Source organism: Onychostoma macrolepis, chromosome 22 (assembly GCF_012432095.1).
Source record: "Onychostoma macrolepis isolate SWU-2019 chromosome 22, ASM1243209v1, whole genome shotgun sequence".
NCBI lineage: Eukaryota > Metazoa > Chordata > Actinopteri > Cypriniformes > Cyprinidae > Onychostoma > Onychostoma macrolepis.
In genome coordinates, this window is record NC_081176.1 from 16628022 (window position 1) to 16772200 (window position 144179).

The following is a 144179-nucleotide window of genomic DNA, read 5'->3' on the forward strand; positions in this document are numbered from 1 at the left end:
ATTGTTGTTACATTTTTCTAAGGCAAGAAGCACAAGTAAAGTCTAAGAATTGACAAGAATATAAGTGAACTAATTAGGCATGGAAACAAAAATAGGTTTTAATGCACCGTTACCATATTAGAGGTTCCAGTGTGGAATTTATAAGCAATCAAATCTTAATGTATGGAACTTGTCATTGCTTCATTGAAACCTAAATTATACTGACTTCCTTTCGGCCATTTGGTAAATTGTCCAAATTAATTAATCTTATACATTGACATGACAGCTCTTCGCTAATTTGATTAACCCTTTAAACTCTTCCCGAAGACCTAAATTACAATACTCGCATTCCCAAAGTTCAGGCATGGATGTTAACACATGCTGCATCCTCGATGAGCTGCCCGTGGCCCAAACATACGCTCCAAAGGGTTTGTTGTTTATCCTGACAGCATCGCCTCTAATCTTTAAGAGTGCCTGCTGGGATGCAAAACAAAGATACGCCATTATAATCCTCAGAGAGATTGCTTGGCACTTAAATTTGCAGGTGAAAGCTCCTGGTAAGTTGCAGAAGTCAGGCATGGCTTATAGCAACGGTTTCCTGTATACCCAACTTCGTGGAAGCAAGCAGAGCATGAAACAATTCATATTTTCATTGAACGGTTTTGCAGTTTCAAGTTTACACAGACAATATGACACAGTTTACAATCCAGTTCCAGTTGAACGAAGTTGAGTGCCAATTAGCATTTTAAAGGCCTAATTTCCTATGGAGCAAGATTATAAAGCTCTGTGCACACCTTTTAAGCACCTGTTTTAAAACTCTATTGGAAAGAGTGTGATTAGATTCCCAAATTAGAACACTTTCAAAGCCCCAACGAAAACTGCAGAGTCTCTGGCTGTTTTCTCTCACGGATTTGGGAGTGCTCTTAAATACAGGTCACCATACAAAGGACACCCCATCCACCTACACATAGATTTGCACACTTTAAAAGCAACTAATCTATTTTGAAACCATGCCATAAAACATAATCCAAGTGTTAAGGGCAATTGCAAATCATATCTGTGAGATGCTGGTCCACTGAACAGCAGCACCAAGAGACCATTAGCATCTTGTTATGCAGTAGCCTACATTTTCATGTTCCTCATCATACATTAAGTCATAATATATTACATAAACTTTTTCACACTTTTTGAAGATGTAAACTATATTTATTCCCAATTAAGTGAACAAAGGGGGTGATTTATTAAAAAAACAAAAAACATGCTGGTGCATGTTGCAATTTTTACTAGCTGTGCTAATTAGGCTAATTGTACTACGCTAACTTCTAAATGTTAACCCAGTAAGCTTATCCCACATGTTAGCCCTTTGTTTTCCACTTAAGGAACAAAAAACAGGTCCTTAAAACTGTGCTGAAAATGTGTAAATGGATTAGGCCCTATCGTAAGCGATAAGTCTGTCATTTCACCAAAAAAAATACAAGAAATAAAAACACAGATAAATCATTTCACAATAAAATCAAAAATATGCATTTAGAAAATAATTAGGTTAAGTTTTCCCTGCACGACTTTAACAACATCATCCTCTACTGGCGTTATATTGGAGGGGAACATGGAACGAACAATGAAAGTATTAACAAAAGATTTAATGACTCTGATGTTTTGATTGTTTTAATTTTGTTTGGGTCACTCTAAAGTTATTGAGTTCAAAAGCAACTGCGTAACAGGAACAACCCAGTGACCAGAACAAAAGACAGACAGAGATTGGAAGAGACTGAGTGGGAGACCATATAATAAGGTAAGGAAACATATGATAGTCCAGCGTAGATGAGAGACACACTTCATGCTTTCATTTCTCTTGCTCGGCTGGAGAACCTTATGAGGGTCTCTCTAGTGCCCTTGCTGACCATTAAAGGCAACTAATTGGAGCCTAGGGACAGACAACTCTGAGGGCTGTAGAAACCTCTCAAAGAAAAGAGTTCCCAGAGAAGATCTCTACAAGGAAAAAAAAAAGTAAATACTACTGCAGTTTAGGACCACAGTCCACCATGTACCTTCTTGCTACTCCAACTCAAGGGAGGAAAGGAAAAAAGAAAGGGAAAAAGTCTGAGGTGATGGGTTTCTGGGATATATGGTTTACTCTGAGTCATGCTTGAGAGATCTGAACTATGGCCAGAAAACTGCACTCCTTTCTTCTCAGCTTTTCACTTTTCTCCTCTAATCTGCTGTGTGGTGGTCTTAACTTGTAGTAGAAGTATAGTAACCATGTTTCTTGGCATATTGATTACCATTTGTATAACCACAGTTTTACTACAAATACCATGGTTAAACTGTAGTTAGTGTAGCAAAACCATGGTTAATTTGTGGTTACCATGGTTTAACTATAGTAACCTTTTTGATTTTATTTGTGGTAAAACCATGGTTAATTTTTGTAAGGGAAGAGACAGCATGGACTTAGTTTTAGCAGATTTGTACACAAACATGGCTACGTGAACAGCCTCTTAAACACCACTAATCGGATCTCAGACTAGCACACAATGACATTTAGAAGCAACTTCTTCATTTATCTTTCTGAATGAATGGTAAATTCAGGAATAATGTACAGCTAGCTGGTCATTAACGCAAAATAAACCCAGACATGGTGATCAGGACCTTGGCATAAAGCTGATGGCTCTTGTAGCACTCTGAAGGGGTTTATTTTAGGCTAGCATGTGGCTAACTGCTGGCACAGCTATTTACACACAAAAATAAACAAATACAAGCTCCGGTAAGTAATGTATAACTTGTTTAGATAAGTTAATCTACAACATTTACATTCATATGTATTCATTTAGCAGACTTTTTTTTTTTATTATTATTATTTAAAGCATTTTAAACAACCAACAACAATAACACAACTTTAGCTTAATGCTTGTGCTAATCTCCAATCCGAGCTAACATGTTTAGTGAGAAAGTAACATGTCTTCTTCAATTTTAAGTTCTTTTGCATCCAGCTCTTTGTGTTTCTTACTATTTTTTTGTTTCTTTCAAGCAATATTGAGGCTCTGCAAGCTGTAACTGCTTTGAGACATAACGTAAGTTGCTAACTGCTAATCGGCCAAGACCATATAGGAAACAATGTGTTGCTGATCAGTAAAATATCTCACCTCATGACTCATGTCAAGTTCAAATAATAGATCAAATTAAGCTCATCATCTTTCAGTGTGACCTCTAGACAAGCAAAATGCGATTAGAGAGAGTATCTAGCATTAACTGGACAATCCCCAACAGGTTTAATTATAACACATGGAGTGAGAATCACAGCTTGACAAAAAGATGTTAGAAAGCTGTCATCATCTTCCTCAGCATAGTTATCACATCTCAACGTGCTAAATAACAACACTGATGGAGGTAAGAATGCAAATGTATGGCTTAATCTTCCTCTTTATTTAAAAGAGACCTTGAGACATAAGATTATTAAAGCAATAATGAGAGGTGGTGTGTTATAATACAAAGTGAAGCTGATTAGCTAAAACCCCCTTTAACTCCTGTTAAATGACTGTAATGTACAGCCTCTCATGTCTTATTTCTGTTATTAAATGGCTTCAACTGAAGTATCATAAAGACACAAGTGTTTAATAATTAGTAGTAAGTACATAATACAAATATAATACATTAGCTTAACTATTCACTATTGATTTTGATTTACTATTTACTATTGACTAAATGTAAAAGCACCAGAGAACCACATTTCTATGGCTTCTCTTAAAATTAAGCATATGTGTACTGAAATAATTATGTGCGCGATTCATGCACATGACTGATTAATATCAAATTAGATGCATACCCAGAGGATATTAAAAAAAAAAACAACCAAAAAATTTCCTTTGTCAAGGTCACATTATAATGAGACATTTCTAGCTAAAGGACATACTGTCAGGAATTTGTTGAATATTAAATGGAAAAAAATAAATAAATATATGTTTTTCATTTATTAGGTCAAGACGTCATAAAAAGCTCATGGGGAAATGGAGGCCACTTCAAAATCAAAAGAAAAAAAATAAACAAGAAATTATGTTTTACACAGATAGAAGGCTTTTTTTAGGACCATTAAAGAGATGGTTCACCTGAAAATTAAAATTGTCAAAAAAAAAAAAAAATTAATTTATCAAAAATAATGAATATATAGGCTAAATAATGACTAGCCTACAATAGGTGTGTATAACACTGTAATGACAATCATTTGTATGATTTAATTAGGCTATAAAATTTAAATTTCATACAGAAACACTACTTTTTTCATTTAATTTGTAAAAATTGTTTTTAATTTTTTTTATATGAATATTTTAATATATTTTGGGGTGAAATGTGGCTCAGACATTTCTTGGTTTTACATCTTCACACTCAGACTGTTTGTTCTGTCGTGTAATTGAACACCACAATCGACTAACATAATAATACAACTCTGCCATCTTTCCATCTGTGTTGATATTCATTTAGACTATGTGAGACAAAAAAATTATTGCTGATTGAAAGACATATCACGAGAGACTGTTTTGTTCCACAGTTTAGCTTCAAAACCACTAAGATCAGAGTAAAAGAACAGACTTTGTGCATATGTTGCTTGTTTATTTGGCACCCGCTCAAATGAATATTTAATGTGTGCACACTTTACTATCTCTCCATGGACATGTCTGCCGGGGCCGTCTGTCAGTAATTGACTGGCCTTGATGGAGTCTAAAGTATTACGATTAAAATCCAGATTTCCGTATTTTCCCATAATCCTCGTGTTCCTATTCCCACTCTGTGGAAGTTCACACCACCTGTGGCGGTAATCTACAACCTGAGCCTGACAGTGAGATGATGAAATTCTTTGTCATGCCGTCTTAGCGGGAGGTATGAGGCAGGGAGCTACGCCTCTCCAGGGAAACACACACACTTTCAGTCACACACATGGGCAGACACATTGGTAAGGTGCTTAAAGTTGTGAACTTGTTGAATTATCTTACCGTGCAGGACTTCTTTATTACTTTAATTGAAGAGTTATCTGAAAATCCCGAATGACTTTCCGTAATACTTCGTAAAAGTCAAAATCCCTGTGCGACGACAGGTAGACCTTAAAGAGAGAGTTCTCCTAAGAATTACAATTCTTTAATCATGTACTCGGGTGCGGCCATTTTGTAACGTGAATGTGCGAATCTTCCGGTGTCATTGCTTCAGTAATTTTAGCTTTATAAAAAAAGAGTTCGTTATGGTGCTTGATATTGCAAATTGGTGTCATTTTTAAGTTGTCATAATCACAAACATTGGTTTGTAGCACATTGTTTACTGCACTTTATTATTCTAGCTACTCTTACGAAAATTAGGCCTAACCATGGTTGTAGTAAGAGTGTAGCAACCATGTTTTTTTTTTTTTAGGCATATACCATTTGTATAACCACAGTTTTGATACAAATGCCATGGTTAAACTATGGTAAATTTTATAGATTAAAATGAGGCTGTGAGGGTTAGGTTTTTTACAATGTTGTGTGCTGCATAAAGGTCGTAGATCATGTAATTTTCACAACTTTCAAAGCTGTTTTAAGTTTTTGTCTACTTCAAGTTTTTCAGAAAGATGTTTCATCAGTTGAACAATCTGTATGTTGTTAACAGTATCCATTGGATGCACTGTACTGAGATTTTTCACAGCCTCGTTTTTATACCTGTCAGAAATTAAATATAGCACTACATTGACTAATTCTATAATATCGATTGTTAATCCATGCAATTACAATGAAAAGGAACAGAGGCAAAAATGATTTAAAAGTGCCATTACTGAGGTCCACTACATCCAAAAGTTTGGGGTTTGTAATATTTTATTATTATTATTATTATTATTATTATTATTATCATTTATTTATTTATTTTTTTTTGCAGGTCATGTGTTCACCAAAGCCTCATTTATGTGATTAAAATATAGTAAAAAATGTAATATTATGAAATACATACAAAATATAACTGTTTTTAAAATAACTGTGAATATATTTTAAATGCAATTTATTCCTGTGATGCAAAGCTGAATTTTCAGCGTCATTACTGCAGTCTTCACTGTCACACGATCCTCCATAAGTCATTTTAATATGCTGATTTGGTACTCAAGACTTTTCTTATAATCAATGTTGAAAACAGTTGTGTAAACTGTGATACATCTTTTTCAGGATTCTTTGATGAATAGAATGTTTAAAAGAACAGCCTTTATATGAAATAGAAACTTTTGTAACTTTATAAATGTCTTTACTGTCACTTTCGAGCAGTTTAATGTGTCCTTGCCGAATAAACGTCTTTCAAAAAACTCCAAACTTTTGAACAGTAGTGTGTGTGTGTGTATTTCATAATTATTCATAATCAATAAATCAAACACTAATCGGTCTACTCATAACCCTTTCAAACTAGCGATGAACAGTTTATTGTCCTCTGCGTTAAAAAACAGCGAGCTGTTTAATGTTTGCCGTCCTTTTCTCTTTATTTTTGCGCACCACAGGTAATCGTATACGAACAGCTGGATTATTAGCTATGCATGAGAGGAACTATCTGCGGCTGACTCATTAATGGCCGCCATCAATGGCCGTTAATTAGTTCAGATGCTTGTTTGTGTTGTCACCGAGATGTCTGTTTATATTTGCCAAGCGATCTGCGGTAAAACTGCAGCCACTGCACGCTCCGCCAGGCGTGACACAAACAGCATGTTTACGTGTTTTTTTTAACATTCCAGTCACATTAAAGGGGACGTCCTCAGAGAAATAGAGTGCAGCCGAGTTTCAGGCCACGTAGTTGGAGAAAGGATGGCAAAGGATGCTAAATTGTCTGTGCCTTGGCTTGAATAACAAGAGAGATCATTTTTCTGTCAAACTTAACTTTACACTGCAGTATGTTACAAATAAAATCTGGACAAAGAAATCAAAGGTCATTTAGAGGTGAAGCGTGAAATTTATTTGCCACTGCCGTCCATCACTAAACGGAATTGCAAAAATATTTAGATCTTCTGGAGAAAATGTGAGTGGATGTTAGAATGAAGTCAAAAGCACCAAAAAGTGTTTCGTAAAATACACCCATTTATTTTTGTTCTGAATCGTTTTCACAAATATAGTAAAGTTTCAAAAGCGTGAAAAAACATTATATTATACCTTATACATAAATTAATATCTTCAGATATGATATTTACAAATTGAACAGATAGTGTGTAACCCTGTCAGGTTAATAAGTAGTAAAATATGGGCCCAGTGTCCTCAGTGCAGCAATGACACCTCATGTCATTTCCTTATCCTCTCTGGACAGGAAGCTGTAAAAGAAATGATCAATGCTATATTTTGTATATATATACAGGTGCATCTCAATGAATTAGAATGTCGTGGAAAAGTTCATTTATTTCAGTAATTCAACTCAAATTGTGAAACTCGTGTATTAAATAAATTCAATGCACACAGACTGAAGTAGTTTAAGTCTTTGGTTCTTTTAATTGTGATGATTTTGGCTCACATTTAACAAAAACCCACCAATTCACTATCTCAACAAATTAGAATATGGTGACATGCCAATCAGCTAATCAACTCAAAACACCTGCAAAGGTTTCCTGAGCCTTCAAAATGGTCTCTCAGTTTGGTTCACTAGGCTACACAATCATGGGGAAGACTGCTGATCTGACAGTTGTCCAGAAGACAATCATTGACACCCTTCACAAGGAGGGTAAGCCACAAACATTCATTGCCAAAGAAGCTGGCTGTTCACAGAGTGCTGTATCCAAGCATGTTAACAGAAAGTTGAGGGGAAGGAAAAAGTGTGGAAGAAAAAGATGCACAACCAACCGAGAGAACCGCAGCCTTATGAGGATTGTCAAGCAAAATCGATTCAAGAATTTGGGTGAACTTCACAAGGAATGGACTGAGGCTGGGGTCAAGGCATCAAGAGCCACCACACACAGACGTGTCAAGGAATTTGGCTACAGTTGTCCTCTCCTGAACCACAGACAACATCAGAGGCGTCTTACCTGGGCTAAGGAGAAGAAGAACTGGACTGTTGCCCAGTGGTCCAAAGTCTTCTTTTCAGATGAGAGCAAGTTTTGTATTTCATTTGGAAACCAAGGTCCTAGAGTCTGGAGGAAGGGTGGAGAAGCTCATAGCCCAAGTTGCTTGAAGTCCAGTGTTAAGTTTCCACAGTCAGTGATGATTTGGGGTGCAATGTCATCTGCTGGTGTTGATCCATTGTGTTTTTTGAAAACCAAAGTCACTGCACCCTTAACCAAGAAATTTTGGAGCACTTCATGCTTCCTTCTGCTGACCAGCTTTTTAAAGATGCTGATTTCATTTTCCAGAAGGATTTGGCACCTGCCCACACTGCCAAAAGCACCAAAAGCTGGTTAAATGACCATGGTGTTGGTGTGCTTGACCAAAAAATGCAGATGAGCTAAAGGCCACTGTCAAAGAAACCTGGGCTTCCATACCACCTCAGCAGTGCCACAAACTGATCACCTCCATGCCACGCCGAATTGAGGCAGTAATTAAAGCAAAAGGAGCCCCTACCAAGTATTGAGTACATATACAGTAAATGAACATACTTTCCAGAAGGCCAACAATTCACTAAAAATGTTTTTTTTTTTTATTGGTCTTATGAAGTATTCTAATTTGTTGAGATAGTGAATTGGTGGGTTTTTGTTAAATGTGAGCCAAAATCATCACAATTAAAAGAACCAAAGACTTAAACTACTTCAGTCTGTGTGCACTGAATTTATTTAATACACGAGTTTCACAATTTGAGTTGAATTACTGAAATAAATGAACTTTTCCACGATATTCTAATTTATTGAGATGCACCTGTATATATCTAATTAAAAAAAAAAAAAAAAAAAAGTAATTAATTACCTTCTTAGAGCAAAGAGTTCCCATGTAGCCACTTCTGCAAGCACAAACATTGGGTCGGACACATCGGCTTCCGTATAAACACCTCTGTTCACAGATTGCTGCGGAAAAATCGTGTCATTATTTACTGTTTTATTAGGTTATATTATATTTTAGATATATATATATATATTTTAGATGACAGATTTCAAACCGAGTTAGTACACATAAAACATGATGGAATATGCAAATATAGTGGTAGAAACTATATATATATACAGTGTATATATATATATATATATATATATATATATATATATATATTATATTAGGGGTGTAACGGTTCGCAAAATTCATGGTTCGGTTCAATACGATACAGTGGTGTCACAGTTCGGTACATTTTCAATACAGCAAAAAGAAAGAAATGCCAGAGAAATTTCCTTGATTTTTACAATTTATTTTATTTATTAAAACTTTTTTTTTTTTTTACTTTGAACATATAAAACAAAAACAGCTTTGGTTTGAAGTATTCCAGCTGATGTAGCCTATTGTCATGTAGCAGATTAATCTTTTCCAATAAGTTTAAATAGATTTTTACCTTTTATGGGCATTGTTTACCTTTATAAAGCCATTTTTACCTTTTGAGTATTTTTTTTTTTTATTTTTATTTTTTTTTACATTTAATCAGTCAATAAGACATTTGGGCTGTTACCAAGCAAAAAAGTCAGTATTGACAAAATTCATCTTTGTAATGCAGAGAAAACACTTTTAGCATTTAAAAGCATTTAGATGCTTTTACACACTGTTTAATGCAGCTTAGAGGGACATGTAATGCTTTAACCTGCAGATACAAATGCATAAATAATGTTTTGATATTTTAAACAATGTTGACAAGTGATGTTTGAAATTAATTAAAAAATTAAAAGATACTTTAAATGTGAAATTAAAACCGCCAGTAGGTGGCAGCAAGTCACTATTAATAAGTGAGTCATTGCAATTGAACCGAATCATTTAATGGTTAATTCATTCAGGAACGAAACACAGTCATGTTGCTCAGAGACGCAAAACAGTGCTATGGCTGTGTTTGGAATTATTTTTGTTGGCGAAATAGCGCAAAAAAAGAAATATGGTGTCCAAAACGTAAGTCTCTTAATTAACTTCTTGCTTATTGAACTGTTGTAAAAATAATTTGTAATCATGCTGATTTTTGGAGAGAGAAAAAAAAACGGCACTTTGTCTTCTGTGATATTGATTAAGTATATGAAATTATGTAAATATATTTTCTGCCCCCATATCCAATTTTGTGATAATTCTAAATGCATTTTAATAGACTGAATCATGCAGTGAAAGAAAGTGAACAACTGCTGTCAAGCTAAAAACAGTTAAAAAAAAAAAATAATATATATATATTATATATATATATATATATAAATGGCATCGAAAATTAGTCTATGTGACCCAACTTCCATATTATAGCTTTATGTGATGAACTGAATATTATTTTAAAAAATCCATCATAGCTCTCAAATCTCATTCAGATATGTCACCATTAGATCTAAAGTTTCATGTTGAATGAACTATTCCTATGCAGGTCAAACTCAAGGAAAAGCCATTTCAAACTGATCCTGATCCACTCTTCTCATGAGAACATCAGCATTCACGTTTACTTCCTGCTCTCCTGCCACAAACACAGACGATCTGTGCTGTTTATCAACAAAACATATTGCCAACAACCGCAGAGCGCAGGAACAGAGGAGATGCAATTTAGATTCTTTTACTGAGAGCGAGTGAAGTGCATGTCTTTGGAGGCTCACTGCAGTGTGACTGCGGTGTAAGGATTGCATTTCTGATCGGATAGGAATCACTTACGGATTTGGCAGAGAGTTCCCTTCCAGCCGGGATGGCAGTGGCAGGTGTTCGACCCCACACATTCACCTCCATTTAAACACTTCTGCAGACACACAGCTGGAAGAACAGAAACGGAGAGAGAAACAACATCAAACAAACAAACAAGACTAAAATCACTGGACCACATTATCAAAAGTAGAACTGTTATAGTTTCTGTTAAATACATAAGAACTGTGGGATTTCTGTTTAAAGACATTTCTCTGGGTCATTAGGGTCATCACTGTGACTGAAGGGTCTCATGTGTAAACTGGAATTTATTTCTAACATTAGGTAAGGAGGTCACTTGTAGGTCTTTGTCAGGATGAGGTTTGGTACTCACGTTTATCACATCTCTTTCCCCTCCAGCCTGACGCGCAGTCACACACATCTGGACCGACGCATCGTCCTCCGTTCATACACACTGGCTCACACACACCTGTGGAGAAATGGAAAGGTAAAGCTTTGGATGAAATAACTAAATTTTTTTGTAGACAGATAAAGGATTTTAGAGTTGGATTGGTCAATATGTGTCTGAAATGCTGATTACAACTCTGACAACAGTAACAAAACGGATCATATTAGAAAGATTACTAAATAAAAAATAAAATAATAATAATAATAGAAAACAAACATAATATAATAATAATAATAATGGACTAGGTTATAGACTTTTTCCATTTAGATTTTTTTTTTTAAAGATGTAATACCATTATTATTGTTGTTGTTGTTATTATTATTAATGTTTTAAATTTAATTTAATTATACTAATTATTCATACTTCCCGATACAATTTTTAAATTATTTAATATGAAAGATGGCATTCTTCATTATTGATAACAGTTTTTAAATCAATTGTTTATTATTCATACATTATTGTTATTTTTATATTTAAAATTAGTTTTTATGTTTAAATTATTATTTTTAATTATTTAATGTCAAATATTTATTATTAGTATAACTACTTAATTTAATACGTTTAATTATTGATACATTATTCATGTTATGATTTATTTTTAAACTTGAAATGTTCTTTGTCATTATTTAATATCATGAATTGAATTATTATTATTATTATTATTATTGTTGTTGTTGCTATTACTTTCATTTTATTGAATGACATTCATAAATTATTTATTTAAATGTTTTTAATTATAAATATGACTATTATTATTATTATTATTAAAAGTAATACTTGAACCAATGATTTGTTCATACATTATTTTATCTATTTAAATTGTTTTTCATTATTGACTATGATAATATTGTATTATTATTATTATTATTATTATTATTATTATTTTCTTTATTCCAACTATATTTAAAAGCAAAAATGAATTAGCTGCTTACTGATTATGGTGTGAAGTAGGTTTAGAAAAAAATAACCAAAAAAAAGCTAAATCTTTTACACCTGACCTCAACATAAGGACATTACCAATGGATCTTAAATATTATTTTAGTTGGAATATCCATTTAACGAGACTTCTGAACATGTAATTAATTTAGAGACCATTTAAATTAATTCATCCAGTCCTGATCCCATATGTCTCATAATTCTCACACTATCTTTGCTCAGATTCATCTCTCTTCCTCCTTGATCAGACAGGCCATATGTAACTCCTCAACTAACATCTGATCTTGGCTCCCAGAGCGCCATTTTCTGTCATTTCGATCAACAAAACAACTCTATACTTTCCTTCCATATGCTGTGACTTGCATGCCATGTGTTTCAAAGGGGGCACAGAGGTATAAGACTATAAGTTTATGATTGGAGCTTTACCGAAACCTGTTCCTATCAAGATGACACTTACTTTTCTCACAGTGCGGCCCAGAATATCCCTCCACACATGAGCAGATGTTATTTCGTATACAGTGACCACCGTTCTTGCAGGGTGGACTGCACACGGCTGAAAGAAAGTGAAGCACATGAAAGTCCAGCATTTGATGAATGAAAATCACACCGGTGTTCTCTGAACTGATGACGGACACATCAAACAGCCGTAAGGTGAAACAACCGACAGCAAATCTGACATGACTGGGAAAACACACTCTAAAAGCTCCTACATTTCACAAACCTTGAAGCAACCCAGACATTAGAGTCATTCCCCATCATCAAAAACATCTTTACCGAACTGCTGTTTCAAGCCATTACGCGAATCATTCCTCACCACGAGACGCTGCTGCAGAGGAATCGATATATACACATCAAATGTCTACGGCATGAGCGCAAGACTTCAATAGAATCCAATTGGTTTTTAGGGTTGGTCCATTTTATCGTTTTAAAGTGCAGTAGTCATGCTTCACCTCACACTCTTAAGAAATTGATATCCGGCCTCTGTAAGCTCTCAAAAAACAAGGCGATGCATCAGGTAAGTTGATTCAAAAAGAAGTGCTGTTACCGTTTTGACACCGAGCCCCATAGAAACCAGGCTGGCAGCTACAGGAGTCCGGCCGAATGCAGGTTCCACCGTTGAGACACACAGGGTCACACAGAGCTGGAGACAGATACATTTATTAAATAAAACAACAATGAAACCTCGGCGGTTGTTTCGAGGTCAGATCTCACTGTTGAGTGTTTGTGAGGTCAAAATCACAGCTGAGGTGTTAAAAAAACATATGATTTACTTCTGCAAAGAGAGTAAATCTGGCCTACGAATGATTGTCAAAGAAAAAAAGTTATTGTTCTATTAAACTCTATTAAAAACCTTTTAAAATTCACAAATATAAATTGTACATGCTGTGTACATGATGTTTAACAGCGAGATCTGGGCTAGAATTATTAGGTAATAATTAACATTACACACACATACACACAGATAGATGTATGTGTGTATATTATATATATATATACACACACACACACACACACATACAGGGGCGGACTTAGTGATTTGGGGGCCCTAAGCAAATTTCAGGTACGGGGCCCCAACAAAATAACTATAATGCTCTTTTACCCGTAACCCTTATTTTGCTTGCTAGCTCTCTCTCATTATAGCTATAGCTATTATTTATTGTAACTATTACCCCTTCACAACTTAAGTAGCCTAAATAATTAGTCAACCTGATGCTGTTCTAAAGCCATATTAAGCTACCTTATTTTTTTCGGATATCAAAAGAAAAAGAAAAAAAAAGCTTGCACTTTGAATTGTAAACTTCTTCAATCTTTTTCCAAATAAAAATTATCCCATGCAACTCGTTCCATATTCCAAGCGTTCTTAGGGCATATGATAGGGTTTGCCGAGAAACAAATCGAAAATGTAATATCTCCAGTCATTGCATTCGTGCATTTATACAAGTTTTTAGTTTATAGTTCATATGCATTTATTGTTCGCGCTGGGGCGCCTATAAAAGCACACGAGAGAGTCATTTTGAAACATCAAGACAAATAAAATTATGACTTGAAACACAATAATTTCTTTACTGAGGTGAATATAACTGTTCTGAGACAGTCATAACAGCGTAGAATGCGTGCAAAGAGCGCTCCGTCTATAATCACTAAAAGCTGTCACTCACTTCAGTTCATCGCGATCTCACGACGTTCCGTTAATAAGCTCTCTGCACAATTAATCTCTTATTTACATCTTATCTACACGTTGTTATAATGAGACGATTCACAAGCTTGCAGAACTCCGCACCTGACAAAAACTCGCCGTTTTGAGTGGTGAGTGAACATTTGACGCTCTCCATAACACAAATACAGCCTTACATACTGGTGCATTTGCCAAATATGTTTCGCGAATATCAGACGGGGCCCCCTGATTCCCCGGGGCCCTAAGCGGCCGCTTACCTCGCCTATTGGTTAAGTCCGCCCCTGCACACATATATATACACGTATACACATATATATAATTAAGTGAGATTGAAATAAACTACTGTATAATACCTATAAAAATAGAAAATTAGAAATGTTGCATTAGCAGTTGTACTAAAATATGTACTTAAGTACTAAAATTACTAAAAGTAAAAATTACACTACAACACTGACTAAATAAAAAAAAGAAAAGGTAAATCTCTCTCTCTATATTCCTAAAAAAACACCCCTTACCTATGGTAACATCTTATTGAATCACCTTATTGCTTTGTTAAGACTGTCAGCGTTGATGTATATTGGTTTAAAGTATTATTTATGTGAATAAAAACTACATTTGTTACTCTGAGGCTCTCTGCTCAGTTGATAGTAATTGATCCTCACAGGCTGACGAGAGGAAGTTATCATCAGGCTGAAATAATAGCTGGCGTTTTCTCTGAGCCACCAGGACAGAATGAAAAATGAACAGATAGAGGTTCTACATCAGCTAAATGCCACCAGGAAGCAGCACACACACATATGATGGATTTAGTGAGAAGAGATTGGTCCCACTGGGAGCCAACCACACACACACACACTCACCTGTCTCGCACGATGGTCCCGTCCACCCCGCCAGACATTCGCACTCATCCGGTGATGCACACTTCCCGCTGTTTTGACAGTGACGGTTGCACACCACTGTGTAAATGAAACCAAAACACATGCAATACCATCTGTGACCACTAGGGGTGGAAGAGATTACGTTTAACTTCCACATGCGCATGAAATCAAAGCAAACATGATTTATCAGGACTCACTGGTTTCACATCTGGGCCCTACGAAGCCATAGGGACATGAGCAGGTGTCTCGACCCACGCAGGTGCCTCCGTGTAGGCAAGGCAAACTGCAGAGAGCTGCGGGAATATTCATACGACCAAATGCACATAAAATAAAGTCATATATCACAAAAAGCAAACTGCTAATGCATACCTCATCAAGCCTGTGCAGATTATTCGGCTCTTGCCTCTTTATGGAAAGCACAAATGGTGCAGATTTGCAAAATGGTACCAAAAAACATAATACTTGAGGCCATCTGTATGCTATTTGACACAAAATTTAACCTACACAGATATAAAATGGACAATCATTTTCCTGAACATAAAATGTGTATGCAAACATGAAATGTCTAAAACAATGTCGTCTCCTATTAAAATGTATAAATACCAATCCAACTTGTAATACAGGCAGCAAATCATGGTTCATAAACAAAAGGCTATTGACTATAAAAAAAAGGAAATCACGGTTCATAAATGAAAGGCTGTTATAAACAAAAGGCTACTGACCATTGAAAAAAAAAATAAGACCAGAAAAACATCACTTATCAAGCCATTTCATAGGATCATTAACTTAAAAAACGCCTACAAACTGCAAAAAAGTGGCAATGAAATTTCATCTCTCTTACCGCTTTCACAAGCCTCTCCATGGTAACCTGACATGCAATCACATACATCTGGGGCCACACATTTCCCTCCGTTCAGGCAGGCTGGACTGCAGATTGCTGTGAGAATCCAAAATTACGTTATTCAACAATTACGTTATTTCAAAAATGAGTCCTTGTGTACGTGATTGTACCTATGACCATATTTAAAACATTATAAACATTGGTGCGTGTTTTTGTGACCTGTTTCACAATTGGGACCACTGAATCCCTTCTTGCAGCGACACGTGTTGGGGGCCGCACACTCCATGTTTCTACCGCAGGCATGTCTGCACACGGCTGAAGGCACAAATGGCATGCAAACACAAATAACACATGGTCAGATTCACTCCGTCAAAAGGCAAACACATATTTGCCTCCATCTGCGGCCCTGAAGCACAGGAAGCGAAAACGTATACAGATTCTGTATGTTCTATACCTATTTTAAATGTGTACCTTTCACTTTCAATTAAAGCAAGTTGTTGTAAAAGTGCAGGTGACGCTAGTGTTATATTTTTAGATCATTACCATACTTGCTGTTTAAGATTCACCCTAAGTTCTTCCTTCAAGCATTCTGAAAAATACAGGGCTGATTTGAATAGTTGGGTATCGTTTGCCACATAAACTTCCTGTTTAATGAAAAGCTGTATCCACTGCTATATGCTTTGTAGAGTTCAACGCAAAACACCTGTGACTGTTTTGTGCATGTTCACGCTATATTCATACCTTCAAAACAGTGCCTGAAAATAATCCATGAATGCATAAGTAATTATTGTCCTGAGTGAATTTTAGCATAGTAATGCAATATCATGGGATTACAATAGCAAACATATTTCTAGTGATTCTTCCACCCACTGCTCCTAATTTACACAGGTTCACGAAATGTATTTATTCCTTATGCCTAGAGCATGCTCGGGGAATGAGCTTATTGTTTACACCAGTTACTGTCAGTTGTCAGTCTTAAGCTCCACATGCTACACACTTTTCCGTGGTCTAGACCTCAAAAGGCATGCCCACAATTTCTTCCCTGGCATATTGCACATAAAATTGGCAATTGCTATACAAAAATTGGTAGTTCAAATCAGACTAGATGGCTTTGCACCATTTCAGGGTCAGGGTTCACCATTTCGCCTGGAAACCTAATCAGGAATGTACTGGTTTAATACAATGAGCAAAGTTTGCCAGGTTAGTGGCATCTAAATTATAGTATCAACTATTTTACATAAACCATCCCTGAAATGACATATGGTTGGTTGAACATACTTGTCGACACTCTTGGAAAAAAAGTGCAACATTTGTCACCAAGGCAGTTTTCTTTAAAGGGACAATTTTGTACCTTGTTTATCTTCTAAAAGGTTCATAGTAGCACCTTAAGGGTACATACTGCTCTAAGGTACTAATATGCACAATTTAGGGGTGGGAAAGATTCAAAGACGTAGGGTACTGCCCCAGTGACAAGATGTTGTACCCCTAAAGATATAATATTTGCACATTTTTCAGTGCAAGTAGGCAATTTTTGCTCAGACGTTTATGTCATGGATAAGTGTCTAATGTTGAACTTAGAAGACTAACTCATAAATAGATAATGAAGAAAAGTAATTTTGTACATCTAAAATTACCTCTGCACATTCGCCCATCTCCAGTATACCCCAAAGGACACCGTCCACATCTAGGCTGCCCGTCCCATGCAAGCTCACAGTGGACTCCTGGGAAGCAAGGGACATCTGCACAGGTGAAACTTCTCTCCTCTAAGAGAACCACATTTTTGCTCTTGCTTTGGTGTCTACCATTCTGAAGAGTTGCTTGGTTGTCCAATATTTTGGTTTGGCTTTGCTCACCAAGGTAGGTGAAACTCTCCTGAGGCAGTGGTTGTGTCTCGTAGGGGTCTTGGATTCTGGCTCCAAGGCCTCCATCTGCAGAGAACTCAGACTCCGGAAAGGAGAAAGAAAGGGAGGTTAGGGCTGCTGTTAGGGGTTTCTGGGAGTCTGGAGGTGTCCAAGGTCGAGGTCGGATAATTGTAACCAGGCTGGATTGCTGTGGAGACTTCCTCAGTGTCTCAACATGCCTTGAAGTGTGAGGTAATGTGACTTTTCCTGGTGTGATGCCTGCAAATCCACCTGCTGAGACTTTAAATGAAGCATCTCGCTCCTCTGGACTCGGAAGGACGTTAAGTTGATTGTGAGAGTGAGAGAGGAGTCGATCCCTGCTGTTGGTCGAGGCAGGTGTGTGTCCTGCAGTCAGCACCAACTCCCCTTTCCCTGTGACAGGTGGAAAGGTTGGTGGGAGGGGGATGCGAGTGGTGACCTGATGGTGTGGGACCCTCGCTGGTGAGGATAGGCGTCTCTGAGGTTGCCTGAATGGAAGGACGGGGAGGTGCAGATGGGGAAAGCCGTGGGAGACATGGGGTAGGTTGTTCTTGGCTTGGGTCAGTTGTGGTGAGTAGCGGGGTGCTAGAGGAGAGGACAAGCTTATTATGCAAGATGAAAAGCAACATGTCAAGCTTATGAACACCAAAATGAAAAGAAGAGATTCATAGTGTATTTTGCAGTTATGATTCATTAACATCCTCTGCATATCTTGAACAGACCTTTGAAGATTTTACACAATGAGACCACCAAAAGTGCAGTTATGATGCAATGGTGCTCAGTACTAGCTTAAAACCTCATGGTGGTGCTGGTATATTTACTCTTAAACAACAGATAGTCGCTGTGGCTGTTCGACAAGATTTATTTTGTGCCCCATCCACATGCGAGGAACAAAGACACAATACAACAAAATGCAATCCCAACAACAGAGACAAACAGTTGTTTCTGAGTGTGTAAGAATCTGGGATGCATGTGGCGACAATAAGGGAATTAGCTTGCAAAATGAAGCTGTTTCTTTTCTAGTTCCCACTGTGGCTGCTCATGGATTCACTCCTGATAACAGCACTATTAGGAATGATTCCAGCAGTGGCCCATTCACAGGGAAAAATGCATTAAAAGTCATTACCCCGCTCTGAAGGCTTTTACCGTCGTGCTGCGATATTGCAACCAAGGAAAATGTATTTGAGGGATTTTTCAAGCAAAGGAACAGATTAAGAAGTCTAACAACATTTCAATTGAGTAAAATGTAACATACTGTACTCTGGGGATACGAAGGGATAAGATGCAGTCTGGTAGTTTTGCTTTTTTAAAATATAAAAGGAGAATCAAAGACTAAAAAACAGAAACAAGAAAAAACCCTGCTACTCTGTTGAAAACCCGGTTTTCTGTTCACTCTTCCTCACTGTCTTCACCCCTCCTCATCCCCTATCTAAATGAGTTTACACATTCTTTCCCTAATTCCTTACTGTCTTTTTTCCTTCCCTATACTCGTCAGCCAAAAACACATTGTGGGTCAGCAACCACCGAGCCGCAGTCTGTGCATGACTAAGCATTAGACGTTTCCAGGTCTCACTTATCAACCGTATCAAAGCACCTGTCGCGTTTTGAGGATTACGACAGGCTTGTTTCCTGTTCGTTATGTTTTCTCTAATTACTGGAGCTCTGCGCTTTCAGGAGATGAAACGAGGATTAAGAAAGGATTGAAGAGCAAAACAGCGACAGACTCATTTTTAAACAAAGCTAAAATGTAAGTTAAGTCTTCATGATGAGGCAACAACTCTGAAAAAGTTGTATTGTTTAGTTTTGTGTTGATAAAAAGGTGTGTGTGCTTGTGCGTGCATTTATAAATTTATATACAGCTTTGAAAGACTGATTGCAATGTTGTCAAGTTCAAAAAGTACTTACTGCTTTGCTTTGATTGTTTTGTGCAGGTGCGCCCATTGCCCTGGTATCCTGGAGGACATCGTCCACAGACGTAGCCAGTGTAGGGTGGCCGGAGGTCAATGCACTGAACACCTGGAAAACACGGCCTACTTGCACACTTGGATGTCACGTTTAGTCCTTTGGGAAAACCTGCACCGTAAAGAAATACTGCCTTTTAAATTTGCCATTATTATATAGACGTAATGTTCTGTTAGCATTTACTCATTAGCATCTTAATATAAGATTGATGTGAATTTAGGGTGAGAAACCCTCTGGGTTCTGTCCTCCCATCATTTCACCTTCAACTCCTACCAACAATTTCACATGCCTACGTGGCCTCCACAACCTACAACAGTTACCCAACTGCAACAGACTGGTGAAGGATTAGCTATGCAGGGAAAATGAGGTCTCGCTCATACACTGGGGAAGATGTGCTGATGTCAGAAGGTGTGAAGCAACACCCTGAAATTTTTACCTCATTTCCTGTGACTAAAAATTACCCCATTGTTTTATACACCACTGAATAAACTGGAAAGTCCTTTTTACTCCACCACATATAGGCCACAGGATCCATCTGAGCACTTTTGGAGCACGCAGGAAATTATTTTTGCTGCAGTATATGGGGTCACATCATCATGTTTTATTGAATAAGTACGCCCTCATCTTGCTCACAATCACCCAGACGCACGCACCTGTTCTGTAGAGCGTCACGTGCCGTGTCAAATAAAACAAGAAGCCTGCCCTCTGCCAGCGGAGCAGAGAAAGATGAAAGAGTTAGCAGCTGTCTTCCATTAAAAATAGATTTATTCGCCCTGTGATTACACATATCAAGGGTTATTGCCCGGGCTTTTTGTCCCATTTCCGCAAGGTCAGCGCAAATCCCTTAGACAACGACTGGATTTATCAGCCGAGGTGGGTGACAGCTTGCATCCCCTCTGCTTTCCATCTCATCTTCCTCCATAAGTGTGATGGCAGGCAATTTGCAAGCCGGCAAGACTGTATTAGCAAGAGATGAGGTGCTCCCAAGGATGATAGCAACTTTCCAGAGTGGGCTATTTGTTCCTGTTCCTCAAACTCTGGCCTTATCTACCTTTCAGAAAAGATGACTCATGGGATAGCAATTCTCTGTGGACTTTACAAATCCCCCCTAGTCCTCCATCTCAATCCTTTTCGTTTCTTTTCCTGCATTAATTATGACAGAGACAAGAAAGGTAAGTGCAAATGAGGGTTTGACAAAATAAAAGAAGACGTATTGTTTGAATTGCTTCTAGTGCAGTCTGGGGACAAATGGCCGTCGGGGACACTGTCTAATTTCATTTTCAATTAGTATTTACAAAAGAACGACCAGGGTACCTGAGAACGACAGGAATTAATTTAACCTTTGGGGTTGCAGCACACAGTAACTCAAATGTAGGAGTCTCTTTTGGGATCCTATTAATGGATGTTTCTACATTGGTAATAACCTTTAAAACAGACAGCAATTCAAAACAATTACAAGGGGTCCCCATCTACAGTGACCCTCTTAGTTTGTAAAATTAAAATGTTCTTCGCATAGAGTGAGAGAACCATTGTGCTGAATCATTCAATTATGAGACAATCAACATCTTTCCATAGGAAAGAACAATCCCAAATGAGATCTCATGAATATATGAGTGGTTTCTCTAGGATTGAAATTAGAATTCAGTGGGGATCAAATTAAGATACTTCCTATATACTGTGTTTCTCATATTTTTCTCCTTCAGATAATCTCAATAATCTCAAATATGTATGCTCTAGAGTCTAAGATTTCAACATTGTCAAACTGTGCTTATATTTGCAATAATAAAGTAAAAAAAATTTTAAAGGAGATTTCTACATCACCTGAAAGCTGAATAATTAAGCTTTCCATTGATGTATGGTTTGTTAGGATCGGACAATATTTGGCCGAGATACAACTATTTGAAAATCTGGAATCTGAGGGTGCAAAACAATCTTAAGACTTAAGACTGGTTTTGTGGTCCAGGGTCATAAATGATCTTGAAATTATGCTATCCAAGTTCAATTTATAGCCCTACAGTCAGTGTGTATTTGTCTCTTTTTATTTCTCCAAAATAATTTTCAAAGAAACTGAAACAAAATGTTGAAATATTGAAAAGATCATCATATTGAAAGATGATGTTGTGGTCCGTACCGTTTGCATAGGCAAGCTAGGCGGTCGCCTAGAGCGCCACCAGTAGGAGGGGGCACCAATGAGCGCACGTACTGACACTACATTTTAACAGGGTTGTGATCAAGAGTGGCATGGACACCCTGAAATATGATTGCCGCCCCCACTGGATCCCCCAACATCATTGGGCTAGAGTACTGTCATTCTGACGATGCCTGTATGCCATTTGATCAGAGCACTGTCAATTGCTGCCTCTGATTGTTGCATGCAAAGTTTGCATTTGGATTTGGAGGGCTCAACAATGGCATTAGATCAATGGGTTCTGTCCTTGTTTTGGCAAGGTAAGGCTTTTTTTTTTTTTGGCATGCAAATTCAAAGGCCAATTTAAAATATTGGTACATAAAAAGTGCACAAAATCAGTATTTTGTTTAGGCAGTATTTGTGGCAGTCTAGAAATCATGTTTCATGTAAAACTGGTCTAAAAGGTGTGCATGTTTGCGCTAATGTATAGTTAAAGGTTCAGTGTGTTGAGTAATATTCCCATATAAAACTTTTACAGCCAATTAAAATCAATACAATTAATATCAATACATACTTAAACCGCTTGTAGAAATGCTGAATCTATTCATTCACTTCCAAAAAAAAAAAAAAATCATTAATTCGCTTCCAACAGCGCTTAAAGGGAGTAGCATCATACATATAGTGGGCAGAGCGTCATGTTATTTAAAGGGGAAGTTCACGCGTCAATGAGTAATAAAAGAACAATGCATTCTGATTACTTTTATGTCTCTGATCAGGCTTTTATAGGCCTATGCAGTTTGGGGTAACAACGGGTTTTTGACTGAAATAATATTGCAATAACTGACACGACAACAACAAAACAATTGAACAAAAAAACAAATAAAGTCAAAAAGTAGCCATTGATAATATCTAAACATGTATCCAAATCCAAATGTAATACAATTAATTTATGTGTGATGACAATTTTTTAGCAACTAGGGATTGTTACATAGAGCTATACAGGCATCCAGTGGCTATAATGGTATCACAGATAATAAATTGTGAAATTATCTTAACAGTCAATTTACAAATAGGCCTAATGCGTTCAGATTTGTGGAACTCACATATTTAAATGTGACCAGAAACTGATGTCTGAAAAGAAATATATATATATATATATATATATATATATATATATATATATATTTATATTGATGGGGGACTAATAGGGCGTCAAAATGGCTAGAAACGGGCCTGGTTGTGGTAATAAAATAAAAAAAGGCTTCAAAGATGTCTTTGCAAAGCTGGTTAGAGTACAAATATTCCCTGGGAACCCCCTCAAGTCTCTCTGGTTGATGTCTCGTCTTTCTTTCTTTCCATTTTATTCCCAGAGGACATAACCCGAGGGAGTGAAAGGGAAAAGAGAGGGAAGATGAGGGGAGGGAATGGAGCCATAAAGCCAATTTACATTCCCCATCCTGATGTTCCCCAGGGGCCTGTTGTGCCAGTCCCAGCAAATATTGTTAGGCCCTTGAGCTATTTGCAACAAAGTGCCATAAACATAGGTCTCATGACTTGTGTGCTTTATTCTTTGTGTCTTTGTCTTTGAAAGGCCTGTTGTGAGGAAAAGAACAACATTCTAATTGAAAATAATATTTTTCCTAATCATGTTTAGGTCAGATATGTATTATTAAGATGAAACACACCTGGTTTAACATAGAAAGTTTTGCATAGCATAAATGGTTTCATTTTTAAAGAATGTGATGAGACATTTTAGAGTTTATATTAAGATCTTGAGATTTCAATTACAGACTACCTTGACATTCAGACATTGTTGAGATCTCCTCCAAAGCTCAGAGGACGTGTAAGATTACTTTGGCCTTTTTTGTCCTCAGGAGATCCCTTTAAAACTCCATTGTTTCTCCTTCAGTGGGGATAAAATGGAGACTTTTGAAAGATCTCAGTAATCTTCCACATGTCTCTAAAATTAAAAATGGCGACAAGAATTTGGTGAGCAATACTGGAGCTCATACTGGATTCTTTGACTTTTGATTACAAACTTATATCTTGACAAATGTGAGGGCAATTTGAGACGTTGTTGAGAAACTCTTGAGAAGACAGTTTTATTTTTCTCAGGAGGTCTCTTTTCTCCTAGACACCAGTGAGGGGATCAGGGGAAAAGATCGCATTAATTTCTCCTCTAGAGCTTAAGATGTCAACAAGAATTTACTGAGTTCATATTGAGAACATATTGATTGGAGACTCTGGTGTCTTGGCAAATGTAAGCACAGTCTGGGACATCAGATTGTTTCCAAAACTCTAGAGAAAACTACTAAAAAGATTATCTTAGGAAACATCTCAGTTATTTCTCCTAGACAGCAGATTTGAAAGGATCAAATCTCCTGCTTCTTCGTTTTTAGTTTTCTCCTGAGAAAAAGATGCCAGTATTCATTTTTTAGAGTGTCTCCTCTAAAATGTGAAATGGGAGATCTGAAATTTAACAGAAAATAGTATAGATATTACAGGATTTGTAATTTCAGTTTCCTATGGGATTATACCAAACAGATTTGACTATGTGTCTCTCGACTATCACTCTTCCAAATAGAGAGTGAGAGGCGTCCTTTACCTAACCTTGCTCTGTTGAGTTTCATAGAGAGTCTGAATGCCTGGCATGGCTAATTAGAATCGCTAATTTCAGGCATTATACCAAGATGAGAGGGTAAGAGGTGCGAGCACAAAGGCACGCCAGCAGGCCTTGTCTTGCTTTGTGCTTAGCAGCTGGAGGAAAGTCATTTCCTGGGAACATCACACACACAAAAAACCTAGCGCAGGAAATGACTCTAGGGGGATTGAAGGGACATCAAGCTGCGTCAGGGAAAGACAAAGAATCGTTTTCTGCAATGTCATGACACCAGCAGTGGGCGATTTGGCTCCGAACGAAACCCTCACGGTTTTGTTTCCTGGCCATCTGTGGACATGTAGAGACAGAACAATGGAAACAACAACTTGCCAGTTCTCTGACTCGTGCTGGTGGTGGCTTTGCTGACCGAGGTCTTGCTTGGAGCTTCGTTGGACTCCGGCGGGAGATGAGTGGAGGTCGTTTTAGAAAGGGGGACGGGCATTTTGCTGATGGGCCGCACTGCGGGTGGCGCGGATGAGGTGATAGCGTGAGAGGTGATGGGACGAGATGTGACCAATCTTGCTGGTGCTGATGAAAAAGAGAGAAAGAAATGATTCAAAATCAACTTGACAGCTTTTGCTACTGATGCCTCAAGTGTAGAATAAAGGACAAGAGAGAGTGGGGTATGATGTGTCGCACCGTTAATTTCTCAAACTGTCAACAGTTTTGGTCACATGACCATATGTTTCGGAAGGACCCATTAAAAAAAAAAAAAAAGACTAATTGAGACATGCACATAATAAAACCATTTTTTTTTTTTTTGTTGCCTTTCATTTATGAAAATGTGCTAATTGAAGAGTTAGCTCTGTTGAATACTTTTGGTCCTACTAAATGACATTGCAACATTTGTTCTGTTTCCTCATGGGTAAAAACAAAGAAAAACAATTTTGTTGTTGCTTAGCATTAATGTTATGATATATTTCCCCTTGACTAGTTAGTGAAATCAGCAGTCTTATTAAATACGGCACAAAAGTCAATAACAGAACAAAAATGTTTTTCAAAGGTGTTCATATTATCGTTTAAGGAAAAAAAGTATTTTCATAATATTTAATCAAAATCGAAGAACTTTCTTCACTTTTGAAGGCCGTTGATGTCACCATGTTGGTATGAAGATTTTAATGTATTTTCCTATTAAAATATCAACCTCACTAACAAGAATTTTGTTTTCCAAAACAATATATTCTGAATAATACAGCATTGGCTGTATCTTCACAAACTTGTGGTTAAACTTTCACTTTAGTTTCTGCTGAAGAAAGTCCTAGAGAATGAAAAGCTTAAGACTGAAGATCTTTTTGGCTCTTTTTCCATTTTGAAGACTTCCACCTTGCGTTCTGTGAACATTTTGTGCCGTACTCGGCCTGATACAACAACTGCCTAACCATTTCTCTAGCTCTGAAATGTTCTTCAAGGAACAGTTTCAGAGTTGAGGCTGTCGTCTCCTCAGCTTGTCAGTAAAACCGCACACCAGAGACGTGAGAATTTCGCTTCCTCGCTGTCTCTCTCTCTCTCTCTCTCAACACGGAAACTACAGAGGAGCTGTTTTACCAATTATCTCTGGACAAGCGCAGTATCTGGCATGGAGTCTGTGTGTGCACAAGGTGGATAACTATCTTGTGCCATCTGGATTGTATTGCTCTCCCTCCCTCGGTTCTGTTGGTCATAATCAAAGCAGGGTGGCAGATCCAGCTCTCGCTGCTCTGTTGTATTTCTGTATGCTGCAATCAGACAGATTGTGTTTGTAATAGAGGCCCAGGCCTGGATGAAGGAGTCATCAAATCTCTGTCCCTCTGATGGAGAAAACCGTGAACACAGAGCTCCTCTGAATGAGGGTTTATCGCTTGCAGATTACGGTCAAAAGACATTTGCAGAACATTTTGTCAAGGCACATGCAGGAAGATGGAAAACAGCTGTGAGGAGCCCCTTGAGCAACGATGCAGAGAAAAACACAATGTTTTGTGAAACACAAATAACTAATCACTGACCTTTAAGGTCCTAGCTTTATGAAAGGCTCAATGACAATGGATGTCTGATTTGATACAAATTTGATAGTTAAAAATGCATACAATGTTTCCGAAATCAACTATTCTGTAGTCATATTCAACAAAATGCATTATAAATAAACAATTCCATTTCATTATTTTAATGTAAATGTAAAGTGGTAAGTCTTCCCAATTCTAGAAGACAATATCATTTTTCCTGGCTGATGCTGTGGATAACGATATTGTTGATGATTGATGAATAAATAATACAAATAAAAATTATCTTTACATACACCTTCTTAATCTTAAATCATAAATATTATATTTATTTATTATTATTTTTTTAAATATTAAGTTAAGAAAATATATTTTTTTTAACAATTCAAAATATGAATGTAGCCATTATTTTATTTTGACTCCTATTTGACAATTCTGTGAGCATATTATACAAGGATACTCTGAGACTTTGATGCTTTGAAATGAAAAGCCCAGCATTCCCTAAAGTAAACTCTGGGCAGAACTGCAGGATTGTGATGCTTTGGCATCTGCGGGTGAATGTGAAACAAGAAAAGAAAACAATTTTCTCCTTTATTGTGTGTACAACAAAACTGAGGTCATATTTTGTTTGGGACTGCTTAACTTCTCAGCAAAAGCCTCTTTTTCATAAGAAGATGTGCTTTGGGAGGAAACTTTGTTTTCTTACCTTTGCAGGAGATCCCATCTCCCTCCAGGCCCCGAGGGCAGGGGTCACACCTGAAGGAGCCAAAGCCGTTCACACACCTGACGCCAGGAAAACATGGACGTCTTTCACACTCATTCACATCGTCCTGACACGTGGCACCTGTGGACATTAAACAAATAAGCATTATTATAGAAATGAATGCATTTCACATGTAAAAATAGTAAATGTGACCGCAACTTTATTAATGCAGTAATCAATGAATCATTCACTCACTCAAACAATTCATTCAAAACACTGATTCTTTTAGAAATTAATCTAGTTACAGTCTTGTAAGTAACTAAATCATTCACTCAAATGATTCGTTTAAAACAATGATTCTTTCAGAGAATAATCAAGTTACGGTCTTTTAAGTAATTGACAGAGGTGGGGGCAAGTCACACATGTTCAAGTCTCAAGCAAGTCCCAAGTCCCTACCATCAAGTCTCAAGTCACAGTACAAACAAATCAAGTCAGTGGCTCACCTCAAGCAAGTCAAGTCGAGTCCTGATAAGGGTCAAGTCAAGTCAAGTCACAGTATCAGACAGGAACAAATATATTTTTGCCACACGACCTTATTAATTTTTCCTCAGAAATTTACTTTTTTAATTACACATTTTAAATAATAATGTTTTAAATATAACATTTTGAAAATAGGCAAAATACTACTTTGTATACCGATAAGTCTGTAATTGAGAAAATATTGATAAAAATACAAGATAAAAATATGTCTCTCATATTTATGTTATATTGAGTTTGACCATCCTAGGAGACAAAGATAATAGATGTTTGAAAATGATTTCGCATTAAATATCTCCAGTGAAGACTGGGATTCAGTCTGGGAGCACGCTAAAGAATTTCAGTGTGTAACAAAACATGCTATTCAATTTAAAATAATATGCTGACTACAAATCACCCCTTATATCAGAAATAAAATGGACCCAAAATTTTCATCGGATATAGACACCCTATTTGGACTGTTTCTTTCACTTTGCACGATTGCCTACATTGTTCTTGAAAACTATTGTCATCATGGCTCAAAACAAGAAGCCTATTGCTGTTAATGTTTATGTATCTTCCCCTGTAACTTATCCATTTCTTTGATTTTATCTTAATAAGAACTAAATTGACAGCTGTGCATTTAAGGTCTGCTTAAGCTTTTGGTTTTGTTTCGTTTTTGTTTTCTGTTTGTTCTGTAGGAAAAATAATTAATTAAAAAAATTGAATATAGAAATATGAAATTAACTGATAGACCAACTCTATGACATTAATGCCGCCAGTAAGTGGTGGAAAATCACAGCTTTATCACAGAAGTGTTCACTGAACCGATTCATTCAAAACAGTTAAATCATTCTTGAACAAGCAAGAATGGGCCACTGAATCACTCAACCGATTCGTTCAAATCCCTGGATTCGTTCAGTATTCAGTGTGTTGCTTAGAGACGCGCGTAACTGTTGGCAGCCGCGCTGAAAATATTACTAAATATCGTATGTTATAAATATAAAAACTCACACTAGGGCCATTTTGACAACATGTCTTGGATTTTGGGTTCAAGAGAAATATCACTAATCGATAAAACACTGTGGTTTCCGGGGTACAATTCCATATAGCCTATTGATTTACAAAGAGGGATACTCGACACTAAAGCACTGTTTTGAGAGGCAAACGCCAGCGAAATTAAAGTTTGACGTCGTTAATTATAAACACAAGATTAATAATTTATAATCACTTTAATTTAATGACAGACCTAAACTGAATTTAAGACCAATGCTGTTTTCAACTAACGAACAAGCTTACATACATTTCCTTTATGAAGTGGTGAAGTCCTGGCTTTGCAAATGCATACAGTTATGAAGCGTTAATCCAAACATCGCGAGATTCTCTTGCTCCCTGTATTTGGCGCGCTGTGTTCCTGCGCTCGTGCAGTGTCATGAACTGCGCAGACTCGGATCACTTCTGCCGCTGGTTCAGTGGCTTGCGTTTTGTTTACCAAATTATGTCGTAATGATTTATAATAATAATTAGAGTTGTTATGAAGTCAAGTCCTGCAGAGTCATGAAGGTCAAGTCAAATGAAGTCTCAAGTCACTGGATCTCAAGTCCAAGTCAAGTCGAGTCATTTTCTTTATTTAGTCAAGCAAGTCACAAGTCCTTAAATTTGCGACTCGAGTCAAGTCATGTGACTCGAGTCCCCCACCTCTGGTAATTGAATCATTCAGAATCAAGTCAAACAGTCTTATAATTGAATCACTCACTCAAATGATTCATTCAAACAAAATGATTTGCTCAGGAACAAAATTCTACTACTGTGTGTTGATCAGAGACTTGTTTCTACTCAGCCTTTGAAACTATTTTTCATTGGCGGGAGCATAAATACATAAGGTAACTGGCAATACTGCGTTTAAAAGATAAGTTATTCAGTATTAACTCATTTCTATAATTAATTGTCATTAAATTATGATAGAGACTGCATAGCAATTACCTAGCTACCACCAAAATCATATAGCAGCAAGTTTGCATCAATCGTTTACCTCAGAAAGTGTGACTAGTAATTTGTTGGCCAATATATTGATTCATTATGCATGCAGGCATGTTTATGATTATTATTGTCACTGTCTGTGAAAAACAATAGCATTTAGAGGCAATATTATGCTTCAAACCTCTGAAAGAAAATTAAAAATAAAACTTTTTATTTCATTTTTATCAAATAACTGTTATTCAAAGTTAAACTTTACGTGTTTAAACACACTTCTCAGACACAGAACTTTGAGGCGGCAGCACATTTGAAATTCAAATAATAGGAAAACACTAAAATTGTGGTGAAGCATTGTTTATAGAGAAAGATAATAATTTCCTCCACTTCTTTCCTCCGCTAAAACATCAAGTGGCCACAACAAACACTGCTTTCAGCAAAGATAAAACATCTCTGTGCCGATTCATCACTGTGTTTTGGCCTGTTTACTACTCCCAGCAGCAGAATAGCGTACAGATACTCTTTCCTCTGTGTGGGTTCAGTAGCTGCTGGGCATTTGTCCATTTTTTTTTATTTGTATTTGTGTTGTTTGTGGCTTCTCTTAGGAATGTGTTTGAAGGGGATCTTTAATAATGTCCAAACCATCTGCAAAGGCCCAAAGCATTATGAGCCGCAGCAAAACACAAACTTTTATCCAATCAGCAGTGTCGGTTTATCTCACGCAAGCATCACCATTAGTGGAAATGGACATACTCTTCTGACCCGGTTCCATCCTTAGATATTAAACACAGAAAACACTAAGGTAAAAAGCTTCAGTCTTGACAGGAAAGCATCGCATTTCAACTTCAAGCAACAATAGGCATTGCATTCAGCCAGGAAAGACTAATTTGCACATCGGCAGCGAAGAGATTTCAACCACCGATCTCAGAATAGACACTGTGTGAAAACATCAACTATTCAGCTTTTGTTTGAAAAGCGTTTGTTGCTTTTGAGCCATTTTTGTTTTCACCTACATACACTCGGCCGTTTTCAAGCTTGGAGAAACTAAATGAGCTGATCTTCTTGGTCATAACTAGGAATGGGTTTTGGCAAAATATGACTTTGTAATTGAATCAAAAATTAAACTGAGCTAAGAGTTTGTGCTTATTTAGAGGACCTGCTTCGTAATCAATAATAAAAAAAATTAAATAAAAAAAAATGCACACACAAACAAATAAATACAAAATATTGATCTAAGGATGAAGTACCAGAGCGATAATGTGAGAAAAACAATAAAATCTTAGTCATAACTCTTAAATGTTCCATGTGGATTTATATTGATGTCAATATAATTCATTAACATATATACACCTATACTCCAATTATAAGGCATTTTAAAGGCTTTATTTTTTTTATGAAAATCTTTTTTTTTTTTATGTGAAGAGAAGGTACAAATTAAATTAATTATGTTAACATACTCCACAACCCTGTTGATCCTAAAATATAAATGTTAAATAAATAATAAAATGTAATAAAAATAATTAATAATAAAAAATATACACACACATAAAAAATTAAATGTTTTAAAGTTTGACTTATTTAAAAAAAAAAAATAAGTAACGTGAAGAAAAGGTAAAAAGTAATCGAATTCATTACTTTGTATAATAATTAATTATTTTCATTAACAAATATACTAAATGGTGTAAATTATAAGATATTATTATGATATATTAATTAAAAAGGAATACGTATTTATATTAAAAAGAATATTAAATATGAATCAAATTTCATAAATAATAATCAATACAGAAACAAGTGTATATAGGCTATACAACAGTTCTTTCTGGTTCTCAAATCTGATTGGCAGAGAGTCTTTTCCAGCAGTGTAATATTCCTGTGATGACAGAATCCACAAAAATTTTATAAATTATTCTGTTTTTGTGTCATAGAATGTAGTTTTAAGAGTTTTTTTTTAGGTGAGAATGTTGTTGTATAGACTTCAAATATGCGGTTTGTTAATAAAATTAAAATTTGCTTTGACATTTTTGGAGACATAGGCACCAATTTATGTTTCTGCTGGTGAGTGCTAGAGCATATAGAGTTCTAGAGTACACTCTGTTGGATGGAGCGTTTGATAAATTTACTACACAAAATTGATCTTGCAAAGTGAAACACAAAGACTGCAAATACATTATTTAGTAACCAAATAATACACACATTCTTTCTATGGGTTGCGCTTCATTAAATAAAATTATTTAATAAATACCTGTTACAATAAGCACATATTATCGCGTAGACAGGACAAAGTTTGAGGGTGCACACGTAATATCTGACGGAGCGCAGAGCCATGATCATTATATGGGAGAGCAAGCCCGCTGCAAGCCGAGAGGTTCGTGCTGGCACCCCCTCGTATTACAATAATGCACTCTTGACATTTGCCATTAAAATAACACCAAAAACTGCCTCAAATGAACTATGAAAATGAGAATAAAGTCGTACAAGCTGCAATCCATTTCCTATTGGTTAAAATGAACTGAGACTATCTCGTGTTTTTTCCGTGGGTGCTCGAGCTCCTGAGCGTCCACATGGCTCATGATGTGCCTATGTTCGGAGATGTGAGCTTCATAATGTCAGCGGTCATTCAGCGCTCATGAACCTGCTGAGAGAGCCTCACATCACTTCTGGAATTTTCCGCTTGCTCTGATGTCTCTATAGTGGTTAAACATGAGATATATTTTGTTTTGGGTAAATCTAATGGCCAGTCTTTGGTCTCATTAATCTATTATTTGTTCCAGAACAAATAGTTTTGGCTGAGGGCAAAATCTAATCACATTATATTTTGTGTAACTTCAATGCTGTATATCAGAGCGCTGCCTTTGTACTTTTGACTGAATTGGCTAGCAAGTGATGATGACTGTTACTGTTGTTTATTAACTATTATTATTCAATAACATTCAGTAATTATTCAATACTTTCAACAACAGCTTGTAAGACGCAGCCAACAAATTCACTAAGCAGCACTGTCATCGGAAATCACTTTTAATAGATGAAAGGATAGTACAACAAAGATATCGCTTTCCTCAGCATATATTCAAACTAATGTTTTATTGTGAATACGAGACTGATCTGAAGAATGAATGCTGTATCAGATGCAGGTAATCACACTCACTCAGTCCATCTCTCTCATAATACTCTACATAATACACTGCTTTTAATACAGTATTACAACAAGCTTTTAATGAAGCAACTCAATGTTCCTTCGTTACTAGCTCTAAAGTGATGTTTTCAAATTAGTAACGGAGGCTTGGGCTATATGCAATATGCCTGTATATACGAGTGTGATGGGCAGAAAATTGAACTTTTTTGCATTGCAGGTTGAACTAAATACCTGTAAGTCCAGCAGGACACTGGCATTGGAACCCGTTGATCAGATCTACACACACTCCTGCTCCACACGGGCTGGAGCTGCATTCGTTCTGCTCTTCCTGGCACAGGTCGCCATGAATTCCGGCCGGGCACACGCACAGGTACTCGCCGCTGCCCGCTGGATACTTGATGTTAGTCACACACGTCCCTCCGTTAATGCAGCCACATGGCAGTACCATCACCTGTAACATAGAAACATGGACAGAACTAAGGTAACGCAAGTACAAATAAAGTTAACTTTGTCTCAAAACCACATAACGCGCAAGAGTTTTCAAAATCAATTTTATTGATTTTTTTTTTTAAATCATTAATAAATTATAACATCATAATTTGGTGTATTTATAATCAATACTAATATATGTAAATAACTGAATATTGATTTAATATTTTTCATTACACATATACACAATTTTGAACACTTTTTGCAACCCTATGTTCCAACATTTAAAGTTCCTAACTGACCCAAAATGTCAGTGTTAGCAGTGTTGCTAATTGCATACAGTTTCTCTCTCTCTCTCCTGTCCTCAAACGACTGTATCTCTCAAACTCAGACAGTCTTTAATAAGCGCTAGGAGGCAGGAAGCAGATGCTTGTTAGCCGTCTAGGGCCCACAGAGGAGATGGAGAGGACGTTCGTCTTTCGTTGCACCGCATTGCTGTGAGACAAGACTCTGGAGAATCTGGGCAGCTGAGTTCTGCTGTCCTTATGTCATTTTTGAAAGATATTAAACTCTATAACTCCCAAAAAGCAATTAAAAATACAGTAGTACCAAGGTGCATATGCAACAACATACCATTTTTAGTCATCTAATGCCATCTAGGCAAATCGAACATTGCATCTAGTATGAAAAAGGCCTTGCAGGACTATAATCCAGTCCTGTTTCAATTATTAATTTGATCTTTCTATGAATAAATGACCAATCTTTGAATGAGATCATGAAATGTGAATATGCAAGCTCGGCATTTAAATTAATTCATTTTAGAAGATCTTTTATCCAAAGCGATGAACAAATTGATTCACTAAAATTAATCCTATTTCCCAATCCTACATAAGACGGTGAAAACAGTTTAGGAGAGCATATTTCATTATTGCTTCAGCTCGCACAATAAAATGTGACAAAAATGTGATGTAACACTTTGTAATGTCACAATAATGCTGATTGAAAAAAAAAAAAAAAAAAAAAACAGCTTGTTGCTGGAAATGCAACACTCCTATGCTACCAAAATATAGTTTTAATTATTTTTATTGTAATAAATAATTATAAACAAATCAAATGTTATTTCAGAAAGATTTTTTACTGTTTTATTTTGTATTGTATTTTTATAAACAGTTTGTAATCACTTTTATAATTATAAATGTTCATTAATTTAAACATATTGTATACTTTTATATTTTAAATAAATAAATAATTCTGGCCATGCAACTTCAGAATGGTTTTATTTGTAAGTACTAATAAATAATTATTCATAATAATATAAAATAATAACAAAAATAATAAATTAATAATACAAATATTATTAATTTAAACACAAAAATAAATTTTTCATAATTATATATATATTTTTTAAACATTTGAAAAGTAACATATTTAACATTTTAAACATTTAAAAAGTACAAAAGTAAATATATATATTAAATTAAATTAATTTACTTACTCAATAATTAGTTAGAAAAAATAACAGCATTTAGCTTTGGATTAACATGAGGGTGTGCACAATAAAATTTTACATCTGAAAAGGCTTGAATCATTATTTCTTCAGAACTAAAGTTTGCATCTCATTTTATCTAAACATAAAAATCAGTCAAACATCAGTTTCTCAATGTCTCTCACCTCCACAGTAAATCTGCTCTGGGCATCACACTCATCAGACACAGTAAATTGAAAACTGCGCGCTTCCTCCTCATCCACTTTCCAGATGAGGAGCCCGGCCGGGGAAATTGAGGCCCCGGGGGGCCCCGTCTCCAGCTGGAAGAGCAGGGCCGAGCCCTCGGGGTCCGTGGCTGTGAATTGGTACACAAAGTTCTCACCTACAAAGGTCTGCAGGCCGTCCCGCGGCGCGTGGAAGGTCGGTGGACGATTAGCTGAGGAAATGAGAGGGGAATTGCAAGACAGAATAACATGAATGAATCAACAATTCCCAGAGCTGATTTTCAGTTGCTAGGCAATATTTTTGCGATATTCTATTTATTGATGAATATGTCTGATAACATTTAGCAACGTCATTTTAATTAATTTTAGTCCATTGTGATTGGACTGAAATGAAATAAAATTTTATGTGGATAAATTATTTATTATCATTATCTGTTTATTAACTGCAAGCTGTAAAAGTTTTTACTTTTAAAACGAATTTTACAGAATTGTTAATTTTTTCGTTAATTTTTTTAGTTGATAAATGGTTTTTAATAATTGTACTATTATAAATATTTATTACAACAAATACATAACATTTTACATTTTAAAAATAGAAAAATATAAATGTTATATTTTATTTTTCCTTAAACATTTTAAAAATACACATATATAAATTCATGAATTCATACTTTTGGCCAATAATTATATAAAAATATAAAAATCAATACATATATTCAGAACAATATTATTGTTATTTATATATTTTATATATATTATTTTATTATTGCAAATATTTATTAATTCAAATATAAACACATAAAGATACATAAATATACAAATATATAAATGCTTAACTCATAATCCTCAGAATTTCAGAAAGCAAAATGAGACATTTCTCATCTAAGTGCTAAAAGAGTAATAGCTTTTATTATTATCTATTGTTAAATAAATAACCATTTTATTGCCACACACACACACCTATATACATATATATTATTTTGGCCATGTTATTTCTGAGAGCAAAATGGGAAATGTCTTACATGGAACAAACAGGCACACAAGGAAAATCTGTTTTTGTAATATCTGGCATGATGACATTTGTGGGATGAAATCTGATTTACAGCATCGTGCATTAGTATCCGACGGTTATTTCCCGCTTCTTGTTTCGTGTGAAACTTGACAAACAAAATCCGCAACACTGAGCGAAAAATATCCATCTTAAGTGACATGCAATTATCCACAACAAAACACTAGAAAATAAACCAACCCTGATCTTGAAATATGAAAGCATTTTCTGCACCAATATGTCAGTCATATTCAAAATCTCATTCACGAGCAGCATGACGTATACGTGCTTGTGAGTTTCTGGCTGGGAAATGTTGACTAAGAAGAAAATGGATCCATAAATCTGTTCTGGCATCATAAAGTAAACAAACCCAATGCAAAATAACACAATAAAACTACGTTGCTATTCTCATGAATGCAAACATGCAAACCAATTACAAAAACACATGCTAATTGTTTCAAAATGGTCTGATGTCTATTTCGCTCTCGGGGATGTAATGCTACTTCTGCATTACGAATGCTCATTTGAATCACTTAACATTTCAATTTCTAGATTTTCCTCTGATGATCATCTTGTCTAAATTTGATTTGTCTGCATCAATGAACGGACTCTCAGTTTTGCCACAGATTGCTGAAAAAAAACGTGGCAGAAAGCGCGAGGGAAATAACCAGCAGAAGATAAGTGGGTGTGAGGTGAACGCTTGTAATCTTCCTTAAAGCTGAATGTGTGTGGAGTCTCAGATAGCATCGGTCCGGCCCTCATTTGCAGTGCAGGCAAACAGACAGATGTTTGCTGTCATCGCTCTCTCTCTCTCTCTCTCTGAACACAGTGCTGTGGTTAAAGAGGAGGGAGTTTGTGCTCAAATGCAACATGATTCTCAAAGAACTCGCTAATAGTAACAACTTGTGTGTGTTTGTTTCGCTATATTTTCCCCATATATATAGTAAAATATTTTTATATTCACTCTTAAAAATGATTTAGATGGATAGTGGCTGTTCTTCGAGTTTGAAAAGGTGAATAAATCTTAATTAAAATGCCATAAACAACTGGCTCTAATATGTGATTAGGTAAGATAAACATTGTTTATGTGCATCAGCTGAGTTTTATATTAATACAGTTAAAACAAAAACAAAAAAAAACAACAAAAAAAACAACAACATTACAATTATTTTTTAATATGATTATGAATAATGATTAAAAAATTATCAATATATACTTACTAATAATCAATAATTACTGATTCCAGATATTTAATGATAATGATATTACTTATAATTAATAATAATTACAATAACATGAATAATATTAATATACAAACAAATAGAAGAGAGTTTGCGCTAAATGATTATGATGATGATGATGATGATTATCAATAATATTATTATTGAAAGAGAGTGTGAGGTATATAACTAAACAATAATAATAATAATAATAATAATAATAAATACAGATATATAACATCTGCGAAGGGCCGGGCCATGTCAAAACAGAGGCTTTCACACTGTATTATGGACGCTATCACGGCTGCTTATACGAGCCGAGGTTTGGAATGCCCTTTGCACATTAGGGCCCACTCAACAAGGGCTATCGCCTCCTCCTAGGCATGGTCGAGAGGTATATCTATTCAGGATATATGCTTTGCAGCCAGCTGGTCTTCTCAGAATACCTTCGCCAGGTTTTACAAGCTGGATGTTCAGTCCTTAGCCTCCCAAGTGCTGTCGGTGAGTGACTGATTCATGCTTTGCTACCTTTATACATGTGTGTTGCTGCCTCGCACAGTAATTACTCCGCACAGCCCTCTATGCTATTGTTGTTGTCTGCCCTGTACTCAGTGCAGCTTCCTGTTATTCCTGTCTGATTCACTAAGTGCTACCATTATCATGTTATGTTTTATGCTGCTTAAACAGTTATCTCTGTGCAGGCCCTTACAGTACTGTTGTTGCGTCTGTTCTGCCCTGTTCTCAGCGCAGCCTACGTTATTACTGACCAGATATGCACATTTCGTATACCTGGGGTTTAGACGCTCATTGGCTTACCTCCACCTATAAGCTGCGTGCCTGCCTAACAAGCGTTGCTATTGGTGATAATTATGTGTGTGTTATTCCATCTTCGCTGAGTGTGTAACTTGTACAGGCTGCTCATAGCCTCTCTCACGGCAGGATTGAATATCGTTCCCATAACGGAGAATTTCCTCCCAGACCCAGAGTGTTCCCCCCCAAGATGCAATAAGCACGGGACAGCAGCCAGAGAGGTGCATTGATAACCCCCCAGAATTTGCAGAGCTTAAGGTTGGTGGGGTGCTGGACGTCGCTTGGAGTAACGGCACTGCTGTGGCCTTAGAGAAGAGAGTTTGCCTCCTGCGGGAGCGGACACCGTTGTGGCGGTGGGAACGAGAGAGATAAAGGCTCCTGTGGGAGCGGACACTGCTGCGGTATCTGAAAAAAAGAATCTGGCTTTTGCGGAAGCAGCCACTGCTGCGGCATCTGAAAAGGGAAAGCGGCTTCTGTGGAAGTGAGCACTGCTGCGGCATCTGAAAAGAGAATGTGGCTTCTGCTGAAGTGGCTACTGCTGCGGCATCTAAAAGAAAATGTGGCTTCTGCGGAAGCGGGAACTGTTGCGGCATCTGAAAAGTAGAGATGAGAGGGAAATACAGATAGGGCTCCTGCGGGAGCAGTCACTACTGCGGCAGTGGAGGAATATAGAAAAGGCTCCTGCGGGAGCAGACACTGCTGCGGCAGTGGGGAAATACAGATAGAGCTCCTGTGGGAGCGGTCACTGCTGTTATTAGAAACAGCAGGAAAAGACTGAGATGTGTGGGCCTGTGCTTCAGGCGGAGGCGTCCTCTCGCTAGAGTTGGACAGTGGGGCTGCGGGCCATGGGTAGGGGAAGGGGTTGGGAGTGGGGTAAGGAAAAGACTGTGGATGGGTCTGCACCACTGGTGGAGGCATCCTCACGCTAGCGTCTGCTATGGAAGCTGGAGGTCACTGGAAAGGAAGAGGGGTTAGAAGTAACAGGAGGAAAAGACATGTGAGGGTCTGTGTTGCAAGCAGAGACAGCTTTGCGCTTGTTTCAGCTGCTGTAGCTTCAGGCCACAGGGGTTTGTGGCATTCGGGGAGAAAAGTTGTAGAGCCTATGCAGCCTGCACTGCTAGCATAGGTGGCCTCGCGTTAGTGTCTGCTACGGGAGCTGGAGGCCGCTGAAAAAGAAAGGGGTTAGGGGAAGTAGAAGGAAAGTCTGAGATGGGCCTGCGTTGCAAGCGGAGGCAGCCACATGCTTGCTTCTGCTGCTGTAGCTGTAGGCTGCGGAAAAAAGGGGAGTGGTTTGTGACTTTGGCGGGACATGCTGAAATATCCCGGTAGCCTGCAGTGTTGCCAATTTAGCAATTTGTTGCTGGATTTAACAATTTCTCAGACTACCCTACCGACTTGTTTTCAAAGCAACTAGCAACAAATGTAGCTATTTAAAATTTTTTATTTGGAAACCTTTAAAAAGTGATAAAATTATAAAAAGGCATGCGTTTTTCTCTTAACCACATGAAAGGAAAACGCATTGAAACTAGCTAGCCAGCTAAGTGGCAGTATGCCAGGTACCTAGGAGTACGCACTTCATATATGAATTAAGTTGCAGGTTGCACTTGTTCAATAATTGTTTATGATACGCCTTAATTTTTTAGTTTGTACTTATGATTGTTAATCATTACTGTTGGTCCACTGTGAGATTAATTTTGTTTTCTGGTTAAGATTAATAGTGGAAGAGAAGTTTCACTGTTGATTATCTGACTTATCTATCCATTTATCAAAATGAAATGGGTAAATTAAATACGGGTAAAATGCTGGTGAAAAATGCGGAGAGTTTTGAGTAATTTCAGTGTGTATTCTAAGCACTTGCTTCATGATTACATAATGACATTAACATCCGATGATGTCACAACGTCATTTAACAACTTTTAGCAACAAATGATCTGCCTTTAGCGATTTTTACCTGAAAATTGTTTGGCAAGACTGGTGGCCTGTGCCGCTAGTGGAGACAGCCTCGTGCTAGCATCTGGAAACAGAAGTTAGGGGCCCGGCTGCATACGGTGCTATGAGGCTTTGCTGCGGTAAGAACTGGGGCGTGGCCCAGGCTCGTTGAAGGCCTGCTTCTGCGACCCGACACTTGCGGAGAGCCAGGTCTTGTGCGGGACAATGGTGGTGTTGAGCGAGACGAGTTCGGGGCTTGCTCGATCTATTGGCCGCTTTGGCGGCTGGAGTGGATTTAGGAGTGAGGTTGGCTGATTTGCAGGGTGATGAATAGCGTCGGAATTAATCAGCGTTTGCCTCTGGCTTAAATACCACTTTCCGATCGGAGGAATTGTTGGCGCAGCCGAATGATATGAGGATGCTGGGGAAGTTGAAAGTTTCGGCAGTGGAGGTGAGGTTAAGCCTCAGTGTCAGGGAAATCCTGTGGCTGGTCGAGCAGAGCGGCGGCCACGATGGAGCCTGGAGCTCGGCGGCGATGACTGACGGAGAAGGAGTGATTCTGGGACGGGCGGATTTGCTGCAGAGTATCCGAAAATCCCGAGTATAGGTCTCATTGTTTGGATGGGGGGAAAAAATTAGGTCTATGATATAAAGGCAAGGAGAGAACCAAATGCTGAATGATTAGAGATGATGAAGGTAAGACTGCTTTTATTATTTATAGGGGTTCTCTCTCGAGCTGATTGGATAGATGGTGTGATTACTGATGATGAATTGGCTGTGTTAATTATCTGCGCGTGCTCCTCCCGAAATTTGTTAATAAAACATCACAACGAGACATCATGGAGGTCACCGTGCTCGCTGCTCGACCAGCTAAGCGGCGTTCAGTATCCGATTCTGACGTAATTGTCGCATTTTATACTGCCTCTTGAGCTTGTTAGTATTTGCATGCGATTTGCATACTTCGCAACTATTGGCCAGTCATTTGGACTGGCGTGAGCCAATAGGACTTCAGGAAAGGTTGGAAGGGAAGGAGTTCATATGTGTGTGTTTATATATATATATATATATATATATATGTATATAGTCATGGCCAAAAATATCGGCACCCTTGGTAAATATGATCAAAGAAGGCTGTGAAAATTAATCTGCATTGTTAATCCTTTTGATCTTTTATTAAAAAAATTCACAAAAATCTAACCTTTCATTGGATAATGAGAATTTAAAATGTGGGGGGAAATATCATTATGAAATTAATGTTTTTCTCTAATACACATTGGCCACAATTAATGGCACCCTTTTATTCAGTACTTTTTGAAACCTCCATTTGCCAGTTTAACAGCTCTAAATGTTCTCCTATAATGCTTGATGAGGTTAGAGACACCTGATAAGAGATCAGAGACCATTCCTTCATCCAGAATCACTCCAGACCCTTTAGATTCCCAGCTCCATGTTGGTGCTTCTTCTCTTCAGTTCACTTCACTCATTTTCTATAGGGTTCAGGTCAGAGGACTGGAATGGCCAGCAGAAGCTTGGTTTTGTGCTCAGTGACCCATTTTTGTGTTGTTTTTGAGGTTTGTGTTTGGATTATTGTACGGTTGGAAGATCCAAACATGGCCCATTATAAGATTTCTAACAGAGTCAGTCACTTATCGATTTTTTATCTGTTGGTGTTTGATAGAATCCATGATGCCATGTGTCTAAACAAGATGTCCAGGACCATTTGTTTATTGCTAAATTATTTATTGACATAATAGAATCAACTGACACATACTGGCATATAAAATAAAATCAAGACACAAGGGTGTGCATCAATGTGTTTTTACCACAGTAAAGGCACATTAATATTTACGCCACTTTGCATTATGGTCAACTACACATCTGAACTGTGGTAAATTCACTTCATCTCATGACAGTCCAATACTTCATCCATATCCTATAAAAGTCTCCTGAGACGAAAACAGTATTTAAGAACCTACTGAAATATTACACATCACTACAGACTTAGAGTCTTCTCAGGGTGCTAATAATCCCAAAACTAAAGTTTATTACCAAGTGCTTTGCTTCTTTTTTCTCAAGGCTGTAAAATCCGAAAATGTAACGTCAGCTAATTGAAATTCACAGCGAGCGTTTTCTAGCTGACTCGCCATATAACGTCTCTATTTAGCTGCTGTAATAAGGTCTGTTAGTTAAGCTGTGGGCTTTTAACTTCAAACATACTCAAAGTAGTAACAAGACAGCGTGTCTTTTCAGATCTACCCTACTTCCTTTTACAGTTTGATTATAACCGACAAAGTAAGGCTCTCACGCAATTTTCAATTAAATACACATTGTTAAGGTCACATTTAGTCAGTCTAAGCAGTTCTTTTGTAAAAAAAAATGAGAGTGCAGAAGACTGTTGGGTCGAGTCCCAAAGCTGCTAAAACACGTACTAATTTGTAGCTTAATGCTGTGCCGTGTGTCTACAGGTTCAGATAATGTTCAATATTGTGTGCTAATGTCAGAACTCAGTTTTTCATGTCTACTGTGTTTACCTTGATTAATGGACCAGGTGTATTTGGAGGCCGTGGAGTTACACAGGAGACATGGAACGGAAGGGCTGGAGTCTCCCTCGGCAAAACACATCCCGTCTATATTACATGTCCTCTCCTGAGAAAGAGCATGAGAGAGAGAGAGAGAGAGAGAATAATGATCAGTAATGAAAACTAAATACAAACGTTAAAACAAAGCAAGCTAAATTGCATTAAACAAACCTAAAAATTTCAACATGAAATAAAACTTTGACTTTGACTAATAAAAAGTAACAGGGAAAAGTCACAAGTAACCTACATTGTTAAACTAATTTAACTAAATCAAAAACAAAACAAAAGAAAAAAAACATCTGAATATGAAATAATGATAATAATAATAATAATAATAATAATAATCTAAAAGTAAACTGTCACATTATCATGACTCCTGGACAAACTAAAACATCCACAATGCCGACAAATTAATTTTATTTTTATTTTTTTATACATGGTATACAGAAAGTTTGAAACCTTTACAACCCCAGTGTTTTTTATTTGCATTTCTATACTGTTATAGTATTTATTAATATTTTAAATTAGCTTTTATTTTTATATTTTAAAAGCTCGCATATTAAATTTGTTTTAGCATTTTTGTTATCCCATGTTTGCTTTGCCTTTGCCATTTGTAATATATATACATTTTTCTTTTTAAAATATTTCTATTTAGGTTTCATTTATGTATTGTTTCAATTTTAGTAAATGTATTACTTCAACTTCAACTTGTTTCATTTTATTGTAGCTGCAAAGGCAACATTTCTAATTTCCATTTAATGTTTTGTTTAAGATATGCATATACTGTTTATATAATTCATTTGTATTTTAATTAATGAAACTTATTTATTTATTTATTTTTAGTTTTATTAGTTTTAACAATAACACCGTACAACCCACCTGTATTAAACATAGAAAAAGTTCAAAACCTTTCAAATTATACTAAACTAAACTAAAACTAACTAAATAAAGAAACTAGTAAACTAAAACGTACAATGATAGAGTGAAAACGAATAAAAAAATCAATTTAAAAATAAAACAGAACAAATAAATTCATTACAAAATCAAAAACTATTATAGCCCTAAATCTACTAAATAATAAAAAACAAACAAACCAAAACTATCTAACTAACTAAATAAATAAAAAATACAAGTAGAATGCATAAGTAAAACTCACAATTATAGAGTGAATAAAAAGTAAACTAAATTGAAAAGACAATTTGGGAATGAATGGATGGATGGATGAAATTAAACTAATAATTAATTCTGCACACATTTGTATACATAGCGACTTTCAGTTTGTGCTTTCCCTGGGAATTGAACTCACAACCTTGTCGTTGTTCATGCTAAAGTTTAAGAAAGAACTCCAAGACAGAAAGAAAAAAGAAAGAAGGAAAGACGGAATTTTGTGTGTTATTGAACTGTGCCGTTGAGCGTTCCGTGGTATCCACCAGCGTGGTGATGTTTTGCTACTGCTCACAGTTACACTGCGGCTCAAGCCAACTTCCTCTGTCAAACCTTTGAGATAAACCTCAGTCGTCTTTGCTATAAATCACCAAAGCAAAAAGCCTGGCACTGATACAATCTCTATATTTCAAGTTTTTAATATCCAGCGGGACGTGTAAGTCGCAACGCCTGGAGGACATCCACGGCAAAGCAGAGAAGATAAACACAGACCAAACGGATCCACCTAGATAACTCATCTCTCACGCTGAGATTACATGCTATGTGGCAGCTGAGAAACCCAGAGAAAGAAAGCGAGAGAAGGGGAGGACATCAGGTGCTCAAGGGATCGGTTACTCCGTCAGTCTCTGGTTTCGATGTTGGGAATAATATTGTCTGTTTTCCACATCCACGCTCCGGGTTTTTCCAGCGCACACCCCAGTGGCCTCACGTATCGCTGTTGTCCTGCTACACCGAGAGTAGTTTAGGCACTAAACGGCTATGACAGACTTTTTGCCTTTTGAGTCTATAAACTCGTATCCTCTGCGATTTATTTTCCGGTGGAGAATCCAGGCTATTAGTGTAGGAAGTGTGATTGCGCACAGTGAATATAAAGTGCAGGACGAAGGACAGATGGACAAATGAACAGAAGGGCCATGAGGGAAGTTGTGAGGGAACAATTGTGGATGTTTTTAAACATAGTACAACAAATAACCTTCGTTCAAAAGCTATTTAGAATCTGTTAAAACGGTTTTAAATAAAACAGGGGTTTCTGAACAAATGCTGTATTGAAATGTGCATTCTTTATATATTGTTCTCCACTTTATTTTGTAATTATTTCAGATCAAACTAAATGTATCTCGAAATTAAGATGATAAAAATTGGATATTTGTGATATTTAATGAATTAATACATATTATTACTAAATTATATTGCTTCTATTTTAATAATAATAATAATATAGAGAAATGTTAATAATACATTTTAATAAACTTAAGAATTTAAAATCAAACATCAGCAGTAATATCACTGTTTTTTGCATTTTTGCAAACAACAAATTTTGTTAATTTATCAATAATATAACAATAATAATATTGATATTTATTATCAGTTTTATATTATTATTATTATTATTATTATTAATAATAATTTCTAATATATACATGCAAACTATACTTATGAATATTATTTATTAATATTAGTGTGTGTTTATTATTAATAATATTCATAGTTATATTTACATATAATATAATATACATTATTATTATTATTATTAAGACATGTATTATATATTCATATATTGTTGTACATCAAAATTAATACAAATTATAGAGAGATATATTAACAAATTTTTATAATATAAAATCAAACCATCAGCAGTACTGTCACTGTTTCTTGAATTTTCTTTTACATAATAAATTACTTAAATTTATTTGATCAATAATATAATATAATATAATATAATAAGATTTATTAGCAGTTTTATATATATATATATATATATATATATATATATATATATATATATATATATATACATATATTATAATTATTAAGATATACATGTGAAATATAATTAGGAATATTATTTATTAATCTGACAATGCAAATATAGTTACAAGGCATGCAGTAACTAGTTGGGAGAAATGCTATGTGCATATGTGTATGTGTATTTTTATTTCACATTTTTGTGTGCTAATCGTGAGCAAAATATGAGAAACGAAGGACCATTCAAAATCTATAGCTCTATTTACGCATGTATGACTAATAAGTGTTTGAATATCATTACCTTCATCTTGCAGAGTCCAGATGCAGTCACACACAGCTGGCAAATACCGTCATAAAGCGTTAAAAATTTGCCCTCGCTATACTGACGACCATCATTAGTCACCTAAAGAAGAAAAAGAGAATTAGAAAGGTTTAGATACCTATCCTGAGTAAATATAATATTACTAATAAAAAAGTCTAATAGAGCTTAATGTGCATTCAACCATCTATCATTTATCCCAAAATAAACCCTGACAACTTAAAATTGTGTGGTTGATTCCACATAAAGCTGTTTATTATATAGCTACTTAACAAAAACCTCAACAACTTGACATGAACATTGATATGAGTTATAATGTGAGAAAAAAAGAGACAAAAACACTAACAACAACCAGAAAAAAACAGCGAAATATTAGGACTGCCATATCAACCAAAAGAAATGTGTAATAAAGATAACACGAAAAGCATATTAAGAAATATTTATGGTCAGTAAACCTTCTCAGCTCATCCGCCTCTGGCAGGTGATGCAAAAACGTACAACTTCTTGTAATACTTCAGACTTCAGTGTCTTTAGCAGCACTAGTTTGTGTAAATCCAAAAGCGAGGTTAATTTTTCACCCCCTCAGTGAGTGTTAATCCCAGAAGCCTTTGAGATTAATGCGGGCAGGAGTTTAGGTGGATTTCGAGATGTATTACCTCACGGATACGTCTTTGCGCTGACCTTCAGAGACACCCTGTGGCTCTTTCAACATTTAAATTTATGTTAATGATTCTCCTCATCACAGGCCATCCATTTTTTACATCAGTAAACACACTCATTAACACGTACACACATAGATCAAGCCTCACTCTGGGATTGAGCGCCGAGGTCAATGATCGCAAGACCTGAATTGAGTTTACGAACTTTTTAATGTTTATGTTAGTCATATACTTAAAGATAAAGCCAAATTGGTTTCCAATATGGGTCGTCAAAGCATAAAAATGATTAAAATGATTGTGTTGCCTTTATGGCTGTCATTCGGAATGGAAAAGCTCTCCTCCATCTCACGGCTCGGCGATTTTGGCGTGATATAATATTTTAAAGCGCCCGGTACGCGTCATTTAGCTTGGCCTCAAAGAGCGTGTGCGGCCGGCATAAATTCAAGCTGATTTTAAATGTTAAAACCCACAACTGTGAAGGAGACTTCCTGCGTAATTGCATTTTGCCAACGTTCTCAATTCAATGGCCGCTTCAGCTTTCAATCACAATGGAAAGTTTCGAAAAAGATGGCCTGCTTTTATCCGAACGATGACATTTTGATGCATTCAGTCACCGCAAAAAGCGGCAGTGGAAAATCAATCACATGAACCCTCGGACAGATCCCCGTCCCTGAGATTGATGGACAGGTACCTTAATCTCCCATCTGGCATAGGGCTGCTCGCTGGCCGTGAAGTCCATCGTGTCGACGGCCATGTTGCTGAGTCTCGGGACGGAGCAGTCCACCGCTTTAGAGCTCAAGAAGGACGCTTTGGTTCTGCCTTCCTCTTCAGGGATCCAAACTCCATTCATGTGCTAAAAAAAACATCAGTGGAAATTAATTGTTTATGTTTGAAAGGGACATCCAAAAAGAAGTACATTATAATAATGTAGAAATAATATTTAAAATAATATACTTAAGTGTGAACTGAATGTAATGTTTTTGGATAATTAATTGTTATGTACAATTAAATGTATTATTATAGTTTAAATACATATTCAGTCCAATTAGTTAAAATTAAAAGTGCTTTTTTGACTCACTTAAGTAGGACTTGACTACATCTTCATTTGTAATTTCAAACTACTTCTACTGCTGAATGTACTGGTATTAATACAAGTTCATAGTAAACTAAAATATACTTTTTGTAATTTCTGTTGAACTTATATGCCATGCATTTAAATATATTTGTAATGATCAGGGTTAGGCTATTATAGTAATAAAAAAATAATAATAAAATAAAATATAAGCTATATAACAATATAGATATATAACTTTCAACTATATAGACAAAAATAATAATAATAAAGATGAAAAATAAAAATAAAAATTTAACTAAAATTAATATTAATAAAATTATATATATAGCCTAAAGGAATTCATAATATTAATAAACATACTTGTTTAGTGTGCACAGCAATAATGATTGTAATAATGAATAATAATGATTTAAAATGTAGGGCTACTTCAAAAACTTTTCATTTGACATTGACAAAGTGCAATTTATAAAAGAGTACTTAAACATGTTAAGAAATAGTCATGACAATGAACGCTCTTTAAGTACACTTAAGTGGATTTTAGTTTGTTAATATACTATTTTTTTTTTTTTTTTTTTTTTTTTAATACTGTATACTTTAGCATTTGAAGTGCACTACAAGTGCACATTCAATATAATTACCCACAATTTTTTTTTCTTAATTTTTTTAATGTTGTACTTATTTTTAATTAATTAATTTTTTTTTTAAACAAGTGCAAAAAATGCATAGTTTTATCTCAAGCAGAAAATCCTGTCAATTTATTCACATTCAAGTCATTCCAAACCTGTATGAATTTGTTTCTTACGTGCAACAAAAGAATGACATATTTTGAAGAATGTCCTGGCTACTCTTTTACATATAATAAAAGTAAATGAAAGACAGAAACATTTGAAACAACATTAGAGTAAGTAAAAAAGGTCAAATTTAAATTTTAGGTGAACGTTTTCTTTAAATTCAACCCACATTTATCAGAAGATATGCTAAAACTTTAGTATGGGCATATGTGCTTCAGTTGTTCACAACTGTTTGGGATAAAACTGCAAATTAGAGCAATCTTCACCCCTGGGCCTTCATTTTTTGAGAAAAACAGAAACAGCTAGAATAATGAATGTCAAACCAATTTGCTCAAATGGGATGACCTCACACAGCAGGCGAAACACCCCCTGAGAAAAGACGGCGGGAAAAGTGGGTGGTTCAGAAATATCTGAGCGGCGGAATTCAAATGAAAGGAAAGCATGCAGGGGAGCATATTCAAATTTGCATGGTGGGATTCGTTAGTTACATTTGCTTTTTAACCATGATGTTTTCAGTTCCCAAAGACTCCAAAGCTGTATTTGTAAAAACTAAAAATATTAATTTCAAAATTACCCTTTGGTTTGCCATCAGATGCATTTAATATGTTCCTCTGGCTTATTCAAAACCAACTACCAAGACGTAATAGAAGTCAAATAGAAAGGAGATATGAACTTTTCATAATTTCTGCAGCATTCAAGGTTAAAAGTATGTTTTTGAGCTATTTAAAGGGCTCTAGGGTATTTTGGACCACGAGGGTTAAACTCAGCCCTGCAAGTTATGGATTTGACATCATGAAATTAACTTTGAGCCCAAAACTTTTAAGTAAAACAGACAGTTTAATAAAGGAATCAGCAGCCGATATAAATCCTCAGATAATTACAGCACATTATGTGTGTTTTGCATGTTGTTTACTGGTCTTATTGTGTGGTGTTTTCTTTGTATGTGCTCTGCTGTCTTGACTGATTACTGTTTTTATTGCTTTGGTTATCTCCTCAGATGTCCCCTATGCCTTTCCCCCTTCATTCTTCTAATTAAATATACAAACAGATGGCAAGCAGGTATTAAAAAAAAAGCCATGCTAAGATGCATAAAGACTCCTTGATGAAATATTAAAGAAGACTGGCTTAGAAGAGTTGAACGTGATCTTATAATCATTATAAAAAAGGGGGGAAAAAGCACAAAAAATTGCAAAAAAGATGGATAGATTGGTGTAATATATGTAGGTTGTATGTAGAAATTGTGTATATATTTATAAACTGTTTCATTTATTTTCATTTTCTTCTTTTTCAAATAACTATGATCATGTTTGATACACACACACACACACACACACACACACACACACACACACACAGTATTAAATAAAAGTATTATATAATAATACATTTTATAATATAATATTGTGTATTATACCAAATATATTACATATAAAAGACTATATAGTAATACAAATTACTATTATTATATATTTTATTAAGGTTTATTGTTTTATAATATGCATATATATTATAATATATTATATTATAATAATATAATATATTATAATAAATAAAATAATAAAATAAATTAATTAAAATAATAGAATAATCATATATATATATATATATATATATATATATATATATAATTTAAATACTATAATAAATTATTATTAAGTGATACTTAAATGTTTTATGAAATACTAAATTTGTCTCTTTACAATTTGCCTAATAAACACAAGTAACATCTTTTTTGTCTCACCTTTAGTTTGGTTACAAGACACGAAAGGTCAGGTGTGTCGATGAAACCCAGCCCAAAAACCCTCACGCTGTCACAGTCGAACTCACGTACGTCACACAAACCGCTGTTCTCCAGATCGGTGATTTCTATTGGCTGACCTGAGGAAACCAAAGAAAACAGACAAATTACAGAAAATTATAAAGCTCACATTGTTAGGGTTTATTCACATGACCTTAAAAAGAGCATAAGTAACAGTAGTGGTGGTTGATTTAGCAACTTCTCCTTTTAAGGCCTATTCAAGAGGGTGTGGTCTATTCAATGGGCGTGGTATGTTAGGGGCGTGTCCTTGACACTGCAGTTTTACTCCTCAAGACAACCAAACACACACACACACACACACACATAAATACACACACTTGCTCGGTAGAAAGCAATTTGGGGAGTAAATGGAAAAAGTACAGACTTTTCTGGGTCACACGGTCAAATCCAATGTGTTCTTTATCATTCAACTCAACAACCTCAATCAAAACCTCATAGAAAAAGTCTTTCAGTTGAATGAGCCTCCAAAAATGACAGTCTGCCGTCTACTCATTGTTGATTCATTGAAAAGCCACTATGGGAGTCTTGTTAAACCCGAAAACTCCATTGTAAATTTATGTGAAGTCTTTAATAATGTGCACTCCCCGTCCTTTCCAAAAACCACCAGTGAATAAAGTTTCCGAGACTCAAATGGAAAAATGCAACACCGGCAGTTTGAAAGACGCAGTTAAACCAAACGAAAGTCAATTCCAAGTACATCGCCGCTAACAAACAAACAAACAAACAAACAAAACAATCCCGGCTTTAAGCTATACAATACATCACTAAATATTCAGACTGCTGGATTCTGACCTTGCCAGCCTGCATTTGTCTTTAAACAGGGAATAGATTCATTCGGCAAACATTACGGTATAATTAGAGCTGGGAAAATTAACGTTCTCCATAACTGAGGTTCTTAAATAATGCAAACGAGTAAATACGAACTTGTTTGGGCGTCTCTCAGGCCTTATAAAACACAACAACATTTAATATAGTTTCAGCGACAGGCTGAAATGACTGTACCGTGGCTGCATTACGCTTGATTAATGCCATTATCGCTCCCATCTCGGCTCATTTCAAATCAGTGTTTTTATTACCAGAGCATAACCTTACGTTCGGATCTCCGCGGGGCGGAAGTCTATTTGAATCACATATCTGAGACTCAAACGGAAAATGGATGTATTGGGACGGGATGCTAAACTAAGCCAGAAGTGTAGTGAATATCTATAAATGGAGAAGGAAAACAATGAGAGATATCAGAGAAAATGGCCCTCGGAGGAGAACAATTAAGCACAGAGTGAGTGCTAATGAATTTTAGCCTCATCACAGAACCTCCTCCAGATGGTCTCATTTTGTGTAATTTTACACTGGGTAAAAAAGTGATAATAAAATAATTACAAAAACAAATCGCCCCCATAACACTGTTTAGGAAAGATATACTACCATCAGATACAATTAAGTTCATTTTTTATTATTTTTGAAGACAAATTTGTGAGCTATGCAATGAAAGTACCACATTTGATAAAGAAAATATGCTATTAAATGTTTTGTTAGCTTAAAAATAATAAAAAATAAAATATACAGAAAATATTAAAGTATTAAAAATATTATTTGATGCTGAATTTTCATAAACTCCAAAGACGTTATTTTTTGCATGCATATTTGCATATTTTATGCATTTATCAACATATAGCCTGTGTAAACTATATAATATAAACTATAAGTATAAACTATAATATAAATCTATCACATATATGCTGTTTATTAACATTTAAGGACATTATCTCATAAACTGTTTAAAATCATACAGACATTCACTTTTAAAAATTACCTTTCCAAAATGTGCATATTTTATGCATTTGCCTACATACAGCCTGCTATATATATTATATCAAAATTTCTTAAAATGTATAATTATAAACTATAATATATACACGTATATAGACTTACATGTCTTTATTATATCATATAACTTTACCTATTCAAAATGCATAAGGCCTGTTTCCCCATTTCAATGATTCTTGTAACTCCTGAGTCAAACAATTAACATGTTATGTGACATCATGTGCTAATCAATTAGCTAACCATTAAAAAGATATTAGCAGTTAAAACAAGGATCATTATGGCTTCAAAACAAGCCACAAAATCTAGGACCTTAAAATAAAAAAAAGCTTCACTCTCACTGCAGGAGTACCACACATATACCTTCCTAATCGCCTTGGAGATCAAAAATGTTCAGCTCAGCAGGTCAGTGAGGTGATTTTCAGATTTTCCCATGATTCACTCTGCTCCCGAGCTCCTAAAATGCAGATCTGAACCAGACAAGCCTCGAGCACTGACGCAGTGTACACACACACACACACACACACACACTCTCACACACTGTCCCTGACCGGCCAGGAAGGGAGCGTGAGAGATATTCAGGAGTTTTTAATCTCTGCCACAAGGGCGAATGCTGGTGCTTTATGTTTGAAGAGAAATGATAAATGAGGAGCGATCGAGATGACTCACTGAACCTGCTGTATAAAAAAAGAAAAAAAAGATGAATCTAAGAGGAGTCCTTTCTACAGAATGTGACCCCCGCCTCACAGCTGAATAAAAGGCAAAAGTGAGGTTTTCCAGATTGTTCCACTACTGAATGAAACCCAAATATGCACAGGTATTGAATCCAGTCTGATTGCCTTTTCTATAGACTTGATTTTCACTCTACCTGGAATTATGTGAAATAAAGAGTAGTGCAGCTTCATTCCGGACACCCTTCATGTTGGCAGTAATAGCATAAAATGTGCCACAAGACTAAGGAGAATATGTGATGTGCAGTTTTCCGGCATGTGCAAAATTGAAATTGAATCCCTTTAGTTCCTTTTCCTCCTCATTTTCAAATCTTGAGGAGAATCTACTGAACACACAGCCTGAAAATGTAGTAAGAATGCACCATTTGTATACTACAGGAATCATTCAGGCAAAACGAAAGCTCATTATTTACTCACCACATTCCAAACTTGTATGGCGTTATTTTGGTGTTTTCAAGCTTGAAAGATCATTGTACGAGAAGAGCTGCGTAATCTTCAGAATATTAGCTTATTCTGTTTCACATGCAGAAAAAAAAAATACATTATGCGATATTGGAACGATGTGGGAGTAAATAATGACAGAAATATCATTTTAGGGTGCACTGTTTCTTTAAAAGGGTCATGGATTTGCATTAGTCCAGTATTTACTATTCTTACTATTCTATTTTTTTCCTTATTCAATTTTTATTTGTAGCATAGTAAAGAAAAGAGCAAAAATTGGATTGCTAAACATCATAAGCCACATTCAAAGTTACATTGTCCAAATGAGCAGCACAGTTCTGTGCATTAGAGCATAACTACGAAAAAAACTTAAGAACACTAGAAAAAAATTACATTGCATAGAATTCTTTGTATACTATTTTTTTTTAAATAACAATAAGTGGTGTGCAGTTGTCATCTTAAAATAAAAATGGTTGTTTATTCAACTTTTTTTTGGCCGTCCAATCAACAAGCGATGAAAATGTAGTGACAGTAATGATCTCCAGTTTATTAATTAATCTGGAAATGGAAGGTCATATTGAGCACAATGGATTGTGGGATACAGTGTGCTCTGTGGTATACTCCACTCTTTGGCTAATGTCCGTAAAAATGCATACAGTACACAGTATACATGCTGTATTTATCAGAAATAAATGAAGCATGTTAGCATGCTAACGTATTCACAAATCATGAGGCCAAATGTGAGCACAAACAAAATGAAGCCCTGCAAAAATCCACATTTGACTAGATGAAGTGGAAATAAAGTCAACCGAAAATGCTTAGGCATAAACGTGTCATGGACTTCCAAAAAAACTAATGGATGGCGATCCCAGATGTGGAAGAGGCATCAGCCAATGATCAGTTGGGCAATTAAGCAGATTTATCTAGCCGTCCTCCCTGTGCTACCTTGCACGTTGATCCTAGCCTGGTTACCATAAATCAGAGCTTGCTCTCGGAGAGGTTGAAAAACGTCAGTCTGTGATAAACAGCCCTCTCTAGCGCTCCTAATCTGTTCGCTAATTTGTGTTAAAACTCCCATTTCGTCACCACGGCAGCCCCAGGGAGCATGTGAAAAACGTCGAGGGAGATAACGGCTTAGCGAAGACTCCAATGCTAATCAGAGAGCCAGCATGGGCGTCTGGCAAAGAGCCAGGCGTTAGCATACCTGCATAACAATATCTCATTGATATGAAGGTTGGCTGGGTAAGCTAATGGCACTTCTGAGCCTTGCTGCTATTGCCAGAAACAATCAGTTGATAAACACGCTCAGTGACTTTGCCATTTGAAAAGGAGTTCCATACAACAATTCAAATAATTCACATAATCAATAAAAAACACACTTGCTCAATCGCACGCCATCTGCGGTTTCTTTGAAGACATGCTTGAGGGAGTAGGAAATTATTCTTTGCCGAGTGTAAGGGCAAGGAATGCAGAACAACAGCATCCAAAGCAAAATATAATTAAAAGGAATTGAAGGCACACAACAAACAACAAGACACTAAAAATACATACTTGATGAAAAGAGCTGGCACAGGAAAAAATTTCATCTAATGCCACAGAAATGCTGTGGCACCTTGGCCACCATCTGGTAATGGCAGCTGTAGTGAACACTGTACTTGTGCCAATGTACAGGATTTTAATTACACACATTTGGCCAAAAGAGCAGCGGAAGTACTGACCCATAGAGATGCAACATCACATCACACTAGACAGTCATCTACTTACAGATCAATGCTTGTAAATGCAATGATAAATTGCTGAATTTGTAACATCAACTGCTATCACACAAGCCCTAGAGTTATCTATTAAGGAAATAAGAATTATATGTTCAAATTGTGGTGCACTGCTCACATTGTACCCGGTTTATCTCCAGGAGCAGGAAGTGATGTGGCCTTTAAACAGGAATTGATATTGCAAGGATTTGGAAACTTCTCCTGTTCTTCTAAGAAAAATACCCTTGTAATCTCACTGGCGTCTCAACAATCTCCCAGATTTGTGCTCTGATCTACCGAGATACTATAAACACTATAAAAGCAACAGATACTAATCCCCACGACCAAATTACTTAAGACAATACTGCATTTGACTTTTGAATTTATAGCTTTGCCCTCTTAATATAAGTCAACAATTGTCTCAATTGTGCTTCAACTTTAGCAGAAACACCTTAGATTCTTAAAAGAGACATGCCATAAAGTCACCTGAGCTATGAATGAACAACCTCTAATTAATAGCCTAAATCTCCTCTCAGACCACACATCTTATGTAGAAAACTTTCAAACGGCTCCATCATGTCTAGAGAGAGTGAGAACAAAGGTGGACGTTCCCCAGTCACCTGAACAAAGCCTCAAAGATAACTTTGATCCTCAACTGTGTTCCCTGTTCAAATCTCACAGCCCCCTGCAGGCACGTCACACAATACATGTTGTAGTACCCCATATGGCTTCTTATTAATAGCTATTTTGCCATAAGTTCAGCCTAGGGTGTTTCTGATAATCGAGGATCCCTGTGGATCACATTTGAAGCAACAGATGGATGTCAAAACGATCACTTACTGATAGTGAGACTGCAGTCATAAAAGCTGTAGCCCGGATAGCACTGACATCCCCACTCTACACATTCCCCATTCCCGTTACAGAAATTCGGACAACGTAGGGCTGTTGCGATATCCACCAACGGTCTGGAAGCTTCCTGAGAACGCTGGGTCCGGTTCTCCAACCACTTCCTCTCACATTCGTTCTCCAGGAAGGGCACAAGGGCGTCCTCCCAGGCCAAATCATCTTTCAACTGAAGATCCAGGATGCAGAGATCCACAGCTTCTTCCAGGCGCCGACCCAGCAGACTCTTGCATACTGTGCCCACGGTTGAGTTCGCCAAGGCCAGTTGGCAGACCTCCAAAGCTTTGGCAGAAGTGAGGCTACTAGGTGTCGGCCAGGAAGGGTAGGCAGCTGGACGGCTGGAAGAACGGTGGTCATCTGGAAAGAAGTAGGCAAAACTTTCGAGGTCAGTCTGGCTTAGGGCCTGGACGGTGTAAACGGGCAAAAAGTCAAGGGTTTGTCTCTTAGGCCTTCCACCTGAGCTTGGTAAGGGCACCTTAGATTCGTTCAAGCGAGGAGCGTCAACTTTAAATAATGAGTCTAATTCTAACTCCTCTAAAGAAGGAGAGTTCTCTGCCAGACTTTGGGACACTTGAGACTTCAGTTTAACACCTAATTCTGACACTTCAGCCCACGCCTCCCGCTTCTGGACGTTACTGGTGGAGACGGGTTTAACGGCGTACTCGGCAGTGGCATCTTTGAAGGGGAACAAGGATGTGTAATCTGTGTCATCGTGAGATATGCAGCGAGAGATGGGAGGCAGGTTTAATAGGCCTTCGGAGGCACGTGCTGAATGGAGGGACAGGCTGTATCCCTTTTGACAAGCACAGAAATTCCACTTTATCTCCTCATCCACGGCAGGTGGCGTGCTGTCAAACAGGCTCTCCCCAGGCGCAATCCTGACACGGAGAAATAAAACAAAAATATGACTGTCTCAAATCAGCCTTTGAATTAAGCCCTCAAGCACTGCGTCAAGAGAGGATTTAGAGTTCGAGAAAGGTTAGCCCATTAGATTAGAGACTTTCCTCTGCTTTAATTATATTTGACATTAAAACGAGCAAATCAAGGTTAAATGGTGATGCAAACTCTAATCTGAAACCGAACTGATATCCAAGTCTCCTACTTACTCCTACTTATTTGGTATCTTTTGGAAGTTTTCAGCTTGTAAATGTGTGGCATTTTTTGTATATATATCTGAACATTTTCATAGTTCTCACCAGCATTATAGCTCCATATTTCTGACCAGGACCATTAGTTAAATCTACAGGTATACCTTAGAGAAGGGCACCAGTCCAGTCCTGTGTCCTCCTGAGTTTAAAACTTACCCTAACCAAACACAAATTAAGATGTTCAGAATTACTTGCAAATTATAGAAAGGTGGGTTAAATTGGGATTGATACTAAAGTATGCAGGACACTAGCCCTCCAGGACTGGAGTTGAAGAGCCTTAGAGGACCTTAGTGGCTCACCTCATGACAGCTTTAGTTCTGACTAGATTTATTACCCGTCTTAAACTAAACAGCTCAATTAAGTGCCGTATATTGTTTCTAATGATATATCGACTACATGGATGTTGAAAAAGCATTTCTCACCTCCAGCCCTGAACGAATTCCTCTAGGTCTTTGTCACGGTAGCTTGTGCCTGCAGGATGGTGGAGGTCGTTGTGGCTGTTCCGGTCAAATAACCCACACAGGCCTCTGGTGGCGTTAAAGTCCTGACTTGGAGCTCTGACGGACAGACTCATTCCCCAGTCACTGACGTCTGCTCGCACAAACGCCCCTGAGGCAAAAACGATCTGCAGGGGTCAAACGAAAATCACCTAAATTCTTAGATAGTTAATGTTAAACATTAAATCAAAATCAGGTCATGCTGACCCTTAAATATGCAAGGCAAGTATTTGGATTTGTATTAAAATATCATGTTATGCATTTAAAATAAAAGATGGAGAAAAAAATCTACAAAGAGAAAAACCTGTTCATTTATATTTCTATTTATTATTAATATATTTTTATATTCTGTATATTTGACAACAAATATTATTTATAATATATTATTAATTTATATACATAAATATATTTATTTTTCACTGTCTGTCCATGCATACACTGGGTCTATCTTAAATTATTACTTCATCAATTACCTAAACTAAACTTCAGTTTACCCCAGCTTTAATCATAAACTAAATGCACATGCTAGTAAAAGATCCCATTTCCCTGCCAGCTGGTTACGAGGACATTAGTGACAATTTGTCAAGAGTCTACATCAGAATATTACAAATCTAGATAAATTTAGTCATCACAAAACACTTTCTCATTCAAACTGTGTCACAATGCAACAATGACAACATCTGCTACACTGACAGACCGATGGTCTGTGGAGACCGAGCGCTTTAAAATCTTTTTTGCAGGGGAAAAAAACATATTTTCCAAACAGATGAGGTCTGTGTTTACTTTTCAGACAATTTCGCCAAGAAATTGAAACTTGAACTGCATACATTTCACAATGAGCATGACTGAGGTTTCCTGAGTTTGCATGTCAATGTGGTATTATATGGTCTATTGTGTATTCAGTCAAATCTAATATATTTTACACTGTGAGCAGTGTTGGGGAAAGTTACTTTACAATATTGCATTACTCCAAGAAAAAGTAACTAATTGCATTACTTAGTTACTTTTTCTGAAAAGTAATGTATTAAATTACTTTTGAGTTACTTTTTTTCAACTGAGCTGGGCTTGCTTATTTGTTTTTTAATAATAAAATAACCTGAAAAGTTATATTTTTGGCAACTGTAAGGGCCATTTCATACCAAAAGTAAAATTAATAAGCCTCAGTGTGAAGGAATTTCTCTCAACATGTTGACAGGAGAGGCGTGAGTGAACAAAAGGGAAAAAAGTAACTTCCATTACTTATTTGAAAAAGTAACTCAGATATTTCTTTGTAAATTTAACAGTAATGTGTTACTTTACTAGTTACTTGAAAAAGTAATCTGATTACATAACTCGCATTACTTGTAATGCATTAGCCCAACACTGACTGAGTTTCAATAGTTTTGGTTCAGAAGTGAAACAGTTTTTCCTTGATCCGATTGTTTTGTCAGTTTTTTTTTTTTACTGCAGCATAAAATAGTCTTCAAATAAAATCCACATTAATTCATTATTAGCTACCCCAGCACTGGATTGTAACCGTACCGTGATTTTCTTCCCTTGATGCGTCTCATGGATCTTGATCTGATTGGTCACAGATTGTCCCAAGGCTTTGACGGACAAATCCGGACGTGTTTCCTGCAGCTGCCCATTGCACATGTCAAAGGTCACAACCTCATTGCCCTCTCGAGCCGCCACTCCGCAGGTACACGCCACAGAGTAATGTCGACTCCCACAATCCCATTGCCTCGTATGGACCTCGAATACACGCTTTGTGCTCTTATAAAGCAAAAATGTGCCTGTTTGCTGGTTCTCGTAGCGCCTGAGTGGAATAGGGTTATAGTTAGATTAATAGATGTCAATTTCAAAATGAATGAAATGTAATTAATTAACAGACCAATTATGATTTAACTTAGCAGATACACAGAAAGAGACATGATACACAGACTGATAGTTATCTATCGAGTTCTGTTTTGCTGTGCTAAAAGTCATGGTGATTAAAATAAATGAAATTCAGAAACCTCTGAGTGCACTCTTTAAACAACCTTTAAAGACTAGACAGCTGAATACAACCTCTCAGAGGACTACTTGAGCTTAATGGCAAAGTGGAGGAGGGGCAGGAAGAAAGAGTCTTTTTAAAAACAACTGTAAGATAAAACAAGAGCAAGAAATTGAGAGAGAGAAACCGAGGCAGTAATTTTCACAGGACAGTTTCAGCATCATTTACTTTGATGGTGACCGTGACACTTTGCGGTTATTGCTCTGTGCGTTGACATTGCTGTAAACACACATTGCTCAATACATCTCGCTATAGTGTGTGTTTAAATCCATATCTATTGTCCATCCGGGCCATATGTGCTTCTCTACTGGAGGAAACTGTGGCACAGGTCTGGCGTCTGTCAAGGACATATCCGCTAATGAGGACAGTTCCCATACACTTTCATGAAGATCCCTCCTGAGCCAAATTCAAAGAGTACAAGTGATAAATCTGAACCACACAAATCTGAAATCCAAAGTGACCTTTACGTTTCTGCCTCATTACCTGAAAATGTACCATTTGAGCATATGTCATGTAAAAGTCACATAACTTGTGTCGAAATAATCACAGGCGATCTACAACATTCAAATTGTCCTTTGCAAATGCCAAATAAAGAAATAAAAAGCCTTCAGTAAATTATTTGTGCTACTTGGGAACTAAACTCATGTCCTTGGCATTGTCCGTTGTTTGCGCAATGCTTTACCAGTTGAGTCACAAAAAAAGAAATGACCTCATTGTCTAAAAACTATAACATGTTAAAAAAAAAAAAAAAAATATATATATATATATATATATATATATATATATATACACACATACATACATACATACACACACACACACACACACACACACACATATATATATATATATATATATATATATACTGCCATGCAAAGGCAAAAGACCTTACTTCGATTTGGGTCGAAAATGAGTTATTGATATTTTTGGGACATTCAAGACATCCTTTATCATGTGCATAAGTATCTTGAGTCAATTTCATTGTTTTTCCGAGAAAGTAATGGGTGGTCTCAACCGTAACTTCAAAAAGCCCCGGAGAAACCAAGGCAGAACACCGTATAACAGACTGTATAAAAACATGGACGTAGTGTACGTGACGTCACCCGTAGGTTTCTGAAGAGCATTTTTGAAGCCTAAAGTGGGCGGAGCCGACCGCCGCCATCTTGGCAAGCGCGTCACCACGCGTCACTCCCGGATAATCGAAAATGGGCAAAAAGGCGGTACATGGGTGGAGCTGTTTGCTGAAACCACGCCCACCTAGCTCGCCAGTGGTGACAGCAGCGGCAATCCGCCTGTCACTCAACTGGCCACGCTCTAATTATGCAGAACTTTAAGGGTCAATATAATTTAAACAGATGAGTTCTAAAAAAATTCACCCCCCTCACAGTTGTCATGAAGGGCAAAATTTGCTATATAGATCAAAATAATTTTTTGCACCAGGCTGTAAACATGTTTTTTTCAGCTGTAAAGTTGGGCATTTTAACATGGGGAGTCTATGGGATTGACTCCCCTTTGCAACCAGCCTCCAGCGGCCAGTCGATGAATTGCAGTTTTAGTCACTTCCGTGTTGGCTTCACGAGAGAGAGCGGGAGGTTGCCGCTTGCGTATAACACCAGTTACCGCTCTTTCGCTTTGTTTGGAACGCTCAAAATGAGTTACGGCGTTCTGCCTTTGTTTAACTGCACGTCAAAATGAAGTTAAGGTGCCGGCTTGGAGTTATACGGTGTTCTGCCTTCATTTTACTGTCCATTAAAGTCTGCCACATTTAAATTATGGTGTAGACAAACGAATTAGATAGATCGCGATCTACCAAAGAGCTCCATATAACTAAGCACTGTAAAGACTAGATACCTTGGCAGCAATACTTAATCGTGAAAGACCCTGACAGGTTAATATTCACAAAAGTGTAAAAAAATATTATGTGTTTTGAAGTGGGACGTAGCACTGTCTTATGCACCTTCTAACTTGAACTGTTTTTAGTCTAGTAGTAAATTTAAATCCTTTTAGGAACTGCAGGTCCTGGCCATAGAAAACATAATAATGATTAATATGGGTGACACTAAGTTATAATGAGCTTATGCAACTTTACACATTTACAATTACTTACTATATTATTATTTACTATTACTCCACTAGATCTGAAATACAGTATCTCACAAAAGTTAGTACACCCCTCATTTTAGTATATCTTTTCAAGGGACAGTTCTATAGAAATGAAACTTGGATATGTTTTAGAGTAGTCAATGTGCAGCTTGTATAGCAGTAAAGATTTTACTGTCCTCTGAAAATAACTCGGTAACACTTTATAATAACTGCACGCTATGAATCATTAGGTAAGCATTAGTAAATAGTCAGTTCATCCTTTATAAAGCATTGTCCCAACATTAATAGTCATTAGTAAGCAGTTTATAAATACAGCTATAGATGCCTTGTTCTTGATTTATAAGCATATCTATTACAAAGGAGATTTAAAGGTTCATTTATCTTCCTAAAAGAAAAAAATAAACAAACACAACACAGAGGGATACAGAACTCAGAAATATTTATTTCAAGATGAAAAAAAAAATGAAACTGTCCAACTGTACACTTTAATTTTTCTTTTTAGTTGTACAGTTTCCTTTTTGCATCATGAAAAAATATTTCTGTGTTCTGTATCCCTCTGTGTTGTGTTTGTTTAACTTGTCTGTTTGGAAGATAAATGAGCCTTTAAATCTGCTTTGTAAATGCTTTACGAGGTATGAATAGTCCTCACTTTAGATGAGCTCACAAAAATAGATGGCTGGCAACTACTAAATGTTTTATAACTACCTGACTTAATCATGAATTACAGCAGGAATATGTGTTAATAAAGCATTTATTAACACACTGAGCAACTATTATCATGTGTCTAAATCATAAGATTCATAAATGTACATTTAAATAGTTTATTAATCATTTACTTACACTTTCTAAATGATCTTATGAACCACTGACAACTGCTAAATAACTGGTTTGTAAATAACATAATAATTTAGAAATTATAAATTGATCATTAATAAAGTAAACATTTATAGCTGTATTTATAAACTGCTTACTAATGCCTATTAATGTTGGAACAATGCTTTATAAATGATGAATTGACTATTTACTAATGATTAACTAATGATTCATAGTGTGCAGTTATTATAAAGTGTTACAGCCATTATTGTCAAAAAAGCTGGCAACAAAAGTGAGTACACTCTATGTGAAAACAGCTATACGTCGTTTAACCATGCAAAGCCACATGTCCTATTCATCATGTTCATGTTTTTGTCTGCTTGACAGGACTATACAAATTTGTGTATCTTATATTACAGCAGTTAAAATTTGGTGCTTTGAGTACAATTGTCTCATACTGACCACTGGATGCTCAACATGGCACCTCATGGCAAAGAACTCTCTGAGGATTTGAGAATTAGAATTGTTGCTCTCCACAAAGATGGCCTAGAAGTTCGGTAACACCCTAAAACTGAGTTACAGTACAGTGGCCAGTGTCATACAGAGGTTTTCCAAGACGGGTTTCACTCGAAACAGGACTCGCAAGGGTTGATCAAAGAAGTTGAGTGTCTGATGAGTCTAAGATAAACTTGTTTGGCTCAGATGGTGTCCAGCATGTGTGGTGACGCCCTGGTGAGGAGTCTCAGGAAAATTGTGTCTTGCCTACAGTCATGCATGGTGGTGGTAGCTTCATGGTCTGGGGCTGCATGAGTGCTGCTGGTACTGAGGAGTTGTGGTTCATTGAGGGAAACATAGATTCCAACATGTACTGTGACATTCTGAAGCAGAACATAATGCCAAGATGACAACTGCCTTGCTGATGAAGCTGAAGGTGATGGAGTGGCCAAGTATGCCTCCAGACCTGAACCCTGCTGAGCACATGTGGGGCATCCTCAAGCTGAAGGTGAAGAAGCACCATGTGTCTAACATCCAGCTGCTCCGTGATATTATTATGGAGGAGTGGAAGAGGATCCCAGCAACAACCTGCACAGCTCTGGTGAACTCCATGCCCAGGAGGATTAAGGCAGTGCTAGATAACAATGGTGCCCCTACAGAATATTGACACTTTGTACACAGTTTTGACATGTTCACTTAGGGTGTACTCATTTTTGTTGCCAGTTATTTGGACAATAATGGCTATATATTTATATGATCTAGAACATGATGCATTGCTGTGTCTGTCATAATTAAATAATTAAACAATTTTGGAGAATGTGTTTTTGTTTAGTTTTTTTTTGTACATAAAAATATATATATATTTTAAGTCTTTCTTTAACGGACATTAATATAAGACAATACTGCAAAAATATTCCTGTTATATATTTATTGTCCAACATTCCTAATTTTTCTGTCATTAATTTAATTAATTTCATATGTAGATATTAATTCAGTGTATATAATACTAACATTTGAACTTGAAATATTTTCAGCCGAAACGGACATGGTTTCTAGAGAGCAAAAGTTTTTGTGAAAAAAAGGGAAGACTTTAAAATAAAGTCTGTAAAATAAACTGTTAAAAGGATTTGATGATCACTAGTCTAGTGATTGTACGTTATTGTTGTCACTGTTCAGGCTGTATTTCAGCTTTAATGCACGTTGCAAAACAAATCAGCTGATATTTGTCATAGCGACAGCTAGAATCTAGTGGACTGCCGAGTCGCTTTCACCCCAGAATGGCGGAAGCGCAGGGCTGCTGCTGGGCGCTGTGGTTGCAATGGAACGTTCTACAGAGTTTCGCCTCTTGGTCTTCTATACTCTTTGGTTATACTGAGCAGCAAATAAATTGGTAGCAAAATGGTCACGTGTTTAAAAAAAACAAAAAAAACATTAATACAGTCATACTACTATATGCAATAGCCTATGATCAATATAATTTTTACAGGTGTTACTATAACGATTTTGTAAATGGTGATCAGCAACCAAATATTGATAATGTGGAAGTTACTGCCTTTTGCCTTGGTGTGACTTTGCAGACAATGCAAAAGCAGAGTACAGTAACTTCAAAATAGGGGTACAAATCTAGTTTAAGCACACAATTTTTGAATGTAGATCATTTTCATTACTAAAACATCTAATTGCCAGATTTCCAGTGTCCTACCTATAATTAATTTGGCTGGACAAATAAAAAAACTTTAAAGTCATTTTTCTCAGTTTCACACTCTAGCGAGTTAAGGCCTTTTGCCTTTGTAGGGCAGTATATATATATATATATATATATATATATATATATACACACATTACCTGAAAATGTACCATTTAAGCATCTGCCATGTAAAACTCCCAACCTGTCCTCCAACCAATACGCCCGTATAGGTCGTTTGTCCTAATCCCTGAAATACGACCCATCAGAGCGTATACTACAATTGTGCCCCTATCAGCAACAGGACATTTTCATGTTAATGTTTAATGTACTCTTTTATCTGCGTTATAATTCGGGTTTCGTGTAGCTCAGTTGGTGGAGCATTGTGTTATACGACGATATGTAATCATTCGATCCCAGAGAACGCACACGCTCATAAAATGTGCACTAGAAATCATGATTTCTGTAAGGGGTAGGTTTAGGCGTAGGGTTAGGTGTGGTCATTCGTACGAATTAGCCACCTAGTAAAATATTTACGAATTACTGTGAGATCGGTGTAAAAAGTCCACATTTCATGACAACAGATGCAACATAAATAAATAAAAAGCTTTCCGTATAATTATTGTGGTCCTTGAGATTTGAACCCATGACCTTGCCATTGTTATTGTCACATTATCGCAAAGCTTTACCAGTTGAGCAATAAGAAAGAAAGAAACTTGTCTATTTTACCTGCCATCAAACGTAATGACATGAGGGTCAGTAAGGGAGTAACAGGTCGCCGTTGGAACATCTTGAACTGTGATCTGCATACAGAAAAAAAGAAGTAATTGGTAATGAATCATTCATACTGGCAGCTATTTGCACTGCAAATTTATCTATTACTTACATAGAAAAATGACTCATAAAAAAGTAGCGAAACCATCTCAGGGAATCAACTTATTGCAATTTAGATGCCATTGATAGGGATAATAATTGCGGAGCTATGCTGGCTCTTGTCTAATTATAATGCAGAAGAGTACAGTCTCTTCCCATTATTAAAGGGCACTGAGCGGCTTTCATGTTTACAGACAACACAGATGGTGGTCTGGGGCCGGCGGTGACACATTATTTAAGAAGACTGGCGGTTTATGTGTGTTTACGTTTCTTTTCTTCTGAATTACCACATTCTTGTCTGTCCTTTCAGTGTTGGCCTTATTAGAGGCTCTTTCTTCCTTTCAGCAGGGGTCAATTATGAGAGCTGTAAAGGCCGAGTCACAGTATATTTCAAACCTGGAGTGGTACGAAAAAATCTAACCTTTGCTGAACTCTACTAGTCCATACAACAGACAAAGAGAAAAAAGAAAATGCTCAAAAAATGTAAAACTGTCTCACAAAATTGTACATGAGCAGTTTTATTTTCTATTTATTTTATATCAGATTTTTAATTTTTCCACCCTGTTACAAAAAAGGAAAATGGTAAATAAATAAATAAATTGTCAAACTGTTATGAGCTGTTTTATGTTCTGTTTATTTAATAACATTTTTTCAACCCTGCTGAACTCTACTAGTCCATACAACAGAAAGAGAGAAAAAAGAAAATGCTCAAAAAATGGTTGTCAAACTGTCTCACAAAATTGTACATGAGTAGTTTTATTTTCTATTTATTTTATATCAATTATTTTCAACCCTGTTACAAAAAAGGAAAATGCTAAAAAAAATAAATAAATAAATAAAAATTGTCAAACTGATATGAGCTGTTTTATTTTCTGTTTATTTAATATCATTTGTTTCAACCCTGTTTAAAAAAAAAAAAAAAGGAAAATGCTACACAAATTTTCAAACTGTCTCAAAAGATTTTATATGAGCGGTTTTATTTTCTAATTATTTTATATAATGTTTTCTATTTTTAAACTGTATTACTAACTAACTAACAAACTAACTAATAAATAAATGGAAAAAAGTAAATGCAAAAGAATGATTTTATATAAGTGGTTTTATTTTTATTGTATTTTATATGAAGTTTCCTATTTTTCAACACTGTAATACACACAAAAAAGAAAATGTTAAAATGTCTGTCAAACTGTCTCACAAAATTTTATATGGGCTGTTTTATTTTCTTCTTTACTTTCTACTTATTTCATACAAGGTTTTCTTTTTATTTCAACTCTGTTACAAAAATGTGTCGGAAAATATTCTGAAAATGACAGTCGGTAACACTTTATAATAAATGCACACTATGAATCATTAGTTAAGCATTAGTAAATAGTCAGTTCATCCTTTATAAAGCATTGTTCCAACATTAATAGGCATTAGTAAGCAGTTTATAAATACAGCTATAAATGTTTTGTTCTTGAGCATATCTACAGGTGCATCTCAATAAATTAGAATGTCGTGGAAAAGTTCATTTATTTCAGTAATTCAACTCAAATTGTGAAACTCGTGTATTAAATAAATTCAGTGCACACAGACTGAAGTAGTTTAAGTCTTTGGTTCTTTTAATTGTGATGATTTTGGCTCACATTAAACAAAAACCCACCAATTCATTATCTCAACAAATTAGAGTATGGTGGCATGCCAATCAGCTAATCAACTCAAAACACCTGCAAAGGTTTCCTGAGCCTTCAAAATGGTCTCTCAATTTGGTTCACTAGGCTACACAATCATGGGGAAGACTGCTGATCCGACAGTTGTCTAGAAGACAATCATTGACACCCTTCACAAGGAGGGTAAGCCACAAACATTCATTGCCAAAGAAGCTGGCTGTTCACAGAGTGCTGTATCCAAGCATGTTAACAGAAAGTTGAGTGGAAGGAAAAAGTGTGGAAGAAAAAGATGCACAACCAACCGAGAGAACCGCAGCCTTATGAGGATTGTCAAGCAAAATCGATTCAAGAATTTGGGTGAACTTCACAAGGAATGGACTGAGGCTGGGGTCAAGGCATCAAGAGCCACCACACACAGACGTGTCAAGGAATTTGGCTACAGTTGTCGTATTCCTCTTGTTAAGCCACTCCTGAACAGTCCAGTGTTAAGTTTCCACAGTCTGTGATGATTTGGGGTGCAATGTCATCTGTTGGTGTTGGTCCATTGTGTTTTTTGAAAACCAAAGTCACTGCACCTGTTTACCAAGACATTTTGGAGCACTTCATGCTTCCTTCTGCTGACCAGCTTTTTAAAGATGCTGATTTCATTTTCCAGCAGGATTTGGCACCTGCCCACACTGCCAAAAGCACCAAAAGTTGGTAAATGACCATGGTGTTGGTGTGCTTGACTGGCCAGCAAACTCACCAGACCTGAACCCCATAGAGAATATATGGGGTACTGTCAAGAAGAAAATGAGAAACAAGAGACCAAAAAATGCAGATGAGCTGAAGGCCACTGTCAAAGAAACCTGGGCTTCCATAAAACTGATCACCTCCATGCCACGCCGAATTGAGGCAGTAATTAAAGCAAAAGGAGCCCCTACCAAGTATTGAGTACATATACAGTAAATTAACATACTTTCCAGAAGGCCAACAATTCACTAAAAATGTTTTTTTTTTTTTTTTTATTGGTCTTATGAAGTATTTTAATTTGTTGATATAGTGAATTGGTGGGTTTTTGTTAAATGTGAGCCAAAATCATCACAATTAAAAGAACCAAAGACTTAAACTACTTCAGTCTGTGTGCATTGAATTTATTTAATACACGAGTTTCACAATTTGAGTTGAATCACTGAAATAAATGAACTTTTCCACGACATTCTAATTTATTGAGATGCACCTGTATAATGTTTAATAATTGTATTTTCATACTTTATTAATGACCAATTTATCATTTCTAAATTATTACTTTATTTACAAACCAGTTATTTAGCAGTTGTCAGTGGTTCATAAGATCATTTAAAAAGTGTAAGTAAATAATTAATAAAATATTTAAATGTACATTTATGAATCTTATTATTTAGGCACATGATAATAGTTGCTCAGTGTGTTAATAAATGCCTTATTAACACATATTCCTGCTGTAATTCATGATTAAGTCAGGTAGTTATAAAACATTTAGTAGTTGCCAGCCATCTATTTTTGAGAGCTCATCTAAAGTGAGGACTATTTATACCTTATAAAGCATTTACAAAGCAGATTTAAAGGCTCATTTATCTTTCAAACAGAAAAGTTAAATAAACACAACACAGAGGGATACAGAACACATAAATATGTTTTCAACATGCAAAAAAAAGTACATAGCGCATAAATAGTAACAGGGTTGCAAATGTAGCCAAAACGAATCTATTACTTTTTGAAATTTTGATTTACAGAAGTTAATAAACTTATTTTCCACAAAATTATTGAGCAAAAATATTTGCTTAATAATTTTCTAATTTTCGCGTTGTCATTTTTTTTTTCTTACTTGGTAACAGGGTTAAATGTTTGACTAATGCAATCATCACAACATAATTTGTAAAAATTAACATCCCACCTTGATATAGAAATGGTCCAAATGATGCTACTTCTTGGGTTCTTCTTTATAAAAAACATTTTACTTATTTTAAGTGTGAAAACTGTGGTAACAGTGTTGTTTGCACCCTTAGACTATCATTTACTACTGTACCTCTAAGAGTTCTATATGCAAATAACCTTTGTTGTGATTGGTTAATGTCAGTGTACTACCAGGGCACACTGGAGTTCAACAGGGTGGGTCAAATTGTAAAAAGAGGAAGAAAAATTCCCTTTGAAATCATTATCATGTAAATATATTCTAATCTTAAGCACTTCATTGTCCCGAAGGCCATTTCAAAGAGCACTTATCAAATTACAGATAATAATTAAGTACAAAACCAATCAAGCAGCTAATATTAAATTTGAAATGCATGCTAAAGTTTGGCTAACCTTCAGTGCAGGAGGGTTGTAACCTCTCCAGAGGCGAGGGCTGCCTTCGGCGGGCTGAGTGGAGAGGAAGCTGACCCGGTTCCCATCCCGGGTGAAATCAGTAACAGCACTGAGAGTCACGGTACCCTGAGCACAGACGCTGTTTCGACAGGGCTGGGACAGGAGCTCAACCGAGCAGGATGATAAGGCCACGTTTGAAACCTCCATGACTACATTGTCTGAGACATTCGGACAGAGATTATCAGTAGATATATCCTCAAATGAAAGGAAAAAACTCAAATACAAAATGTTCTTGAGAGAAAAAGGACAATTCATGCATATGCGATCACATTCAAAGCATTTTACCAAAGCTACATAAAGCGTAAGACAAGATGAGAAAGACATTTTATGAACACAAATACAGATTTCTATCAGTATTCAGAAGAAGAAGAAGAAAGAATATTCACAGTTTAAAAAACATTCAAATTAACTTTGAAAAAGGAAAAAAAATAGCTTGAGACTGAGAGGGTTTGAGCATATATATACGAGTTTAAAAACTGTACAATAAAATACAATCAAATGTATAAATAAATAAAAATAAAACCAAAATAGAATAAAAAAGCATGTTTAAACATTGTAATAAAAATAATACCGAAATACTTCCTTACGATTTGCTTTCCGCATAAGCGATCAGAGCACTTGATTTAGCAAATAAAATAATATATGAATTTAAAAATGTAAAAATAAAAATAAAAAATAACATCTGGAAGATTGGCTTCGGAACAATTTTTCACAGAAGCCATCAGAGCACTTGAGTTGGCAAATAAAAAAAAATATATAGAAATTTAAAACTGTAAATATAAAACAAATAAAAATGAAATTAACAAACAACAAAATTATAAATAAAATGTATAAAAATACAATTAATATAATAAACATTTACAAATAAATAAAAACAAAAAGTATAGAAATCATGTTTAAAATTCTAAATAGTAAATAATAATAATAATAATAATAAGAGTACTTGAGTTGAATTGAATTAATAATAATAATAATATTATATATATATATATATATATATATATATATATATATATATATATATATATGAATGTGAAAATTAATAGTTTATGAAAGAAACAATTAAAACTTTACTTATTAAACAAAACGCATACATTTAAAATTTATAATAATAAAAATAATGGGGGAAAAATGAATTAATATTGTCATCATTTCCAACAATGACAATTCCCAACGGGTTTTTCAGTGATTCGCACACTAATATACACACACCTGATTCATGTACGCTGAGAGCAAGAGTCACTTTGCAGCGGCGGTTGTGCTCAAATCCATGGCAGGGAATAGGGACTGTGCTGTGTACAGCCAAAACATGCTTTTTAGCGTCCTCACGGATGTACAGGACATCTGGAATAAACTGCAGAAAAAGTGTTGGATGGTTGGCCGAAGCCAGTGTAAATCAAACATCATCATACAACTCTGTTAGACATGGGCAATTATGCAACATAATATTTGCAGTACTGCAATGTGTATTTAGCCAGTAATTATTGCTTCAGGCGTTGTGCATAACGCATGATCCATCATAATTATGAAGAATTAGATGTAACAGGATTTACCTTAATTCCCGCAAAAAACCCAGAGCTTTCTTTAGACGCCGACTGCAAGCTGGAGGAGTTTAACAGGAAGGTCGACACACTGCAGGAAAACTGTCAATCAAACCAGACTGTCATGAAGGTCATGCTGATTGAGCGAAGAGATAGAAACTATACAAATTTTATTGCAGGGAATGCTTTCATTTTTATTAATCAATTCAATAAAAATAATTATAATAATTAAAATAACTAAAAATAACTAAAAATAAAATGTATTATTTTTTATTAATAAAAATATATAAAAAAATATAAATTATTAAATAATAATAATAATAATAGGAACCATTTATTAATAAAAAGAACATAATTTAATTTATATTTTTATATATTAATTTTATTTTTAGTTATTTTAATTATTTAAATTATTTAAAAGGAACACATTCTCTTACTTATTACTTTAATAATAAAAATAAATCAAAGTGATTTAAATTGTAATATTTTTGTTCCTTTATGGGAATGTAGCCTTGCTAATACAGCAACATATCTATGCCAAAAACAAAAATAACAGAAATAATAATACAAAACAAAACAAACAAACAAACAATTCATATACAATTTTAATAATAAAAATAAAATATATAATGAACTTTTGAATAATAATAATAAAAATTACATTATTTTAATAGATTTTATTCATATATGGGAATGTTGCCTTACTGATGTCAATATACTATCTATCTATCTATCTATAAATAAAAATAAATAAAAATAAAATAATAAATTAATATTTTGTTTTATTTAAATTAATTTTATTTGTTTTATTTTAAGAAACATTTACAATAAACATACTACAATATACATACTACAATATACAATGAACCATTAATTACAAAACAAAGATGAGAATTAAAACCTAAAAATCAAAGATTTATTTCATAACGCACCAATGTATTTAACAGACTACATCATTACATGGCATTTAAAGCCAAATATGGCACTGAAATGAACTATGTTTGTTTGAACGTCCTTTTGTGTGTGTATGATGGATTTTCAGGTCTGTTTTGCCTGTATATGGGAATTACAGGGAGCTCGAGGTGTGTTTTTGTGTGTGTGCGTGTTTGACTAAGTCCAGCTGTGACACATGTTTAAGGGAACCTCACAACCCAAACCAGAATGATGGTGCTCCACAAACGGGGGCCTGTGTTATCTACAAACACATGGTTTTTTTTTTATGACTGCAGGTAGCACAGCACATCTTAAACTTCAAGATTTAAACCTCCTTCAAACTTCACATCAAAATGAACAAATCAGATTTGAACTTATAGAGAAAACTCCTCAGTGTTTCACTTCTGTGTTATTTATGGTTTGTATACACATGTGGCTTCGATTTGACCTTTCCTCTTTCTTAACCCGGTCTCACTTCCACTGAAACACTTTCTAAACTCACATTAGAGGTCAAAGGGCATCATGACTGAAGACTCCCCTCAACAAACCCTTTCCTTTCTTAGTCTGGTAAGACGAGAGTTTAACGGCTGTCTGGTGCACATTACGCCAGAGGAAAAAAAATCAAAAGACAATGATAGTGCTTTAAGACTCACCAGATGTGGCAAAAAATTCAAATATTTATATCACATTCATATATTGCTATCTAACATATTTCTATCACTCCTGAAAAATTCATAGCTGTAGTCAAAAAGCAAAAGCAATATTGATTGTAGTTGACTTTACATATTAAATGGTGTTTTAGGTTTCAGTGTCTAGCCAGGTTCCCATTTACGTATTTATTTTACAAATTATAAAAATTGTTCAAATGTATATGAACTTCATATAAATTCTTTACCATTTTGAAAAATGTGTACAATTTTTGTACAAATTTTGGTATATCGCAGCAAATAATTCTCAGTTTTGTCTGTATTTAAAATAACATTTCCTAAATGTGCATAAAAAAATTTATACACTTGCTTGAGAAGGAAATATTTTAGTATGCTAAGAAGACGTACATTAAAAAAATAAATAAATAAAAAAATAAAAAATATTTGTTTTAATGAATTTTGGTATATTGCAGTGAAAAATTCTAAAAGATGCTAAAATGTTCCAAAATGTGCATAAAAACGTAAATGCTCACTTGTGAAGGAAATATTATAATTCGATAAAAAGACACGCACATGTACAATGCATGCACTATACACTATGTCCGTCAAAAAAGTAATGTGACGTTTTAATTCACAGATGGTTAGCAAACATGATGTTTTATATATATAAAAGCGACAAACTCACATCCAATCAGAACACGTTTGATGTTTAATATGCAGATATGTGCAGCAGGATTTTAGACCAATGAGATTTCACTGAGGGCGGGGCTAACCACACTAAAATGTATTTGCATAACACTGGAAATTTTACAGCAATTTACTAAACATTGTAGCTCTTTTTATCATTCTCAACAAATCCTAAGCAAAATTAGACTTTCTAAATTTAATTTTACATTAAAACCACATTCTACAATAGTCTCTTTACCGTTTCTCCCAGTCTGAAATGAACTCCGTCCATCTCCACAAGTGAGTAGAGTCTCATGGTCGTGTCTCGTCTGATCTCCACCTTCATGGTGTTGGAGGAGTATCTGGCCCACACCACCTGATACCCCACCGGCCACATGGACGTCACCCCAGTGAAGGAGCAGCGGAGGTGGACGCTGCTGCCGACCAGCTCTGGGGTCACCACGGGTTTTGAGGGCAGTGAGGGGACGTTCGCTTCACAGAAAAGGTCATGAGATGAAATAGAAATACAGAGATGTAATAAATGTAAAAAATATAGAACTAAAAAAAAACTTACCCTTACATAAGCCGTTAACTTTGGTTTCTCCAGGTGGGCATGATTTAGGCGTGTATGGTGAAGCCACTAATGAAACAAAACAAACAACAACAAAGTCATTAAACTTCCTTTTATATTTTAATTGAAAAAAAAAAAATCAATAAATATTTTTAATTTAACATTTTAACAATTAAACATATTTATTTAAAAAGAAAAAAAATATATATATATTTATTAAGATATTTTTTTCTAGATGACCAGTTAACCAATGATGTAAAACACTTCCTGTTTATACTTTCGCGGTATAAATAAATACATACATAAATAAATAAATAAATAAATATATAAATGTGGTTTTTATTACAGTTTTTCTCAGAGGCTTTGGTGCATTTCTCAGATTAGAAATGAACTGCTCAAAACTACTTGTTCATCCTCAACATCATCTAGTCACTTGTGCACATCATAAAAGCAGTTTCTCATTCTTTTGAACAAGTTGCGATTGCTTTGGTTCATTCAAGCAACTGATTATGTACATTTGTCTGCGGTTTCCTACATTATCATTTGCTAATGTCATGTTGCTCAAAATGTGTTATATAGTTCTCTGTGCAATAGTCTTACCCCTCAAAACATCTAGTAATTAGTTCATTGTCTATAAGTCATTAAATGCAAAATGGTTGATCTAGTTGTCATAAACTGTCAAACATATTTTCTACTCATTTCTATTAGACTTTTTGTAAATTTGCCATTAATTGTGCAAGTGAATCTTGACTTTCACTAATAAAGAGAATGTAGATCAACCAGTTCTCTGAAATAGCTCAAAGGTGCATCTCATGAATCTTCAACTGGAAAGCATATATAGACAGAGGACAACACAAGAGTTACAAATTCTGACGATGGATGAACATCCATAAAACGATCAGGGTCAACAGCCGAGAGGAAGAAGAGGAGTAAGGATGCTTGGTGGAAGGATACAGAGGCAAAACAGAGGAAGAGGCAGAAGAGGCCAAGGATAGAGGCACATATCTATTGTGGACTATGTTGTCAATCATGGCCTTACAATGGCTGAAGGGTGCAGCTAAATATTGGGAGATCGACCATATCCTCAATAATTCAAACATTTTGAAACAGTGTCTTTCAATCAATATCCCACATTCAGTAATGAGTAAATTTGTATTTCTGAAATGGACATATGGCATACATAAGAAGTGCAGCCTTTTGCATTTCAGTACAGTAACTCTCATTCAAACTATAGTTTACATCAGGTAATACTAACAGAGTGCACTGTTATATTGACAACATGACTAAGCATTTTGACTATCTTGTTTGTGAATAATGACACAAGGACTTTTCATTCTGATGGCACTGATATGTTCATTGACATAAATACGGTCTTTTGAGAGATGAACTAAAGAGTTTGAGTAAATTACAGGCTCTTGCAGGAAATCCATTGTGTGGTGCTGTTTGTACGAATTATTTTGAGAAATACTTCTTTGCAAATATTAAGATTATTCGAGAAATGCACCAAAGTGACTAAGAAAACAAATTATTTATTTATTTTTTATGCCTTTTTGCAAAAATCAGTCCTATGATGCATGAAGGATGTTGTTTTTATTGAATACATTAGTTTTTATTAAATAAAAAAAATATTTTATGCTCAACATTACCTGTTTAAACTTTTATAGTATAAATAAACAGACAAACAGATAGATAGATAGATAGATAGATAGATTGATTGATTGATTGATTTAATTATTTATTAAATCGTTTAGACCTTACCTTTGTGTAAGAAGATCAGTCTGACTTATGTCACCTTAAATAGTACATAGTGCTGTGGAACGAAACCCTGACTTTCATGCCGTGCCAAAACTCTAAAACCCAAACAGTTTCCTTCTTCCTGAAGCCGTCATGGAAGTGTCATAAATCCGTGAAATATTGCTACATGAATCCAGTAATCTGATTTGCTCCCCTGCAGAACTTCAGTCGCCCAAAATCGATCCTAAACTAAAAATGACCCAAATACTCTCACACACGGTTGATGAAACAGTCATTTATATGGATCTAGGAGATGTCTGAGAAAGTCAGAGAGGAAACGCAGCCAAAGAAAGTGAAATATTGATCACCCCCTACAAATTAGATGGCAGTTTCTCACTGGGCTGTTGTGCAGGGAACATCTATAGATGTGCTATTAAATGGGCCTGAAAGAAACTCTTCATTGTTTCTTCTACTGGTGCAAGCCTCACTGTTTTAGAGGCAATTATAGGTGAATTATGTCACTAAGATGCAAATCATTTGCAATTACATTTAATTCTTTTCATTTCAAACATCAAATGAAATGCTTTTAGGATCATTACTTGTATGTGTGTGTGTGTGTGTGTGTGTGTGTGTGTGTGTGTGTGCGTGTGCGTGTATGTGATGACATTATTTTCATAAAAATCCAGCATATTTATTCAATATAAAAATAATTATTTAAATTATAAATATTAAATATTTTTGGGTTGAAATGTGGCCTACAAATGATTTAATTTAATTTATTCTAGGTACTTTTTTCCCCTGTGTTTGTAAACCATCAAAAATGAGTCACGTTACTCTACCTTCCGCACAGTATCCCATGCAACCCTGTGTCGGCTGCAGGAAGTAGAGCAGGAACTCTCCACAATTCCGGACCGAGATTGGGATACGGAAAAGGCAGCAGTCTTTGGTGCTTCCATGGAAGAACTGCCAAGTGGCACAGGCTGAGAGCTGCTTGACCTCTCCTGGCCTCGGAAGAGAGCTGTCCTTTAGAGACAACCACACTGGAGCCTGTGTCCCACAGCGGTTCATCTGCAAAAAGAAACAGAGATCAAGAAACTGCAGTTTGGAAACGAGTTAGAACGAATTGACAACTTTTCACCTCAACGCAGCGGGTCGGCATCTCCGCAGGCTTGTTGTTTATGGAAAATCGGTACCATCCGGGCGGCAGCGAATGGTCACAGATCAGATCCTGTATCGCTGTGTTCTGAAGTTCAGTGGAGTCGAAATCAACACTACGATATGCGTTCCTCAGTGTTCTGTATCCACCCGGATAGCACTCTGGAGCTGGAAAAACCAAGGACATAGTCAAACCACAGACTAAATTACAACCTTTAATATTCATAAAAGAGTTTAAAACAACCTTTTGGCAAAGACAAAGGTCAGCGCTCAGAAGACAGCGAGCGAGAAGGTCGAAAACTGTGTCATTACGGTGGCTTGAAAACGTCATTCAAGTTCATTAAAACCCAAATGGGGGTTAAAGTGACTTCCTCAGCGGCGGACGTTTATCTGGGGTAAAAATAGCGCACCTTATCTGACCCCCTTTTTCTTGCTCCTAACTTTACGCCGAAAAGGTCGGCAGAATCAGTGACGTGTGTCCAGGTCTCACGGCAAAACAGAGGGACAAAAATAGACATGTGACTTTCAGGCTAAAACCTTTTTAAGCCCTTGCCATTTCCTCAGACAGCACATCTGTAACACCTTATCCTTCCTGTATCTCAGAGCCGAAGTGGGTCGGATGTCACTATTGCGGCTAATTATGAGGGGAAGGGAGATCGACAGGACCTGTCTCACTTTTTGTATGAGGCCAGCAGTACACTGGTAATCCTCTAATGCTCCCCCTGAACATGCTAATAGAAAGTTTGGGCTGGATGTCATGCCATCTCTGCCAGTGAACGTGGGAAGCTGAGACAGGTCGGATAGCAGACGTTATAGACACAATAGATTGGTGGGAAAATGTAAACTTTAGACAGTACACAGGACATTCACTTGGTGCTAATATCAGCAAAGGACAAAAAACAAAACAAAAAGAAAAAAATAGAAGAAAAACAAAACAAAACAAACACCCACACACACACACACACACACACACAATGACACAAACAAAACAAAAATAGAAAAGTCATTCACCAAAGCCTAACAAACAAAAACAAAGTAAAACATGTCAGCAAAAAAAGAAAGAAGTCAGCAGTCTTTGGCTCACAGCCCATTTTATTTAGCTGTCCAGTTATCAAAATCTGTGTGGCAAAGCTGTGTGACATTTACATTATAGTGAACATTTACATTATAGTGAAGTGCAGACCAGTATTGATTTTAGCGTGAGTTTTTTTTTCATTGAGAAGTTTATATGATACTGTCATTATCTAATGGCATGTTACACATGTATATAATGCATGCTATTTTTATAGAAAAGGGCATTTTTCTAACTTTATAAAATATGTCTGTCACCTTTAATATTAAATTCCTGAATTTAGTCAATATTTGAAAAATATGACATTATAGGTGTTACCAATTAAATCAGTACCAGTCTGATGGCACAGAAGCTGCATCTTAAGTTAATGTATTTACAGAATTAGTGCTGCTCAGACAGTAGTAAATGCATTAACACAACAATTTCATTATGGAATGAGATTGTTTTAAACAAAAACATTTTGAGTAGCCTACAGAAATATGAAATGAGTGACAAAATGAAACAACTGGATAGGCTACTTGAATTATGAAGGTTAAATCGCCAGTAGGTGGCGGCAAGTCATTGTGTTGATGATTGAGTCATAGAGTCATTAATTCAACCGATTCAGGAGAAAAGCAAATGGGTCATTGAACCACTCACTCAAACGATTCATTCAAAGACTCGGATTCATTCAAGAACGAAACGCCTGTGTTTTAAGTCAAATAAAACAGACTGTTTTGTGTCTAAAATTAAATCAATTTATACTCATTATTAATGAAACTGTACTGTCTAAAATAAAAGTTATGACTGCTGGATATACTAAAATCAATACTGCTCTGCGCTTCACTATAAAGTAAATGCATTCGTCCAGTGTTGTCCAGTGCGCCACGCAGCCTTGCCACACAGATTTTGATAACTGGACAGCTAAATAAAATGTGCGGTGCGCCAAAGAAATAGACTAAAGGGTAATGTAGCTGCAGATCCGAGCTACATACATATTTCTGCAATAAGCACCTAATAATTGCCATATAGAGTTTATGCCTACACAGAAGTAAACCCGTTCATTTCTTAGTCTGGTTGTTTGATGAGAGAGATGACATGCAGGAGTTGCAATAAACACTTTAACAGCGGAGGACTCGTCTTCTGTTACACAGTACTGAAGACGACATGATGACGGCACCGCTTCATTTTTGCTTGACCAATCAGTGAAATGGGGCGTTTCATTCCCTCCCACACGTGAAAATCGAACATTCCAGCTGTTTATCCATTTTCAACCCCTGAATGTAAAAACGGCAAATCAAGGAGATTTCTGTTTTTTTCATTTTTTTGACAAAACGAAAAATGAAAATGGTGCCGTGTTCTCATGTTTCTATTTTCAATATTTAATCAAAAAACGAATGAACGCAACGTACACGGACCGTACAACCAAACAAATCAATTGTCAGCAAAGCTCAGCAAAGCAACCAAAACAAAGATAAAAAAAAACAAAGCAAAAATTCAGCAAAGCACAATAAAAACAAAACTAAAAAAAAAACAAAGAAACAAATAAATTGTTAGCAAAGCACAACAAAGCAAAACATAACAAAAAATAATAAATAAATAAATTGCTGTCCGCAAAGCAGAACAAACAGAAAACAGCAAATCAAAATAGAAAAATGTCAGCAATGCACAACAAAACACAAAGCAAAGCAACAAATAAATTGTTAACAAAACACAACAACAACAACAACAAACAAACAAAGAAAAAACAAACAAAAAGCAAAGCGCAATTAAACAAAAAAACAAAAAAGCAAAGCAAAACATCACAAAAACTCAAATAAAACAAAACAAACATCAGCAAAGCACAACAAAACAAAAAGAAAAAAAAACAAAAAAAAAACAAAGCAACAAATAAATGGTCAGCAAAAGCACAACTAAAAATGTCGGCAAAGCACTACAAAAAGAATAAAGCAAAGCAAAAGATAAAAATGTCAGCAAAGCACAGCAAAAAGAAAAAAGCAAAGCAACAAAACATCAGCAAAGTACAACAAAACAAAAAGACAAACAAGCAAAGCAACAAATAAATTGTCACCAAAACACAATCAAACAAATAAAACTGTCAGCAAGTAAAAAAAACAAAAAAAAACAAAAAAAAAACAATACAACACAAAAACACAAACAAGACACAAAACAAACATCAGCAAAGAGCAACAAAACAAAAAGAAAAAGGTCAAAGGAAGCAATATTAAAATATTAAAGTATCATCTCACAAGATTGGAGAGTTTTGGCCAATGTCATTAGAGTCTTGGACAAGTAATTAACCATTTAAGCACCCAGAACACTTTAGCAACCACCTAGGAACACTCTAGCATATTGTCAACAAGTTTTGCATAGTAAATCACTCACATTTTTATCTAAAAATGTTAAGAACTGGTTTAAGCTACATCTCTCAGTGAAGTCTCAAATGCAGAGTTTGTTCAAAGGAACATGTTTCTACTAACCATCTGCAAGTCCCCATAAAGAATAAGGGCAGGTGACCTTTGACCGGCATGGAAAAGAGCAGAAAATCTCTCCTCTAATCCTGTCTGCTCTCCAGAGGGAAGACGAGGCCAGGCCGAGAGGGCTTTCTGCCCCAATGGAGCGCTGATGAGATCATGTCTCGGCTGGTTTAGAGTCCATAATGCTCTGCTCTTTCCAGCCTAATTCAAGGATCATTACTCTGCAATTACGTTCTAAGCTTTACTCTTAGAGGTGTAATGGGGCAAGATGAAGATAAAGACATTTAAGTGTTCATTTTATAAATTCTTAATAATGGTTTGGTGGGGAGATGCAGGGATGATTTGAGGGGACGTTTCTAAAGAGGAGGTAATGGAGTTTCAAGGTGGCCAGTTTAAAGACAAGATTAAAGTAAAAGCAGCTACTGGGTGCTCGCTTTACTTTCCATTCAAACACCATTCACAGATTCAGAAGGACATATGCTTGAAATCTTCAGTGTGTATGATTACAAAAAAAAAAAAAAAAATATATATATATATATATATATATATATATATATCATCATCTTCATAACTGAAATAAAAAGCTAAGTGAAATCCAATAAAATAAAATAAGTGACAACAGCAAAGTTGATGAAAATTACAACTGTAAAATAAAATAAATGACATCGAAATTGTAAAATAATAAAATAAAAATGTAATAAAATAATATAAATAAATAAATAATTAAGTAAATGAATAAATAATACAATAAAATGATGAAGTTACATCACATCTGTAAAATAAAATGCAATAAAATAAAACAAAAATGACAACAGAAGTGACATTGCAAATGTAAACTAAAATGATATTTGTCATTGCAACTGAAAAGTAAAATAACAATAAAATAAAAAATAAAAAAATAAATAACAGAACAGAATAACAACATAAAGAAAATTGACACCACAACTGCAAAATTAAATGAAATACATAAGAGACAACAGGAAAGTGACATCACAATTTTAAAGTACAATATAATATATAATAATGACCACAGCAAAGTAATTTAGCAAAGTAGAAATTTCTGTAAATAAAATAATAAAAAGTGACATCACAGGTGTAGAAATAAAAACAGACAACATGCAAGAAAAATAAAGATTCATTCAACCATAAAGAAAAAAAAATCACATCAAAAATCCATCTCATAGAAACAGAACAGAAGTTTCATCAGTTGAAAAGATCTGAGCATATAAGTTTCACCAGAAGGCCACGTTTAACAGAGCAAGCCACATTTGGACTTTGTCTGTACTTGCAGGGGTGACAACCTCAGTCAAATCTTGCTACGCAAGGTCAAAGGTTCCACAAACACTCGTGTTTTCAGGCCTCAAACCAAAGCTGAGACAGCGCCGCTGGGTAAACATCGCCCAGTTAATCTGTTGACTTAGGGACGGGGTGAATTTCAGACACTTCCTCACCAGGGAATTCCACTGAAAACTTCAGATTAGACATAGACACCGTCTACTTTCTCAACATTTATGCTGTTGCACACCACACTAATTTTGAACAATGCAAACACCTTTTTTTTTTGTGCTAAGCCAGGTCTAAACCTTTGACTTCTTCAAGTGGTTTCAGAAGTGAAATATAAATAAAGCTAAATGGGTTTGACAGAATAGAAGAACCTAAGTTTCCACAAATAACTTTTTATTCTATAGTTCTATGTACTGGTGTTTTAAATTAACCACAAACCAATGCTCTGATCGTATGACGCTAATGCATTCTGACATATACCAGAAAAAAAGTTTAAACTTAATCAATAGCCTAACTGAAAGAAATTGGAAAAGCACATAAATACACGCACAAGATGCAAATGTTTTCAGCCCAAACTAAAAATAAATGGAGAAGGCAATTGTAAGATATTTTTTTTTATAAGAAATAGCCATATTGTGAGAGATAAAGTCACATTCTGAGATATAAAGTCAAAATAAAACAGTGAACAAAAAAGTAACATTATGTTCGGAGGAAAGAAAAAAAAACTGTTCATTCGCAAAAGCATTGCAACATAGTTTTTCCTCCTGTTTCCATCACCACTTATATACTTGCTCTCATAAGTTTGGCAAAAGTTGAGAGAACATGAAAAGTTTGAGAGCAAATGAAAGGGTTTTTTTTCTGGGGGTGACTTTTGCAAGCAAATCATCGATTTTCCTTCCATCTCATTATTGTAATCACCAATACACAAATTCAATACACAAAAGTCTTGTAAGCAAATGTAAAGCTTCTTGGGTGAACACAAAACCTTTGCGAGAGAAATATAGCTATTTGGGGCAATGCAAACCTTTCAAAAGGTTTGAGGCTTTTCTCAGGGGAGCAAAAAACCTTTACGAGTGATTTATAGTATTTCTTTAAATCTCATATTATTTCAATCACAAGTTTTGTGTTTGTTCTTAAAAGTTTTGCAAAATTGACCAAAAACTCCTGCAGAGCAATGAACAAATTGATAAGAAGGATCCTGCTGAACCAAACAAGCTGCAAAGAATCTTTATTTTAAGCATATAGTGTTTAAGGATTCTTAAAGCTGGAGATCTTTCACACAAGTTCATCCATATGTGCATGTGGGAGGGTTGCAGGGCTGCTGAATGTGAGTTATCTGTTGTGACAGTCTGCCTCTCGGCTGAATGAAGAGCTGATTGCACTGCAGGAGAGGAACAGCTCCAGATATTCACTCTATCTGGCCCTAGAGAGAGATTCATTCAAAAAATGGGTTTGTTGGGTCTGGGTCTGTTGCGTTTATGAAATATCAGTGACCACAGGAAACTGTCCTTGATATTAAAGCGAAAGACTTTCACAGTTGCAAACACACTCATCTGTTTCCTCCTCTCGCTCAGCCAGGAATTCACCCAAACCCTGAGGACTCGGTAACATCTCTTTTTCACTCAATTTTGTTGACTGAGGCTTATGAGGGATGAGATCACATGATCCAAACACACAGCTGTCGGACATTTAATAAAGACTGAAAAGTCAACGCTGATGATTCACTGAAGAAATATCATGGAGAAAGACTCGTTCATGGTCTGCTGAATGAAAGGACACCGCTGGGAGGATTTTGTGCAATACCAAAAATTGAGACATTTATCTGAAAACGTTATGTACAGCTTTGTTTATCCCTAAAACTCCAAACAATAGAAATATTACCCGCCAAAATTAGGAGTTTAGTACAAAATAATAAATGTACAATCATGTCAAAACTTTAATATACAATAATGTCATTCATTAGCCTACAATAATATTAGTTCTGGTGACACTAACAAACAAAGTGCAACCAAAGATCACCCTATGCCTGATACAGAGGAGCAGCTAAAATGTTTTGCAATTGACTGGATATTATATATATATATAATTTTTTTTTCACAATATTTACCACTAGACTTAAGGTTTTTTGTGCCTTGTGGTCATAAAAGGTACTGCAGGGCATGCACATAAATAATAATAATAATAATAATAATAATAAAGTAAACCAAATAAAAACAATAAACCAAAATCGCCTCATTCCTGGTATAAATAAGCTGCTAAAATGATTTATAATTTTAACTAGATTAATATATATATATATATATATATATATATATATATATTCCTCCTGACATTATGATGAAAAGGTATCTATGTCTCTATCTATGCAAAAATTAACAATTAAAAATAAAATAGTATTAAATGAATGTTATATACTATATACATTTATTGTATTCTATTTTACTTTATTTACAGACAAATACAGACTATATAAAAAAATTTAATAAAAAAAAAAATTAAACCTTTACACAGGTCTATAGCCTGTGATGGCACTGAGACATGAGCTGGAGGAAAGGACAGTAAAGATATCACAGCCTCACTAATCAGTCTGACCCCACAATCATGAGGCTCACATTCCCACAATTACTGCACCCCCGAGGCTTAATACTCACCTACTGACTGCTCTAATGACTGCTGAAAACATCTGCACGCACACACAGAGACAGACAGAGAGAGCGAGCGAGAGAGAGAGAGAGAGAGAGAGAGAGAGAGAGCGCGTCCTTTTCTCCACAGAGCACGTTTCTATCAGAACTGCACAGACAGACTCTCCATTTGGTGCGCAAATGGATGTCAGTGCGCAGAGTTACAACGAAGTTTAGCACAGATTTCAAACAGCTGTTCAATCCCGCTGGAGAACCGGGATATTGAGCACTAATGAAAACAATGTCTTGCGGATTGAAAGCACATTTATCTTAACACCATGTTCCTGACGCAGCCAGACAAACATCATATAAACAACTTTTAAACGGTTATGAGCTAAATGAAATAAAATAGCCTACATATCAACATAAAATAATGCATTGCAGTAAAATAAATAAATAATAAAAAAACAATAAAATCAATGAATACCCATACAAACTCTTTTAATCTGATGCTATGAGGCCAGTTAAAAATAATAATAATAATAAAAAAAATAGTACATGCAATATAAAAATAAAAAATAGTAGCATCATAATGACAACATGAAATAATGGGAAAAAGTACATAAAACATTTTTATGCACAAGGTTTGTGAATCTTTAAATTTTGCACTGGGAATATGGCAAATTCTTGAGTAAACAAGCAAGCATCAAATTTGATTTTATTTATTTTTTGCATTCAGAGCTTAGAGGTTGCATACATAGGCTAACTAATTTCCATCAATAGCACAATCTGATACGCGATACAGAAACCGTTTTAAAACTGCGTCAAATTATGCCTTTAAAACAGCGTTAGTATTTAATATAAGCATGTTTTTGACTTACCCAGCTGCGCAAGTAACTTCGGCGGTAGTAAACACAGGCACCAGACGCAGATGGATGACTTTAAAAAGACTTTGAACAGTTCCATGTTTGAGTCTCACAGTTGCGCGTTTTTCCACGGCGATCCCATCGGAAAGTTTGGGGCAGTTTGGTTACGCAGGAAAAAAGTTTGCGGAGTGATTGAACACTCTGTTCCTGATGTTGGCATGTATTCCTCCAAAGACTAAGGAAGTTACCTTGCGCACAACATATTGTGTTTAATTTATGGGCAGTAAGAAGAATCCTGGACCATTTTTTCCCTCGTGTGTGTGTAAACAGTCAGCTGTCTTCAGGAGTGAAGGGGGCACTTCGAGTCAGAAGCCCTCAATTAACTGGAGAGTAGGAGGACACTTACAGGGTCTCTCTAGTGAAACAAACTCGCGAAAAGCAATGAAAAGCTCAGAGAAAGGTAATTTGCTGAAGCTAAAATGGAGAAAAGATGATTATTTCCACATTAAATTAGGTGAAATCGTTTTTCCATGGGGGCATGTTTCTGCACAAGGCTTCACATTCAAACACGCTTCCAATTAGAAGTGAAAAGGTGTTTTACAGTAGAATAAATTTTTAAAGATCCATAAAGAACTTGTTAATATCTAGTTTATTGCTTTTGACCTGATGGGTCATGGGTGTTTTCTAGGTTTACGGATTGAAAACCAGTGCTAAATGTACCACAACTAATGTATAGCCTACTGTTAATATGAGAAAGAAGAAGAAGAAGAAAAAGTATATCATTTTATTATTTACCACAGTATAAAATGGCAAAAAATACTATGCAAGTGGCAACCAATTAGGACAGGAAACATGAAACAAAAATGACAAGAAAAATGGCAGCTTTCATAATAAGAGCCAAAACATAAATCATTACTTTGTTCCTAAAAGGGGCGTTTTTTCTTTTTTTCTTTTTCACTCTCTCAGCATCCTCTTACTGCAGTCTTCCAAAAATAAAATAAAATTCAAATGTGTGAATTTGGTATTCTGGAAGTCTGTATCTTATTAGCCCAGATGAAAATGGTTGTGTTGCTTAAAGAAGTGTGAAAAAATAAGAAGAAAGGGTGCCGAATGGATTAATAGCAATAAATGGGTGGTAAATTATCATTATGGATGAATGAATCTATGATTGAGCTTTTTTGTGGTACGTTTTGAGTGCTAACACATGTTCAAGTTCTTCAAAGCCTCCAGATGGGCTTCATTTTTCCTCTGTTAAAGGTCGATACCCAAAACCAATGCACTGAACCATAGAAGAACCAAAGAAAGATGATCCGAAGATCCGAATATAGCATCTATACAGCAGCTCTTGAACCTTATCCTGCAAGGAACCAGCAAGGAACCTTTATTTAAATGCTGTTTAGATTACATTTTACCACACTTTCAGTGTGAATTCCCCTATCTGAGAAAATCTGGCACTTTTCAGTATCAGCTGATCTTCTTGAAAGCATCCAGCTTTTGGTCTCAAACCTTCAGCACCCCAGAGCTCATGATAAGGCCAACACCTTGCCTCTCTGGGCTTGTTCTTCTCCAAACCAAATTCCTGACTGGCCAAATGTGTATATCCCTCTCAATCTCTTGGCACGGAGTGACTCGGATGCCACCTGGAAGAGGGCGAGAAGGCTGCACTGTCTGACGCTGAAGTTTTAGCCGTTATATCCGCTTCTAATGCCTGCAGTCTGGCAGAGAGAAGACGTTGAGGTCCCTGTCATGAACTGGCTTTAGTGAAGGTCTTTGGGTCTCATTCTCCTTCAAGCTGTTGGATTAAAGTTCAAACCTCATGCCAAGGGAGAGCCTTTGGACTTGGGCTGAAAAAAAGTCTCTATCCCTCCTCCACAATTGATGTGCATCTCTGAGAGGGGATTTTCCTTTAAGCTGGAGCTTTGAATAGAAGATCCCCAGAAGTTGTGATCAAGGACCAGTGCTATGTTCCGAAATCTTTTACCATCATAAGAGAAAAATAAAACTTTTCTCAGATCATCTGCCTGGGCCGTCAAAAGCTTCTAGACTTTACACTTGAGAGGAGCCTTTGGAGATCTATATTTTTTCCCCTCAGGAGTCAGTTACTAGATAAAACTGTGGGAAATGTCCATATTCTCAAAGTCTGGAGGTGATTTTCCTTCCAGTGTGACCAGATATGTGGTGAATATAAATGAAAGTTATCTCCTAAAATTGTTATAAAATTTGGGCAAAGAAAATGAGGACCTGGAATATTTTGAGTGATATTTACACAACCTTCTAGCAATGCAATTAATGGATAGGTTACTTTTTCAGGAATTACAATGTTTTAATCAGGACCAATAAAGACTTTTACAGTCTAGAATTTCAGAATTGAATACAAGGTCAGACAAGCAACCAATCAAACAAACAAATAAATGCATTTTAAAATGTATATGCATTGTATGTGCAATGCTATTCCATCTGTTTTTTTTTTTGTTTTTTTTTTTTTGTTTTTTTATTTCAGATTTTTTTTTTTAATTTTTCTTTTTTTAATAAAAAAAAAAAGACCCCATTCACCTTGTAAAATTAATCATCTAAAGGCATTCAATCAAAATATGAGCTACAAACTTCTTTACCAGCATAAATGTGAAAAACACCATTTAAAAAAAATAAAATACCTTGTAGATGAAGGACTTTTCAACTACAAGGAATTTTCTTATTGAAAAACCCTTCTGAAATCATACATCATGTACTGTGATGCTAAATCAAGATCCTTCATGTTTTAAAAGGTCATGCTGTCAAATAAAGGTGGCAGTTTAGGAAACCTGTCACTCTGAAAGCCCTTTAAGACCTTGAAATACAATTTCAAAGGTCTGTTATTTAAAACGCTCATCCCTTCCCTGCATATTTTTTTTCCTCTGATTTTGTGTTAGCTGCACAGATTCTAGGTTTCTTTATTCTCAAAGCTTAAAGACGCATTAATATTTGACTAGAAAAGATGAAATCGACATTCAATGACATTGACATGCAATTAATTATTCCCTCAGTGCAGCTGGAGCTTTCTGTCAGTTTAAGTTCAGATCTATGGAGGTCTATTTAACGCTAACTTCTCTAAAGCTATTTTAGGCAAAAACTATTCTTATCAATGTCTTTCATGCTGAGCTTTTGACTGAGTTTGTCTCGCTATCTCAAACACAAACATGTGATTTTCCCCCATCTAAAACTGGCTTTTGTGGCTGTTGTGTTGACAAACACCAGTCTTGCTTTCTTTGCTCTAACGCTCATAAACAAACTTCACAGGGGGTTGAGTGTCAAATCAGCAGGTAACAAGCCAAGCCGTCTCAATTCTCCACGACACACTGAGCGTTACGACGTTTAAGGGAGTATTCGGTAATTCATAAATTGTTAATGTGTATGTTCAGGCCTAAATCTGTCAAAGCGTAGTCCTGTTTCAATCAACACGCTGTTAACTTCCACAAAATTGAGAAGAAAATTATTCACTGTAGCTCTTGCTGTGCTAATATATTCACTGTTATATCAGAACATTTCTCAGAAGATCTACTAATGTATGATTTGTGTTCATAGTCAAATCTTGTTTTGACTCTCGTAGATAAAAATGAAAACTGTGCATTCTTGTGATACTATTTATATTTGAAAATTTCTGAAAAATATTTATATATATTGAACAAGTTAATCCTCTTAACAAAGACATATTTTAGGAAATTAAGTATCAGGATCTTAACCACCAGTAAATTTAGTTACCAAAAATAATTGAAACCCTGTTATAATACGTTTGAAATTCATAATTTTAATTAATGTATGAATAAATAAGTAAATAAATAAACATTACTATTTAACTTAGTTGAACTTTGCGCCCATTTGGATGGATGGATAGACGGATAGAAAGTCAGACAGACAGATAGATAGAAAATTAAATGAAGTGATTATAAATTGACAATAATGGGGTTAAAATAACTATTGGTCCTTTCAATGGTACATTTGGAAATGACTAGCTAACTAATTAACTAACTAAATATTTTGTAAAATAAACATTTGGCAATTTCAAACCTACAAACATAATTATAACTTTGCAAAGCACCAATAGTTATTTCTACCCCATCACAATATCTTTGGAATGGATAATTTGAATGAATGAATGAATGAATAATTTGAATGAATGAATGAATGAATAATTTGAAAGAATGAATACTTTGAATGAACGAATGAATGAATAATTTGAATGAATGAATAATATGAATGAATGGATGAATGAATGAATGAATAATTTGAACGAACGAATGAATGAATGAATGAATAATTTGAATGAATGAATAATATGAATGAATGAATGAATGGATGAATTAATTAATTAATTAATAATTTGAACGAACGAACGAATGAATGAATAATTTGAATGAATGAATAATTTGAATGAACGAATAATTTGAATGAATGAATAATATGAATGAATGAATGAATAATATGAATGAATGAATGAATAATGTGAATGAATGGATGAATGAATGAATGAATTAATTAATCATTTGAATGAATGAATGAATGAATGAATAATATTACTAAAATATTTTGTAAAACATTTTGTCTTTAAAAAAAAAAAAAAAAAAGTAACCCATCACATTTCTTGTAACATTCAAAATGTTTTGGTTACAGAATTGAAATTTGGTGCAAAATATTGGACTAGCAATTGTCATTACACGCAAAAAGAATACTGTATCAAATGTCCAAAATAAAATGTGTGCACAACATCCACCCACAATCTAACCAACCCCCCCAAAAATTCCCATCTGAGGCTGGATTTTACCACTATCACTCCAAACAGTGGGGTAAACAAAGAAAAATCTTTACGACCGCCTGTTTAAAAGCTCTGTAAAGCTGTGACTATAAAAGTTTTCAGGCCAAAACCGCAAAGTCATCAGTGTCTGAGCATTATCAAGCTCAGGAAGGACTCTGATAGCTTGTCCTCTCCTAGAGCTTTCCCCTGACCGCTTCAAGCAACTTCACAAGAGAGAAAACATCATCCGGATGCTTTGATCCTAAACCTCTCCCAGGGAATCACAGACTACGGGGCTGAAACCTGTTCCAGATGTCACCCGTGATGTTTACAATGAGAAAACGCAAACGAAAGCCACGTCAAAGGAGAAGTTGAGTCGCTACTGACTGTCAGTCGTTCATTGACTTGTACAAGTGGTGCTTATCCTCTTTTGTAAAAGGACTTTAATGTTTTGTTATTTGTTAGTGTTTTTAATCTTTAAATAGCCCATATTTACTTTCTTAAAGGTTCAGATCAAAAATGAAAATATGCTCACACTCGAGCCATTCAAGATATTTCATTTCATCTGTTCATTTCATTAGAACAGATTTGGAGAATTTGAGCATCACATCAGGTGCTCACCAATGGACAGTGAATGGGTGCCGTCAGAATGAGACAAAGCTCATAAAAACATCACAACATCCACAGTAGTTCACATGAGTCCAGTCCATCAATTAATATCTTGAGAAGTGTTTGTAAGTAATGTAACGTTAGGCTTTATCCATAATATTGCTTTCTTTAGTGACGTTCAGCAAATTTTCATTTTTGGGTGATCAGTTATTATGAACAAATGTAATAAAAAAATGACAATTTAATTAATTTAAATTATTAGCAGTTTTTGTATCAAAACTGTATACCTTCAAATTCTCCACCTTAAAAACTTTATTTTCTGTTGATGTAATCAAGGCTGTATGACTGGGAAAAATAATATTAAACAATAAAATCACAGGTCACTTTTGATAAACCAGTTAAATTCTGAAGCATATAATCAAGTGACATTGAGCATTATTTTCTACTTGACGGCTTCATGTTTCACTTAGAAACACGTTATTTTACAAACGTTAAATGTGAAAAGTGTAATTGTTTGGTTACAATTTCAATATTCAGAGAAAACTAAACTAAATCATTAGTACAATGGTTACCCTCAAAAAGTGTAAACATCAAAACATTTCTTTGTTTGTTTAAAAATTCTGACATAGCAACATTGGCTCAACCAATGGTTTGAGTTTAGGGCGGGGCTGTCAGTCTGGCCAACCAATGGAGCGAGGGGAGCCCAGAAAAAAAAACACATTTCATCTTGAAATGAGCTCCAAACAACATTTGTCTTTAAAGATTGATTGTGTGTGTGTGTGTGTGTGTGTACCAAACATTATTATAATTGTTAAAATAAAAAAAGCTTAAACTTTGGACAGGTAACAGCGACATACCCAGAGACCTTTACAGAGCCAACAGTAAAAGCCACTAATGTTGCAGAGATGTCCTCCGTCTCAGAGGTGTCTGGGAAACACTATAATGAGGGTATAAAGTGATTTTACGGGCCCACATCATTCACAGAGCGAGCAGCAGGACGTTCTGAGGTTCGTTACTGTAGACCGCAGGAGTTCTTCTCCAGACTAGTGCCCACCATATGTGATTTATCGTTAATTAAACATCATTACAGATCAGGCTGGACCCGTTTTATGAAACCATGTGCTCACAAGTTAATTAATCATCCCCATCTATCAAAAGGTTAAATGTATACTCATAAATGTTAACTAGCGTTTATATGATTTAATATCCCCTCACAAAAAAATGTGATACCAGATTTTGTCAGGGAATAATATGGTACTTATATTTTAGGTTTGTTTTTAACATTTTTTTTAAGGTAACTTCAGGTCTTAGAGCTGTTTTGGTCATTGTAATGGGTAAATCCAGTGTTATCAGAAATATCCTGTCTTTCACTAAGAAAACGGATCAAACAGACATGGAGGTGGACGGTTTGAAGGCAAGATCAGGCGTGACACTGCATGTAAGATATGGACTGGTGCAGAGAAACAGAATGAGAGAGAGGGGGGCCGATGCAGGGGTCAGTGGGGGTCTGTATAGTTGTTGGTTTGTTGAAAGTCAATACAATTTTCACTGCAGGGGTTATAGCATCATGATAAGGAGAGCTGCGGTCTGTTATTTACTGCGTCAGTGTCTAAAATAGCTATTAAAACTAATTCAGAAGTCTGAATGCACAAGCACTCTTTTATATTGCTGCTGATGGAGGTGGACAATTTTATAATTGTATAATTTTCCAAAACAGTCCAGACTGCTAAAATAAGCCCAAAAAGGTACCTGATCACAGTTTTCCATTAAATACATCTAAAAATGCTTAAATCAAGATAGATTCACTTAATAAAACTGCAAAATCCACTATTCAAAGCAACTTACAAATTAGGAAAACAACAAGTGATTAATTTTAAGGAGGCAAAACAACACAACATATTCCAGAATAGTACAAGAGGGAGTTTTAAACTTTAAACTTTTGTTTTTTATTATATTATATATTAGCAAGAAGTCAATACTTAATTTAAAATTTTAGACCCAAAATGGTTAGTTTGTCCGTTTCTGCTCTGACAATGAACATATTTCCAAACAAAACCACAGCAGAACCATTAAGCACTGCCGAGCAAAAACAGCTGTGTTTCATTCTTGGGTGAATCGGCATGTTTAAATGAATCAATTGAACGAACGATTCATTGAATCACTCATAAACACAGCTCTGAATGAATCAGTGTTTTTGAACGAATCGGTTGAGTGAAGGGTTGACTTACACATAAAGAACAATTCAGCAATGCTAAATGCATCAGTTTGAGTAACTGATTTAAATGATGACAGTCGCTTGTCGCCATCTACTGGAAGTAAACAACAGAAATAGCATAATATAGAGTAAAGCAACACCATACAAGGTCACAACCTTAAGGTTGAGAACATGAGCTTTAATTGCATAAAATATCCTTTTTGATATATTTTTAAATTGATTTCACTGAGCTGGGCAGATTTACTTTATTGATCTGTGTCATGCTGTCGAAGTCTGACATACTCATAAAATGGCATATCTGTGTACACCTATGAACACAGAATCACATATTCCCTTCAAAACTGTATAAAAAAAAACAAAACAAAAAAAACACAGAACTGCACACTTTTCATCTCAGGACCAGGTGCTCTTGCAGATAAGACCTGAGGAGGTGTGAATACATGAAAACACAGATGAAAGATTAAACTAAAAATTATGATTTCAGGACATGCTAGCATTCATTGCTTATTTTATTTGATTAATTTATGAACTGTTTAGATAAAAGGTAAATATTACATTATGAAAAACGGTCACAATTTTTGAAATACATATAATGAATTTTTAGAGTAAGGAACATTCCCATTTTCCCATGTAACTACGGCCTAATTAGTTGTGTCCTCAAACAGAAGGTGAAGTCCCTGTTCTAATTTAATCAAAGCCTGTTTCTAAACAGTAATTACAGTGATTAAGAAAATGAAGTGTGTTTGAGGGGAAAAGGAAGAGGTTTTCTTCGCTGCTTCTACTCTGTTGATTACAAGCCACTTTGCAAGCCGACTGGCAGCCAAATGATACACAGTGATTCCTGCACTGTAATTACTGTGAATTAGCAGTGAGCTTCATACCTGCTGCTTATGAACTGCAGTTTCAAAATGGTGGGAATTTGTCACAGAGGTAAGCGTAATTAATTCTAATGGTTAGAATAATAGTTCAATAATAGATTAAGGGTCATTATATTTCGCGATTAATCCCATCCAAAATAAAAGTTTTTGTTTACATGAGTACGTACCGTGTATATTTATTATGTATATATTTATGAAAAATATGTTATGTTTATGTATAAAATATATATAATATAAAATATAACAATATACATATATAAATGTATATACACATGTAAATATTTTCAAAATATATACTGAATGTGTGTGTATTTATATATACATAATAAATAAACACAGTACACATACATTATGTAAACAAAAACTTTTACTGTGGATGCGATTAATCGCGATTAATCGCGACTAATCGTTTAACAAGTTTAACTAATTAAGATATTAATATTTAACTTATATTGGAAAGGTTTCCGTGACCTCTTGCGAGATCTCGGCAAAAATCACACGATTTATTACAAAACATGATGCATGATGGGATATACTAAGCTTGGAATAGTGCTCCGGAGTGGTATTCGAGATGGTGTGGATTTAGTGGCATTAAGGACACTGCGCTTTGGCATTTTTAAGACCTGGGACAGTCTTGCGCACGCACACACACTGTCAAGTGGCCAAGAGAGCAAGTGTGGGTATTTGGACAAGGCATGAGAGAACTGTTTTGTGAATCTTTTTAAATGACTCATTAAACAGAACCTGTTCTCAAGAGTTATTTGCTCGCAACTCAAACAAACGATTCGCTCTGTGTTCTTATGTGGCGTGATTTGAAATAATTTATGAAGAAAAGGCACGGAACCAAGTTTCCCCAACAAAAATGTTCATTTTTAAAATGATTGTCGCACATATTATTTGTGATCGCATTTATAGTCTCCGTCTGGACTAACAAATCCACAAAAGATCTTTTTCCTGTCAATGTAGATAAGGACGCTTACAAACTTTTTTGAGGAAACACGACGCAACTTCATCTCTGCTTTGTTTACAAAGGACGAAACATAATTATAATAAGTGTAAATAATTTAATTGTCTTCATAGCTCCATTGTAGAAGTTGCGAAGAAGACCGCAACTATTTTAATTAAACTATAACACTAATAGCCTGTTATAGGCACACTTGGTTCAATAGCCTATTGAAATGTCACAATTTCTGTCATCCAAAATACCTGCTATTAATATTAGGTTATTAATGGTTAACTAACTTCTCTTATTTTTACTTGCGCAGCAAACAGATTTCTGCATATAATCAGTTTAAGGATCTTAAACTGCGTAATCTCTGAGTGGGGATTTTATGTTCCTGTTCACCGGCTGGTGTGACTGGGATTTAGTTTGACAGGAACTTTCAGTGCCCCCTGCTGCCTTTAAATACTCACAAAAGTTTCTGAAGAACTCCTGGGGACTTGAGTTGGACAACTCTTTCACTGGATTACCAGTTTGGTAACTCGCAGGTGGCACGAGGCGTAGATAAAACATACAAAACGCTTGGATTAAAGGATTCATATCATCACTTTGTTATCAAAGTTCTTCAAATCTGCAGCAAAAAAACTTTGAAACTCTACTGAAATGAATATAAATTATTATATATCCTTCACCTGCAGATATTAGCTGCTAATAAAATAATCTTTTTTGACTGTAGGACAAACTAAAAATGAGTAGGCTATAAGTTTAATACAAATTTGAAAACCTAAAGTTAACGATACAACTTGGAAAACTGTGAATGTGTCATTTTAGCAGTTGTAGATTATTATGCTAGCTAGTCTATTTTACTCTGAGATTAGAAATTTGCATTGAGGTTTCTACAAATTAAGCAACATTTGGAGAAATACATTTTTTGCATGTCTTTCTGCAAGACAAACCTGTTCTGGAGGATGACAAGACTTTGGCACACGCAAAAGGACATAAATTAACTTCCAAAGTAAATACGATCGCTATGGTGTTGCTGTTCGTCTAGATGAATTGCTATAAAATGAACCCATCTATTCCTGTTCTGTAAGAATGTTTGCAGGACTTTTTTTTTTTTCTTTTTTTTTCTTCTTCTTTATAATACCAGCATGCAATTCAAAAAGGCTTTAATGATCAGAAAGTACAGTAAAAAGAGCAAAAGAAAAGGAAATGCAAAACAAACAACGAAAAAAAAAAATACAACAAACAAGCAATAAGATGTAGCATAATGTAGCCTATATGGTGTATATGTTAAATGCATAGCAATTGCATTACATTTAGAAAGTTAATATTTGTGTTCATATTTTTTCTCTTGTACATAATTAGAGCAATTATTTTTGCACACCAAGCAATAGTTATTAAGGTTCTAAATTTTAAGACAGTTCCATCCCCTGCCCCAAAATTTCATGCTCTGAATCTGTGTTTCTGCAGCAGCTTTTTTCTCCACATCCGCACAAGTCGTACACAGTTACAACCAAAACTGTTATAATGCTGAAGACAATGAGTAGAACATAACTTGCCATCTGAAAGACAATGCAGAATAATTTGTGTTAATAATACTACTGCCTGACTACATAGTTGCATTATGATATTAACTAGTCAATATTGAGTCAAAAGTTAAATTACTAAAACATTTACAGTGTTTAATGTTCAGTACAGTGAAAAAACCTTGTAATTACATGCAATTACTGTTAATTACTAAATACAGGACAATGCACTTACCTTTGACACCACAATATGAATAATAGTAATTGCTCGTAGATAAGTCTCTCTGTCTGTGTCCTTTCCAGTGGGTTTGCACCATTTTGTTTGCAGCACTTCATCATAAACATACTCTCCTTGCCAGTCTGATAGACCACAGGCAAAATAATCACCATCATACAACAAGAGCATTACCCAAACCAAGGGAGGAATTAGGCAGTGCAGGAAAGATTTAAGACAGAGACAGAAAGTATTGCATCTTTTCTTTCTGTCAGGACATGTTGCGCAGAAGCATCCTAGTGAACACCAGATATTGGTGTTTTTTAAAGGTCTTGTCAGGAGGAACATTAACATAAAAGCAAAACAAGGAGCTGCAGCGAACATTAAGTGTGTTAGTTCTTCATGCCATAGGCTTCCACATGGGCATGAAAATTGGGTGTCAATCAATGCCTCTAATCCAAATAACAAAAGGCTCAATGGAAAACTGGTGAAAACAGCGGTTTTATCCAGATAGCTTTTAAAGTTCTTGGAAAAGTTTTGTAGTACCGACATCTTTTAAGGGCTAGACAACACAACACAGCTATGCTTGATGTTTGATGTTTTTTTTTTTTTTTTTTGCATTTGTCTGTGGAAATAAGAAAAACATTGTGAGTTTGATTAACAGAATAATAATCATCAACAATAGCCATTTATAAAAATTGTTTTTATGAGGTGAACACAAATAAATCAGGTTAAAATTCTATCTACACCTTTTTTTAAATATAATTAAAGATAGACAATTTAACGTATTACAGTAATAAAACATAACATCTAACGTTAATGTTATGCAATATCAACATAGTAAAAAGGACATTACCATTAAAAACAAAGTGGTTCTCGGAAAAGAAGACAGAGAAAAAAGTCAGAGATTTGTTATAAGGTGATGCAATAGAAAGTGGTGTAGGCTATATGTGCTCTGCTGTCTATTGTGTTTGCAAAGATCCCTGACTTGTCAAATATTATATACTGAAGCATGGGCAGGTACCAGAATTATTTCCTTCTGCCCCTTAAATTCCTCTTCTGTATGCGTAACATATAGCTACATCCTCAAGATGCTGTTGAGTATACATTATCTAACATTACATTCATACATTTTATGGTTCACTTTCTTTTTTTTTTTTATATTATATTATATTATAAAGTGAAAATGTAAACTAAGCAAATTATAAATAAACCTGACTTTTCTCTTACACTTTTAATTGTACACTTAGGTTGTGAAAATGTCATCAACCAATGGCTGAGACAACATGACTTGAGTTTACTTGTTCCATACATTGGTGCTTATGTAGACATTTCATGAAGATTTGCCAATGAAATGCAATTTATAGCCGTCATTGTGACTCAACATTACTTGCAAGCGAAATACATAAAAATAAAACTTTAAAAAATATAGAAATCAGATTTGTTTTTATTCTGTTGGCTGCTTCTGTTTATTGAAATCTCCAAGAGCAAGAGTGAAGACCACTAGATTTGCATTGCCTATACAAAACTGATATAATTTGTTTCATTCAAACTTGTGTCAACATGTTGTCTTATTAAAATATTCCTAAATGAATGATTCCCAAGATAGCAAACACAATACCCTAAGCAGGTTTATGAATGTTTTCAGATGCATGCATGCTGGGACAACATCAACACACCCATAATAATCCCCTTACTTTATTAACTTGCAAATCAGACCTATAACAGCTAAAGACAGGATCTGTACTTTGATTCATCAACTAGGTCAAGCCACAAACCAGTCAAACATGACTGGATGATTTCATGCTCAGTCTGCAATGATACAAACAAGATAATAAAGTTATTCAAGAAACACAAAGTATCACAAAACATACAAGGAAGAGATGCATGCATAATACCCGGAAATTTTTGAAAATGTACTATTGTGGATTGTAGTATTTGAGAGTGATTTGTTGCTTTTAAAGAAAGTTTTATCTTTTCACTGTAATTCAAAGTCACGTTATGCAAACTTACTGTATCAGAAAAAACATTAGCCTACTACAATATTGTGACTAATGATATTGCATTAAGTCATAAACATGAAATTTATTTTGAAGCAAATCCTACTGATAACAGAATAAAACAAATGAAATGTAAATGAGAAAATACTTGCACATTCGGAAATAAAAGAGAATGTAAACACAACATATGATCTGGAATTGATCTATTAAACCTTTTCTTCTATTTCGACAACTTGACTTGGATGTCTCTGTCGCGAGCCGCCATCTTGAAGCATGCCCATCTCATGTTGCACACTTTGTTTCTTGCTTAAGTTTGCCAACAGATCACGCCGTTCCTCGCCTTCATTTTCTGGAGCTGCACTTCTGCAGCAGGCTGAATATCGACCTCTGTTGCAGTCGTTAGCAGTCACAATAATAATCGCTATAATGCAGAAGACCAATGCCAGGCAATAACCTATACACTGAAAAAAAGATAAAAATCAATAAATAAGGAAAACATTTAAACGAATACCTACTGCTATTTACTGCTTCTGAGTTCATAGTTAGAACCAATGTTGCCAAGTCCACGGATTTCTCGTGGAATTGGAATACTTTTACACTGTTGCTGCATGTTGTTGGTTGCACCGTGTCCTAAGCAGACGCGACGTGAAACATCCTATCTGTTCCACGTGAGTTTTTGTCCTAACCATCCGCGACATACGACAGTGGATTTTATTTAGAAATGGTTTTATTCCTTCGACATAGCGGTTGGTTCAAAAAACATACAATGACAATGATAATCTCTGATTATGTGTGTTATTCATTGTTAAAAGTGTCTAATGTCTAATGACCTTTATAGCCGTAATGAAAGCAACAATAGATAGTTTACCCCCTTGGTCCGTTCGCCGCGGGGCCCCCTCACAGCACGGGGCCCGGTGCGACCGCACCAGTTGCAGCGCCAAAGGACGGCCCTGGTAACAAATATGTGCTAGGGTCACGTATTGAACTCGCGTTTTAGCACCACTCAGTGGACGTTTCTCTTAGAAACTGCCGCGAAACGTGCAGTAAGGTATGTAATAACGGTGCTGCAGAAATGTATTTAGAGGCACATATTTCGAATGAGCCTGGGTTGATTTTTCCAAATATACAGTATATGCAGAAGGAACACCTTAATAAATCAGTTTTCAAAATGTTTCAAAATACCACTCGACCAGTGTGCACTGATTCCCAAGCAAAAGATTGTTATAAGCCAGTTCTTTAAATGATTAAAAAAAACGTATCGTTATTGTAATTTTCACAATGAACCAAGATATATTACTGGTTTATGTTATGCCAATAATAATAATAATAATAAAGTCTATACAATTCCCATTCCTGACTGTATGTTATATATTTGTTCTTTCATATGCAATCATTAGCCAAATATGTAGCTGTTGTGGTTCTTGTGGTTGTTTGTTCTGAGGTTATGTTGGTTTTTGAGGTAAAATCCTCTGACATTTACCTTTGATTGCTCAATCAACTCTCGTGTTCGTTCATATAGTTCGGTCTCATTTCCTCCTTGGTTTAAGTCAGTAGGTTTGCACCAGTTCAAACAAATCGGATGCAATTCCTTATCACAAGCATACCGTCCATTCCAGTCTGTGAATCCACATGCAAGATAATCACCATCAATTAAAAATATACAGATCCACACAATCGGTGGAATCAGACAAGCCATCAAAACGGTCTCAAAACTCTGCCTTGCTTCTTCATATTGACATATAGCAATTTTGTCCTGTTCTTGAGATTGTCCACTTTTGTCTTGTTCCTGAGAGGCTTCATTGTTGTCCCGACCTTGCGTTCTTCCACCACTGTTTTGTCTTTGAGAATGGCTGCATTTATATTTGCAAGGCCTCAAAAGCATGAACATTATGACAAAAGCAAAGAGACTGGGTACAATGAAGAGGAAACCTGTTATAAGTGCGTTCCACTTAACTTTGCATGGGCATGAGAACTGGACATCAATCAACGCCTGCAAACCCAACAACATAAAGCTCAATGGAATAGAGGTGATGGCATTTTTCTTGGAAATCAGCTTAATTGCTGCTTTAAAAAAGGTTTTTAGTTGCATCTTCAAAGCTGTAGGAATTCTGTCTCAAGTAATTTTGGCTGTTCCTCTCTTACAGTTTGTGGAAATCTCTGTAGTTTCTTCCACAAGATAGAATAGTGAGATCATCTTCAATGAAAAGAACAAGAATCATTTTCAACATTTCTTCAATACTGGTATTACAACAGCAGAGTAAAAAAGTGTTTTTAAACTTACTCATACAGGCGATAATGGTGTCGCAAACAGGTAAGTGTTGTTTGATCTTTTTCCTTTTTTCCACATTTATGCTTTCATTCTTCCGGTACTTGCCGTTGGTCAGCCGATCCTTCAATCTCAATTACTAACGCTGATTTGTGCATTCAGAATCTGGGGAGAAGCAAACAGGTATAAACGTCACATTGCGCAACGACAGGTTTCAGATTTCTAAATACAACAGGAGCGATCGCCAGCCACCCTGTGCATTTTGAGAATTATAGTACATTTGAATAGTCAGTGTGGGAATTCATGTTCTTATGAAAAAAGCTGAAATGCATTAGCATTTATTGATGGGTTTGTTACTTCTTTGAGATAGTTAACAATTTTAATGTTTTTGTTGTTGTTGTTGTTGCTATTGTGTGCGTGTGTTTTATAGATTTTTTTTTCAACTTTTAAAACTTGTTTACCTTATGAATTAAAATGCTAGATGAGAATGTTAAATTAACGTTTTTTTCCCCAGTAAAAATGCATTTCAGTCATTGCTGTCAAAGATTGTCTTTTCACCTTCATTTTACTCTTTAATGTAGACATATGGTACAAATAGCTCTTTAATTGAATTTTTTTTAAACCAAGTTTAAAAGAATTCAATATATTAAACAGCATTTTAAATGAGTGAGGCAAATTACTTTGTGAGTAACATTAAGACAATATTTTTAAACAACCATTGGGTTTACATTGTTTTAACTTTTTATTATACAGTAATTCACATCCACACTATTATCATACATTTTACTTAACACAGTTAGAAGGTCATTGAATATAATTATATATATATTATATATATATAGTTATACTAAGACAGTACAGCAAACCACAAAGGTGCGTTAGCAAACAATTCATAAGGTACAAATGCAGTGAATCCAGATAGTTTTGTCAAAACAGCAGACATCACCCTAGAAATGACCCATCACCCAAGTTGTTCCCTGTAATAGTCTTAATCTAGGTGCATTTGTATGCAGATCACCCTGATGAGTTCAGACGGCCGCTGTAGTTCAACCTCGGAACCGTAGATGTTTATTCCTCTTTTCTTGATGCTCCAGACACCTTGATCTACAATCCCAACAGTTTACAGCAGCAATGACAACAACCACGAGGCATGTGAACAGAACTAAAGATGAAAACTAATAAACAAAATTATATATATATATATATATACACAGTTGATATTATGGTACAAATTGTACAGTAGACTCACCCTTGAGTAGATTTTTTTATTTATTTATTTTTTTCAGGCAGTTATAGCAATTCTGTTCCATTCACTTTACAGTCCCTTACTCCAGTGGGTTTGCACCATTTAATCTGGAGCTCTTCATCCAAGACGTAATTTCCCTCCCAGTGTGCCATGCCACATGCAACATATTCACCCTCAAACAGCAACAGAAACATCCACAATGAAGGTGGAACCAGACTAAATAAAAAGAGCCCAGCACAATGAGAAGATGAACGTCTGCAAGGTCTTTGGATGAACACCATCATAGTCAGAGCCAGAAGAGCAGGTCCAAGAAAGATGAAGCTGATCAGCACCATGTTAAACCCAGGGTTACATGGGCAGGAAAATTCCCAATCCATCAACTTCTCCAGTCCAATTAGCGCAAAGCAAAAATGCAGTGCACCAAAAGAAGCTGTTTTTCCTTTCCGGTTTTTCCGAATTTTTCAGAAACAACTCAAGAAACACCATCTTTCATTAACAATGAGAAAATTGGCCACTTTGTATTTCACTGGCTTACTTCAGACTGAATGAAGAACTGAGACCTTTTAAACAGAAACAATCATCTATATTTGTTTACAGAACAATGTGTAACAGTAAATCTAATATACAGCGATTTGAGATCTTTATTATTAACTATTTACATGGTCATTAATCATAAACTATGAGACAAGGATCACTGAAAAGTGATCAATGAAAGTGCAAGTGCAATAACTTTCAAAGTTATTTGAAAGTGCAAAATAACAATAGAATCTAGTCATGCAAATGGGAATCAACTTCATTCTTTTAGATTGCGAGTAATTCAGAGACGCTCTATTGAACTAAATTAAATTAAATTAATCAGAACTAAATTAGATTGTCCAACAAAATGAAAACAAACAGCATTATCCCATATCATGGTACATGACAGCATACAGCAGATATTTACACTGAATCTCTGGTAAACTCATATCATTAAATTAGAAGATCATTCATATCATTCATTATATGTTACTGTGTTAGTGACTTCTCACAAAGGTGAACAACAAAGCATACATAAAAACACAACTATAAAAAAGCAAATAAAAGTCTTAAAAATTACTAGTGCAATCCAAATTGCATTTCAGGCCTTACAGGGTTAAGAGCACTTTGAAAACTGCTTAACTACAATGATTTTACAATATTACATGCTAAATCTCCAAAAACATTTAATTTATAAACTGATTTGAATTTTAAAATTAATTTTAAACCCGAATTCTTCAGTGGAGATTGTTTTATGTTTGATGTTGCTTTTCTGATCTGTGAAAGTCTTTATTCCAGCTGCAGAATCTTCCAGGTTCTGCATATTCAAAAATAAATAAATAAATAAATAATAATAATAATAATTCTTAAATACATACTAGGGTAAATTGAAGTGGTTTAAGTGATTTAATTGAAGCAGAAATATACTATTTCTATTTCTTCTTTACCAACAGGTAAATTCACAAACAACAAAACCATTAATACAAATTAACAAGATGAAACATGGAAGAGCTGTAAATCCATCTAGATAATTTCTTTGTTTGTATTACACATGATACATTCACATTTATATATCACAACTATATCATATAATCTACAGGCCTGCTAATGGATCAACATGCCAGCTTCCAGAAAGTCATTTGAAACAACACTGGACACAGTTAAAGCTATGCATTTAAGGTGTGTAGAGAAAATTATTTTAAAAAATAAACCAGCCTTGAGAAATATTTTTCAGATTTTGAAAAACACTGGATGTGTATGTATTGCAACTGCAATTCATGTTGCATAATCATTTAATTTACATATCATCCATTAAAATTTTCATAAACATAATAGTTCTAATAGTTCTTCATAACAGCTTTTTTTTTTTTGGTCATTAAAATCTTTTGAACTCTTAAAGCAGATCCAGAATCTGTGCTGTAGTTCTACATAGTGTTTTTGGAAGAGTCCTTGACTTTTTCTTAATTATTTACACACTTGTTTCACAGAATCACAGTCTTGGTTGTGTGATATTGATTTATTGTCTTGCATGTTCAAGGATCAATAAAAGCAATAAGTTAAAAAGAAAAAGGATGAATCATATGATTCCTAGGATCGGGTACATTGCGTTCATTCGTGTTTTGATTTAATATTGAAAACAGAAACATGAGAAAACGGCATCATTTAAATTTTTTGTTTTTTCAACAACATGAAAAGACAATAATTCGCCTTGATTTTTCGTTTTTACATTCAGGGATAGAAAATGGTGAAACGGCTTGAATGTTCAATTTCCACGTGTGGGAGGGAATTAAACGCCCCTTTTCACTGATTGGTCAAGCAAAAATGAAACGGTGCTGTCATCATGTCATCTTCAGTTCTGTGCAACAGAATAAGAGTCCTCCGCTGTTAAGGTGTTTACTGAAACTCCTGCATTTCGTCTCTCTCTCCTCAAACAACTAGACTAACAAATGGACAGGGTTTACTTCTGTGTAGGCATAGATTCTCTATTGCCAGTATTAGGTGCTTATTGCAGAAATATGTATGTACCTCTGTTCTGCAGCCACATTACCCTTTTAGTCTATTTCTTTGGCACACATTTTATTTAGCTGTCCAGTTATCAAAATCTGTGTGGCAAAACTGCATGATGCACTGGACAACACGGGGCAAATCCATTTACATTATAGTGAAGCGCAGACCAGTATTTATTTTAGTGTGAATACGCAGCAGTCATAACTTTTTATTTTAGACAGTACAGTTTCATTAATAATGAGTGTAAATTGATTTAATTTTAGACACAAAACAGTGTGTTTTATTTGACTTAAAACACAGCCGTTTAATTCTTGAATGAATCCGAGTCTTTGAATGAATCGTTTGAGTGAGTGGTTCAGTGACCCATTTGCTTTTCTCCTGAACAAATCAGCATTTTGAACCAATCGGTTGAACTGATGACTCTATTTCTGTCCCAAGGTGCCTACTTATACTACGCCCTTAAAGTATGTACTCTTTTGGTGAAGAAAAAGTACACACTTTTGAGTGTAGAAGAGTAGGCAAGCTTTGGGACATACTATCACGTCACACAACTGCATCTTTAACAGTCTCTGTTGCATCTGTTATACGCAGCCTATCACTGTAAACTGGCCTGTCAATCATCTTGTCACAATTAACATCCTCCACATTTCATTCTATTTAACTTCCTACTGTATTGGAGAGAAAAGAAGTAGTTCGTTGATCTGCCAGTCGCGGGTCTTTCATGCGTAGAACTCTGCTCATATTTTCTGCATAATGATGCATTTAAGAGTTGACCAAATGGGTGTTTATAAAAGTTCACATTGCTGTTGCAGATGAAATATAACACGGATAACAATAAATATATATATATATTTCCCCCCCCCCCCCATGTTAAATGTTGATTATTAGTAACTAGTAATTAGTAACCCCTTTTTGTAAACCTCTCTACCTAACGGTCAGTCGCATGCATCCGCCACGTTTGTAATTTTTCTAACGCGTTTTATTCATGTTTGTAGTTCTGTACCGAATCCTTCGCCAAAGCTCAATGGATTGTGGGCAATTTTAGCCATTAGAGTGTGCACGGTTCAACACTTCAAAATTCGACCTGAAATAGTAGACCATCCGGGGACTTTTGGCATACTCTTTTCAACATACTATGCTTTGGGACACACTTATTGTAATCTCACATACTATTTAGGATGGAGAGTATGAACATTGGGACGCAAGGTACTCATTCATCAACACAATGACTTGCCGCCACCTACTGGCGATGTAACCTTCATAATTCAAGTATCCAATTGTTTCATTTTGTTACTCATTTAATATTTCTGTAGGCTATTCAAAATGTTTTTGTTTAAAACATTAATCTCATTGCATAATGCAATTGTTGTGTTAATGCATTTACTGCCGTCTGAGCAGCATTACATCTAAATTCAACTTAAGATGCAGCTTCTGTGCCACAGTGCAAAGATGGCTTTGGTTGGTACTGATTTAATTGGTAACACCTATAATGTCCTATTTTTCAAATATTGACTAAATTCAGGAATTTAATATTGAAGGTGACAGACATAGTTTTTAAAGTTAGAAAAATGCCCTTTTCTATAAAAATAGCATGTATTATGTGTGTGTAACGGGGCTGACGAGACGTGAGATGTGCAGATCCAAGTGCAAGCTTTTATTTAAAGGCATGGTCATATATACAGGCAGGGTCGAAACAATGGCAAACAGGTATGGCAGGGACAAGACAAAGAGTAATCCTAGGACAAGCGTGGGTCGACGATCGGCGAACAGTATCCAATGGGCATGGCAGAGAGATAATCCAGGGAACACGGGCTAGAATCCAATGGAGGTGCAAACAGTGTCCAAACGGCAAGGCAAGGGTTAATCCAGGGAACATGGGCTAGAAACAAAACACGGGAAAGCAGGCAAGGCAAGACAAGACTAATAACACTAAGTGGGCTCCGTAGAGTAGCTATCGCTACAAGAGGGATAAGTGCATACAATACTCAGCAGTGAGGGAAAGAAAGTCCAGGGTTTAAATAAGGTATGTAATCAGTGTGTGCGTAGGATCAGGTGTGCGTGTGATTAGTGCAATCAGCCGTGTGTGCAATCAGTGCAATGAATGATGGGAAATGGAGTCCAGTGTTATGTATGGTGTGAGAGTCAATGTGGTGAGCGAGTGACCTCTGGTGGTGAATGAACGGAAGTGCAGGCACAGGATTCGTGACAATGTGTAACATGCCGTCGTATAATGACAGTAACATATAAACTTGAAAAAAAACAAAAAACCTCAAAATAATAATCAAAACGGTAAGATAGCTTCACTATAATGTAAATGTCACGCAGCGTTGCCACACAGATTTTGATAACTGGACAGCTAAATAAAATGTGCGGTGCGCCAAAGAAATAAACTAAAAGGGTAATGTGGCTGCAGATCTGAGGTACATACATATTTCTGCAATAAGCACCTAATATTTACCATATTGAATCGATGCCTACACAGAAGTAAGCCCTGTCTAGGCTCTGCCCCAGTATGGTTTGTGTCAAGTCATTTGTTAGTCTGGTTGTTTGATGAGAGGGAAATGAACACAGGAGTTGCAATAAACGCTTTAACAGTGGAGGACTCTTATTTTGCTGCACAAAACTGAAGACGACATGATGACGGCAGCATTTGATTCTTGCTTGACCCATTTCATTTCTGCCCACATGTGGAAATCAAACATTCAAACTGTTTATACATTTTCTACCCCTGAATGTAAAAACAGAAAATCAAGGCGATTTCTTTTTTTTTTTTAAACTAAAAACTAAAATGGTGCCATTTTCTCATGTTTCTGTTTTCAATTTAAAAAAAAAAAATGAATGAACGGCTCTTCACCAGCGTAGCAACATACACAAGGTACAACCAATTTTATGATCACGCCCAAGCGAAGGAGCATCACAAAACCCCAAATCTGATAAAAAAGCAAAATCAGTACATTAATATAACACAAAAACAATTATGATAGTGCATACTTAAAGTGATAATACTGTAATTAAATTCTAATTCAGCAAATGCTTAAAGTGATGAGTGAGCTCATTCTTATTTTTTGCACACTGAAACCCTTTTTATACATGGATTACTTCAGAGAATTTGTGAAATCTTCTGTGCATCACTTTTTTTATGATCTTAACATAGCCTATACATTTCTGAAGATTGGATCATGGAGAAATCTTCCAGTATATGACTTACCTATGAACTGGAAATAAAGCTGATAGTCAGAGCATGTTGTTTGGTATATTTTTTTTTCCTGGAACTGGTTCAGTGGGTTGACACCATTTCACATGTTCCTGATCATCTGAAACATACACTCCACTCCAGTCTGTTTTCTGACAGGCAACATAATCACCATCAGGGAGCACAAGCATGATCCTCACAAAAGGTGGAAACAGGGTAAACAAGATTTTTATTTTATTTTTTTAACTATCTACAAGAGCTTGGAGGTCCATGCTTAATTATCTGCAAATTACACATTAAACCCAAAACAAAAGTAAATGGTGCAATGAGGATTAGGTTTATTGCATTTTGCAGCATTGCACGGACATTAAAAATCTTTATCAATCAAAGCCTCCAACGGAATCAACAAAATGCTCAGTGGAAAGGAGGTGAAAACAGATCTTTTGATCAGATCATTATCCAAATATTTTAAAACCTCTTCTGGTAACACCATCTCTGAGGCGTACAATAGGCAAATCTGATGATGTTTTGTCTGCTTCTCTGTTTTATGGTCTCAGACACACAAGATACCCAGGAAATGTTTAAAGATGGATAGGTCCCCTACAAAGAACATATTGATATTTATTTCACATTATAATTTTTTATATTTAAACAATACATGCATGTCTGTATGTGTATGTATATGTATAAAACTATTTTTTAATAGCACTTATTAGCAATTAAAGATGGATATTTATTAAACAATTAATAATACAACTTCACTGTGAATACGGTGTTATTTTGGACTTACTTTTGTATTTGCAATGTTTACTTGTGTATTCTTCCTGGCTGCTGTGATATCTGGGTGATGATTCACCGTTTACCCTCTGCATGTACAGTCATGGCAAAAAATATCAGCACCCTTGGTAAATATGATCAAAGAAGGCTGTGAAAATTAATCTGCATTGTTAATTCTTTTGATCTTTTATTAAAAAAATTCACAAAAATCTAACCTTTCATTGGATAATAATAATTTAAAATGGAGGGAAATATCATTATGAAATAAATGTTTTTTCTCAAATATACGTTGGACACAATTATTGGCGCCTCTAGAAATTCTCATGAGTAAAATATCTCTGAAGTATATTCCCATTCATATTCACAATTTTGAGCACTCCAGGGTGATTATGAATATGCAGTTATCCAGCCATGGCTTCCTGTTTCACAGAAATATAAATAGGAGGGAAAACAAAGCCCAAATTCCCTTAATCATCCATCACAATGAGAAAAACCAAATAATGTATTTCTGATGTGCAGCAAAAGATAATTGAGCTTCACAAATTAATGAAGTGGCTTTAAGAAAAGAGCTAGAGCAGTGAAAATTCCCATTTTCACCATCAGGGCAATAATTAAGAATTTCCAATCAACATAAAATGTTACGAAACTGCCTGGAAGAGGACGTGTATCTATATCGTCCTAATGCACGGTGAGAAGGAGAGTTTGAGTGGCTAAAGACTCTCCAAGGACCACAGCTGGGTCTCGGGGTCAGAAAACCTTAAAAAGAAAATAGTCAAACAGCACCTACATCACCACATGTTGTTTGGAAGGGTGTCAAGAAAAATTATCCTCGCTCATCCAAAAACAAACTCCAGCATATTCAGTTATCAGACACGACTGGAACTTCAAATGGGACTGGCTTCTATGTTCAGATGAAACTAAAAAATTAGCTTTTTAGCAGCAAACACTCAAGATGGGTTTGGTGAACACAGTACCCCATGTGTACAATGAAATATACTGCTGTATTTTTGATGTTGTGGGCCTATATTTCTGCTGGAGGTCCTGGACATCTTGTTTAGACACATGGCATCATGGATTCTATCAAATACCAACAGATAAAAAATCAATAAGTGACTGACTCTGTTAGAAATTTTATAATAAGCTATGTTTGGATCTTCCAACCATACAATAATCCAAATACAAACCTCAAAAACAACACAAACATGGGTCACTGAGCAAAAAAAAAAAAGCTTCTGCTATGGCCATTCCAGTCCTCTGGCCTGAATCCTGTAGAAAAGGAGTGGGGTGAACTGAGGAGAAGAAGCACCAACATGGAGCTGGGAATCTAAAGGGTCTGGAGTGATTCTGATGGTCTCTGATTTCTTGTCAGGTGTTCTCTAACCTCATCAGGAATTATAGGAGAAAATTTTGAGCTGTTAAACTGGCAAATGGAGGTTTCAAAAAGTATTGAATAAAAGGGTGCCATTAATTGTGACCAATGTATATTAGAGAAAAACATTTATTTCATAATGATATTTCCCCCATTTTAAATTCTCATTATCCAATGAAAGGTTAGATTTTTGTGAATTTTTTTAAATAAAAGATCAAAAGTATTAACAATGCAGATTAATTTTCACAGCCTTCTTTGATCATATTTACCAAGGGTGCCGATATTTTTGGCCATGACTGTATATGATCGGATTCCTAAAGAATCCATACTCCTTGCATGTATATAAAAAAGCTCTGAGGTGCAAAAATGAACAGACATCTTATTCAAACAAGTTATTTTTCATAAAGGCAAAGCTAAATTAAACATTTATTAAGCCAATGATAGTTTTATGGGATGACAAAGTTTACTGAAGTTAAACATTTTATTAAATTAATTATGTACTACTGTAATTGTTTGAGATTTTGCAGTTTAATTTAAATATGAAAAAATATTAAAATATATTTTTTGAATGACTAAAGTTAGTAGTTTTATCCACAAAATTAAAATAATAATAACAATTTAACATTTAGCCTCGCTAGTATGCTACTTAGTATTAAAGATGCCATTAAAGAAATATCATTCAATGTGTAAAGTACAATCATGGTTGCCAATTTTAATGTCATGAAATGCTGTTAATCGTGATTTATCTTAGAAACCTGTGCAATTAATTGTATTAAAATAAAACTATAACTATAAAACTATCTTACAAAACTACATACATGCATATTTAACAAAACAATTTTCTTACAGAACTAGCTTACTGTAAGGTCTGTTTTGGGTTCTGTTTCATGTTCTTGTTTTCATGTTTTTTATTTTGAAGTTTAGTCACGGTTCCTGGTTATTTCATGCTTCCCTTTCCCTCATGTCTTCATGCTATTGGTTCCCTTGTACATTGTGTCATGTTCTCATTGGTTGCTTTAGTCATGTGTCTTTTCTCTCATTGGTTTGTTCATGTCATGTGACCCTCATTGTTTGTGTATAAGTAGCCATGTTGTTGCCTTTGTTCCTTGTCGTGTATTAATGTTGTAACCTGCTTTTGGTGAGTCTAGTCTGTTCATGCCATGCCAAGTCTGTCTCTGGTCAAGTCTGTTCAAGTCAAGTCTGTCTTTGTTTGGATTTTGTTTGATCTTGAATTTCACATTTGTAAATGAACCGCACTTGGGTTCTTCACTACGCTCGCCTTCAGTGGACTCATTACACTTACATTGTATCACAGGCCTTTTACCTTAACAAAATGAAGTGAGTCTGATCTTGCAGTTCAGTCTCATTCCTCCTTTGTTTTAGAAGCCACTTTAAAGTAACCTGTTAAACAGGCAATATCATCATTATCAGAACATACTGTATACTGTAAGAATAAAGGGTATCAACTTGCTTTATGAAGTGGCAGCCCTCGGGACTTAAACTGACACATTCTGTCTCCTACAGTCCAAAATAAATTATAAACACATGCACAAATGCAGACTGCATAAAAATGTACACAACAAATTTCTATCTTTTTTCACACAAGTTATTATTACGAGGGGCAAATTATTGATAAACAAAACCTTGTTTTGCACGGTTTCGTGCACAATAGTATGTATGACTTCAAAACACTTTTATCGTAATTCATTATTTGTATAAATTTTGTTTGCATTATGTGACCAGCTCCATATGGGCTTTCTGTTGTAGTAAACTTGTTCAGTAGTAATTTTTTTTTTTTGCTTCTTGACATTTATTTCTGTAAAACAAAACCTTACAGGTTTCAAATTATATGAGTGTGAAACTGTGAGTCAATGTCAGTGATGACAGAATATTAATTTTAATCATAATTTATCAAATATAAGAAAATTACAATGGGTTTTATGATGTCTGTGATTGATGTTTAAACTTCTTATTGATGCAATTTTACATTGAATCACAGTCTTATTGACACCTTTTTACTTCTAAAATTAAAAACTATGACAATAATAAGGAACAGACACCACTATATATACACGACTAAACGAGGGTAATTAATGGGACACATGTGAATCACATGACAAATCAATGAAAGGGAGAAACTGGGTCACGCGGAGCAAAACACAACAAGACAGGAACACAGGTCTGACATTAAGGAGTTGTGATATCAATGGCTCTGAGCGATTCACTTATTAAGCAGGTGTAATTCAAATAACTATGAGTGTTAGGACTGTTTTAACAAAATATTGTTTGACTATAATACAATAACAATTAATACAGTAATTAACACAAGTAGAATGTGTAACTTGAATTTAAGGATAAACACTTTAGAAAACTTTGAATGTGCCATTTTAGTTATTGGATTGAGCTATTTAACATTTGGATAAATACGTTTTTGAATGCCGTTGTCAGAACCTGTTCTGAGGTTTCTGAGAGATGAAAAAACTTTGGCACACATGAACAGACAAACCGTAACTTCCAAAGTAAACATGACCTTTATGCGGTTGCTAATCACAATAGAATCTATTATATGCTATCAGATAACTCCATCTCTTCCTCTTTTTTTGTATTATAGTTATTAAGTTATTAAGCTGTTATTATCTGTAATGTTATTAATCTTATAGATTTTGAGCCAGATATACACCTGCTCAATACTTTCTACTTCTGAATCTCTGTTTATGTACTTTTACATACAATTTCATTAAAATAAAAAAAAAAAACAGGACAAGTTACAGTTTATGCCACTTACTATTGACAAAACAGTATGAAGAGTTTGATTTTGTATTCAGCTTCTACATAAAAACAAGATAAGTAGGTGCACTGTACAGGAGTTGTGATATTACTGCATTCTGCAGTTTTACATGGGCATGGAATTTGGATCAATATTCCCCCAATTCAAATAACAAAAGGCTCAAAGGAAAATAGGTGAATACACTTTTAAAAATAAAGATTACAAAAAGGAGTTTTCACAGCAAGGCCATGAAAATTCATTTTGGTCCCCAAAAAACCTTCAGTGAACAGTTTTTAAACAAACCATTGTGCCTTAATGCGAAGAACAATTTAATAATCTAAATAGCTTTTTACCATTAGTTGAACAGAACAAATCCATGGATGTTAAATGCTCTTAATGGAAACATCAATGCCAATAAAGAACTTTCATTTTTAAGAGTGTACAGCAGTTTCACTCAGCTGTTTTTTAAAGTGTGTTGAAATGTTTCATGGCAAAAGCATCTTGCCAGGCACGTTATGAAATGCTTTCAATTTTATTTAGCAAGTGCTCTGTTTATCTCAGCTATCAAAACAACCAAATAAGACACACACAACATGCAAAATATGGTTATTTTGCAGCAATTTCAACCGTTTCTTTAGGGTGGATTGATCTTCTTGCTGACATATTGGTTATGGTATCCCAAGTACACATAAAATGTGATTTCTGAAGGTTATACAGGACATTCTCAAATATTTACCTTTAATTCAACAATAAAATCAAGTGTCTGATCTCGCAATTTGGTCACATTGTTTCCTGTGTTCAAAACAGTTGGTTTGCACCACTTAGTATGTACTTCATCGTCACAAACATACACTCCATTCCAGTCTGCTTTACTGCAGGAAACATAATCACCATCACATAGCAAGAGAGCAAAGGTGGAAGCAGACAAGCTGGATACACTTGACAAATTCAAAATAAAATATATATATTTATAATGGCAAGGCCTTAACTTTCTAAAGTAAAGTAAAAGTAAAGCAAATATGATGTTTGATAGCTGTGCATTCCATGCAGGTCTGCATGGGCATAAAAATTAATTTTCAATCCATGGATCCAATACAAAAGGTTCAATGATAAAATACTTCTGGTCAGCATGTTCTGAAACCCACAACACACTACAGTTAATGTTGTTTCAGGTCAATGGAAATATCTGAAATAAAAATTATATGAAAAAATATTAGTCTGGTTGAATCAGCTGACACCTACATACAGTATGTGACAAATATATGCATTCTATTCACTATTTTATGCCATTCCAATTTTGTCAGTTAGAAAAATATCACTTACAGATTTTGCACAAATCAAACTGCAAGTCATGCAAACATGGGTGTAAATTTCATCTAATAGTTAGGAGGAACACATTTTTGAAGATGTTTTGCCTTTAGCGAAATTGCAGCTCTCTGGTAAATTGCCTTAAATAATTTGTTCACTTCCAGAATTACAAAAAATCCTGATGATTTACTCACCCCCATGTCATCCAAGATGTCCATGTCTTTCTTTCTTCAGTCGAAAAGAAACTCTCGTTTTCTCCTCCATCTTCAAAATTTTCCGACATCGTTGTTTTACTGTTTTTTGTAAAGGGCGTTTGACTTTCTTTGCACGTTCACTTTGTAAACACTGTGTCGGTACTTCCACCTACATCACGGGTGACCTTTCCAATGTGACTATGTAATGCGTGAGGTCGGGCTGGTGCAAGAAGAGCATTTGTGGTTAAAAAGTATATCATTTTATTTATTTTTTTTAGAAAATGACCAATCGTTTCACTATAAGATCCTTATTCTTTGGCTGGGATCATGTAGAGGCCTTTGAAGCTGCATTGAAACTGCAATTTGGACCTTCTAACCTGTTGGATCTCATTGAGGTCCACTATATGGAGAGAAATTCTGGAAGAAAGAAAAGCATGAACATCTTATGAGTAAAATATCAGGAAATTTTTACATTCTGGAAATGAACTAATCCATTAATATGGGGACTTTTGGTACTTACATGTACCTGATGTTTTGATGCACTGAAAAAATGATCTTATGTCTGTTTATGTTTTCTCTGTCATTTTATCTGGCCAACAACACAAAGTGATAGTTGTTTAAATATAAGTTAGGTTCATAAGTTCACCACCTGAGCTGGAAAAATGAAACCGCATTCCAACCTACAATTTTGCAACAATGTTCTTGGGTAAACATGAATGTGAAAAATATTTGCAGTGTTTGTTGTGTTGAACATGAAACATGAACATGAAAAGTGCTACGATACATATGTATTGATTACTGCCTACAGTTGTATCTTTTTCATCTGTCCATCTACTGAATTAGAATAAAAATGAAAGTATAATAATTGGCCTGTTTACTCTATTGCAAATTTAAATGTTGCAAGAGACAAAGTCGGGAAGCAGTCTTATTTACATTAAAATGAGCATAGGCAGTATGTGCAAACTGCACATAATTTGCATATACTTTGCATACTGCGCATACTTTGTTTTATCTTTATAATCAATGCCAAAATTACTGATAAAATGATTTGTACAAGCAAAATGAAAAAGAACACTACATATACTGTAGTCATACTGTATATAAATGCAGAGTAAACAATGCACTTGCCCATGCCCATACATTTGATAACCTGGGACTAAGAAAGGTGTGACTAGAGTTCTAGAGACACTAGAGTTCTTTGTGTTTTACTTTCTTTTCTTTTTCTTTTTTTCTTTTTTTTCTTGTGACACACCTGCTTAAGGAATGTACTCTTTCCCACTTCCTTTCTTCCCTTTCTCTTAACTATAACAGTAAACATTTGTTATACAGTAATTCTGTATTGGATAACATACAAGATTTAAATTAAAAATAAATGTAGTGATAAATGTATGGCTTAATATCTCATCTTGCAGGATAGTTCTAATACTTAGGAAATAGTAATAATGTTTAATATTAATCATACATTTTTTTTTTTTTTATTAAAGCTGTGTTTAGATATATGGCCCTTTAAGTGCTTTAAAAACTTGTGCTCTCTTGTGTTGTTTGTGCTCTCAATCCCAACAAAAAAGAGAAGCTTGATAATGATGTATTAGTATGTTTACATATTTAGGTATGTACGATTGAGACATGTCCAATCCAGCGTTTTCATCTTTTTTAATACACCATGACGTAAATGCAACTAAAATGCAACTAATTATTGACAGTGTAAACACAAAACCACTGGTACGAAGTACCAAAAGGATATTCTTTGCATTTGAAAATCCATTACAAAAACAACATTGATCTAAGTAACCTAAGGATGGCGTTGGCTGCTCAGACATTGCATAGACTTGTGTTGTTTCACTTTCAGTTCTGACTTATTCTAGCATATTAACAAACATTTGGCGTATTATGTATTTTTGCTTCTTTTCGTTTTCTTTTTAAGAAAACATTTTAACAATCACAATGGTAAAGTACATAGTAAATTTGTAATTATGAGTAACACTTTTGTCTCATTTGGAAGTGTGTTTGTGGCCTTTGCCTAGAGGCTTCTAGCAAGTCTGAAGACCTTGATTACTTCAGTTCAAGCGTGTTTTAAGGTTGGAGCTAAACAATGCAGGACAGTGGCCCTCCAGAAACAGGTTTGGAGACCCCTGAACTTGGGGTGATCCCTCCTCTTCCCAGTTGTCCACCTTCCATGTGGTTCTGTCACTAACAGTAGCATTCATCTTTTTTTTGTACCTTTTGCAGCATGAGTTGTAACTCTCCCTCTTGTGGTTGAACAATGTTCAATGTTTCACTGGATAGTTGAAGTGGTATCATTGTCCAGCTCTCTTCAAATCACCTTTTTCTTCAGATTTTCCAGAACCAGCAAAACAGTGAGAGCAGACATCTCAATATAACCTAAGAGCTGATAAAGAATCAATCAATAAATTTGTATTTAAATGCATTTACTATACATGAATTTGCTACATGTAAGAAATACTTACCTTTGATTCATCGGTATACTTTTCATTCAGATCTTGTAGTTTTGTTCCATTTTATTCATAGCACACTATCAAAATATAATGCAGTATGTTGTTCAATAAACAAAATATTTGCTTACATTTAACACTTAGGTTTGCTCCTCTCTCTTATGGTCTATTTCCAATACCGATTGGAACAGATACTGATAAGAAACAAGAGTGTTTTAAAGTGTCCAATAAACAGAACAAAAATTACTAGTTTTAGCTTTATATTTAGAAAATATAAAATAATAATAATAGTAATACTAGTAATAATAATGAAATGATGCAGCTCTTTTATGAAGTGCATAGAATTTTAGAGTGACTACCTACAAGGTAATAAAAAGCAAAATATAACTTACATACAAATGCCATTAGGGTAAAAAAAAACAAAAAAAAAAAACATACCATTTACTCAACCTGTCATTCTCGAACATTACCTTCAGTAGTAGACATGGATGGATAATGATCCATAAATCCTCTAATAAAACAACTATTGGGTTTGAATTTAATTGTTTATTGAATTTCATACCCACACTTTTAACACACTTGCATTTTATGAGTCAGGGAACAAATTTTAACTGAGCAGATTATATTAAATTTACAAAAAACAGTTACTAAACAGTAAATGTCATCATAAAATTGACCCATCACCCAAGTTGTGCCCTGTATTAATGTGAATTTGTATGTAAATAACCCCAATGATCTTAGGTGGCACGCTGTAGTTCAACCTCTGAACCGCAGATGGATGACTCTGATAGTTGTGCTAATTTATCCTGCTTTTCCTGATGCTCCAGACATCTTGTTCTACAGTCCCAACAGCTTACAGCAGCAATGATAAGAACCGCGAGACATGTGAGCAGCACTAAAGATGAAAACTAATAAAACACACACAAAATGAGAAAAAAAAAATAAAATAAAATGAGAGAGAGAGAGATAATAGGATATGATACGATTGTACAGTAGACTCACCCTTGAGTAGAAAATGATTTTTTCGGTCAGTTCTCGCAGTTCTGTTCCATTCACTCTACCGTCCCTTACTCCAGTAGGTTTGCACCATTTAATCTGGAGCTCTTCATCCAAGACATAATCTCCCTCCCAGTGTGCCATGCCACATGCAACATATTCACCCTCAAACAGCAACAGAAACATCCACAATGAAGGTGGAACCAGACTAAATAAAAAGAGCCCAGCACAATGAGAAGATGAACGTCTGCAAGGTCTTTGGATGAACACCATCATAGTCAGAGCCAGAAGAGCAGGTCCAAGAAAGATGAAGCTGATCAGCACCATGTTAAACTCAGGGTTACATGGGCAGGAAAATTCCCGATCCATCAACTTCTCCAGTCCAATTAGCGCAAAGCAAAAATGCAGCGCACCAAGAGAAGCTGTTTTTCCTTCCGATTTTTCGGAATTGTTTGAAAACAACTCAAGAAACACCATCTTTCATTAACAATGAGAAACTGGCCACTTTGAAGTCCACTGGCTTACTTCAGACCGAATGAACGACTGAGACCTTTTAAACAGTAAAGATCATATATATTTGTTTACAGAACAATGTGTATCAGTGAATCTCATATACAGGGATTTGGGATCTTTATTATTAACTATTTACATGGTCATTAATCATAAACTATGAGACAAGGATCACTGAAAAAGAACAATGGCATGCAAACAGGAGTCATTCTTCTAAACTGCGAGTTATTCAGACACGCTCCATTGAACTAAATTCAATGAAATTCATCAGAAGTAAATTAAATCTTGTTTGTCCAACAAAATGAAAACAAACAGCATTATCCCATATCATGGTACATGACAGCATACAGCAGATATTTACACTGAATCTCTGGTAAACTCATATCATTAAATTAGAAGACATTAGGTGAAGCCTACTGACTTCTCACAAAAATGAACAGGTTACATATAAACACACAAAAAACTATATTAAAACAAATAAATATGTATGACAAAAACACATAGTTGTATTAAAATAACCAGCACAATCCAAACTGTGTTTTGACACTCCTAGCTCAGTCTTAATATTAAACTGCTAATAAAGTGATAAATAATGTCCTTCCTTGTTTTGCTGATGCACCATCCTTTACTGAAAGCACTGGAACAGCTGCTAATTTTCATTTCCACTGAAAAAATGTGGCTTAGTGTGAGACTATGTACACTGGTTTATTTGTAAACTTACTTTTGTGGTTACTGAAGTGCTGTTTGAAAACACTGTGGAAATACTTGTGTAATATGAAGAATTAAAAACCAAAGCATTCCTTACAATCTTGCAAACTCATCTGTTGAACATTCATCCGTTTCCATCAATTTCATGATAGCTGGGTCATTGACATGTTGGTGTAAACTTACTAAATCACAATCATTATTAGTTTACTGTTAAACACTAGATAAACTATAAGGCAAAAAATAAATAAAAATAATAAATAAAATAATAATAATAATTTGTACAAAAAGTAAAATGTACAAAACATATCATGGTTCACAAGTTTCAAAATAAAAGTAACAAATATACAACTCAGCACCACCATTAGTGACTAAGGGAAGTTCAACTAATAATATTGGAGTTTGGTCTCAATTCTTCTGTTTTAGAAGTGACTCACTCAAACACTTCATGATTGCAGTGTAAGCATTTTTGCAATCTTGGTTCATGATTGTACCAAATCGGTGAAGTTATTACAAGCCACTCTTACTAATATTTCATCTTATAATATCCACATAAAAAGACTTGTAAATATACAAATTACAGTCACAATTACATATCATGAAAAGATAAACTGAAGAAAAAAAATCTTACACTAATCATGCAATACTAAGATTTTGCTTTTTGTGTTATGGTTCAGTATTATTATTATTTTTTTTTACAAAGTTTACAAAGACTGCTTCATTCAGCACATTGTATGGTGTAAAGTACAAAACAACAAATTATGGATGATTTTAAACCACTCACAGAGGAACTGGGCATCAGTTGTTCTTTCACTTTCTGTGAGGTGTTGTTGATAGTCGAGTCACATGGGTGTCTGGTTCGGGTGAGAAGTGTGCAATCTGTAATAGTTTTTTTTCGCGAGCTGTTTTTTATTATTTATTCATTTTATTTTTTCACTTTCGCTTTAGAAATCGAAATCACGATCATTAGGGAGGGGAGAGGAGGCAAGATCTTCATTTGGAGGTGCATTAATGTTATATAATGATCCATTAATATGTAAGACAGACAGACAGACAGACAGACAGACACAAGGCAACAAAATAATTCAACTCAAAGTTCACATTTATACACAATATACTTTTTAAGCTCAACTTTTTACTTTTTGAATGCATATAAAGTATTATGAAACAAGTATATGAGACAAGATATAAGTTAGACAACTTGGCTATTATTGGTCTGTGTGATGCTGGAGAACAACAGGCAGATTTATATTAGTAACAATCAAAGTGTGTAGACACTGGACTAGTACATACAACAGATAAACATTAATCTATATTTTAAAAGGGTTTTTTTTGTTTGTTTGTTTGTTTTTCTTTTTATAGTACAAATAACACTGATAAGTCTGTGTTCCTGTTTTCAGCAGTGTAGAAAGCGTGTTGTTCATGGTTGTATCCATTTGTGTTCAGTCATGTCCAGCTTTGAATCAGCAGGCAGATTTTCCACAGCAGTCACAAATTCCCACATAGATAATTGGAAAGACGATGAAGACAGTGCTCACACCATAACCATATATCTGAAGAAGAATAAAACGTAAGAGAAAAATCACTATTATTTAAATGGATGTAACACTTTTTTGTATTGTTACATACATAAAGCTGCAAGGATTTGAAGGTTGAGGTTTGTCGAAGGTTAAACGGTTAATAAGCACAGGAAAACAAAAATATGCATGTGTAAGAAAAACATTGTAATGTAATTTTCCTGTCTGACTTATGTGGGGTAAAAGGATTTAATATTTTTTTTCTATTATGATATTATGATAACAGGAAACACTCCTACAGTTATATTTACCTGAGATTGATGGATATGTGTTTGAGTCAAATTTCGTAGCGCTGTCACATTTCTGAACTTTTCGATAGGTTTACACCACGACCTGTTGAGCTGATTGTCAAACGCGAAGATTCCCTTCCAATATGTCATGGCACAAGCAAAGTAATCTCCATCAAGTAACAAGATGATGACCCACATTACAGGTGGAATCAGACATGATGTGAAAGCTTTAGGACAGTTCTGCTGAGTATCATCATCTGCTCCTGCACAAAAATTACTGCATTTCTTTCTAAAAGGCCTTAAAAAGAGGAAGAGTAATTCAAAAATAAAGAGAGCAGGTCCAATGAAGATGCACGCTGTTAACTGTACATTCAGATCATGTCTGCATGGGCATTTGAAAACTTTTGCTTCCATGAACTCCTCAAATCCGATTAACAAAAGACTCAATAGAAAAATGATTAAAAAAGAATGTCGTTTCAGAAATGCATATATTTTCTTTAAAACCGAAGACAAACATTCAGTTAGTGGCATCTCTGTCTCATTGACTGTGGAAATGGTCTTTATATGGTGCACAGATCCCCTTCAGTGAAGAAAATAATTTTGTTAATTTAATTAAATTCTCACTTCTGAATACACAAACTACAGTGAACACTTTGTTTAAAAAAAAGTTTTGAAAGTTTATATTTTTAGACTTACTCTTGTGTTTGTCCTTCTTGTCTGTAGTGATGTGTTGTCTATGTGTGGTTAAATTCTGCTTCTGCATTAACATTTAAAGGATGCTGTGCCATACATTTTAACAGAAAATAAAAAGAAGTGGTTTCTCAGTAAGAAATCAGAAAAACCCAACTCAGTGAAAAAAAAAAAAAAAAACGTGACACTACCTACACTTCTGCTCCAAAAACATATTGTCATGAATTTCGTCCGTAGCCTTCCGTCCGCTCACCACCAGATGTCCCCTTCTCATTACATTGACTCTCACACTTCACAGACTGTTACATGTCACCCCGGACTACATTTCCCATGTTCCATCTCACAAATTAAACTCGCATCTGAAACCAATCACACTGCCTGTATAACAGCCATTCACTTCCGGGCCGAGTACTGTTTAGCGTTTTTCACTGTTATAGCTGATAGCTACTTTACGGAGCCTGCTTTAGTTTCTTAGTCTAGTCTTAGTCTTGCCTTGCCCATTTTCTCGTGTACTGATTATTGCCTGTGTTTTTCGGATTACTTTTCGTCTTGCCGTTCGGACTCTGGTTGCCCCTGCATGGACTGTTATCGTGTACCTGGATTATCTCTTTAGTCTTGCCCTGTTGGATTTCGTTAGCCGTCGATTGACCCTCTCTTTTTTACCGGACTGCTCTTGTCTTGTCTTCTACATACCTATTTGCCATTGTCTGACCCATGCCTGATTGTGACCACGTCTGTCAATAAAAGCTTGCACATGGATCCACACGCCTCATGTCTCGTCAGCTCCGTAACACATATATACATACAATTTGCTGAAGTTTACAGGGGCAGTGAAGACTATTTGCAGTAAAACACTATAGCAATTTTATTCCAAACAAATAGAAGTAAATGAAAGGTGACTTTTATTTACAGTGCGCCATAAAAATGTTCAGTGGTGAGAGTATATACAGTATTTCCACAGACAACGCACCAGTTCAACTTATTGATTCACCACCAAGAGCTTCTACTCAGCAGAGTTTGCCGCCTCATCGAACGGAGATGTCGGTGCCAGTTCTACAGCAGGGGGATGACATCGAGAGCTACCTTCGGCGATTTGAGCGACTGGCCAGGACCTGGCGATGGCCAAGAGAGGAGTGGAGCTGTCGGTTGGAGCCGCTGTTGACTGGACAGGCGTTGGAGGCATACCTTGCAATGGATGAGGATCAAGCAGACGATTATGACCACTTGAAAGATGCGCTTCTGCAGAAATTCAATATTTCACCAGAGACTTACCGTCAACGGTTCCGGGCAGCAACAGTGCTAGACGGGGAAGCTCCAACAGAAACTTATCATCGTCTGCGGAATCTCTACCAGCGCTGGGTAAGACCAGATCTGCATACCAAAGAGGAGGTTGGAGAACTCGTGATCTTGGAACAGTTACTTCAAGTGCTCCCTTTCGACAGCCAAACCTGGGTTAAGGAGCACGAGCCAACATCAGGACTGGCAGCCACCAAGTTGGCCCAACAGTATATGAACGCTCACAGAACTGTTCCTCGTTCTCAACCCCCTAAAGGTAAAGCACGTTATACCCAACATGCTAGTGGTCATGTGTCTGAACTGAGCCACCAACCTCAAGAGATTACAGCAGGTACACAAGGGCTTAAAATTACAACTGGTCAACGACTCATTTGTTTTTCATGTCAGCAGCCAGGGCACAAGGCTTCAGTGTGCCCAGTAAGGAAGTCCAAATTGAATGAATTTTGCTATGCCCCTAGAGAAGAAGACAATGTCACAGACTTTTGTGGGGAGGGACAAACTAGTCAGATGGTTTTGGACATTTCTGTTAACGGACATTCTCTGAAAGCTTTGCTGGACACTGGTAGTTCATTGTCTCTTATTAAGTCTTGTCATGTCTCTAACGTCAACTATGCTTCTACAACGGCAGTACGATGTGTACATGGGGATGTAAAGAGGTATCCCCGGGCAGAAGTGTTAGTTGGTGTGCAGGGCCAGGTGTACATGCTAAATGTAGCAGTAGTGGACAATCTGCCTGCTGATATGATTTTGGGAAGGGACATGCCTGTGCTGACTGATTTGCTTATTACTGATGTGAATGTTGACCATGATGTTAACCCGACTGTCGAAACTGAAGACTTTTCCTGCTGTGACAAGGGCCCAAGCTAAGGCAGGTGTTCAGCCCTTGCCAGACTTTGACAGTAGTCTGCTGCAGGGCGGGACTAAAGGCCCGAGAAAGACACGCCACCATTGGCGCCTCATAAAGTACATGGGTACTCCAGTCCCTAAACTTTCCACGGAGGGTCTTGAGGTTAATGGCTGGCAGGTCCCAGAAAACATTAGTGAACTGTAACGGGAAGATGAAACCTTGAAACCATTGTTTGCAAAAGTTGGTTGTACAAGTGATCCTAATGTGGGTAATGAAAAGTATGTTTTGCAAAATGATGTGTTGTATGTGCAAACGGGTGATGTTTTACGTTTAATTGTTCCCCTGTCTTGTCGCCCCCTAGTGTTACATCTGGTACATACAGTTCCATGGGCAGGCCATCTGGCCCAACACAAAACGTACACACGCATTAGTTCATGATTCTATTGGCCAACCATGTACACTGATGTCCAAACATACTGCACCACATGTTCTACATGCCAAAAGACCAGTACTGTGCATCAGCAGGGCAGAGCACCACTACATCCGCTACCCATCATATCTACCCCCTTTTGATGCATTGCCATGGACATTGTGGGACCACTTGAGAAGAGCAGTGCGGGACACCGATACATCTTAGTCGTCTGTGACTACGCAACAAGGTACCCGGAAGCCTTCCCACTTCGCACCATCACTACACCGAAAGTCATCCACGCTCTCATCCAGTTGTTCTCCAGGGTAGGCATCCCAGAGGAGATTCTAACTGACCAAGGGACGAACTTCACTTCCCGCATGATGAAGCAGCTCCACCAGCAACTGGGTATCACCGCGGCGAGAACTAGTCCCTACCACCCGCAAACCGATGGACTGGTGGAGAGATTCAATCAGACACTGAAGCGCATGCTACGGAAGTTCATCACAGACACAGGACGCGATTGGGATAAGTGGCTGCCCTTCGTCTTGTTTGCCTACAGGGAAGTACCTCAAGCCTCAACCGGTTTCTCCCCCTTCGAGCTCCTGTATGGGTGGCAGGTCCAAGGCCCATTGGACCTGCTGAAGAAGGCCTGGATGGCGCCAGCAGATAAAAGACAGAGGAGAGGAGCATTGTTAACTTCATCTTGGAAATGAGAAACCGGCTCGAGCGTTACCGAGAAGAAGCTAAAGAAAACCTACAGCAGGCACAAGCATCACAAAAGAAGTGGTACGATCAACAGGCACGATTCCGTCAACTACAGCCGGGGCAAAAGGTGCTGTTACTGTTACCCACCTCCACGAACAAGCTCCTGGCAAAGTGGCAAGGGCCATACACTGTGGTAAGGAAGATGGGACCAGTAACCTATGAGATTCACCACTCTGACAAGAGGAAGTCGCACCAGACATACCACGTAAACCTGCTGAAGGAATGGAAAGAAACCCCCAATAAGACAGCAGAGAGGTCACTGATGGTAAGGAAGGTGGATGATGAGGAAGAGGAGGAGCGTGCTCCAGAGGTGAGACATCAGAGACACCCTGCAATGGTGAATTTGAGCCATCTGAACGCCCAGTCAAGGTTCGATGCCTACCCGATGCCTAGAACTGATGACTTGCTGGAGCGGCTAGGACAGGCCCGGTACATCACTACTTTGGATACTGGCACGCACATATATACATACTCACACACTTACCTCATTCCTATCCCTGCTGTTTAGCCATCAGGAGAGCGGGTGCACACGTAATCTCGATGGCACACGGACATTCCACACACTCTTCACCCCCTTTACAGTATACAAACCCCGGATAAACCACACAGACACACTGTTGTTAGTTTGAAGTAGAGGTCTGCATTCCCGCGGAAACCGCGGGACCCGACCAAATTTCTTGCGACGCGGGATTAAATTCCCGAATAAAACGCGGTTGCGGTCGGTAACTCTGGTGCAGTTAGCGAGCGGGCGGTCTAACAATATCCCGTTCCCGACATCTTTTCAGAACAGCATATCTGCACTGTATTCAAGCACCGGTACAGTCTGCACTGGACAGTTATGCACGCGCTGCACCGTGCACGCATGAAGCAGTGCATAACGATGCTCAGAGCAGGCTAGCCTACCAGTGAATATACGGCCCGCAGACAGAACAGGCAGGTTGTCGATGAGTGACAGAGCAGAATAAAGATGGAGCAAAGTGTGGATGCGCTGTCCTTGAAGAACGCTCAACTCGGTTTTGTTTATATTTTGCTTAGCCTATCATTTTAAATGACAGATGTCGAATTTATTTATTTATTTATTTTTCTTCCGCGACACTTTTCCTAGGCTACTGTGTTTACAGCGAGATGTTAAACGAATTTAGTATTTTGACAATTTTATATATAATTTTATATATAAAATTATAATAGGCCATTTTTGTACAACCTACATTTTGTTTCCCTCTGCGACACTTGTTCCTATTGTGTTGTAAAGGTTAAACGAATTGTATCCTGACAAGACGAATAAAAATAAGGAATACAAGTTTTGTAAATTTTTATTTTCTCTGTGACACTTTTTTTTCCTACTGTGTTGGCAGCAAAATGTTAAACGAATTTCGTGTCTTAAGACACAAAATGTGTTTAACATTTTGCTGTCAATAACAGTGATGTCGGTAACGCGTTACTTAGTAACGCGTTACTCTAATCTGACCACTCTTTCAGTAACGAGTAATCTAACGCATTACTATTTCCAAACCAGTAATCAGATTGAAGTTACTTATCCAAATCACTGTGAGTTACTATTTTTGTCATTTTCCTTAGTAAAAATATATATTTTTGCTTTCTTCTTGCGTCTCGGGGAGTGAAGTCACGAATGCGACAAGTCACGTTTTCAGAATGAGGACACGTCACATGTAATACCACGCAGCGACACAAAGGTAAACAACAATGGAGGGAGGAGAGAGATGCGCGTTTTCTAGTTGGAAATACAGTCACTATTTTGAGTTTGTGTCAGCTAAAGATGACAATATTAAGGTTCGTTGTACACTCTGTGCTGGTGGCAACAAAGTGCTATCTAGCTACAAAAACACTACATCAAATTTGAAGAAACATTTGGAGTCGCAGCACAGCACAGTCAAACGTACGGAGCAAGTCCCACCAGGTGGTACGAAGCAGAGAGCAGGAGGACCCCCACCACCCAAACAACAAAAGCTGGACTTCGGTGCAAAACCAGTAAGTGGGGGAGATTTGAAAAAGTTGGTCGGGCAGTATGTTGTAGAGGAAATGCTGCCCTTAAACACGTTTGACTCGCCCTCGTTTCGTGCCATAATAAACAAGATCCCTACTACTGTCAATGCCGAGCTGCCTCACAGAACAGCTTTTTCTTCTTACATGGAGAAGGAGTTTGCAGTGATGGAGAGAAATCTGAAGGCCGCGCTGAATGAGGTCGACTTTGTGTCATCTACCGCGGATATTTGGACTGCTAACAACAGAAGTTATATGGGAGTAACACTCCACTGGATTAGTAAATCCACATTAGAGCGCAACAAGACTGCATTGGCATGTAGGAGAATTCGCGGTAGACACACGTATGATGTTATTGGTGCAGAAATCGAAAACATTCACTCTTCATACGGACTACTCAACAAAGTAGTTGCAACAGTGACTGATAATGGATCCAACTTTGTCAAGGCGTTTAAAGTTTATCAGCCTGTCACAGAGTCCGATGATGAGATGGAGGAGGGAGAGTCCACCCCCACAGATGATGATGATGATGTCACTTTTTTAGATCTGTCAGAAATCCTCTCAGCTGAGGATGAAAGTGATGGCCAGCTGTCTCTTCCCCCACACCACAGGTGTGCTTCACACACCATAAACCTCATTTCCACAAATGATGTGGAGAAATATTTAACTTCCAATGCAGAGAGCAAGGCTGTGTATAGGAGCAGCACAGCAAAATGCACAGCTCTTTGGACCAAATCAAGTAGATCTACCCTTGCATCAGAAACAGTGGAGGAAGTCAGCAAAAGAAAGCTCCTGGTACCAACATCCACAAGGTGGAATTCCTTTTTTGATGCTGTAAATAGAATTGCAGAAATCCCAATGAGTGAGTGAATACTCTGTGCACCAAGCTGGGAGTTAAGTGCTTCAAAGATAAAGAGTACCAGTTCCTGCATGAATACTGCACCGCCATGAAGCCTCTGACTGCAGCACTGGACATTTTACAAGGTGACTGTCCTTATGGGACTTTACTACCCACACTTGAAGTTTTGATGCAGAAGACCCTGGCTGTGAAAGATACCCTCTCCAGGATGACTGCAGGCCTTCCAGATGCCATAGTGCAGGTATGTTACATCTTTTAACTAGTTAAAATCTCTTGCATCACACTATTCATGAACATGGAACAGAATATTCATTATCATTGCAAAAGAAGATTAAAGCAAATACAAATGTCAGTAAGTAACCAAAAAACAAAATGAATCCATAATATTGATCCCATATTAACCTTTTGAGCGGTACGGTCCCACATATGGGATTTTCATTTCCGTGCCACTGGGAGTACGGTCCCACATATGGGATTTAGAACGTTCGGTGACGTCGCATAACTGCCAAATTCAAACTGCGTTTTCGCGCGTTGACTGATGCTGAGATGCAGCTGCACTTGTCATATAATCGCATCTATGCAGTGTTTTTAACCACATAATGTTTATTTTATGCTTTAGACATTTAAATACACATAAGTACTAGTAAAACAATACATTTAGAGTTCGTAAAATACACTCAGATGTTTATGGAAGCAGCAATAACAATCCATTCAAATATAATTTTCAGACGTGTTTTATTAATACCAAATACACATAGTGTAAGTAACTATAAAGTTCACTCTATTCTCCTCCCATCTCACCCGCCACTTACTTGCATGTATTTCAGAAATTGATGAATTTACGTGATGTAAATCCGACTGACAGGACTCTCTGAACTGTCAGCGAACAAACATGGCGGCGCCCATCTCACATTACAGATCACGATCAAGATCATTTAGAACTGTTTTTAAACGATAAAACACACTCATTTGCACATATTTATGAATCGGAATATCAGATAGTTGATTCTATGGTAAGCAGGTTTATGAATATTTTGAATAAAAAAGAAAAAAACGAAATAAAAGCGATCCATCTGTCATACAGTGTTATTGTGGCCGCGGTGTGTCACGTGACAATCATGACGCGTCGCCATGGAAACATTAAGGGGAAACGTTCTAAAATAACGGTCGCCTAAAAAAAACTCACTCTGGGGGGACCGCTGGAATATTTTAAACTCACCACTGAAAAGGTTAAGCATGGTTTGCAAGTAATTCAAAGACATAATAAATAGTAGGCCTTGTTGGAATAAACAAATCAATTATATTTTTCAGGCTATCCAGACTCGTTTTGCCGGTGTGCTGGACGACAAAGATGTCCTTCTCGCATCGGTCAGTTGTCCGAAATTCAAACTCCGATGGCTGAGAGATGCAGGTAGGAGGGAGCGAGTAAAAGAGCTTCTAACAGAAGAGTGCCGCCGCACAACTGCTCCTGCAGCACAGAGCCCTGCCAGTGTGCCCACCACATCTGCCAGCCAAGGTGAGATGGACTTTTTCACTTTTGAGGCAGAGCCAGAGGAGACCTACTCTGCAGAAAATGAAGTCATGGACTACCTGAAGTCAGCCTATGACCTTCAGATTCTGCATCAGTTTTCAAACATAAAGAACATTTTCTTAAAATATAACACTCCAACCCCATCAAGTGCTCCCGTGGAGCGGCTTTTCAGTCTGGGAGGTTTGGTACTCACACCTAGAAGAAATAGACTTTCTGACAAAAGGTTTGAGAAGCTGCTGTTAATTAGATTAGATTAGATTAGATTCAACTTTATTGTCATTACACAAGTACAGGTACAGGGCAATGAAATGCAGTTTAGGTCTAACCAGAAGTGCAATAGCAGCAAGTGCAGTATATACAATGGTTGAATAAGTGCAGGACAAGGATATGTACTGAATATATGTATAAATATATATATAGAAAGATGGTTATTAATATAAACAGAATTTACAGGTGAATATGTATAGTGAATAAATATACAGAATTTACAGGTGAATATGTATAGTGAATAAATATACAGATGGCTATTACTATAAACAGAATTTACAGGTGATATGTACTATCAATATAATATATATACAGATGACTATTACTATAAACAAGGTGTAAAAGTGCAGTGGAAGTGATTGCATATTACAATTAGACATACGGTGCAAAATGTTAATGTAAACATTGATAATGTAAACAACAGTCGGCAGTGCAAATGAGCATAGTCCAATTTAGGTATGGTAGTGCAAGATACAAAAGTAAACAGTTGTTACTGTAATAAAAATTTACATTCAGTAGTGCAAATAAGGCAGATGTGAGGTAGGAGAGAAGAGTTAATAATATATGAGGAAGTGGATCAATGGGGGTTAGAGTTCAGTAAAGAGACAGCTCTGGGGAAGAAACTGTTCTTTAGTCTGCTGGTCCTGGTCCGGAGGCACCTGAAACGCCACCGGAGGGCAGGAGAAAACAGTCTGTGGGCTGGGTGAGAGGAGTCCTTAAGGATGCTGCAAGCTCGATGCAGACAGCGTTTCCTCTGGATGTGTTCGATGGCAGGTAGTGGAGTCCCTGTGATGCGCTGGGCAGTTTTCACCACCCGCTGCAGTGCCTTGCGCTCCGCAACAGAGCAGCTCCCATACCATACTGTGACACAGTTGGTCAGGATGCTTTCTATTGCGCAGCGATAGAAGTTCACCAGGATAGCAGAGGAGAGCTGATTCTTCCTCAGTGTCCTCAGAAAGAAGAGGCGCTGGTGAGCCTTCTTGACCAGGCTGGAGGTGTTGGTTTTCCACAACATGTCCGCCGAGATGTGGATCCCCAGGAACTTGAAACTGGAGACACGCTCAACAGCCATTCCATTGATGTGGATGGTGTCGTGTGTGCCTCTTGACTGAAGTCCACGATGAGCTCCTTCGTTTTGGTGGTGTTGAGGAGCAGGTTATTTTCAGTGCACCATGTGGCCAGGTGCTGGATCTCCTCCCTATAGGCAGTCTCATCGTTGTTACTGATGAGGCCAATCACTGTGGTGTCGTCTGCAAACTTGACGATGGAATTAGATCCATACACAGGCTTGCAGTCGGAGGTGAAGAGGGAGTAGAAAAATGGGCTTAGCACACAGCCCTGTGGTACACCAGTGTTAAGTGTGATGGATGTGGAGCAGGTGAATCCTGATCGAACATTCTGGGGTCTGTTGGTCAGGAAGTCCAAAATCCAGTTACACATTGAGGTATTGATGCCCAGGTCTCCAAGTTTGGCTATTAACTTGGTTGGGATGACAGTGTTGAATGCTGAGCTGAAGTCAACAAACAGCATACGTGCATAAGTGTTCTTATTGTCCAGGTGAGTGAGCACAGAGTGCAGTGCCATGGAAACTGCGTCCTCTGTGCTCCTATTGCTACGGTAGGCAAACTGGTGTGAGTCCAATGAGGTACAACCACTGGTTTACTGGCCTTCCTCCACTGTTTCACTCATAACATGCGATTACAATATAAGATTAGGCCAAAGTAACAAAAGTAGACATGATATCAGCCTACATGTGGTTATACACTTGTTGTTTGTAAAACCACTCCTTGCTGCTCTAATGCTGTGAACAACAGGTTCAATGTTCATAAAACATGTTAAATAGAATTTAATATTTACATTTTTAAACAATGTAGATTATAAATAGTAAGTTTTGCCATTGTAAGTAAGTTTGGCAGTGTTAACAGTTAAATATGTCAGGTCAAGAAAGACTGTCTTTATGTTAAGTAAAGTCAAGAAAGACTGTCTTTATTTAATTTTTTTTATAAAAAACGTATTTATGTTAAGTGAAGTCAAGAGACTATTTTATTTTATTTTTTATAAAAAACGTATTTATGTTAAGTAAAGTCAAGAAAGACTGTCTTTATTTAATTTTTTTTATAAAAAACGTATTTATGTTAAGTGAAGTCAAGAGACTATTTTATTTTATTTTTTATAAAAAATGTATTTATGTTAAGTGAAATCAAGAAAGACTAATTTATTTTTTTTATAAAAAACTTATTTATGTTAAGTGAAGTCAAGAAAGACTTTTATTTTTTATTTTTGTTGACTTTACTGTTAAAAAAGCACTTCCAATAAAGTGAGTGTTGGCAAAACCGGTTGTCATTTTTATTTTGAGGCGGCGGGGGTGTTGTCGGCAGCTGCTGAATGTAACTTATAAAGTAACTTGTAATCTAACTTAGTTACTTTTAAAATCAAGTAATTTGTAAAGTAACAGTTACTTTTTAAAGGAGTAATCAGTAATCAGATTACTTTTTCAAAGTAACTGTGGCAACACTGGTCAATAAAAGACTCTTGACAAGACGAATAAAATAACAAATACAATTTTGTGCAGACTACACTTTTATTTGTTATCTGTCTTTCTTTCAGTAGAGGAAATTTAAATGTGTGATTCTGGAAATGAGATCTAAATTTAGCGGGAACAGTCGGGTCGGGAAGAAAATTATTAAAAGCGGACAGCGGGTGAACAAAGAGTAAATATATCGCGGGAGCGGGTGGGTGCGGAATACAACCTCGCGGGAGCGGGCGGGACTTAAAAAACAGTCCCGCGCAGACCTCTAGTTTGAAGTTTTATTTTTAGTTCATTTTGTCTTGTGTGTGTGGGAAGTAGTCGGACTTCCACGTTGCGCCGGCCAAACCAAACGATCAAGTGGAGCCCGCTTATGACGTCACTGCCCGCACTGCACTGGCGCAATGCGATTGTAGTCCGACGAAACCGTTGTTGTTTTTGTGTGGGGAACTGGGTTATCTTTTCTGTGGAGAGAAAAGATACAAAATGTTAATGATTTGTGTTATTAATATGTTTGAATAATGGTTTATTGTTTTTTGTGTTTTATAATATGATTGATGTTTTATGTTAAGTTTATGAGTTAAAATGAGATAAGATTAGAAATTTAACTGCTAATGGTAACCTCCAGGTAGGGGGTGGAGCCTGGCCAATAAGAAGGGAGGCCAGGCTCACATCACGTTGCTTGTTTACCAAGTCAGCAAACGTGCTACTGCGGTGCCGTAAGATGTATCGACTAAGGTGTATCATAGCTGACCTCTTGTATATTGTGGATACTCGTTTGTACATATTATTTTGTTCTTTCTTTCTTTTTTTTTCTTTTTTTGCTATGTGTTTTGGACTGAGCACTTGTGGAAATACTGTATACTCTCACCACTGGACATTTTTCCGGCGCACTGTAAATAAAAGTCACCTTTCATTTACTTCTACGGGTCAAGCCATCATGAACTATGCCTTTAACAACAATAGCATCTGTAAAAGTTCACTCCTAATTTATTATCACTGCTGTTGATTTTTCATCATACTCTTACTAAATTTGTGACCGGTTATGGTGACTAATGCCTTACGTTTTTTTTGCAATAGGTAGTTTTCACAGTGAAGTAGCTTCTATTATTTTGTTTACCTCATCAGCAGCTCATGCAGTGTTGGTTGCTTGGTAACAGACCTGAAAGTGGATTGTCGAACTTGACAATGCAATTTAAGATTTCCTAACTAGAGATAAGATATGATTTTGTAAGATAAGATAAGAATCCCAAATCAAGTTAAGATTTGCTTCTGTAATAATAAACTTTCTGTAATATGCCCCCTGGACCACAAAAGCAGCCATAGCACGGGGATATTTGTAGCAATAGCCAACAATACATTGTATGGGTCAAAATGGTTGATTATTCTTTTATACCAAAAATCATTAGAATATTAAGTAAAGATCATGTTCCATGAAGCTATTTTGTAAATTCCCTACTGTAAATACAGTATATCAAAACTTATTTTTTTATTAGTAGTATGCATTGCTAAGAACTTCATTTGGACAACTTTAAAGGCAATTTTCTGAATATTTAGATTTTTTGCACCCTCAGATTCCAGATTTCAAATAGTGTTATCTCGGCCAAATATTGTCCTATCCTAACAAACCATACGTCAATGGAAAGCTTATTTATTCTGGTTTTTATAAAGTAAATTATAAAAATTGTATGAATTAAAAATAGACCCTTATGACTGGTTTTGTGGTCCAGGGTCACATTTGGTTTTCATGTTTTACTTTTAATTCATTACATTTAATTCATTTTAGAAATATAATATTTCAGTCATGACGACTCTCGGGATAGACTGTAAAATCATGCATGATGATCACTACAGTGGACAGATTTTTGGAAGCCATTTTGAACCATATAAGTTGAAGCATCATGTCCCAACCACTAACTGGCGAACCCCCAAAGCGTTGTCTACAATTCCATTTAATTGTTGTTTTTGAATGTTTTTGTTTGTTTGTTGCTGTTGTTGTTTTGTACGGTGGCCGGGAAGTGCAAAACAACATTACAAAGTGTGAAACACTTTTACGAAGCTTGAGACGAATTTACTTTTTGGAAAACATTTTTACCTATCATAAAACACAATTACATGGGGAAAACACTTTTACCAAGGACGAAACAAATTTACATTTTAGAAAACAAATTAACAAGACGCAAAACACTTTTACCAGTCCCCAAACAAATTTACAATGACAGATTCTTCACGGAAAGGGAATGTACCACACACCGGAAGTGACGCAGTGAAAGGTGTTGTTGTTGGTGAGCGCGGTAAATTCGTGTTGTGGTTGTGGAGTAAATGGCGTAAATAAAGTTTATGGTTACCGAACATGGACTGCGGCCGAGGGATGTTTTGCCCGTTTTGTGGCAAACACATGAGCAGCTTAACACTGTCTGGCTGTCGAGACGTCCCCTGTGTTTCCGTCTGGTCCGCGTCCTTTAGAAACTCCAAACACCGACCACACGTAAAGCAAAACCGCGTTAAGCTGCTCATGTGTTTGCCACAAAACGGGCAAAACATCCCTCGGCCGCAGTCCATGTTCGGTCACCATAAACTTTATTTACGCCATTTACTCCACAACCACAACACGAATTTACCGCGCTCACCAACAACAACACCTTTCACCCACAGTTTGTAACAAACTCTCTCAAACATCAGTTTAACGAAAGCCACAATAAAAAATATGGGATACCATCCATTGAGTTTTTGATACTGATATATTAAAGTTTCATAGTGTATACAAACAAGCAACCTCCACACATAAACAACCATTTCACCCCCTCTCCATAATATGTACAAATCAGTTCCTTCAAAACAGTCCACGCAATAAGTTTTACAAAAAACCTGTGTTTCCAGCGTTGTTTGGCCGTTGCCAACAATTTTGTCCCAAGTGTTCCAATACCGGCAATGACACGATGAAGCAGTCAATGAGTAATCCCCAGACCGTCGGTATGTAATCCAATGGCATTTCCCACACGCATTTTGCGGTTGAACTTATCGTACACAGTCTAATAGAGCTACTTAACTCAAGACCTTGCGTAACATACAATTAACTTAACATAAGGTCCAGAGATTCATTAGAAAACCATTTTCTCATCTCTGGCCTAACAAAGGATGAAAACCAGTGAGCTCCAACTCAAACATCCTACCTTTGTATTAAAACCAACCACCCCTCAACTTCACTTACTCTCTCTGCTTATATTGGAGTCTTCACCCTCCTACCTGAGGACATAGCCCTCTAGTGTTGAGGAGAAGAACTGCAGTAACAGTAAATTCAACATAGAACTGTTACACACCCTCCCCTTTAGAAAAAGGCTGAACAGCCCCAAAAAAGGGTTTCAATTTTTCAACATGATATGTGTCCATGCCATCTGGATTATTTAGCATTTTTACTTTATAATTAACCTTGTTAACCTGTGACACTACTTCAGCAGGACCTTGCCATTTAGCTGCTAACCGCCGTAAAAGCATCACCTGCACGAGACAGCGGATGAGTGAGTATCCAGACTAAATCTCCAGGTTGGTATTGTACTGATCTTCTTCGGAGATCATAATATCGAGCCTGTCGTTCCTGAGCTCTATTGACATTCTCCTTCACTTTTCCAAGCATTGCTTTCTGCCGCTCTAGCAAACTATAGGCTACATGGTCAGGGTTTGGAGGCTTATGTACCAACCGTTCCAATGGGCCTTTCAACTTCCGCCCTAAGGCAATCTCAGCTGGAGTATGACCTGTGCTCTCCTGCCAGGCGGAATTGATGGCATAGCGAAATTCAGCAACCCACCGGTCCCATTGTCGGTGATTATCTTGGACATAGGAGGCTATCATTGTCTTGAGAACTCTATTGACACGTTCGGTAAGATTTGTCTGGGGATGGTAGGCGGTGGTAAGTTTCTGTATCACTCCCCACTGCCTGCAGGTCTCATTCAGCAATTGGGAAGTGAACTGGGGTCCTCTGTCTGACACGAGATACACTGGAGTTCCCCACCTCGTGAAGATCTCTTTAACTAAGATACTAGCTATTAGAGGGTCTTTGCGGATCTCATCGCGAACAGTTCAACCCACTTGCTGCAATAATCCACTACCACCAATAGGTACTCATTCATACGAGTGCTTTTAGGAATGGCCCCATCAAATCAACCCCAGCATGTACCCTGGTTCGACCACTGGTGTGGACTGAGACGCCCAGCCAGTTTAGAGATGCGGGTTTATATTGTTGGCATATTTGGCATTCCTTACACATCTTCCAGACATCTTTTCGAATCTCAGGCCAATATGTTACCTCTAGTAGCCTCCGTAATGTCTTCATACGCCCCAGATGCCCACTTAATGGACTAGCATGTACATACTGCAGACAATGTTCACGGAGTTTAGGTGGCATAACAACTTGTAAACTCTGACCCCATTCTTGTCAGTGGTACTTCTGAAGAGATAACCATTCTGGTTAACATAATGCACACGGTGGGTACTTGTGTTACCATTCTTTACCTCATCCCACAAAGGTTGGAGAGTAACATCTTCCTTCTGTTCTCTACCGATATCCTCCCAGCTCACCGGCAAATCATATGGTACACTCTTTGCTTGTGAAAGGGCTATGCTCCTTGAATCTCCTCCGCCAACCCCCGTGACAATGTATCCGGAACTAGGTTGCACTGACCTTTCCGATACTTCACTATGAACTCAAAGCTTTGCAGCCTAATCGCCCATCTCGTGAGACGGGATGAAGGTCGGGGTTGGTTAAAAACCCAAGTAAGAGCAGAATGATCCGTCAATACGTCAAAACGACGGCCTTCTAGGTATTCACGCCATTTCTCCACAGCCCAAACAACTGCCAAGCATTCTTTCTCTGCTGTAGAATAGGCCTTTTCAGCTCCGTGCAGGAGCCTTGAAGCGTATGCTACGACACTTTCTCCCTGCTCTGACTCTTGAGTAAGGACAGCTCCGAGCCCGATGTTACTAGCATCAGTTTGCACTCGAAAGTCACGACTGAAATCAGGGGGTCGCAACACAGGGGCTTTCTGCAGAGCCTCTTTCAAAGTTTCAAAAGCTCGCTGACACTCTGTGGTCCATTCCCATCTAGCCTCTTTCTTCTTTAAAGCATGGAGAGGGGCTGCCTGTTCTGAGAAATGGGGAATAAAGCGGTGGTACCAACCCGCTAACCCAAGAAAGCGCTGAACTTCCTTCACCGTCTTGGGAATGGGGAAGTTTTTTATGGCTTCTACCTTTGAGGGTTCTGTCCTCACTCCCCCCTCTGAGACAACATGTCCAAGAAAAGAAAGGGATTTTTGGAGAAGATTACACTTCTTCAGGTTCAGCGTCAATCCGGCAGCCTCCAACTCAGCAAATAGCTGACGGAGATGTCCATAATGCTCCTGGACATTGGTAGAATATATAACAATATCGTCAATATAGACGAAGCAAAACTTGCCAATAAACTTCCGCAGGATGGAATTCATCAATCGTTGGAAAGTTGCTGCAGCGTTTATCAGCCCAAAGGGAAGACGTAAGAATTCATATTGGGCAGTTTTGGTGACAAACGCAGTCTTGGCAATGCTGGCCTCTTCCATGCATACCTGCCAGTAGCCACTCCTCAAATCCAGTGTACTAAAAACCGTCGCTCCGTAAAGAGAAGTAAGGATATCATGCACCTGTGGCATAGGAAAGCCATCAAGGGGGGTCTTGGTGTTCAGGGCTCTATAGTCAACACAAAAGCGCGTACTCCCATCCTTCTTTGGTACCAGCACTACTGGAGCAGCCCATGGAGAGGTAGACGGTCTGATTATTCTTTTTTCCAGCATTTTAGCTATTTCATCATCTATAAACTTTTGTTTATGGACAGGTGTCGGATATGCTTTTCTCCTTACCGGTATTTCATCCTTAGTATTAATTTGATGGGTAATTTTGGAAGTACATCCCAATGAATCTGTACACACCGTGGTCCATTCGAACAACAGTTGTTCTAGCTGTCGTTTTTGACTTCGTGAAACCTCAGCTGCATCCACCAGTCCTTTTATCATTGTTCGGTTAGCATCACTCATCTGCACAGATGGAAGCGCTACGTGCAGTCTAGTAGCGGAAGACAATCTATCAGCAAGTTTAAAGCGGGCAGGAGCAATAAAATAATGTGACTTCTCCTCTTCCGGGAATACATAGGATGCGGAAGCAAAATCCAACTTCATACCAGACATAGACAGAAACTCAAGTCCAATAATGAGAGGAAAGGTCAAATCATGATTCCTCATCACAAATACCCTGAATGGATATACTTGGTTGTGCACTACACATTGTAGAGAAACTTTTCCTAACGCATGCTGTATATGACCGTTGGCAAGTGAGAATGTTTGACCCTTACTGGACTGCAAAGTCTCCCCTTCCTTCTTGATCTGATCCCAAAGAGACTCTTGAATTAAAGAATAAGAACTTCCGGTGTCAATAATTGCTTCCAGATGATGGTTACGAACATTTAAAGGCAACGTCAAAGTTGTCATGGGGGGTTGGTAAACCTCTGTATATACAGCAATGTTATGGCTGTTAGGACGCCCTCGGCCTGGCTTTCCTCCTCCACGTAATGTTGCTTGCTCTGCTTGTCTTTGCCTCCAAAAACTCTCTTCATTCAGATCACGTTCCACCAGCGTGCCTACACGCACTAACTCTTCTATCGTGGACACAGTTCCTCTCAGAATGCTGGCAATGCGTGGATTGCAGTTCCTCAATATAGCTTGAAGAATCTCACGCTCTGTCATGGCAGGTTTCAGTCTTAAACACAGAGCCCTATATTGATACACAAAGGAACGAATGTTCTCATCCACTGCCTGCTTTCTTTCCCTAATCCTTCTCTCTGCTTCTACTTCGTGATCTTCAGGTAAAAATGACTGCAGAAAGACTGTTTTAAATTGTGTCCACGATTTGACACGTGCCTTCTCAGCTACCCACCAATCCTTAGCCGTATGGGTAAGGACCGATGGTAACATAGACAAAATCTCCACATTACTTAAAGGTTGGATGGCGAGATACTCTTCGCACTTCTCCAGATAGGTAATAGGGTCTTCCCCATCCAAACTGCTGAATTTTGGAAAGTCAAGTTTTATGGGAGTTTTGAACTGAATAGAGCGAGAGTAAATTTCTGGAAGTGGAGTTGAATGTCTGGCAGGAGTGGAAGTAGCATCTCTCCTCTTAAGACAATCCATGACTGCTCTACCCAAATCTTGGATGCTTTCCTCTAAGATCTGTTTTATTCGTTGACATTCATTCTTAGCCTCAGTAACAATTGCTTCATCTCGTTGATTCAAAGACCTTTCATAAGCCTTAACCTGAACTTCTAAAGAACTTATTTGGTTCTGATGAGTGTTCAAATTATCCGCACCTGAGTTTCAAACTTATCAAGACGGCTACTCAGGTTTCCTTCTACTTCACTCATTCTAGTTTCCAAATATTTAACTCGGTTGGCCAACACTAGGGAGATAAGACTTTCATCATCATCTTCAGGAGGTGGTGGAAGTGGTAGCAAACCACTATATTCAACTTCCTTCACCTCATCGGCCTCCTGCTCAGGCTCCAAATAAAGGCTACTGAATGACTGAATCAGGTCACGGACAGGTTCCCGATGCACCATAAATGCATCTGAATTATAATTAGGCTCCATGAGATACTCACTCCCAGTCTCGGCAGGGTCAGTCGCCATTTAGAAAAGTTATGAGGAAGTATGACCTTTAGAATGAGTATTCATGTAATAAATTGACTGGCAGAGGCATAAACACTCTATACAAAACTTTTGTCATACAAATGAATTACCTCTCAAGAAAGTACACACTGCTTTTACTCAATATACTTTGGATGGTCCCTGTTCGGGCGCCATTTTATGTAACAAACTCTCTCAAACATCAGTTTAACGAAAGCCACAATAAAAAATATGGGATACCATCCATTGAGTTTTTGATACTGATATATTAAAGTTTCATAGTGTATACAAACAAGCAACCTCCACACATAAACAACCATTTCACCCCTTCTCCATAATATGTACAAATCAGTTCCTTCAAAACAGTCCACGCAATAAGTTTTACAAAAAACCTGTGTTTCCAGCGTTGTTTGGCCGTTGCCAACAATTTTGTCCCAAGTGTTCCAATACCGGCAATGACACGATGAAGCAGTCAATGAGTAATCCCCAGACCGTCGGTATGTAATCCAATGGCATTTCCCACACGCATTTTGCGGTTGAACTTATCGTACACAGTCTAATAGAGCTACTTAACTCAAGACCTTGCGTAACATACAATTAACTTAACATAAGGTCCAGAGATTCATTAGAAAACCATTTTCTCATCTCTGGCCTAACAAAGGATGAAAACCAGTGAGCTCCAACTCAAACATCCTACCTTTGTATTAAAACCAACCACCCCTCAACTTCACTTACTCTCTCTGCTTATATTGGAGTCTTCACCCTCCTACCTGAGGACATAGCCCTCTAGTGTTGAGGAGAAGAACTGCAGTAACAGTAAATTCAACATAGAACTGTTACAAGTTGCCAACTCTCGCGAGACAAATAAGCAACCGCAGCTTCAAAAATAAACCCAAAACAAGCCCAATATTTTTTTTTATTTTTATGATTTATTATCAATTATTACCAATAAACGAGCCTGCAACATATTAAACTGAAACCACTCTTTTATCTGAAAAGCAAAAACAGAAGCTATTTTACAAAAATGAGCAAACTGCAACAAAAGTGGGATCAAAACTCGTCTCTAATCACCTGTGAGCAGAATAGGATTGGAGAGATGGAAAAGGAGAAAAGCACAAGAGCTTCAAAGGGGAGCTGTAATAGCCACATATTTATAGCCTAAAATATATAGGGGTCATTCTATGGAAATGTCCATTTTTCTTTATAGAAATATTACACTTGAAAAACACTTGGTTACAATTTATATACATATATATCTTCTTTTTTTTTTTTTTTTTTAATGAAATAATGTGTTATTTGAACAATTACACCTTCTTGAGCCATCAATGTGGCAATATTTGTTTTTAATTAATTATAAAGAATTCCAAGCACCACAAAACTGCTCGTCCCCACAGCCATATACAGAGGGAAAGTGGTTTATTTTGAGGTCAAAAACAGGTTTTTCTTCCATTCAAAATAAAATAACTATCAAATAAATGACATAAACGAAATGCCACATAAATATTATAGAAAAAATATAAAGTATTATATTAAATAATAATATATTATATTTAAAAATAAAATATTATATAATAATATTAAAAATATTATAAAAAAGATTTAAAAAATCATTAAGCTGTCATTTATGTGTATTCATGAAGTAAAAAGGAAATCTATTAATGTGGTCTAAGTTTAAATGTTAAAAAAAGAAATACATTTTAAGACATCTTGCCATACCAGGCTATTAGAACCAAATGTATTTACACAGTATTAGGATATGACTACTTGTTTTGTTTTTTTTTATTATTACAGCCCGACTTTTTGAATGTGATTTTTCTCCAGTGAGGGGGCGGAACATATGGCAAATTACGCTACAGCACTTATATTATTGCACTGGTTGGCTATTAACTGCGAGCAGACAGAGTGTCAATCAATGCACTGGAGAATATGGTGAACATAAATAAAAAAAAGTTGCTTGTCAGATTTCCCTAACAAGCAACCATATTTTTTAAATAAGCCCAAAAAACCACAACCCGCAACCAGGGATTTTTTCCCGCATCTTTACAAAAAAAGAAGCCCAAAGTCGCGGACTTGGCAACTGTGCTTTCACCGCGTCACTTCCGGTGTGTGGTACATTCCCTTTCCGTGAAAAATCTGTCATTGTAAATTTGTTTGGGGACTGGTAAAAGTGTTTTGCGTCTTGTTAATTTGTTTTCTAAAATGTAAATTTGTTTCGTCCTTGGTAAAAGTGTTTTCCCCATGTAACTGTGTTTTATGATAGGTAAAAATGTTTTCCAAAATGTAAATTTGTCTCGAGCTTCGTAAAAGTGTTTCACACTTTGTAATGTTGTTTTGCACTTCCCGGCCACTGTAGTTTTGAGATATTGCATAATACAGGTGCATCTCAATAAATTAGAATGTTGTGGAAAAGTTCATTTATTTCAGTAATTCAACTCAAATTGTGAAACTCGTGTATTAAATAAATTCAGTGCACACAGACTGAAGTAGTTTAAGTCTTTGGTTCTTTTAATTGTAATGATTCTGGCTCACATTTAACAAATACCCACCAATTCACCATCTCAACAAATTAGAATATGGTGACATGCCTCAAACAACACCTGCAAAGGTTTCCTGATCCTTTAAAATGGTCTCTCAATTTGGTTCACTAGGCTAAACAATCATGGGGAAGACTGCTGATCTGACAGTTGTCCAGAATCATTGACACCCTTCACAAGGAGGGTAAGCCACAAACATTCATTGCCAAAGAAGCTGGCTGTTCACAGAGTGCTGTATCGAAGCATGTTAATAGAAAGTTGAGTGGAAGGAAAAAGTGTGGAAGAAAAAAATGCACAACCAACCGAGAGAACCGCAGCCTTATGAGGATTGTCAAGCAAAATCGATTCAAGAATTTGGGTGAACTTCACAAGGAATGTACTGAGGCTGGGGTCAAGGCATCAAGAGCCACCACACACAGACGTGTCAAGGAATTTGGCTACAGTTGTCGTAGTTGTTGTCAACGTCAGAGGTGTCTTACCTAGGCTAAGGAGAAGAAGAACTGGACTGTTGCCCAGTGGTCCAAAGTCTTCTTTTCAGATGAGAGCAAGTTTTGTATTTTGTATTTTGTATCCAAGGTCCTAGAATCTGGAGAATCTCATAGCTCAAGTTGCTTGAAGTCCAGTGTTAAGTTTCCACAGTCTGTGATGATTTGGGGTGCAATGTCATCTGCTGGTGTTGGTCCATTGTGTTTTTTGAAAACCAAAGTCACTGCACCTGTTTACCAAGAAATTTTGGAGCACTGCATGCTTCCTTCTGCTGACCAGCTTTTTGAAGATTTGGCACCTGCCCACACTGCCAAAAGCACCAAAAGTTGGTTAAATGACCATGGTGTTGGTGTGCTTGACTGGTCAGCAAACTTACCAGACCTTGTCAAGAGGAAAATGAGAAACAAGAGACCAAAAAAATGCAGATGAGCTGAAGGCCACTGTCAAAGAAACATGGGCTTCCAACTCAGCAGTGCCACAAACTGATCACCTCCATGCCACGCCGAATTGAAGCAGTAATTAAAGCAAAAAGAGCCCATACCAAGTATTGAGTACATATACAGTAAATGAACATACTTTCCAGAAGGCCAACGATTCACTAAAAATGTTTTTTTTTTATTGGTCTTATGAAGTATTCTAATTTGTTGAGATAGTGAATTGGTGGGTTTTTGTTAAATGTGAGCCAAAAGAACCAAAGACTTAAACTACTTCAGTCTGTGTGCATTGAAATTATTTATTACATGAGTTTCACAATTTGAGTTGAATTACTGAAATAAATGAGATTCAAATTTATTGAGATGCACCTGTATATTCAAAAAGGCAGAGGGAAGAGGAGATGCACCAAGAACCTCAGGAATAAATGTTAAATCTGTTGGTAACACTTTAGAATACTGTTTCTTACTTACTGCATAACTAATAAGGAATTAGTGAAGAACTAGGAACTAGCAATTATTCATTAACACTTAACTCACTACTATTGACTACTAAGGAAGATGTGTTAACTAATTAATATGTACTAAAATGTTATGATTATGTTAAGTAACTGTTAGCTAATCAATAACTAATGTATTCTGTCATACCTCCCGAAGAACTATTGTTAATGATCTACTAGTTAAGGTTCAAGAAAAATAGTCAGTATAATAATCAGGTTGTGGCCCACAAATCAAGTACTTGAGTAAAAGTACAGATACCCCAATAAAATATTACTCCATTATTTAATTATAAGTAGGCCTATTCATTTTCAAAATTACTTGAGTAAAAGGACAAGTACAAAGTACTACTACAGTAGCAACTTTGTTACAGTCCACTACTACTACTATTATTATTAGCCTGTATTGGAAATGAAATATGCATTTTGTTTACTGCACACCCAAAATTACTCATTACTATAATTGTACGTAGGTTTTTGCTTGTATGGTAAATAATTGCTTTGTGTGCATGTTCTGTAGGAAATCTGCTTTGGAAAGGAACCCCAACTCCACTGTCTTGCCATAAATGTCCAAAAAAAATAAAGTTATTGGCATCCCACATATCAGGTGGTAGCCACATATTTGTTCCTCTCAATGCAATAAAGAAAAGAGTCTTTATTTATACATTTTGTGTAAAATACTTTTTGTATAAGGTTATTAATCACTAATAATAGCTAACATACATTTTTCTTCACAAGATAAAATGGAATAAACTTTCCAGGGTCTCGAGGCATGTTTTTTGAAGGTTGAGCTTCTTAACTTCATGCGGCTTTCTGACATGAACACAATGGTCAAAACATGTCCTTCGAGCCCACGAAAAATGATGGCAAAAACATGTTGTGTTTAACCGGCCCCTTACTGTAGTGTGTTAAACGGATAGTTCACATGAAAACAAAAAAAATTGCTGTTAATGTACTCATACTCAGGCCATCCAAGATATTCATTCAAGATCTTCTGAAAGAACCAG

At 36.3% G+C, this 144179-nt stretch overlaps 2 protein-coding genes and 1 long non-coding RNA gene across 8 annotated transcripts; all 3 read right to left on the reverse strand.

Moving 5' to 3' along the window:
- Positions 1–7035: 7035 nt before the first annotated feature.
- si:ch211-246m6.5 (von Willebrand factor D and EGF domain-containing protein) lies at positions 7036–85407 on the reverse strand. 6 transcript variants are annotated; one of them, XM_058761467.1, is made up of 33 exons: positions 85078–85407; positions 76747–76931; positions 76448–76676; positions 73878–73943; positions 73563–73795; positions 71070–71159; positions 70729–70870; positions 69457–69674; positions 65339–65412; positions 59001–59277; positions 57405–57607; positions 55772–56712; positions 50110–50246; positions 47194–47355; positions 45826–45927; positions 42567–42681; positions 34990–35240; positions 33121–33340; positions 27267–27404; positions 24915–25112; positions 19741–19908; positions 17809–18420; positions 17590–17676; positions 16175–16270; positions 15956–16051; positions 15310–15407; positions 15097–15205; positions 13106–13201; positions 12518–12613; positions 11050–11145; positions 10692–10787; positions 8847–8944; positions 7036–7270 (listed from the first exon to the last, which is right to left on the reverse strand). In XM_058761467.1, exons 1-33 carry the CDS (start codon positions 85160–85162, stop codon positions 7250–7252), a joined length of 5835 nt encoding a protein of 1944 aa, XP_058617450.1. In that variant the 5' UTR covers positions 85163–85407; the 3' UTR covers positions 7036–7249. The 6 variants fall into 6 exon arrangements, with proteins under 6 accessions (XP_058617450.1, XP_058617448.1, XP_058617449.1 ...); XM_058761465.1 differs by having other exon boundaries at positions 17758–18420; XM_058761466.1 differs by having other exon boundaries at positions 17590–17718; positions 85078–85406.
- A 12271-nt stretch (positions 85408–97678) lies between these two features.
- LOC131531103 (uncharacterized) lies at positions 97679–100609 on the reverse strand. The gene is made up of 3 exons (XM_058761651.1): positions 100497–100609; positions 99696–100409; positions 97679–98676 (listed from the first exon to the last, which is right to left on the reverse strand). Exons 2-3 carry the CDS (start codon positions 100302–100304, stop codon positions 98422–98424), a joined length of 864 nt encoding a protein of 287 aa, XP_058617634.1. The 5' UTR covers positions 100305–100409; positions 100497–100609; the 3' UTR covers positions 97679–98421.
- Positions 100610–119630: 19021 nt separating this feature from the next.
- LOC131529769 (uncharacterized) lies at positions 119631–121061 on the reverse strand. Its single transcript, XR_009268213.1, has 3 exons — positions 121026–121061; positions 120351–120592; positions 119631–120075 (listed from the first exon to the last, which is right to left on the reverse strand). It is a non-coding gene; the product is annotated as an uncharacterized LOC131529769 (long non-coding RNA).
- Between the last annotated feature and the right edge of the window lie 23118 nt (positions 121062–144179).

What these genes read in the sequence shown, in the direction of transcription:
- si:ch211-246m6.5 (XM_058761462.1), bottom strand. Translation starts at nt 85,162, where the DNA reads ATGGAACTGTTCAAAGTCTTTTTAAAGTCATCCATCTGCGTCTGGTGC. An exon ending in ATCAAGGGAAGAAAATCACG is followed by an intron (nt 57,608 to 59,000) that starts GTACGGTTACAA and finishes TGACCCCTGCAG; the next exon opens with ATCGTTTTTGCCTCAGGGGC. An exon ending in AGATGGGATCTCCTGCAAAG is followed by an intron (nt 25,113 to 27,266) that starts GTAAGAAAACAA and finishes CTTTTTCATCAG; the next exon opens with CACCAGCAAGATTGGTCACA.
- LOC131531103 (XM_058761651.1), bottom strand. Translation starts at nt 100,304, where the DNA reads ATGCAACTAAAAACCTTTTTTAAAGCAGCAATTAAGCTGATTTCCAAG. An exon ending in AGTTGATTGAGCAATCAAAG is followed by an intron (nt 98,677 to 99,695) that starts GTAAATGTCAGA and finishes TCTTTTTTTCAG; the next exon opens with TGTATAGGTTATTGCCTGGC.